This window comes from Necator americanus, chromosome I (assembly GCF_031761385.1).
Source record: "Necator americanus strain Aroian chromosome I, whole genome shotgun sequence".
In the NCBI taxonomy this organism is placed as follows: Eukaryota; Metazoa; Nematoda; class Chromadorea; order Rhabditida; family Ancylostomatidae; genus Necator; species Necator americanus.
This window is the reverse complement of record NC_087371.1, coordinates 27597420-27721851: the sequence shown is the minus strand read 5'-3', so window position 1 is coordinate 27721851 and position 124432 is coordinate 27597420. Positions and strand designations below refer to the sequence as shown.

The following is a 124432-nucleotide window of genomic DNA, read 5'->3' as shown; positions in this document are numbered from 1 at the left end:
TCCTACATGTGTCCGTAACAGTCACAAACCGTAATCGAACTCAAAATTAAGAAGAGGGGAATCTTTCAAATTCTTTTTCCAACGTTAAAACACCTAATAGATGGTCTTTTGAGTGCCGCTGCAGTACTTCCCTACTCCTTATAGTGGTTATGCAAAAGGAATTATGAGTTTTTATTACTTTCCACTAGAATGGTGTTAGTCCATGTGTCTAAACACGAAAGATCGAGTAAAAATTACTACTTTCAGATGTACCACGCTCCAGTCAGAGAAGGTACGAGTGGACAGGAAATTCGGTCGTGCACGATCCCACTTCAACTTAATAAAACAAACAAAATCTGGTGTATAGTCGGGTCAACAAACAACAACAATAACACGGAGTTGCGTAAGCGGCTGCGCTCGGAAGCGGTGTGGTGGAGACAGCGGTTGGAATCGAGGTGGGACCATGGTGATCTGCAGAGATGGGTGGCGGCAGCGAGGATCCTTACGCGATCCCAACCGCTACGCTCCACCGCTCCGCTTCGAGCGCGGCCGCTTGCGCAACTGTCCATACTTCATGTCGTTTTGATCCAACTATACCTGTTGTTACTTCGTTATTTTTGAATTCAACATGACTTGCACAGGGCCCAGTGTTGATGCAATAGTGGTGTCACGGGCATTACAGAATCCCTCTACAAACTAGGTATAGTAGGGTCAAAACGACATAAGGCACGGTGCAGTTGCGTAAGAGGTTGCGCTCGAAGCGGTGCGGTGGAGCGTAGCGGTTCGGGTCGACGGAGAACCCTTGCTAGCACCATTCTTGATGCGGTTCGCGATGGTCCCACCTCGATCCCAAACGCTGGCTCTACCGCACCGTTTCGAGCATAGCCCCGGTGGCAACTGCACCGTGCTTCAAGTAGTTTCTGCCCTACTATACTTCTGCGTCAACTGTTCAAAATATGCTGGTAAGTCGAGCCAATAATGTCATTGATGAATACAGTCAGCGTCATAGGTGCGACGGGGAGAAGCCGGACCCTCCCCAGGTGAAGGGGTTTAGCTCATGGGGTGCAGCTCAAGTGAAGTGGGTCCTTTCGCCAACCGCTCAAAAGTGAAGGGTGTAATTTCGCCAACCGTTCAAAAGTAAAGGAGGTCCCTTCTCCAACTGTTCAAAAGTGAAGGGGATCAGAGTACCGACTCCGACTATCGCCTCTTTGGTCGGCGTAAAACGTGTTGATAGATCATGATTATAGACAGTCTATAGCCATCAGGACGCAGGAAATACCTATCAAGTCCCGAACGTGGGTTTGTACCAGGTAGAGATGAACGAACGGATTTTTCATTGACAAAACTGTGTTGATTGAATTGGTCACTATGTTGATGAACAAAGATTTATACATAGTCGGGTCAAAACGACACGACATACGACATGAGAGTTGCATAAGCGGCTCTGCTCCAAGCGGTGCACTGGAGATAGCGATTGGAATCGAGATGCGATCATCGCGAACTGCAGCGATGAGTGCTGCTAGCAAGGATCCCACCTTAATCCTAACCGCTACGCTCTACCGCGCCGCTTCGAGCGCAGGCGCTTACGCAACTGCCCCATTCTTCATTTCGTTTGGCCGGTGCATACTTGTATCGGGATGAGGTGTTGCGAATGCATGTTCTGGCCTTTCTCCACGAAGCGCGACATGTTTCTCCGAGCTCTCTTTTTATCTTCAAAAGTTTTTCGTTCTTTCTCGCGTAATAGTGCATGGGTAGGAATATGTCTAGTCGGGCCAAAACGACATGAATCACAATTATAGTTGGGGTGCATTTGCGCACGCGCTCCAAACGGCGCGGCGGAGGCAGCACCTGGAACCGGGGTGGGACCGTTGCAAACTGCAGCGGTGGATGGTGCCAGCAAAGGTTTTACCGCGCTCCTAGCCGCCACGCTCCATAGAAGCGTCTCGAGAGAAGCCGCGTACGCAATTGCGTACATGCTTCATGTCGTTTTGACCCTACTATATATATATTACCATCAAGGTCCTTTTCCACTAGTTTTGGCATTAATTTCTTTTGGCGTTGGAAAATCTTTTTTGCCTATGTACCAGTTTTTGTCGAACCGATGACGTCTCCTCAAAGACTTGAACTTGTAGGAATTAGATTCTGCCCCACTTTTCGTGTAATACTACACTGTTAGCGTACCTAAAAGGCGGATTCTACGATTTTACGACTACGACTAGGATTGTAGAAAAGGCCAATAATTTCAGAAGTTATACGAATAAGTAGAGGAGTTCGACCTCTACAAAAAAGATTTCAGAGGCGCTCCAACAGTAAAACAAACGATTTAGAAAAATGGAAAGGACTTGTTTGTGAGTCTGCATTTTTTGATACATTCACTGCTACGTCAAAAATAACGAAGAAGTATGAAAAACAAATTCCAAAGAGTTCCTTAGAGCTTCTCGCGCTCTATAACCATCAGGACACCCATTCACCGATGGTTCAATGTGTCACACCGATACAGCACGTTTTGCGCCGAATGTATTTCACACAGCGGCAAAGTACATTGCTTTGTATTCTTTTACGACAGCACAATGAAATGGAATGTCTTTCACTAGGGACACAAATCGGCTAACGTGAATGCTTGTTTACCTAAGGCCTTATATAATCCTCTGCTTCCCGAAATTTCTGTTCTCAAGTATATATAGTAGGGTCAAAATGATATAAAGTACGGTGCAGTTGCGTTGCGTAGACGGGTGTGCTCGACGCGGCTGCTCTTGGAACCGAAGTGGGACCATCGCAAACTACGGTGAGGAATGGTATCGTCGAAGGTTCCACTTCGGCTCCAACCACTGTCTTCACTGTATAGAGGGATAGAAAGACATGAAGCAGTGACAGTTGCGTAAGCGGCTGCATTGTAGGTGATTGCGATCGTGCAAGGATCCTCGCTACCGTAACCCATCTCTGCCAGTTCGCCATGGTCCCACCTCGATTCCAACCGCTCTCTCCACCGCACCGCTTCGAGCGCAGATGCTTACGCACCTATCTGTGCTTCCTGCCACTTTAGCCATACTATACGTGGTTAAAGCAATCATGATTCCCTGTAAAAAATAAAACAGTTGAAAGAATTAAACACAATTTCTCTTGTGCTGTGAATGTAGTGCAGTCACGCAGAAGAAAAGCTATAACGGATCTGCATTTGATGCGCTTCGTACAATGTGTGAGTTGTTAGTTTACTCGTTTCTCGATGTGGATGTAGCAATGGAGACGTTCTGTAAAGAGACTTTATATTGCTAGATATTTATGAATAAAGTTGTAGGAGAAGCACGGTTACAGGAAGCAATCTCTCCTTCATTCGCTAAAACGCCGTAAAGCACTGTTGTGTAATACTTCTGCAACCCATTGATAAAAAGATAGAAAAACAAGGTGAATTTCTTTAATATTCTCTTTCCAGAGGCTGATGTGATTTCCTCGGCTCAATTTGTGCCTCTGGTTTTGCACGGGGCGCGTGTAGCGCAATCGGTTAGAAGTTCCGCTGCCTGCACGATCGATCAGAGGTTCGAATCCGCCCTGGTGATCATCAAGCCCTCCGGGGTCGACTAACTGGTACCGGACTTGTCTGGGTCGGTAAAAACACTGACTTGACTCATCGGCTAGCCTCCGCAAGTCATTGTATAGGCCAGTTCGTATCCTCAAACGGTTCTCAGTTGAAGGAAACCTGGTTTCGCATCCCAAGCGGATGTATTAACACCTGCACTTATCTTTGCACCCGACACTTTTACACTTCAGGTTTTGCTCGACGTACTATTAAGTCTTCTGTGGGGCCTTCATTACCGAAGGGATTCAAGCCGAGTAGTTGCGAAGATAATTGGGAGTGGTGGAGAGGATACGAATTTTTGTGCTATGATCAGAAGGCTATCAGGCACCGAAGATTCCTAGGAACGTTGGTCCATACTGTAACATGATCTACAGACCTTCACCATAACGAACATTGACCAAAGGGATAAACACCACGTTTCTGCCGCACTAGGACCGACTGGTATTTCTATTGATCTCACATCTCACAACAAGGACCAGCACAATATTTTGTGCATCGGCCGGGAATTACTGCTGGATCTAGTGGTCGACAACACTCGAGCTGCCACTGTGCTCCGCATGGGATCGTTTCGAACGTTCCTTCGCTACCATCACCGAGCTTCGTGTCGTTTTGACCCGTCTATACTTCATCACGAGCCTATAAATAGATCACCTGCTGACAAAAACAGCACTCTGTCAATAATATCTTCAATACGCATCATATTTAAATAGCATTCTTTTATTTTCTGTCTAAGTACAGGAAACCGTTGTTTGCATGAAAATTTTTGCTTCCAAGAAGACAGTGCGATTTAGTGCTCTTCGTTTCTTTTTATAACTGGCTATTTCAACGGTCTGCTTCACACACCTGCATGTACCGTACCTGTACCATCTTTAAAGGCACCACCCCACAAATGTGACGTGATGTAGAATTCCGATGGTCAAAGACTATACGGGATTGTAGATTGCAGAAACGGGTGGGATCTCACTCATTGCTTCCCAATCGCCGTGAAAAACGGCCTGGAAGATGCAGCTTTAAGCGTTTCCTGGCGCTATTTTCTACAACGAGAGTTCTATAGGAGCGCGCCAGCCTTGTGCACGCGTCGCATCTTCCGGCTCGTTTTCTTACGGCAATTAGGAAGAAATGGACGGAATCACCATTCTCCCCACAATCTACGATCCCGCATAGGTACAACCCACCTGAAACCCGCACCAACTTTAAGGTACATTTAGTTTTCCTGACATGAAACGAATACGCGCGTACACTTTCTCCAGTCTTATGTTGTTAAAGTGTTCGCCTGTAGTAGGTCTATGAATTTAATCCTGGAGATTACGGTATTTAAGATCATTAATGATTTGGCAGTGGGATGAGAATTAATCCTAGGCAGTCCCTAAGATTCAGGTGAAAAGAAACTATCCTATGATGCTGAAGATCCCAGAAAGGATACAAATGATTAATTAGTCGTTTGCATTACATGAAAATTGGAAAAAAATCTACACGAAATGAATGAAAAAGGTCCTCATCCATTCCTTAACTCAGTAAATGAATCTACACGAATCATTTACTGAGTTGAGGAATGGATGAGGACCTTTTTCTAATGTGAAAAAACACACAAGAATAATAAACGTAGAATCATGTGGGGCTGGTGGTGCGCAGGCAGTTAGAGGTCCGCTGTAGCCGCACGATTGAGGGTTCGAAACCGCTCCAGTGCCCATCAAACGTTTCATCCCTCCGAGGTCGATAAATTGACACCAGACTTGTCTGGCAGGATAAAAACACTGACATTACACATCGGCTAGCCACCGCAAGTCTCTGTTAGGCACCGTTTCTGTTATCCGTTCCAAAACCTCAACGATCAACGAGTCACAACGAATTGCAGTAAGGCGCGTTGGTGCATCCCACGTGCGCCAGTGACTTTATCCTTTTTTTTTTAAAAAAATAAACGTGCCTTCGATAGAACATCTATCACTCTACACGAAAGTACAACGCTTACTTGTCATTTTATTGGTTATCGATTTTATTTATTGTCCTTTTGAGTAATTAAAATGAAGTGTCGATTGGAAAAAAACAGAGCATTTCACCAACACATTTGCTTTTTGCATTCAGTTAGGGCTCGATTAGGCAGTTGACGCCCAAGACTGTAGCTGCAGAGAAGGAGTGAAATAATTTTAAAAAAGTCCATTCTTCCTTTTTCTCCGAATTTTAAACTTTTGAGCATTTCGACCTTTAAAAGTGATCATAGATTCGGTCGACTAATTGTAATGGGTCGAGGAAAACTCATTTTCCATTTTCTTTTAAACAAAGAAAACCACTGCAAAATTATCAATAGTGCACTCTCCATAGTTGATTTTCCATTGTTTTCAGAAATTTTCATTTATCGTTCAATGAAGTTCGTTTTCGACTTCCCTTCTTTTTTGTACTTATTTCATAATTTCCGAGCTTTTTTTCTTCCTCTTTAAGTTTTTTTTAATGTCTCATTCGATGCTGCAGTGTATAAGACAAATATCACAATCACCTTCACCAGCGTTTTCATCTCGATTAGACGCAAAAAACCGAAATTGTCGAAAATACTTTATTTTTTCCACTTGACATTCCGCTTTAATTGATTCCGAAAAAACAAGAATCAATAAAATTTGATAAACGGAACACCGTCCTCTTGTAGAGCAAAAAATTCTACATCGAACCAAATAAATGCTTAAATAGCACTTTTCATTTCTCTGTAGATTTTTCGCATTGGAAGATTAAAAAAAAAGTTCACGATTTTTTTCTTAACCCTGTAGTTAACATTCGTTTGAAATACTAGTCGAAAAATCTAAGGATTCGTTGGTTCTTTGGGTTTACTGGATTGATTCGAATGAATCCAGTTTTTGGCCATTTTCTGTTGAACCAAAAACAGCTAGAATGGAATTTTCTTGTACTCTGCTCCAAGAAAGATTTTCAGTAGAAAAACTGGATGAATATGGTTTGTATCTGATGAAGGTAACCTTTGTGTTTGAAATGGGAACGGTAAGAGGAAATGGCCGAGTTGCTCCGCAAGTATGTAGCATTCTACTGTGTCGGCATCTCAGTGCAAGCTCTAATGGATGTTTAGTATCGTACAGAGAAGAGGTAATCAGATGACGATAAGGGGTGTTGTGGTTGAGTGGCCAATCAGCCAGATTCAATCCGGAAATCACCGGAACTTGTGCGGTCAACGCACGCCAATTGTCATCCGCCGCCGGCACTCGAGAGTTTCCAGAACAGCTTCGAGGAGAAGCCCGGTGCCCTAGTGGCCCTGTTAGCCAATTAACGTCATCTAATTACCAATAACAAACAACAAATCACGAGCAATTGCCCGTCAGGTCAAACAGCGGCTATTAACTCTCGGAGCTGCGCAGAAAAATTACGCCCTATGCTAAACAGTCAATTAAGCATCCAAATATTTATTGTAATTGCACCCGACATCACAATTTCATAGCGTTGAGAGATCATATACTTGAGAGATCATAACTGTAACCGGAAACACTTCACACGACAAGTTAAAGGAGTATTCTTTTGGAAATTCGTTATGTATAATTTCTCTTAGTAGGACTAGTATAAACAGAGGCAGTAGCAAAGATCTAAAAGTTGTCGGCTAATAGCGAATCGATGGAAAAATCCCGTCTTCTCGAAGGTGTTGAATGTAGTTTAATCTCTTGTAAAGGAAATGTAAAAGCTGGAGTTGGACTTGGTGAGTCATCCGATGATTCTCCGTCAGGGACGGAGAGTCCCATGTGTCGTCGAACCTAAAAGTGCATTTTCGCTAGTGCTAAGCGACTAGAAGAAAGGCGCTCGGAGAGACAAGCTTAAATTCGACGTGGGGAATTTTCTACAAATAAAGGAATCCTTCTTTTAAAAACCCATTGAGAAATTGTTGATTCTAAAGTGTTTTTTAAAGTTTAAGTCTGTACCTGCTTTTCTGCATTAGAAATAGTTGTTGCACTTTGATTGATTTGAATTAATTGAAATCAATGACTAGCCCTATTAAAAACAAACGAATTAGTTCGAGAGATTACTTTTCGCTGACCTTTCTTTGAGCTCGTCGTCGTCGAAAATCCCCTCTTTCAAAGTCACGAAGACAAGCGGGATGTACTGCCCAATAATGACCCTATAAGGAACATTCTAGATAATTCCAAGCAAGTAACACCGCTGCAATCCGTTTCTCTACTGAACCTTTCCATTCGCCGCTCTTCCGGCTTTCACAAAACAGTCGTTTAAGCTGAGATTGTGTCTGATGCTGTTTCTCCAGCCGGAACCGCGTGTACGGAAGTAGGGGTAGTGGATCATTATCCATTCATACACCTGAAATAAAAAGGAAGTATCGCAAGCATGTAGACCTCATATCCGCTTGCAAAACATGTTCCACCCCGCGAAAAACCTGAAGCTAACCTCACTTAGGACCATTTTTTTCTCTGGTGACGAAAGAATGGCCATTGCTATGAGGCCAATGTAAGAGTGTTGAGGTTTCGGTTGATCCAACATCGGGAATAAGGAGCTTGTTTCGAAGAGATTGCGAGGAGCGGTCATCTCCGGATGAAGGAGTGTAGGAGTTAGGTCATGACGTTCAAGACCAAAAAGCGCTCGTTGGTAGTCACGGAGCGCCTCAGCACAAAGACGATCCATTCCTGAAATTCAGTGGACTGAAAAGATTCTTATGAGGTAGTGATCACAGCTGTCAACAAAGAGATTGTAATCAAAGATCATTGTCAAAAAAGGAGAGAAGAGCAGAACAATAAGTACTTTTTCACATCCTCAAATCCGGAGAATTTTCCAAGGATTGAATTAAAGAGTGAATTCAAAACGTCAATGTTCTGCGCTAATGGAGTTACTCGGAATCGGTGAAGAAGCTGAAAAGATGCTGAGATCTGCGCCAGGAGAGGCCGAGAATCATATCATGTTGAACCTGGTGGATATCAATAAAATCACTATCAAAATAAAACAGTTTTATTCAAGCAATTCTATTGATTCAATTCAATTCAATCAATTCTCATTATCCATCTCTATTGATTCTATCTGGTTCCATAAATCCTATCTGTTAATTCTAACGATTCTAAGAATATTATCCAGTCAAATTTAATAATTTTTTAAAATATAAAGACTGGAATGAGCTCGAGATTTGCAAGAAACAACCAAGCCGATGTCTAAAATTCAGTAATAGAGCTTATTTGTACTGCAAGGTAAGGATAATAGCGGTTGAACGCTGGATTTTTTTTTTCTCTCACCGGAAACAGATGTCATTGCGTAGCATTTCAAGTGTGCCGCTGACAATTTAAGCTCTGGCCAGTGATATTCAGATGGATATTGCAACCATGGGACCCTAGATAGGAGATAAACTCTGTCTTTTTTCAGGGAATCCTAATAGAATCACTGACCATTGAGGGTGAAAAGATTCCAAGAAGTTGTGCGAGGATAATATGCTCGTGTCAAACGAACAACAACCTCACCTATGAGCAGGTAATAGATACACGCACACATGTCTGTCAGAAAGAGGAAACGATTTGGTGGCAATGGGTGATACAACTGATTGGTTGGCTGAACTGCAGCAAATACCTTGACAAACAGGAAAAACCATGGGCCCGTTTATAACAGAGGAAATACGTCGTCCGTTCATGGTCGCATGCTTTTCTTTCGAGGATTTCACGGACGTAAACAATGCGGTTACGTAGCGCAGCAATTCCAAAAATGGAAGCGATTTTCATAGTTGGTTTTTCTATCAGATTTTCCCGTAAAGCGTCAGGTACGTCGATGGAGTCCTTCTTATCTAATTACCACTAGTCAAAGTCTGCATTGTATGAGCTAAAAAGAAAAGAATTCGGCTTGAGAGGAAACACCGACAAGAAATTTCTGTGGTACTTCCCCATCTTACAAATTAGATTACTTAATTATCTTCAAAAAATTATCTTCAAAAAAAGTCTTAATTTAGCAATTAAAAATAAGATTTACTCTTGAATTTTGAAATGGCACTGGCAGCGAAATTATTTCGATAATCTCCTGATTTAAGGAACATTAAAACGGTGAATAGCACGTATTTACCCTGATTTGGTCAAACTTTTCCGAGTAAGAGTATCACCGCTGAAAAGTACTGGACTCTTTTTAGCCATGAATTTGCTTGGAAGACTTCCAAAGTAGGATTCGATCGCAGTTCAGCACGGTGACTTCAAGATTATGTTTCTTCTCATGAGAATCTATGACAGAGAAGAGTTGTGTCGCTTTGAGGCGCTGAACCCATTTTCAGGAATCATCCTGCACGGAAAGATTTGCTACGTTCCCTACGTTTTCCGTAAAGCTAACTATTTATCTTCAAGTTGTCACATTATCGATAGAATAAGTCTAGAAGATGCGGTATCGATGGTATGAGTGTACATAGATTGGCACCGTAAGGGGAGCTCACTTTTGCGACTCACTCAGGAAAAACGACTTATTTTCGGATTATTGGAAGAATAAAGAATTCCAACATCATGATGTACTTGAATCATTCACAAAAAGTGAAAAAAAATTCAGTTTGTGACGTGGAAGGCATAAAAGTCTGCACAACTCAATCATTTTGAAAAGATCAACTCTTCAAGTCGTCATCCTAAGGATTTCCTATTATATTCATTTTTGTACGCGTGTTCTCGAAAATTTTCGAGAAAATGGGAGAACTTGCACTTCTCCACAAAGATTTTTGTGATTTATTTATTTTATGACTTATTTTTATTTGTGATATGATGGAAAGAATTCATTGTAGTCTGTAGAGTAACTAGTTTTCCTCTCCGTAAACATTTTCTCGTAATATAACTCGAATATATCTACTTAAGTAAGTCTACGATAAGAAAGTCACACTGGAGCAGAACTAGCTAGATTTCCTCAACAAGAAAAAAGATTCATTGAAATTCTGAAGATATCGCTGATTAGGATTCAACTTACAGTAACTTATAACTGTTAAAAGAGTCAGAACAGTCTTAGTAGAAATGACGTGTGCAGAAATTGTGGACTGAACCAATGGGCGAATTCTGCTCCACATGGAGGGAGACACAGTGCTCACCTCATGTTCGATGGCGTGCAAAGACATACTTGAGTTACACGGCTTTCAAAAGGCCCACAAACACATCAGCGATGAAGTTTTCATAAACCACCTTGGAACAGACACGAAACTCTTCAGAAAGCTCAAAGAAAACGCTATAAGAAGAACCAATAATGTCGTTAGTTGTTACTAAATGACAGTGTTTTAAAGGGGTTTGAATGACCGACGTTTCCAGAAGCGGTGGTGAAGCCAGCCGGAGAAGGCGGGGTGGCATTGTGTTCACATCGCAATCGTATTAGGCTGAAGAATACGGTAATGAAACGCGGCAATCGCATTGCGACGTCGCGTAGCGCTGATTGTTTGAGGCGGCAAATTGTCCACTTAGCCATCGCCGTTGTTGTTCCTCGCTGAAGTCTCACAAAGAGATTGAGGAAGACGTTGTCGAACACGAACACCACTGAAATGTTACTTTTAGTGTAGAATACGCTACTTAAAGGAAATCGCCAACTCCTACACACATTTTCTGGAAAACGTCACTGCTAAAAGTGATCAATAGGAATACAAAACTTGACCAGTAATGATCCCACTAAGTGTATATCTTTTCAGTTTTTCAAACTAATAACCCGTCATAATCTACGCATTATGACTACAGAGACGCCTATCTTCTATTTTTCATGTTATTTGTTTTCATATCCCTACGAATCCAACAGCGGATATCGCGCGCTCTAAAAACGGAGCGTCGAAATTCACAGAAAGCACTACGCGTCAAGAAAATTCGCTTATCTGCGACTTTTACGGAAGAGGAAGCGCTCGAAATGTTTTTGAATCGGTTTTGATATAGTCTAATTTGTTCATAATCTCCACAAATTTTTGCTTTTAACCACACACTCCCTTCAGCAAATAATTATCTTTGTTTACATTTAGTATAAAGGAAAATTATATAATCTAGTGAAATGTGGACGATTCCTGGTCAGTGCTCGAATCTCGTCAATGTCCCCTGAACTTCATAGCTAATCTATGTCCGGTATGACAGGCTACCACTACAGGTCTACCGTCTATAGTTGCCGACTTAGCGCCGTGCCATGAGTGTGAAAACACAAGAAGACATATATGAGGGTGCAGAAGATTGAGTTCCACCTACTCATTAAAGGATTGCGGTGACGCAAGAGAATTAAATTTTTCAAAATTTACCTGCCTGGAATTAAAGGCAGCGTATCACGAAATTCTCGATGTTTGGATGTGTTGTGGAAAATATAGGTATAGGAAATACCCAGGTATAGATTACGAAAATGAGCATAGCCACATCAATTCCCAAAAACCGTCTTAAAACGCAGCGTGGGTAAGCGCCTTAGTTCGTACGAGGAACAATAGAACGCTGACGCATGCTCCAGTTCTATCATCAGTCTATTCACTGGCTCTACTTGAACTGGTTGCTGAGGAGACCTGGTTGATTTTTGACCGCTCTCTCGCGGATGCAGCGCGTATAAAAGAGTGGGGCGTTTTCACGTACCTCGTAGGAACCAAGGCCATTTAGCACGCCGATATTGTAGACGATTAAGTGAATTTGAGTATGATCACGCTCATGCTCGTAATCTGCACCCCGAACTTTATAACAGCGATCCAACATATTTTATTACTTTCCTGGTGTTTTCTTTTAGCAATGATACTTCTTCTTTTACTGTTCTCTAAATCACCACTACTAAATTGTAGGTAAAAAATGGACTGCTTTGAAGTAAAACAAATGCATTCATCACAACGTTTAATAGCGAGTATTATAACGTCTTAGGTTCATTTGAAATTCTTAGGTCGCGACTCTAAGAAATTACGATTTGAAGTCAGCACCATTTGAAATCTAGCGTGGCAAAATAACGGTGGTGTGAAGATGTAGTCCCAAAATGACAAACAGAACCTGTCTCATTACCATCGAATAAATCAAGGAAAAAAACCACAGTCAAACTTTAAGCAATCACCAACTCGGGTTTTACACAACATCATCACGCGCCACCTCCCTCACTACAGGCCTTACAGCCAGCAAGTAGCGAGGCTAAAGTAGGGTCAAAACGACATGAAGCACGTACGCAATTGCGCACGCGGCTTCCATCGAGTCGCTTCGGTGGAGTGCTGCGGCTAGGAGCGTGATGAAACCCTTTCTGGTTGCACCCATCACTGCAGTTTGCGACGGCCCCACCTGGGTCCCAACCGCGCCGTTTCGAACGCGTACACAAATGCGGCGCGACTACACTCGTGATTCATGTTGTTTTGATCCGACTTTAGGTGGCGCGTCCCCAATAGGGATGCGCCAAAGAGCTTTGCGAGTAACTGGCTGTCATAGGAGACTGACCGCTAACCGAAAGCGACCTTTGTGTCTGCCCTGCGACGCATATGGATTCAGGAGATGGACTCCCTGGCCTGTCTCTGCTGTGCCAGGATTCACTTGAAAGCCAATGCGTTGGCTCGAACAAAAACATCCAATCACGTGACTCGAATGTGCAAGATAGACGTCTTCAAGTTCCCTCCAAAAAATAAGCCCCGTTTGCTCATCTGGGAGGACGCCACACCCTCCCAGATGACCCGCAGGAATAATACAGACCTTCAAGCTGCACATAGTTTCGGAATAAAACGCTCAACATGGTGCCTTCTGACTCCGGAGAAGTCCATGGCACAGCAGCGTCAAGAGGGAAGGGGTCACAGTCATCTTCTAGGCTGCCAAAACGAAAAAAGACTAGGATTGCTATCTGCGATCTGCACATACGATGCACGTACGCACGTTTCATTGAACTTCTGACAATGCAAGCCAGGAAGATTAAGTGCGACTTCATCGGACTGGCTGAGACGAGACGACGACGTGTATGAAACTGGATAAGAAACATGCGTCAGTAGAGGAGTTGATGGGGTTGGTGTCCTCGCTGGCACGATTTCAAACAACTTATGACCCGAATCGGATGTCAGCGGATAAGAATATATAGTTCAACGCCAGCGCTGGCTCTCTTCGTCGCTTACATTCCAACATCTAAACACAAAGAAGAAGAAGTTTAAATCTTCTATATGGACTTAGCGAAGTTCTATAGAGGAGGCCATACCTTCTACAAGGTCATAATTGACGAGTTCTACGCCAAAATTTGCCCCAGAAGAACGCTTAAGGGACTTCACATGTGGACCCACAGTCCGCGATGGAATGATTATTCCACGACCGCGACTAATATGATCGGCTTGTAGAACATCTTCACAATTGTACTAAGGAATTGAAGATTTTAAAAATACCAACAGGCGACTTTCTTCAGAAACGCATTTTTTCCGGTGGAAAATGCGACTGCTCAAATTGGCGTACAATGTTTTGCAGCTTAATGAAGTCTCAAATCCGCAATCTTTCTAGCTTTTACCTTTGTCTTAAAGATCTTCTTCACGTAATTCTCAGAATTCATGTCTGTCGAATCTGAGATTGTATGAGTTGACCAAGTTATATTAAAAACGTTTTTATTATTTATTGCAGGTTGGTTCTTAAAATTAATTTCTGTTCATGGATTAGAAAGCTTCCATTTTTACGTTTGGTATCAGGGATCAGGCAGGTATGGTGGGATTCTAAAACATCGTTTATGCACACTTTTCACTGGCAAGAGTAGTGGTTATTTAATCGTTTCTGTTACTTATTTCAGCGTGTCTAAAATTTCAGTGCTTTCGCCTCGAATATCTACACTACTTCAGCGTTACTATTTACTATTTTATTCATTTGGCGCAGTTGCACTGTGATAAATCACACTGATATCCTCAACGTAAGCAAAGAATCCCCATATTTCTACTACTCAGCAGGGACATAAGATAAAACCAAAATTACTAAAGAGCTCTGCAGCATTCAGCAGTTTTCCACTTCCTCGACACCTTATTCCTATATGTCTTTACCAAAACAACAACATGTATAAGATAAATAATACAACTAAATTTTTACAAAACTAGAATCCGTAAGAACTACAGGCCATGAATACCCTGAATATGTCATTTTCTTTTTTCAACAAAAAGGAATTTATGTGTACTTCCAAAAAGTTTGTGGAATAGTAATTGGGCAAGGGTAGAGGAGTTTGGTACAAAGTTTATCAAATATCTCAGAGGTTCTTTAATAATAAAGCATTTTGGTCTAAGTTACTAGAGGATTTCTTATCGAAAAACGATAATCACTAGTCACTATTTGAACTGGCTCCTTCCGGTTGCTGCGTGGATGCGTCCGAGTTCGAACGGATCACTGGCTTTGGTGGTCTCTGAAGGTATACTCGTTCATTTGGAAAAAAACATTTGAAAAAAACTAAATGAATCAGGCAAGTAGAGATGAACTCACATGGCGTGGATTGCGCAAGAAGTCACTGAGAATTCCAATACGATTGCGGAATCTGACTATATCAGATAATGTCGGCGAGCTTCGGCCATCGTGTGGAGTTATGCGTGAGTGGGCGGAACTGGATCGTGCAGACTGACGGGCGTATGAGCCGGAGGAGGACGTTAAGGAAGTATGAGTAAGAGAGACGAGGTTTGACGCAAGACAAGAGGCCGAAGAGCATGCTCTGGTGGCAACAAGGTCCGTGGTACAGACGATAGAAGACGCACGGGACACCTGCGGCTCCGAACGTACAAGACGACTGCAAATAACTTCTTCTTTGTGGATTACACGCTACTAACTCAGCGAAATTAGACTCACATAGGATTAAATGCCAGTCCTTGTCCAGCAATAGCGGATATGGTGGAAGTAACTCTATACTTTTCCTCATCGATAAGGTGCTGAAATTGGTGTAAGAAGATTCTTGCCAATGAAAACGGTTTTTTCATTTCCATCCAAAACTTACTGGGTTAGCCAGACTTCTTATGATAACTCTGGCTGCATCGCGAGTAGCACGATCTGTTTTACCGGGGAATGGAGTATAAGGCACACGGAGGAGTCCTTCAAAAAAAAGTACTCGTACCGTATCCCCAGAAGCTTTAATATGATAATATGAATTCGCTTGAAAATGGCGATTGGAAGGTTAGTGGCAAGGAAAATGCTCAAAAAAAGGCTATTTGGACTCGAGAATAATAAAAAATTTGTTTCTTTGGACAAGGTTTCAGATCCGGAAGACAGCTGTGGCTGAATATTCGTAATCTTGTATTTTGCTCCGAAAAGTACCTGGGTTCAGGGACAACGAACTAGCAAAACTTGTTTTTTTTTCAAGTGAATGCACCTTCGAATCCGCTCAGCTGGGCTGATGCGACATATGCGCAGTGAAGGGGAGAACCGGTACTCCGGAGAGCCCATCAGCGCACCGTAGCGTATAGTCGGATCAAAGCGACATGAAGCACGGACAGTTGCGTCATCGGCTCGCTCGCCTCGGTGCTGTGGAGACAGCGGTTGGAATCGAGGTGGGACCGTGGCGAACTGATGGGTTGCGGTAGCGGAGATCCCTGCACGACCCCAACGGCTACGCTTCACCGCACCGTTTCAAGCGCACCCGTTTCCACCCACGCAATTGCACGGAGCTTCGGGCCGCTTTGACTTGATCATAATGAGAACGGAATAAAAATGCTAGCTGCTAAGATCCTTGTGTCAAGTAACGTCTGTAATAAAGAATAATAATAAATAAGAACGCAAATGAAAAAATTGAATACTAACTTCTTCCAGATCCAGCAGTTTCACTTCCAGATCTGAAAACATTTATTGAGGAAAGAACATAGAAGTATGTCTAAATCACTAACGTATCAGATGTTCTCAGAAATCTTGGACGCAAATCATTGTCCTCAACAATCTCTTCGGGTTCGATACCATAGCGGACTCGTACACGATCGTTTAAACGCTCGGTCCTTTTTATAATCTCGTCACAGTGCGCCATCCATAGTGGGTCCAGGTAGTCGACTGGAAAAGGTTATGAGTGGATTGTACCATACTCTTCACCTGTCCTTAATGTGTGCATTGAAGGATTAATTCGGTGTTGTTCAACTGCATGAAAATGTTAGTTATCTTAATTGACAGCTAACGTGTCGGTATTATCGTCTTCGCCAAAGCCTGGAGAATCAGAATTATATGGGACTCAAACATGTTCATCCAGTGGGAAGCGTCCAAATAGTCAAAAAAAGAACACATCGACTAATGATCATAGTCGGCTCAAAACGACATGAAGCACGGCGCAGTTGCGTAAGCGGCTTCTCTCGAGGCGCTTTGGTGGTTAGGAGCGTAGCGGTTAGGAGCGTGGTGAGACCCTTGCTGGCACCACCCATCGCTGCGGTGTGCGACGGTCCCAACTCAGTCCCAACTGCTGCCTCCGCGCGCCGTTTTGAGCACGTCCGCAAATGCACCGCAACTCACTCGTGATTCATGTCGTTCTGACTCGACTATAGCGTGTGGAACACTGAAAAAGTTCCAGATAACTGCTCAAAATCCAAAAATAGTGAAGAAGTGTTGCGATCGCAGAAAAAGTAGCTTCTTATCTTTGCGAGCTTTGTGCTACAGGGATGGTCACTAAGCTCCTTCACAGAAACCCTTGTGATTCACACTTGTGGTACAAGGTAGTCTGCTACTTTGCCAGTTGAACACATGCCGATGTGTTCTCCTTTGAATACGTGAACCCTTCGATTACGCATTTGAGAGATAAATAATCGTGGCTTTGATTTTACTGGCTCTGACGAAGCCAATGACATCAAAGGCGTCACCTCATGAATCTGGGGTGGTACGGATTACAGGTGGGTTTTACCTGTTTTACTTGTCCTAGGTTGTGGGGAAGAGGGTGATTCCGCTCATCTCTCCCTGCATCACTGTAAACAGACGGCTTCGGAATGCGGTTTGTTAAGACGTCTTCTATTGCAACGCGCCCCCATTTGCGCACCGCCCCCGCCTGCGATTCGTCGAATGAAGTGAATTGCATGTCAGGGCGTCCGAATGGATCTTTGACAAATCGCAGGCAGGGGCGGGGCGCAACAGTGGCGCGTTGCAATAGGGGACGTCGTAAGGAACCGCTTTGCGAAGCCATCTGTTCACAGTGATGCTGGGAGAGATGAGCGGAATCACCCTCTTCCCCACAACCTAGGACAAGTAAAACAGGTAAAACCCACCTGAAATCCGTGCCACCCCAGGTTCGTGGGGTGATGCCTTTAAGACCAGTTTCGAAGCATGGAGAGTGTACCATGCACGTGCCCTGAACTCTTATCGCTGCGCTATACCCGCTCCATTGTCACCAGGAGTGTTACAGATATTAGAAGCTTTTAATGCGGTCCAAACTTTGTTCCAAAACATGTATGAGCGTCTTAAGAACGCCGTTAGGGGAAAATCTAGTTGGAGTGAGGAGACACTCAGTGGTGCCATTATTTTCAGAAGTTCTACCTTTCTTTTTTTCTAATAGTAACTTTACAAAGTTTAAATGTCATAGATCCTCTAAGGCTAATGCTTAGGTACTAAGAGCCCGGCTTACTTAGGTATTCGCTTTCAGAAATAAGGGCACACTTGAATGCAGTTAGAGGTCCGTTGTAGTCGCACGTTTGAAGGTTCGAATCCTCCCCAATGCCCACCAAGCGTTTCATCCCTCCGAGGTCGATAAATTGGTACCAGACTTGTCTGGGAGGATAAAAACACTGACTTGATCATCGGTTGGCCCCCGCAAGTCATTGTAGAGGCCAACACGCATTCCAAAACCTCAACGATTACGAATTCCAGTAAAACACGTTGGTGCATCCCGAGTGGATTGAGACGCCAGTGACTTTATCTTTGACTTTGACTGAATGCCCCTCGCCCCTTGAGCTATATTTTACCCCGCCGCTGTGCCTCACAGTTCCTTTTCTTCTATTTCCATTCCTTATATGTGAATAATGTAGGAGTGACGGGAAAAACCTAGTTATGGGAGGGGCACACCAAAAGTTCTTTAATCGCAACCAGATTGCGTTTCTTGAGGTCTGAGCTATCAAACATAATTGGTTGATTTAGTAAATAGGTTAACTAGCATAATTACTTTAATTCATCATAATTTTTTCATGAAATTATGGATTAAATATTAAATAAAATTAAATATTAGATACAAATATCATATTTTTTCTCATTTTTTTTTCATTCTTTCATATTCATAAAGGGCCGTTAAGTTAGGTAAGTGTAGACCGCATGAATGCTGTTCAGTTAAAATCCCTCAAGGAATAGGATACCTTGCGGCGATCTGGTTCCAGAACTCGTAGAAGAGATGATCGCTATTGAACTGCCACTTCAGAAGGACTCCGTGAAATGATCATCTCTCTGTCGCCTCTCGGTCCATAACACTAGCGAATTTTACGCTTCAAGTGAGACCGGGACGAGGATGACGAGATAGTGACAAAGGAGAACCTTCTTCTTAGAAAATCACAAAGAGTCATCGAGTTACCAGCAGCTATTTTTGCCATTGTACAAGCGAAAGGCGGATTTTGATTCGGCGTTCAAAAATATTTTGTGATCAAACTCCAACCTCCAAGCGAAAGGAAGCCATAACCAAATTTGAACCATTTCGTTACCTGTTATATTTTCAGAGAGACCCTGTTGGAGCCATTACGATGAATTTCAGCAGAAGAAAGATAATAGGTCAGCTAAGACGATTATACTAATTAATGTAAGCACCAAATCAACCAACTCTGTTCAGTGGCTCAGAGCTAAAGAAACCTGTTTAGGTGGGCAACCATCTTCCCTTACGTCGCGTGATATTTGAAGGGATATAGTCGGGTCAATACGACATGAAGCACGGACATTTGCGCAAGCGGCCGCGCTCGAAGCGGAGCGGTGGAGCGTAGCGGTTGGGATCGCGTAAGGACCCTCACTGCCGCCACTCACCTCTGCAGTTCGCCATGGTCCCACCTCGATTCCAACCGCTGTCTCGACGGCACCGCTTCCGAGCGCGGTCACTTACGTAACGGTCCGTGCTTCATGTCGTTTTGACCCAACTATACCTACGACCTACCTACGATCAATACATATCAACAATGAAATCCATAACCGTCAGTAGTCATTATTAATGAGAGCGGAATATAACGGTAGTTTAAGTAATCCAAGCTTGCAGTAGCGGGTTTGAGGATTCTAGCTGGAACGCTCAAAAAACTTATCCTGTATTCAACTTTGATTGAAGTGAAGAAAATTGAGAACAAGCGATGAAAAAGCTAAGGTGCTAACAAAAAACCCGAAAGCCAACAAAAGCCGAATTGTTAAAGTTTGCTAATCACAAAGTTCTTCACAGAATACATAAGGAATTAGTCACTTCCCAATGATCTCCCCTACCATTTTTCGTTTAATGTTCCTTTCTACAGTCCCGTTAAATCTACGATCCATTACTTAGCATGCGTGTCCGAAACGAGCAGTTCCCAATCACTAATGGGTGACTTTGAGCGTATCATACCATATTCCGGAAGAATTATGCCTATCCTCTATCCCGCCAGTGAAGTTGAAGAATGATCTCAACGCGCAGGAATTTATGGTAGGTCGGTCGGAAAAGTACTGAGCGGGGCGCACTTTTCAAATCTTTCCATTCTCTGAAACTTGTCATTACAAACGAATTTTGTTCGCTAACGTACAGTTCGGGTCAAAAACGCGACTTCGAAGAGATGTCATAGAAGATGTAGGCTCCAATGCTTTAGGATATTCTTCTTGGCACATCACTTCTAGTTCATGCGGTCTAAAAAAACGAGTTGGAAGGAGCGACGGTAGCGTTCACTCCTTTTTATTAATTTCTTAATACCAACATGCTTTTATCAATGGACGGACGTCGTAATCTTTGTCTGGAAAAAAGTTCACTCTATACAAATCATGCGCTGACATCGTATGCAAATGCAACGCTCTCACCCTGGAACTTTGAAACGATAGGTGAACGAGATTGTATCTTCATCGTTTTGAATAGTTTTTGAAAGAAACACCGCCTGAAAGCAAAAAAAAAAAAGATTGAACGGTGAGCACTGTAAGAAGATGCTGGGAAGATGCGATGATTACCATGAAATAAGCAAACTTATGAATGAGAATTACTGGCTGAATGAAAATAACTGAATAATAACAAGTGGAATGTAATGTTTGCCTGGCATGACAACGTAAACAACTTTGATAAACACAGCTGATTTATTTGATTGAGTGGAGTTCAAGGTGAACTGTCATGGAGGAGCATCTTTTCATAACAAAACCCAGCCCTCATATGAATCTTCGATAAGAAGCAAATATCATTAATACAATCTCTTTACAACTATCAAAAATTGAAGCTCGAGTGCCGAAGGATTTCGTACAGAAGCCATGCACGTCCCGTGACTATCAGATCGCGAGCATTACCATTCTTCCTGTGTAGTGTAGCTGCGATACCGTGGAGACGTTTCCAAAATATGGAGTTGTCTTCTACCCTGCATATGTGCAGGTAAATGGGAGAATGATTAGATCCCTCGAAATCTTTTCCAGATTAATTATGCTAGGTACTGCACTGGGTGTTTGCACATGTTTCTTCCCACTTCTAGATCAAAGTTTCCTTATTTTATTAGTACAAATCGAGGATAAACTTACTTGAATTAATCGGTGGGTTGATGTCATCGTCTGACGCGATAACCTGCATCTTCGCCGAGGTGTACCGTCCTTGAATAAAGCTCTCCAATCTTCTCGACCTTCTGCGAGAGTTTGCACGGAATCAATCCACTCGTCGCTGTTACATAACAGTCGAGGAGCAATGTAGTTATCGTCATAATCAGCATAGCAAAACATGAGAATTTTGCGCCATGATGGATAAAGGATAAAGTGTCTGACGTTAATCAATCTGCTTGTCACTGGGCCTCCACGTTCACTTCAATTCAGAGTCGTTTGAGGTTTTCGAACGTGTAACTGGCCTATACAATGACTTGCGGGGGCTAGCGGGTGTGCCAAGTCAGTGTTTTTATCCTCCCAGACAAGTCTGGTACCAGTTCATCGACCCCGAAGGGATGAAAGACCTAGTGAGTACTAAGGCGGATTCGAACCTTCGATCGATTGTGCAGGAAGCGGAACCTCTAACCCTTACACTACACCCGCCCATAATTGTGTACATTATATAGCACACACTCCTAATGCGTACACTCAAATCCCTGTTTACGTTTAGTGAAAGCAGAGCCACAACGAGCAGGTAGCAATCAGACTTGTATCCCCCCCCCCAAAAAAAAAAACAAAAAAGAAAACAAAAAAAATGCTGTCGTCTCGCACAGCGCCAAAGCACATAAGCTGAAAGGTCAACTGCCTGAAGGAAGCAAGGAATCTTTAGCACCAACCATTCTTTTGTGACACTGAGCTCCCGAACACTGTCGAGTGATCTCCAACAAACCTCCCCCCTATCCAGGTTGCTACGATATATCTCTGTGCCGTTTGCTGCGCTGCAGGAAACACGCATCAGACATCGGCTCGCCATCAGCATCGAAAATTACACTGTCTAGTGCGGTGATGCTGATGAAAGGAATGTAGATGGCTGCGCGATAGCTGTGAGGAACAACTATAACAGCTGAGTGGAGAATTTGGCTCATCGTCGCCTAGATACGCATTTGTACAGTTGCAGGAACGCAAAGGACGTAAACGCTGGACCATAACAATTGAATAGAGAAATTTGGCTCAACATCGCCTAGATGCGCATTTGTACGACTGCAGGCTCGCACAGAACGTAAACTGTGGATCGTAAGCACCATCTGCGGAAACCGCTGAGGACAGCAACGAGGACACCTTCTATGAAAAACTCAATGCGTTGATGTCTAGTATACCCAGCGAACAGGTGGTCATTGTCGGAGTCGACAAACGCGAAGATGGGACTTGAACAACCATATTTGTGCTAGAAAAATGGTATTACCTAGGGTAGCGCACATAGTATGACGGTGACCGTCTTATCGACTTACGTGAAAGGATGGGTCTCATTATTGCTTCCAATTTTAAGAGGAATCATCGATAGTGGCTAGGATCACCTCCTTTAACGCCTGGAGAGCAGCGCACATAGAAGATGAGGACCCTCAAACTTCAGCTCAACTGTGTGTTTGAGTAGGAACATTCCTTAGTCCGACATCCGAAAATTCAGAGCTGCTCGGGACGTTGTATAATACACCGTCCAGTTCTTCCCCGGTTCATAACACGGTTCCACGAAAGGCATCAAGAAATTCCTCTCCAACCAAAAATAGATGTCGAAAATGGCAGGTCTGCAAGACGAGAGTTGCAGAACGACTTTCCCCCAACGTGTATCTATTCATGTTGTAGTGCGGATCAGGAATAAGCTAAGCGATGTGGATTCCTTTACAGAGAGGATCCAGGACGCTGCAAGGGAAAACGCACTTGGTTCTAATTCGGTAGACGTTTGTGCTTGCATCTGCGAAGACAAGTACACAAGCGACAAGCAGAGTGCACGTACAATTCTGTATGTGATTCGACCGCAGCATCTGTGATTTCAACCAGCAAAAGCATCCAAGAAGGAAGTTGAAGAGAGTCAACTGCAACAAAACCGCGATAATGGACGTCAAGAGCGAAGGAGTTCGAAAAGGCGTGCGAGGGCAAGAAACCGCAAGAAGTCTACGCCTTATTAAAACAGTATAGCGACAAAATGAAAAGATATTCTCCAGTCCTCAACACTCCCAATCGGGTGTCTGTCGGTGAAGCAACCGTGCCAATTTGGAAGGAAACGTTACTGAACCGGCAAGCGCCATCAACTGCTGAACTCGAGCACGTTTATGGACCGACATACGCGGCTAACGGGGAACAACCGACCGAGTCGGAGGTTTTGGTCCGTATCGAAAAGATGAAAAATGGAAAATGTGGTGGAGACGACAGAATTAACGCAAAAATGCTGGAATATCTTCCTACATCTGGGATTCGTGAGAAGACATCCGTTCAATATAGATCGACGAAAAGATATTTCTTACTGAACTCGTAGAAACACTTTACCATAATTCTCTTTACAAGAAGTTATCCGTAGCGGATCCTGAGAACTACTGATAAATCTCTTTGCTGCATGTTATGTACATGGTATTGAAACGGATTATTCTGGGCCGACCTATTGAATGTTGTGAAGAAAGAAAGCATAACGAGCAAGGCTTTTGGCTTTTGTACTTTGCTTTCTACGATTGACCAGGTGTTCATCGTTAGAAGACTGATCGAAATCTGGCAGCAGTATTCCAAGCCAATGCAATTATCTTTTATGGGCTTTGAGGCCGCTTTCTATTCTTCTCATCGAGGCCGTCTTCTCATCAGGTAAGCGCCGATGAAACGCCAGGAAAGTTCCTTTGACCACCATGTGGATGTACAGCACTATTTGTTTGATAACTGAAGAAGGAAGTGGCAGCATCCGTCTGTTCAACTTTGCCATTGATAACATCATGCGAAGAATAGTCGATCAGTGCCCTGCTGACATCATCATAGCACCTACCTACCTATCCGAAAATCACGTCAATTCGCAAGCCTACTTATTTGCAGTTCGCCCCATCATGATGTAAGGATCGGGGACTTGGGCAGCATCGTCTATAGTAATGGAGATGCTTGATTGCACGGAAAGAAGGCTACTAGGACGGATGCTTGGCTACTTCTGGCCTAGGGTATGCCCCAGTCAAGATCTTCACAAGGAATTCGATGTGATGTACCGGCGGATGATACGTGGAAGGTACCAACATTTTGCACCACCATCGAAAATGGCTACAGAAAATCGTCTTAGTTTCTTTGGTTATATAATGAGGAGACCGGGAGATCGCCTCGTTCAACGAGTCCAGAGGAGTCGTCTTCAGTCTGGAAAAGGCCACTTGGACGAAAACGGGAGTTTTGGACTGAGGCGGTGAAAGAGGACCTGACAACACTCGCCGCGAATAGGCAGTTCAAGAGGAACACAAGGTTTTACAGGATAAAGACGAATAGGAATAGCGACGAATGGATTGATTCTGTACAAGCTCTCGCACAAGATCAAGATGATTGGGCAAAGGTATCATTAAAGGCATCACTCCACGAATTTGGGGTGGTGCGGGTTTCAGGTGGGTTTTGCCTATACGGAGTCGAAGATTATGGAAAGAAGGGTGATTCCGTCTATTCCTTCCTAATTGCCGTAAAAAATGGCCCTTTGAGCCTTCCGGCGCGCTATTTTCCACAAGGAGTTCGGTTGGAGCGCGCCAGCCTTGTGCGCGCTCCGCATCTTCCGAGCCGTTTTTACGGCAATTAGAAAAAAATGGACGGAATCACCCTCCTATCCATAATATACGACCCCGTATAGGAACTCTCCACCTGAAATCCGCACCAACCCAGATTCGTGGGGTGATGCCTCTAAGGACAACACACCTCGGCGAAGATAATGTCAATCGCGTCAGCTTGGCCTGCCAATTAAGTCAGGAAAGTCATCATCATCTTCATCTACACCAAGCCACTTAATGGTGGAAGTCTCAATTCCCTTTTTCCAGAATAAGGAAGATGTGCGACGATAAAAGTCGTTGAGTACATTTTTGAGGTCAGCGAGATCTTTGGAAGTTTGTTAGGGCAAATGCTGCTTCAGGTCCTAAAAAGGTGACAATCGGATGAGTCACACTCCTCCCTTTCAGGCCCTCCAAAATTTTCCACGTTGTTCTGCAGCAGTGCGACTTCGAGACGTTTTGGGTGTTTTTCGCGCACTGCATCGCAAAGCTTCTGGAATTGTTCCATGCTGTGATAGGTGTTGCTTGTCTGATTAATCAGTAGCAGCTCCCAGAACAGAACAGCTTGCAAATCGTAGAATGGGGAAAATCAAAAGTGGAAGAAAAGATATGTAACAACTTAGATGACTGCGTTGGTGAGTCACAGCGTTCTGTGTTTGCACACACATTTTGCACACACATCCCATTTTAATTTTTTTCTACAGAATTATAGTAGGTTACACTCCATATTTATGGTGTAGCAGAAAAAAACTGCTGTCGAAGCTTTCAAGTTTCTGATTCTACGCAATGAATATTTGTTTGGTCTTGTAAGAGAAGGAACACCGTACCCTTTCCTCACTTCTTCATCAAGAGAAAGAAGTTTCCAGAGAGAGAATCATCATCTCGTACAGTTTCTTCTTCTAGTTTTTTCTAGTACAAAACAAATAGCTGTTTCTCCTGAATAGAAAGGAAAAATTGACAAAAAAGTCAATTTTTGACATCTTTTGGTGTCCTTTTTCAAGACTATTTCTTCTATTCTGAAAACAGTACAAATAAAATACTTCTGGCATTGATTCAGGAGATTCTCTTTTTTATATTTCCTCAAACCGTCCTTTTTGACCGCGCGACTGATTCTTGTGTCCAATTTATTGCGTTTGAAATGACAACAATCTGTTCACATACTCAACTTCGCAATCAAATTTCTATGTCTCTACGAAAATTTGTGGAAGTTGTCTTACCTTAGTTAAAGATTACAAATCACGAAATTAACGATGATGGAGTTCTGTGATACAACGAATAGTTCGTGTTGGGGATTGCGAGTATTAATGCAGCAACACTCAATTTCCTTTAATTGTGCTGAAAAAAGGCCTGAGAAACAGTTTTAGTTCCTACGAGATACGTTAGAACGCACTACCCTTGCACACCCACAGCGTTTACGGACGAGCTTTCGAACATCAGTAAGGTCTCCTCATCAGCTTATTCAAGTTAAACTAATGAGTAAGGTGCTGATAGAACCGGAGCATGTACAAGAACGTACGTCGTGGCAACTAAGGTGGTTCCCACGACGTTTTTCAAGACGATTAGGGGAATTTGGTATAGCCACGTTCACGCACGTGATCTACACCCAGAACTCTCCACAGAGACCCCAACATCATCATCGTTCGAGATGTGCTGCCTTTAAAGGCATCACCCCACGAATCTGAGGTGGTGCAGATTTCAGGTGGAGTATTCGTATACAGGATGGGAGACTACGGAGAGGGGGGTGATTCCGTCCATTTCTTGCTAGTTGCCCTACAAAACGGCCCGGAAGATGCGGCGCCGCACAAGACTGACGCGCTCCAATCGAACCTCTTGTACAAAATGGTGCGCCAAAACGAATGAAGCCGTATCTTCCGGGCCGTTTTGTACGGCAATTAGGAAGAAATGGACGGAATCACCTCCCTCTCCGTAGTCTCCCATCCTGTATACGAATACTCCACCTGAAATCTGCACCTCCTCAGATTCGTGGGGTGATGCCTTTAACTGATTGTCCCTTAGTGTTTTTCCAGATAACATTCGGTTTATGGCGATTTTTCTTCGCGGCAAAGATATTACTGCCGCATCTATGTACGTTAGTTTGAAGCTGTGACGCTTCAGTTCCGATAGAACACCTGGTAATTACTTTGAATACTATTCAATTATGCCACGAGCTGATGCTAATCCTACAGTAAATGAATCCCAGCGAAGAATGCATAGTTGTGACTAGGTTTTCTTGTTATGCCAATGAGGTCTTGGTGAAACTCTATTATTGGGCTGACGTTTCGACAACTTCTTCCTTATCAAAGACCTGTAAATGGTTCGAGGTCTTCGATACTGTGCGTATCTTATCAAACTCCTCCTCTATCGTTTGTCCGCTACTGTCGTTCCGGATCTTCACTAATACCACATCATCTTGCAACTGTGCTCGCCAAAGAACTCGGTTTATCGCAGCACTTAAGGGATCGGAGACGAAGAGGGTGCGCAGAGGAATTCTATCTTCACGTGGGATCCTCACTGTTTCATTTCCAGTACAAGATAGGGTGTTGGGGTCCGATCTCGTGTGAACGTTTAAACTACCTATGTTTGGAATTGGAAAGAAAGCAGTTGGAATCAACGTGGGACTATCGCAAACAGCAGCGATGGATTGTGCAAACAAGAGTCCTCTTGCGGTAGTAACCATTATACTACACTGAGCCGTTTCGAGCGCAGCCGCTTACGCAATTGCACCGTCGTTCGTCAATTACTTCATGTCGTTTTTGCCCTACTATACCTTACCTGACGTGATGAATTGTTAGTCATGCCGTGAAGCAGCTGCCGAGCGTGCCGCAGGATCCCTCTTTTCCATCTCAGCAACAAAAGTGCATTTGAAAGCGACTGTTGATGGGTATTTCAGTAAGCTTGTCACAAAATAAGGTAACGTTCCTACCTTTCTTGAAGAACTATGTTGGTGCGTGGCTTGATGTGTTACGTCCTTCTTGGGTCCGAATGCCGATGGGACCTATCAATCTTTATATACATCTACACGACCTTTGCTATAGTCGGCTTAAAAAGATTTGAAGCCCGTACAACAATGTAAGCAATCGACACGGTGCGGTGGAGCTAGCCATTGGTTTCGAGGTTGGACCATCGCAAATTGCAGCGATGAACGGTGCTACCAAGCGACCCTTATGCTGTTTTGAAGTAACTAAACCAAGGATAGAGCATGTCACTCTACAAACCGCGCTCGTAGCGAATATACTTTTGAAGGTAGCTACTATCGTAAGGCATCCGCTTGAATAACATACTGCAGTCTTCGCCCACATAACATCTAGAATATAATGAAAGTGAAGTGTTTTCAATTTTTTATCTCAAAAGCAAGAACTCAGCGAAAACGGTAACACTTTGGTGACAGCATAAGACGAATTTAACGTGGTGAGGGAACCCCCACGAAAACGTAGAGACGAGTTTGCAGAATGGAGGATCCGGAATGATCTCTCTCTAATCTCCATTAAAATGGCGTGGAAAACTCGGTTTTCTACGATGATTTCAGTTGCAAAGCGCCTGATTCAAATGCAAGCGATCTAAGAACACTGATGTTTCCTGTTTCCTGCCAGTTCAAGTGAAATCAATGAATATATAGGTCGCTGACGGGACCCGGACGTCTACATAGAGGAGCATTGTAACCTACCTTGTTGGAACTAAAGCAGTTCTCACGCCGTTCTTTTTTTTACGACGAGAGGGGGAGGGAGAAAGGGAGAAATGAGCGGAATTAGTCAGGATCCCGCAATCTACAACCACATATCTATCTTTTCCTGTGGGTTCCCTCACCACGTCAGATTCATGGTATGCTGCCTTTAATCAGTATAAGATCTTAATCGTAGTGGAGGGAAGTTTGAATCGAAAGTGCAGGACTATTCCTCTTCTAGCATACCATGAAAATCAGCATCAGAAAAAAGCCATTAGTGTGGATCACACAATTTGTTTGTGGGTCCGTCCCTCCGGGGTCGATAAATTGGTACCAGACTCGTCTCGGAGAACGAGAATACTGACTTGACACATCGGCTAGCCACCGCAAGTCATTGTGTAGGCCAGTTACACGTTCGTAAACCTCAAACGATTCTGAATTAAAGTGATCGTGGGGGCGCATCCCAAGCGGATTTATTGACGCCAGAAACTTTATCCTTTATCCTTTATCACTTTCAGAGAAGAAGGTATGCCCTAAAAACAGCTTGCTACCATACCTTCTTACCCTATTTTGCTGTCTTTTTTTCACCTCCTAGTCTTTTTGGAATTTTGATTGGACAAGATTTAAAATTTTCCGATTTTTTCTTTTGATTTGTCCCATCTAAATTTTTGAGAGGACCAGAACATCCGGAAAGGGGATTTCCTTAGTCCTTCCATCCGAATTTATGGGTGATTTTTTTGAAACGCTGTCTCATTTCTCTGGAATGGGAAAACTCGCCAAAATCCCAATCTTGCCCGCTCCAAAAAGTATGTGATCTTGAATAAAATTCAATAACATAGAATAATTCAGAGTAACTTAGTGCGAAGCAAATCATCATCCAGTATTTTGTAGCTGGAGATTTTCTCTATGAGATGCTTCCTCAATCAATTTCCAGTGCCTCGCTTTTTCTCAGAATTTTTGATGGGACAAAGATGGGGAAAAAACATTTTTCCCATCTTTGACCCATCGAAATTCCAACAAGACGGAGAAAAAAGCGATATGACTGTTTTCTAGCTGTTTTCTAGGGCAAATCTTCTCCTCTTGAAAACTAGCCAAATTTTTTCTCTTGGTCTTCTTGTAACGAAGTTATTCGCGTTCTCCCAGAACTAACAATGTGCGCAGATTCTGAGCTTTTTTTTGTCATTTTAAACTCTAATAAAGCCCATGTTCGACTGTCTTTTGACCACTGCTGTATTATCGTTACATAGATGATTGCTGCGTCGTCTGCTCAACACAAGCAGACACGTGCTTCAATCTTCTCAATCAGCAGTGTCCGCACATTAAGTTCATAAGGGAGAAACCGATAGACAACTGATTGGCTTTCTTGAATGTGCACATTTATTTGCAGAATGGGATATGTAAGACTAAGTGGTACCGGAAACCCAGTAGCAAAAACATCTTAATCCACTACCTTTCAGCGCATCCCACCAAAATGAAAAAATCTGTTATAGGTAGCATGTACAGAACGGCGGCAAGAGTCTCATCGAGTAGCCAGGAAAAAACATGGTCTGAAAATCTGGCCCATAAAGTAGGCAATATCCAATGGGTACCCGGCTGGAGATGATACTACACGACAAGCACGACATCCCTCTCGAAGATCCAACGTAGTGGATAGCCCAGAAAAGATCCCTTTTTGTTTACCTTACATATCTCATGATATGAGCAGAGAGGTAAGGGGTTGTCTACGGAAAGCGGGTCTAAAGAATGACGTGAGGGTTGTGAAAATACCTCCAGCAAATTTCAAGGGTCAGCTGGTACGTAATCGTGCGTGTGATCGACTCTGCACAACTCCCAGCTGCGTGGTTTACCCGTATGGCAGAGAGAGTGATTGCATGATATCAGGAGTAGTGTATCGTATCACGTGCAAGTTGTGCGGTGACGAGTATATAGGGGAGACGGGACGTCCACTGTGTATAAGGGTCAAGGAGCATCTAGATGGACTCGAAAAATCTAAAACCTTCACCTCATTTGGAGCACACCGTAGAATATGTCATCCAAACTCCGAAGTGGAGGTAGTAGTTCGTATATTATTCTACGAGTCCGAGATCACAGAACGCAGAACACTAGAGGCCTTTTGGATAACCGCCAAAAGTCCAGAAATGAACAAGAGGGATGAGTGCATTGCTATCACAAACGAGTTATCCCTATATCAAGACCTATGCGGGTTTTGATCTATGGGCGGGCCGTGAGGTCCCTGTATAAAAACCCTTGTGACTCCTAGTTGTGGTACGTGGTGGTCTGCTGCGTTAACAAGTCTAGCTAATGAGGTAAGTACTAGCCAATGTGTTGCTGTTTGAGTTTGTCTACCATTTGGATGCTTTCGGTAGGGTGATGAGGCGCTTGAGGGATAAATCACTAATGGCTTTGAACCTTCCAGGCGCTGACGAAGGCGATAACGCCGAAACGTTAGCCGTTGTTTAATAAAGGCGATCAATACCAATCTTGGCTACAGCTCAAGGAAATCAACTAAAAATCTATCAAAGCCACTTTTAAATTGCTGGAAACTACATAGTATTAAATTATTCAACTTTTAGAAGTGGTTCCAAGTTTCTAACTTTCTTTTTGTAAAAACTTGACTCAGCTGAGTGTCGAACCTGCGTTGTTCCGTTGTCATATTATAGGAATAAGAAAATGTTGATTTTTTTCATGTTTTTTTTTTCGACGCTCCTCAGTAATTCTACCTACGCACCTGACTCTTCCTTTCTTGTTGTATTTTGTCCTTTATTCAGCATTTAAAGGTATTTATCAGATTTTAAGAATAAAAATAGAGTAGAATAAAAATGAAAATATTTCAATACCAACATTTCAACAACAGTTTTGCTTCTACTACTTAGCGTTCCTTCCCTTCTGACAGCTCCTGCTTTTTTTACTTGCCTTTTGTTTTTCGGCTAATTTTCGATCTTCTCTTTTTCGAAACACATGAAATCCTCAATATAATGAATTGGCAAAAACCGAGAACTATCGCAGGAACGTTGGAGGAGGAGAAGAAGAAGAAGAAGGAAAAGGGGGATTGCTTGCGAGAGGGTCGTCCCACATCACCACACTTCACCCTGCCTCCATGTGAAACTTACGAACTTAACTGTGGCAATTTTGAAAATGGTGAATAAATAGCAATTGAAGAAAGTGATAAAAAGCTGGAAAAGTACGGAAAAATAGGGAAATAGGTTCTAGAGAGGGACCTTCTCTATCTCTGATCTCTTGGAAGAAAAAGTTCGTTTGAATAGACGACAAAGCTTAAGAGTCTACCGTCTGTAATTTCGAGAACTCTCACTATGTATTCTTCCTTTCATGTTCACCTGTAACTGTGTGCTTCTCAGCATCTCTATGGTCAAGAAAGCAGCTAGAATGGTTATCTGCGTATCCATGACGATTGGAGTGTGGCATGTTTGCGTCTCCTACATATCCAATGCATACGTGATGTCTCAGAGGCACTGGCAAAAAAATCTACGAAAAATCTAGCCTCTCTACCTTTCTTCTTCCCCTTAGACAGTGACGTACGTGATAAGCTTTGAGCCTAAGCTGCGATGCTCACACAATACTCGGATACAACAACTTTATCTCGCCGAGGACAAACCCACAAACGCTCTAAAAATGGGTAACTGCGACAGATTTGAGTATCATCTGCAAAACAAACAGAGAATTTGGAATGACATCTCTAGGAGTTGCCAACGTAAAAGAAAAGGAAGCATGCTCTTCCAGATACGTAAACAGACGAAAATAAAATCAGACAAAACAGAACAAAATCCCAAGAAGAGGAACAAAATTAGATTAAGCGACACAACAACGTCAACGTTATGGTTCTGAGAACTGTTAACTACAAAAACTCTCATAGAAGGAACCTTAACAAGATTACTTTACAAAGGATAAAATTAAGAAAATAACTTCAAGAGGATCCAAGACGACAGACAAGTCTGAAGTTTTAGACTGCCCTTCCACACTGCAAAATGTCTCAGTGCATGTACTCGACTGAAATTGTACGACCTTCCACGCTAGTTCCTGTAAGCGCCCCACGCATACGTTCAGCGTCCTTAAATGCACTTGTAAATAAAATATTACTTAACTGAACTATGAAAAGACTCATAGAACAAAATACCTGAATAAGAGCAAAGCGAATACGTGCCACCCCAGGCGCAATCATTTCAACAGATTCCGTCTCCCCGAACTGCTGAACTCGATCGCGAACGATCTGCCAAGTGTAATCCAATGGTAGCTAAAATCTCCGGGAATAGCAGAACAATTATAAACCCGTGCAAACACTGCACAACAAAGAAGAGTAGTTCAAGTTACTGGAAGGTTAGGAAACTGTTATTTTTGGAGAATAGTCCGATCCATAAAAGGGCATAAGCTATCACTCAGAACGATTTGGAGGCAACAATTGCTGTAAAACTGTTGTAAAGCTTTAATCATGTCAACGAAGCGAAGAAAAAAAAAGTTCCACTTAATTTTTGGAAACATGGACTTTAAGTTGCGCCAAGTAATGATTTCGCGTATTAAAAAATACATACTTCACATTTCAGCAGTCAAAATTTCAGGTTATTCGGGTACTCTAAGCGAAATAATTATTAAAAGACAATTACCAAGAAGTTTAGGCACTAATTAAGTTTGAGGTTATCATGATTTCAACCTACATTCTTGATGGCTACAACTCTGCTGACGTTGAAATTGAGCCCAAATTGATCATCTGAAAAAAAAAAAGATATTCTTTTCATTTTGTTTTTATGTGGTTATAAAATGACAACCTACCTCTTCGCGAGTCGGACCCGACAAATGAATCATCTGTAACAAAAAAGGGGTTATGAATGATAAGAATGTTTGCAAATGCCTAAAACGTACCCCTTCTTGAATCAAATCCACCAAGTCCTGAAGAAAATGAGCTCACTGCACTACCTTAACGAAGCACTGCTTTATAAAACAAGAGATTCAGTTAGGAGCTTACGAAATAAAAGAAATCACCTAGTGAAGCGAAATTCTGACCATTCGAGATATGTGATGATCCGGAGTATGGATTAGACTGGAATGCAGAGGTAGATGATACGACGCCACTTCCCATACCAAATGAAAACTATGATGGAATACATATAAGAAGAGATGAGGACGAATACACATGAACGATGTAGAGATGCTCCGAAATACCTGGCTAGGCTGTGATGCAACAGGAGCTACAGGTGTAGGTGGTGCCACAGAATCACCGCGCATACTCGCTACCACAGAAGCAATATCAGTAAGCGGAGCTCCATTGGCCCCAAGTCCAGCTCCAATTCTCTCAAGACCACGCGGTAGAGCGCCTTCACGATTTGGTTCACTCTGAATTTGTGAACAATTTATGTGATATATATATATATATATATATATAATATTTGACATTAGAAAAATAATAACGTGAAGAACAGCACCAAACTTTGAAGCAATGTGTAGAAAAGAGAAGAAGAAAAGCAGCTGTTTCATTTCTTGTAAGTTGCTGCTTAGGATTGCAAATTTCTACTAACAGTTCTTTGACAAAAAAAAAAGAAAGAACTAGCTCCAACTTTTCCTTTTACATTCTCAATTATTGTGGTCATTTAAAGTCTAGTTTTCGCTACTTGAAAGCAATATCCGCATAAGTGATGCCCCCTTCGTTTCGCATAAATTTATTAATTATTACAGTACAAATAACAATCGAAACCGTCTGAAAGGTAAGGGATCAGGATAGATTAGGTTGTGAGAGAGCTCAGCAATACCAATCTTAAATAAAGTGGAACAGATAGTCGAAGATTGGCGGTGCTAACTTCAATATCACACAATTTGCAAAAATTGGGATAATTTTATCCACCATGACTTTGAGTAAAACGGTAAATTTGAGAATGTCATTACCATAAATTCTTCTCTTACCTTCTCGTATCTGTCCATTTTTACGACAAGAACGCGGTCATAAAGTTTTTGTCCATGGAACATTGAAATCGCTTGAACAGCCTCTATAGGATGTGAAAACTGAAGTACGCATACTCCCTAAAATAATAACTGTAGCAAAAAATCACCAAATGATGTGAGAAAAAAATTACTAGCCTTGCTTTTCCCTTCCTTGTCCATGTGAAGATCCATCCAGACGATGTTACCGGCAAGACCAAAAATTTCATAGATACGGGCAGTCCCAACGTTAAACGACAACTGGAGTAAGGAAGCAGTGAGGGGCTGCATCAATTCAATACTTCGCAAAACCTGCCTATATTGTTCCACCAGCGCGAGTAAAATAAACCTGCCCGTACATCCAACTGATGAATATCAATCGGGGCAGCAACCTGACAGAAATCGCCGAAGGGCGACTTTGCAGTCTACATATGCCTACTATAAGAAGAGAAGAATTGGAACAGAGCAACATTTCTGACATTCTACACTCGACTTCTAGAAGTTTCTATGAAAGCTTGCACTGTCCTTTTTCCGCACCGAAAACGATTCTCGGTCACACGCGCGCTGGTGGAACTTTGTGGCGGTCAAACAGTGAGAAACCTACATTTGCAATAAAAACACGGTCACAAAGCGGTGGTTCAATGCTGTGTTGACGTAGGAATTCGGGACTGAGTCCAAATAAATCATAGCTCCCAGTGCGAGTTGGACGCTCATCGCTTCGTCCACGTCCAATGCCAGCACACTTAGCCAAGTAGTCAATACCTGTTTCCTCCTGCACTTTGCGGAGAAAAGCAATAGGATCCTAGAAAGTAGTGTACTTAGAAGGAAAACATTAATGAAGCTCAATGCCTCCGTCTCCTTTCCATCACTCAATGACCAACTACAAATCCCGGGTGCATGAACTTCATCTCCAATTCTACAAAAGTATTAAATTCGTTTCAAATGTGTGCATCAGGGAGTGGAAAGACAATAGAGCGATGTAGCTCTATACGTCCATTTGCCCACAGCACTCAACATTTACTACGTAGAGGATTACTACTAGTCTGTACAAGTTCCTGGTTATTGACTTATTGACGGACTTCCACAGGGATCCTACGAGCGTTACTCATAAATAGTGTAGCACTCTGATAGCCGCACGCTTAATGAGAAGTCGCGAAGCATTTGAATAAAACTGCGATAAGTGAAACAAACTTCTACCCTCAGAAAAGCTCAACGTAGTCGTGCAATACAGATATGACGCTACTCACGAACACTACAATCGCGAAAGGAATAGATCCTAAATCCAATTAAAGGTCTTTTCAACATTTTCCACGAACAATCTCCTTTACGACCAGTTTTGTTTCTTTGGAAAGGGTAGCACTTTTAAAAGATAATTGAATACGTACAGGACCGAACAGAGTCGAACCACATGAACAAGTTCAAACTACCTCAGCGCATGTGAGGAAAAGGCGACAAAGAGGAATCAAACCGCTCGCTATGAGCAACCCAAGTGGGACAGGAAAGAATCTTTCACCATTTGTTAAAAATCGAGAACAACATACGCGAATGGCCTTTGTGATCATTTTTCTCTTGCGAATTTCAAATCCATCGAGATTTTTGAGGCAGTTTGCAGCGCCTTCTTTTGTCTTGAACTCCGCAATTGCGTTTCCTTTCGGCTGTCCGTTACGGTCCTCCAGCAGCTCGACAAAAACGACCTAAAGTTATTTTCAGACCGTGGTTAATCCGAAGGAAAACTATGTGTAGCTTTTCCAGAAGAACCCAGAGAAAGCTACTGCACGAAGATAACTATGACGACCATGATCAATTCAGAGAACGCGTATATCATTAATATGTAAACGATTCTGTTAAGTCAGCAGTCAGTCAATCAACAGCTACTGCTCCAGTTACCCGTTTGATGCTGAAGGTAGATAACAGGTACAAACAGCACTCGCTAACCTGACCAAGAAGAGAGATGTCATAATTACGGACTGAGACAGAATAAGCGTACTTCTAGAGTCGTATTTCAAATATCCCACGACAAGCTGTGGGAATCATGTCATCCGCACGAAAGAGGAGAAAATAAGGCGAACCTCTCCACCATGCTCACGAAGTACGTCCTTCAATTCTGCCCAGCGAACCTCATACGCAAGGTTGGTGATAAACACCATTCGGTCGTTAGCACCACTGCGTCTGTCGCCGTCACGTCCTCCTGAAGCTGTTTAAAAGCTACCACATATTTAATGAACGACTCTGCAAAGCACTATCAATTTATTGTCATCTTCGGCACTCTTAGTACTAAGAGATACAACTCGACAACTTACATACCAACTCTGCAATGATAGCAGAAATCCCGTGCGCAACTAATGAATGGAGGAAAACAAAATATGAAAGATCTCATTGAATCGTGTAGTTAATAAAATCAGTTGTTTTATATCGCAATACTTTCGGAGTAGTGTGATTCCTAATGATACTATAAACGAGTAGGAGACGACGCAAAAAGCAGTGATTCTTCAGTAATATCGATCATTCAGGTAAACTTCACAAAAAAAAAACCCAAACCGTTCCTTTAGCTCTTTAGGGATACCATCCAAAGGTAATATCGGACAAGAAAAAACAATCACATATATCACTAGTGCGAACACTAAAAAGAATCAAGGGAGGAGCAAATGATTCCGCGCACCCCATCCCTTACCACAATACATGAAGGTGAGAAAATACGCTGAAATTCTTGTCGAGATCACGGCTATTTGTAGAAATCTGTAATTCCCTCCACAGTGGTAGTGTCGAAAACAGCAATATCTTCCCCAGATACTTAGTATAGTGCTCAATATAATCCAATCGCCAATCAGAAGAAATTACTGGCTGTGGCCGCCCATGAGAAGAAGGAAGTAGATTGAAGCTGACCGAAATTTTGCTTCTGAAACTGAAAACAATCCATAGCTAAAAGAACACGCCTGAAACAAAAGGTTCATCCTGGAAATTCACCAAAACCCAACATCCTTCCGGCATCCTAAAAAAAATTCCCAGACGACTTAACGGCAGCTCATCTTGACTTAAGATTAAGAAGTTTGACTAAAGTTTATGTGATATGAGAACATTTTTTGTGCTAGATTTATTTCTGAGTGTTGGCTACAAGTGGAAATACCTGCGATTCTCTTCTGATCGCCTTTTTGTGGGCTGCGGGATCTGCTTCGAATGTCTCGCCGTCTCCTTACACTTCCATTCTCCGCTCGACCACCGCGTGACATCTTTCAGCGAGGAGGTTGTTCTGTTAGAAAAAAAATGAAGATCGCGTAATTCACGATTTGAAGCACACTTAACGAAGAAAAAAGAAAACAAAGAACGAATAAGTAACGACACTGAGAGCCTTTACTGACAATCGAAATACCGACTGATTAGTGAAGCAAGGGTTTCGAACAGGCAAGATGCGGAAAGAAAGAAGATTCAGCGACAGCCTTATCTCTTGTTATATCGTTTCGTTTCGTGAGGGTGAAATTAAAATGATCGCTTGATCGTTCATTTTGTTCGTTAGCGTTCCTTTATTTCTAGTCTATATCAATGATGTCGAAGTTGGATGCGAGTTCCAGCACCACTGCTGAGGATGACGTTGCTGGCTGGGAAAGACCTGTTCCAAGGCGGGAAGTCGCACCCCGCCCCATATCGTAATTCTAGTGAAAATTGTGTTGTTTTCTTGAAAAGTGGGTGGCACAAAAAGTGAAACGTGACGCAAAAAAAACCCTGAAACCTAACGCGCAGGCTTGTCGCCTTTGCGGACGCAAATGGTGACCGGTATCCGTTGCCACGTGCGTCCGCAATACGGCGGGTGAGATTCGAGTGCGGCAAAAGGCTGCCCGCAGAATTAAGAGCCGCATGGGCGCGCGGCTCTGAACTCAGCCAAATGTGTGGAACTACCCCTTTTCGGGTCTTGTGCTGCGGAAAACACGTAGTTGCCCCGCTCAGAAAACTCTGCCAAGGCGCGGTGCAACTAGATTTTGAAAATAATGCAAAACCGATTTCATTTTATTCAATTCCCTATCCTTTACCATATGCGTCCCGTCGCATATGGTAAAGGATAGGGAATCGACAACGTGGAGCAAGAACTGCGAGCTCTGCGTCACTACTTGCACCCCTTTTCTCCTTTGTACGCACTTTCCGCGTAGTATTGTGGGCTCACGGGACACCAAACATTGAATGTTGGCACTATTCGTTGCCGTGTGACAAATCAAGCGCGTGAAATTGGGGATTGCGTGTGATTTCTTGACCCGCGGCCGGAGAAATCTATGAAAGCGGGTGAAATGCGGTTGGCGCGGGGGGCTCACTGGCGCCCTTATTTCCCGACGCTCTAGCTTACTTTTTTTCTCTTAGTGACAATAGTTTAGATGCCATAGATCCTCTAAGACTAATGCCTAGGCCTTAGGACCCGATTGATTTGATTACTTCGAGAAATAAGAGCGCCACTGAGTGGCCCAACTACTACCTAAAAACAGCTTAAAGGCCGCGTATCCTGAAACTGACAATATGGGGGTTCCTAAAGGTAAATATAAAAGTTGGGGTGTAAATGGCGAGGATGAGCGTGAGTATTAGTGACCTCACTCACTCAATACCCCTTAAACGTTCTGAAAAACGATGTAGGGAACATTTATACTCAATACCCCTAAAGGTCCTGCAAAACGATTTATGAAACGTTTATTCTTAAGAGGTACGTTCGAAGGCACCACCTTTTAGCATGCTCTGGTTCCCTCAGAATTTATGCATTAGTTTTAATTGAAAAGGCTGTTGAGAACACTTTACTGATTTTCAACTGCTTCTTCGTAGACGCTGCGCGTTCCTGCGAGGTTTAACGTGCCTCGCAGAAATAAACGCAGTGACGTCGATTTTCAGGACGATTAAGATGAATTGAGCGCGGCTACGCCCATACTCGTGTTCTACGCCACTTTCGTGATACGCTGCCTCTACGTCATATTTCTGCAACACTTCTTAACTTTACAATTCAGCTTCGATAAGATGGAGTGTTGGCAGCTTAATAGTCGAGATTCACTCGACTATTTTCATAAAACATGGTAAGTTACACACATATGGACTAGGCTATATGGGATCATATCTGCATTGCAATGAACTCGAGCTTCTCAGGAGCAGCAGGAAATACTTCGTCATAACTGACAACTTTTTCCCAGATGCGAAAGAAGCAATTATCAGCTGTCAGCCATTGATATGGAGAAGTCGATAACCAGCAGCAGATGAAATACACTTCCTCGCTGTTTTAGCCCTCCAATTCTTGTAGTAGGGACTCCAACGGCTAAACAGCTAGAGACAAGCTCTTGTAGCAATGTGTGTCTATCCGATGATAGAGTCAGGTGGGTAAAACGTAGTTGGGGCGGGGAGCACTCTGATGCACCCAAATCGAACTGCTTTTCTACTGTATTTAGTGTCGTTCGCGGAGGGTACTTCGACTGTACCAGAACTGAAATAAGGACTCCGCCTACACTCACAGCTCTAAAAAGGGCACGGAGCACAACAGGCGTAAAGACGCCCATGGAACACGTTAACCGCTCTCGTCGTTAAACCATTTCATTATCATAATGGATGTCTCTAACTAACTTCCTGACTCTTCGTAACTTCACTCAGATTACTGATTACCACTTGGCCGGAGCTTGTATCGAAGTCGAACGAGGAATTCGGCGAATGGCTCGCTCACCGTGGCTGCGGAAGGAGCGACTTTGCCCTGATTGTGGAAGTCCCGTTAACGTCCCAAACAGGCGATTGCGAGCAGCCTTCATAAAGGCTAACCAAACGGTCTTTTTTGGGGCCACCAACTTGCGAATACAAATCGGAAATGTGGGAATAAAAGTTGTTCGATGCATTCTTAGTAATCCTGGACTGCTATGGAATTCATTTTCTGTTTTTTTTTCTTTGGACATTATAGCACATTATAGGACTTAGTTGTTTATTTCTACTAGACTTGTTCGAAGTAAAACCTAGTTGGAGGTGACCACTCAGCGTCGCCTTTATTTCTGGAAGTAAATAACTAAATCAGACGCCCTAAGACCTAAGCATTAGTCTTTAAGGGATCTATGACATGCAAGCTAAAGCCACTAAGAGAAAAAAAGTAAGACAGATCGTGCAGAAGTGTGAGTGGCAATAAGTGGCTTCACAACTACATTTTCCCCCTTGTTTGGAAGATTTGGTTAAGTTAAAACAATAGTATTTGCAGCTCTGTCTTCCTTTTTACTTAGTAGCTTGAACCTGCATGTCGTGGATCCTGTAAAACTGATGCTTAGGGCTTTACTTAGCTATTTAATTTAGCTCTGTAACCTTTTTCGCGCTCTGACCGCAGGCAGATTACAGTACTACACAGTCGAAGCGGCCGCCACGAATGACACTAAATACAGTAGGAAAGCAGTTCGACTTGTGTGCGTGAGAGCACCCCCAGCTACATTTAACTCGAGTTAGGTTGGCTCAGTCACCTAGTGCAATAGAAAAGGAAATTGACTCTTCTTTTGCGGTTGGTATATTTTGTTTCAATTCTCCTGAACTAGAAATAAGCGAAACGTCAACCTGTCTGAAAAGCTACGGAGCTCCGCGAGCAGTTCTATCGCTAACCCACGGGATAATTACACTCCCTCTTGGAAGTATTCGACGGTAAACTTGCCGTAATAAGGACTGCAAACTGCTCACCACCACAATGAAGGATCGAATGAGACGCATTCATACAATATCTATTCTTCAGATAAAGAAACAAGACACAGCGCGTTACAACTGGATACAAGCAGATAAGAATGGAAGGAAAGAACCTGAAGACACCGGAAGACCTCCCAAATGAACAGCAACTTAACTTCAAGCGACAGCTCGTGTCCAGGCGACAACTCCGGAGCTCACAAAAAAAGTGAAAGAAATGCGCAACGAAGAGAGACGCCCAACCCTCGCGTGCCCTTCGCGAGCAGAACGCGCCGCGTCCTTGGCAACCGAGCCGATCAATAAATTATAGGGCCGCGATACGAATTGGTAATGGAGCGCCTTAACTAGTCTGAGGTTAATCCGCATCAAGTATTTTTATGTGCAAAAGGATTATTTTTGGCGATGAAGATGCTCAATTGGAGGCAGCTCTTCTTTTTTTTTATCAGACTTCTTCTATAAAACTAGAAGGTTAGTTCCCCAGCATTTATGTAGTGGAAGTACCTACGACCATCGAGGATGTTGCAGTACAAATCCATGCTGGAGAAGTATTCGATCCCACTCGTGGTTTTATTTTATTGAAAAGCTTGCATATTTTACTAATGGAGGTCACAATTCTATGGCTTCCATTATCCGCATATTTTATTGAAAGTATGCATGTCGAGCCAATTCACTTCTACTCCCTGTTATAACAGACTATTGACTATTTTTGCTAGCCCTTAACGTGTTTTGTGTTTTGGTCAAATTTTTCGCACGTTTTTAACGTTTAGTGAATTTAGAATGAGCGTTGCATTATTGTGGCGTAATTATTTTCCCGGTGTTCTATTCGCATTAGTTTCTTTTTTGGGTGATCTATTACATCGCGTGTCCATTTTTCAGAAGTTTTTCTTCGGATATGAAAAGCAAAAATATTTATGTTTCATGTCACGCTGTCTTCTGGAGGAACAAGCACCACATGGTTTCGAGATGAGCCAACTTATGTTCAGTGATGATGACGATGTTAGCAGACACGCCGCAGATCTCGAGCAAATTCACAAATCAATCGCTCTTAATGTGAGATTTTTTGTTTTCTCAGTACTATGTCGATAGCAGTAGTATATTAAATTCGAACTGCTCAACTCTTTTGTTCAAAATTGTTATCAAAAGCATAAGACGCTAGCGGATTAATAATATGTTGATTTTAGTGACTGAGTTCACATTTTGTTTTCGTCGTATTTTTAAATCCCCACTCGTTTCTCTCCACGAGAGTGAGCCGATTCCGGTGTTTCACAATTATCACCATGAAAATGCGATGCTCCTCCCATTAATTCAAGAGCTTGATGCATCAGTTCGCGTGATGTGTGCGAAAACCCCTTGCGTTCGACGACTTCACTTGTGCGTCTTCACAAAATGAGAACACGTATCCGTGGATGCGATAGTCGGAGCCGGTGCTCTGACCGCCTTCACTTTTTTCCGGTTGGCGAAAGGATCCCTATTACTTTTGGACGGTTGACGAACGGGTTCCTTTCACTTTTGAACGGTTTTCGAAGGGACCTCCTTTACTTTCGCACTGTTGGTGAAGGGATCCTCATCAATTGAGCTGCACCCTTTGAGCTAGACCCTGAAAAGAGTCCCTCTCTTCCTTTTCGCACCTATGCATGTATCGCGCTAGAGCTATAGTATCTCTTGCTACCAGCTTGATACTAACTTGTAAAAAGGTAGCGCTGGCGTCTACATCAAATTTCGCTCATGCCGTGATGGCCCGAAGTCGTTCCTCTGACTTTTTTTTCACGCAGAAATTGTCCGTACTGATAGCTTTGAGTTCTTCTGATGTCTAATATACTCAGGGAAAACGATAAGAGGTTTAATTTCCTTGCAGTTGCGTCGTCAAATTGATATATTTCATTCCGACTCAGTTCTCAGTAGAGAGTGTACACAGTACCTTTCCGCAAAGCGCGTCATGCTCCTAGGAAATTGTTTAGTTTTGTTCTTCATACTTTTTCTTTGTTCTCGTATAAAACAGCACCAATAGGATCAAGTAATTTTAGCAATATTCTTTTCCATTTTTTGTGGCTGTTGTCAGTTAGGTAGGTAGTAAGGTTGTAATTTTAGGCATTAAATTTCTTCTCCACTTATTCGTGTAACTGCGCACCATTAGCTTTTTTTGTATCCTAAGATCCGGTTATAGTCGGGTCAAAATGACATGAAGTCGTGTGCAGTTGCGTAAGCGGCAGGAGCGTAGCGATTAGGATCTGGTGAATAACCTTGCTGGTATGTACCTCTCATAACTGAAGTTCACGATGGTCCCACCTCGATCCCAAGCCCAGTTGTTTTTGTAGATTTTGGTGCGATATTCCTCCGCAACTCTCGCGTAATCCCCGTGATAACATTTTCACACATATACTCAAGTTTCCGTTCTCATACCGTCTGAAGTAAGAGGCAGAAGGAAATTGGTCTTGTCACGGCTTGTCTTTTGAGTACTTGGCGTTGCGTCGACCTAGTTTTTAGCAGTACAGCCATTTATTGGGTCAGGTTCTATAGGAAACTTTTGCCGGAACGAAGTGTCGTCAACAATTTTGGCTCTTTGCTTCACTTGACACTACCAGTTAATTAGTTTTTCTGCTCCTTTGTGGCATTGTTTGAATAGAAAAAACTTTTTCTAGAAGTTAGGTATGCATTTCTCGCTTTTTCAGTGGATTCCAGCTGAGTTAAATTGGAATCTGTTTGTGGCAGTTAATCGTTTAGTGTGTAGACATTCATCTTTTGTTGTCACTTCTTTTGTGGGAAGTGTTGTTCGCGGCTGCGGTTTCTGATAAATTGGTTCACTACTGAAATGATAGTTAGAGGAATTTTGGAGATGGAAGCGTTGGTGATGATATGCGTAGCCATAAATTCTCTTCCGTGTTAATTTTTATTCTTATATTTTTTTCTCCTTTTATTTGCTGTTACAATATGTCGGTATTGCGAAAAAATAATGAGCTCTTTTGCAGGAGCCGTCCTTCTTACCTTTCAACTCAGCCTATTGCAAAGAGAATCAGATTAGGTTACTTCATTTTCTTCATTCGCTAGAATTTTATGGAGATGGTTCAGTAGTTGATGTAAAACCATATTTGCTCTTGCAGCTGCACCCGGTTAGAAAAGACGCCGATTTACCGACGTCTCCATCCTGAGCGTAGGTGCCCGCTCGGAGAAGTGTTCGTCAAACCATTCGTTCCGGTTACAAACTCAAACGATGAGTATGAATTTGGGAGCGATCACGATGCTTGCAATGAACAAGTTTGTCGTGTAACCGCATACACGTGATTTGTGAATAAAAAAGAAGTTGTGCACTGGTTTCAGGCTGTCAGGTCTTCCTTCTCATATTCGCGCCCTCCTTCAACTGAATCGTCTGCTAGCTCCGGTTCGGCTACTGATCAGCGCCCTAACACTCCGCTTTCTACAAGTAATACTCCACGCCTAGATCGCAGGAAAAGATTACGGCTTCAGAAATTACGTGATGCTGTAATGTTCGTTGTATTTCCTCTTCGCAGACCAATTTGAAGCAAAAATGGTGAAGTGATCTGTCTCAAAGATCACTAGTCCCCCTCCTTCACGACAACTTATTGTTATTCGTAAGAATTTTTAGTGCAGCTCGCAGTACCGCAAGCGACGATGATCAAGAGTTCGTGCCTGGACCATGCGAGTTTGGGTCTTTGTTAGACGATCAGGAAACTCCAACTAGGAAACTGCGACCGCGAAGAGGTTTCTTCTTGTCCTATCCTATGGTTCTTGAAAATATCGTTGTGGTGTTCAAATAGCTCAGGTTTTTGCTTGTGTTCCGCCAAATCGAATCGGTTTTATTTCTTCTAAATGGTTAACTAACGTAACATATCAAGAGCCACCCTTTTACATGCGTTCTCTCCAAATTTTTACGCAATTTTGGGAATAAAAAACTACAAAGTAACCTTCTCCTAATACTGAGTTGTCTTGCTTAATCACAGAACTCTCCTTTGCCATGAAACATGTTCTTGTTCTCCGTTCAAGTAACGGATAATGAATGGTAACAAGTTGGGGTTTTGCCGGATGCTGGGTACCGAACCAACTTTCCGAGATACTATAGATATGTTGATGATCACTTGTTTTGGTGTTTCTATTCTGCGTTCCGTTGAACATGGTTAGCATTACATATCGTGCCGAGCAGCAGAGGATTAGAGTGTGGAGCGAAATGGATAAGTCTGGATAATTCTCGAAATCGTTTTGTTTCACAAAAAAAAATTGCCGAGAAATTTAGAAGAGAACGCAAATCATGGTATAGACTACATGGCAATCTCTTCACCAGCGATGTACCCACCTCGAACCCACCCGCTAGCTCAAACGCGCTGCTTCGAACGCAGCCGCTTACGCAACTGCACCGAGCTTCATGTTCTTTTGACCCGACTACAGCAGCTTTGTCTGCAGTTCATCAAAGATCAAGGCATAGTGTGATCATGCTAAGATTCATTTATGTAACGTTCACATGAGCAATTACCTAGTGTCTGGCTGCCGTCCTATGGAGCTATCGACCCTGAATATTTGATATCATTCCACGACAATATAGTATATAGGTAATTGTTAAGTCCCAGGTTCGACCTTTTTTGCATCTTGGCATTGTAGAGTTATATTGTGCACTACTTTGTTTGAACAGAACCAAGATTGTTATTCACCTTTATTCTGGCTAACGTTTCGGCGTCATCACCTTCTTCAGGGCCTGGAAAATCAAAGACACATGTTATCTATCCCCTCAAACGCCTCGCCACACTACAAGATATGACTTATCAAAGAGATTGTTCGCTGTTACTTTGGGGAGGCGGGAGGTTGATGCGAGAGGACAGACCCCAGTAGCAATTTTTTCAGAATTGAATCTGGTCAATAGAGACCTCTTCTACATCACATACTTTAGGCGCTATTGAGGATAGCGTTTAGACAGCCACCACTGCATGGCAGGAGAAATCACACTTGTTCGTGCTCTACCTCTTTCTCTGTTAAAGGTATCACCCCACCAACCAGCGCCACCCTTGCGCCCCTCCACGCCTGCTATTCGTCCGAATTGGTTTTCGATGAATCTCAGGCGGGGCGGGGCGCCATCGCAACAGAAGCTGTCATAAGAAACAGCATTCCGAGGTCGTCCGTTTCCGCTGATATAGGGAGAAATGGACGGAATCACCCTCATCCCCACAATCTACGGCCCCGTAGAGGCATAACCACATGAAACCATTACGGTAGATTCGTGGGGTGATGCCTTTAAGGTTCAGTGGTGGGCATATTTACAAAGCATTAATAAGCTGGCACAAAATTGCTCAGAACTGTATGATTTATAATATGTTGAAGTAACTTCCATTGTACCTTTTTACTCTTTCTTTAACATCAAAAGCAGATTCAAATTAGCATCCCAATGTTTTCGGCGTGAAACTTGCATTAATATGCAAATGCAGAAAAAACGGAACTATGAATTTTCGTGGTTGCTCGATATTGACGTGATGATTTCATATCATTCAGATTAGTATTAAGTAATAAATTCAAATTAATAGCAAGGTTAAAATGTTTTGATTTATGGTACAGCTTAGGCACGGTATAGTGACTAGCATTTGAGGCCACGCTCATTGCGAAAACAGTCTACCTGAAATTGTAAGCTCTGGAAAGAAGCTCACACTAGTTGCTGTTGTGTTGTTGATTCTCCGTTTTTCATGATATAGGTCACCTGCACGCAACAAAACTATGAAAGCTGCTTTACGGGGCTCTTATGCATTCTTATGGCCTCAGTTTTACGAAGCTGTGGGACCCAATTTATGATGTAACTTAGCGGATGCAGTCACGTTCGAAAAGACAGTTTCGGCTCGCTTGCAGGTGACTTGTAGTAGGCTGTAGTGGTAACGAATGCCGCGTATTGTTTGCAGGGTAAGGACCTTCAGGGTCAGAGTTGGCAAAGGTTGAAAATACATAGGACTGTAGTTTCTGTGGATGCATTCTTCAAAACGTGCTATAATTAAGGTGCTAATTTGTCCGTCCTTCCTACGCAAATTTCCACGAACCGGTCGAAGATCATCTGCATCACAAACTTGCATAATTTAATCGTTTTGTTACTTACCTGCTCACTGCATACATTTGCACCGTACATCTCGGAGGTACAGTATCGAGATAGAGTGTGCAACTAAACCTATGAGAAGACATTTATATAAGGTAGAACATTATGTCCAACATCATCGTAGCGAGCGTTGATGACTGGGACGTAGGACGAAGAAAAAGTAGAGCATTTTCTAAGGCAATTGCGGCCTCTCTTCCTTTATGATGGTTGGAGTTGAACGAAACTTGGCTTCTGTAGGTCACTCCAAATTATGGACTCAATTGAAACTTGCCTTTGTATAGGACTCGATCTTGCTGACTTAGCAGCCTGAGTGTGATATGAACCGGTATGCAAAGCGATTCCAAAATGATGCGAAGAAATGACGGTTAGATTAATAAAAACAGTTTCATAAGAGTCCTTAGAATTGAATGTTATAGTATGCAATTAATGGAGAAGCGAACTTCGTAGAAGTTGTCATTCCAGCTGCTGCTCGCTTACTTTTCTAGTCTACCTCTTATCTCCATTTACTCATCTTTTCTAGAACTGTGGAATTCTGATGATGACCTCCCGCTTGCGGATGTGCAACTTCAAGTAGTGCTCGACATATCAGAGAAGGAGGCACAAGCATTTGCTGCTCTTAAACGTTCTTCGGAATGTGTTTCCCCCGCAGAGGTTTGTTTGAATACTTCTGCCCGTATGTGGTCTGGTTTGTATTATTCTTTGTTGCAAAACCTTTGCTATTTTACAATAAATTTCGTGACTTTCTTGATGTTGGAGTATTTGTATCAAGTGTTTTATATGAAAAAATTAGTTAGATTGTTGTCGGTTAATTCAGCTGCAAATAATTTTCTTAGTTGCTCCGCAGAATCTCGGATCTGGCCAGCTCTCATGCAGTTATAGTCGGGTCAAAACGAGATGAAGCTGGGTATTCTTGCATAAACGGCTGCGATCGGAGCGGCGTGGTGGTGCGAGCGGATGGGATCGAAGTGAGACCACCGAGAACTGCAGCGATGAGAGATGCTAGCAAGGTTCTCACCTCGATCCTAACCGTTACGCTCCACCGCACCGCTTCGAACGCATCCGCTTGAGCATCTGCAGTGACCTTCAGATCGTTTTGAATGGACTATACAGCCAAGTCCCACTGTTTCTGGTTTCCATCTCCTTTATTGCCCCGCAGTTTTGGTGGTTATTGAGCGCACTGTTGTGAATAGTCAATAACCACCAAAACTCCAGAACCGCCAAACCGCTCCCGCGCGACTCTTAACTCTGCCGGCAGCCTTATTTGGGTCACATTTTTTGGCCACCAGGGACAAGGTGACCCACACTTGCTCAGTCTGTGGAACACAGCTTTTTCACGCATGCGAGGTGGTTTTTTTGACTTTGCAGAGATAATTTGTTAGTATAAACCCGAAATCAAGCTAGGTGAGTTCAAAATCCTCGTTGTTGAGTTGTTGTTGGACAAAAAAGGCCAGTATAATTGCAGTAGCCGTTATCAGTTAGAAAAGTGCAAAATCTACGTTCGAAATGTTACAATGGTATGCATAAGCATCATGGTCGCCTTCACGCTATGGGTCAAACTGGAAAAGCTCAAATAGTTAATTGTCATATAGGTGTAAGGTGTTGCAGATCTTATTGTATTACTTTCTTCAATTACTTTCTCTTCAGACGTGATTAATTTTGTTACCATAAATCTTTTTCAAACATTCAGATTCTGTTCTGTTAATTGTTCGTTTTAATTGCGTAAATTGGAGGAGGAAAGAGTTATTCCGATGAATGGTGTTCTTTGAAACATTTTTTTGTCGATCACTTGTTTACTCAATTAGTCTACCTCGTATTTCTTCTTCACCGTTTGCTTCGACTTATTGCGTTTTGCTGCGCCAGTGTGGAATATCAGAAACTGCCACTACGTAGTGTTGTCCTCTGTTATATCCTTATATCTTATGTTACATCGGTATTCTCATAAGCTGCCAAATACAATAATTTTAATTTGAAAAAAATCAGTGTTATGCTAATTTTATTAATTTGTTTTTGCATACCGAGTAAAATCTCTTATATTCTTGTATCAGTAATAATAATTGTAACAACAATAACAATAACAATAATAATAATAATAGTAATAATAATAATAATAATAATAATAATAATAATAATAATAGGGAAATTAATCGTATATCTAACAATAGTAAAATTTTAATAATAAGTGCTCTTTATTGTCACATTAGTTCGTCCTACAAATTCGTTACCGATCTTTACTATGTGTTATTGTAACACTGAAAACAACAGTGGTAATCATTATCTTCACAAATGCATGGTTTCATTGTTTTCTCGTGTTTCTCTACATTGTTTATTTTGTATTTGTAGGCAAACACTACTGACCACGATGTGGATGATTTCGCCTATCTTCCTACTTCCCAACCAATCCAATCCAATCTTAAAAGAGGAGCGAAACGAAAACGTACACAACTGAGTACACCTAAAGCAGGTACTCTATCGATTTTTTCTTGTGTTCACTCATAGTGCTCACAGTACTCCAAATCTTTTCTTAACGTTTTTGGTTAGTTGCATCATTGTTGCCAGGTGACATGTCGACATAGCTCTTCAACTCCCTTTAATTTACAAAAGCTATAAAAATAATCTGTGCTTATTGGAATTCTACTGCTTGTTTTGAGAGCTTAGCTAATTTTCCTTTTAAGGTGATTCGGACACCTTCAGCCCACGAAGTGTGAAAGTCACTCGCACTGCTACCTCTAGGTATTCGAATAGAATATTTTCTTTAAAATTTTTTGACAGTTCAGGTCGAAATATCTGTTTTCGATGTTATTTTTTTCAGTGTGTTTAGGAGAAAGCGCAGACATACCACAGGTGAATGCCACACACTAACAGAGGGACAAAGCGATTCAGACATGGATCAACCATTATCTCATTTCGCTACGTTCAGGTAAAGTTAATGCTCCTTTGTGAGTAAATTATGCTTATTGTGGTGCTTATCCATATATTCCTCTTTCACTGATGCTACCATTGTCCTTCGGTACCGCGGCAGGAATTTTTGGGTACTTTGCCTCTACATTTTATTCTTGCGTGAAGGAATTCTTGCTGGTCTAAGGTGCCTAGCTGGTTTTTGGCCTTGTATTTGTAGTTTTTGATTATAGAAGGTGGGGTGGAGTTGAAAAGAAGGAAGAACTTATATGGTGTCTATAAATCCAAGAGAATTTTTTTGAAGTTGCCTCGTTGGTTTTCTCTGGAGAACCAAATGATCCTTGCGAGAAGTGTTATGTATGTTTTCTTGTTATGCCAACGGGGTTAGGTGAAACTTTACCATACCATGCATATCCCATCAAACTCTTCCTCTCTCCTCGCAAAGCCTCGATATTCTTCCAAGTACACCAGGCAAGACCTTCAAAAGGAGAACAACTGAACAGTTTCACCGACTAGCGGGGTTGGTAAACCACCGCGTTCTTAAAGATTGTCACCAAGGCGAATGAGATCTACGCACTGTGCAGTATCCTTAAGTGCTGGTGTCTGGATAACGTTATGGAACTGCATGTGGGGCAATCTTATAGCTCACAGAGTGTTACGAACGGCGAGAAGTCATTGATAATTGATAAACAGTTATTTTTGTTATTCATGGACGGATTCCTGACGGAAATCCAGAATCCTTCTAATGCCTTCCTAGCAGATATTTTTCTCTCGTGGGCTAATATCGTACATTTTACTTCAAACTCATTTCCATCATGCTTATCATTCTTGTGGCGTCCTAACGGTGTCATCGAACTTTCTCGCCTTTTACCTGCCAAATGTTCATTGATACGTTCAGCATCCTTCCAGTTTCTGCAATATAGATGGAATTGCACATTAGGCATTCTATTTGTAAATAACTCCGATGTTCGTGCAATCACCGGATGGTATCAAAGACCTCGAACTATTCTCAGGCTTTTGAAAAAGACGAGTTTGTCGAAACGTCAGGCCAATAAAAAAGTTTCACCTAAATCTCGTTGGCATAACAATCTAACAAATACACTCTTAAATGCCGAGGTTTCAAGAAGAGAGGACTTGGAGAAGTGTTATGGATTGTGAAAATGTGATATGTGAGAATACAAATGTGAAGTTAAGAAACGTTGAAACAGTTCTCCGATTCCTGAATGTAAGCCATGGAAGAAATAATGTGATGAATAATGAAAAAAAGTAAAGAATGAGATAATGTCAGTATATAAGTTTTCGGTAGTATTAGGCTTATTTAAAATAAGCACTCAGAAATGACTTCGGATAGGAAGAAATGCTTTCGGGTAGTCTTATATGTGATATAAGGGATTTCCAGTGCGGAAACGTATAATAATCTATCATTGGAAGATCTGTACACTTATTCTAAAGACGCGGAGTCACACTTAAACGATATTTCAATCCTAATGAACTGAACAGTTCATGATGTTTGCTTTTCCGGATTGACGTGACCACTTTCTTACATATGTAAGGCCGCCAAATTTGTTCAACAGGGTGAATACAACTGTCCCAGAGAATGAGGAAGAAGTATGGATCAAGCAAACAAAAGACGTAGGCTGCGGCAGTGTTCCGCGTTCACCCGGTTGAACACATTCCGCCGGGGACTAAGAACTATTTTCATTGACCATATACTGGTTACATCTCTCAAGATTTGATCGTTGATCGTGGTGATACGTTTATGTATACATTTACAGCCCGATCAAAGATTCACGATTTCCGTTCTGTGTTTCATAGTTTCCCTGACCCTCTATACGAGTGGAGCTTCAACACGACAAGTCTGAGCTCTCCGCGGCAAATGTCGTGAATGGGGTGCTTCCACTGTTTTTGCTGCGTGGCAAGCCTCCCGCGTCGTTTTGTGAATTTGTGGTGAGATGGAGTGTATTATTATTAAAATATCCTTTATCTCACCCTTCTCACATATCATTTCTATCTTTAGAAGATCTAGTTTCTGAAATTCATGAAAATCTGAAAAGACGCTCACAACGTGGTCTTTTTTCTGTAAATCGAATGCTTCCAATCATTCTTGTTCGTTAAGTAATTCCATTCCTATCTGTTTTTGGAGCTTCTTAGCGAAGGAATATTACAGTGGTCACCGACGGTGAATAAATTTATTTCCATTATTTTTTCTTCTTTTTGCACTCTATACTTGATAAATGATATTAGTTATCCTTATCTCTTGCGGATGGCTGGACTGACTTCCCAACTGTGATAGGAGTGGAATTTCTTTTTCTTCGCCACAGCAGTCAATATTAATACTTTTTGACGGTTAACTGCTGTGCAAACAATGTTGCAGAGCAATTTATTCGTACCACTTGTGTTGTTGCGAATATATTGTCGTACCTTTTTCTTTGTTTAAGTCTGCGCTTCTTAGTTTTCTTGCCTTTTCAAAATGAGGTGGATGGGATCTGGATTTGCGTGGAAAAGTGGAACATGAAGGATACGTGATTTTGTTAGCCTAAATTGAGTATAAGAAGTAGGTCAGCTAAAGGTTTGCTCACAATCATTTCAAATGTTATGCTTAAGATTACTTTGAGAAAAAGTGTAGACCATGACGCAAGCATTTGTCTAATGCCACATTCTTACACTATCTTTCTTCTTACACCTATAGTAGAGTCAAAACGACATGTCGACGACAAGTCGAAACTACAGTTGCGTAGGCGGTTGCGCTCGAAGCGGCGCGCTTGAGATAGCGGTTGGAATCGAGATGGGACCAAACTGGAACGCGAACTGCGGCAATGATGGGTGGTAGTAGGCGTCCTCACTCGTTGCTAACCTATACGCTGCACTGCACCGATTCGAGCGCAACCGCTTCATGTCGTTTTAACTCGACTGTACATCCATCCAAATAAGTGTGGTTAAGCCTCGTTTTCATATCGTTTTCCACGTTTTTCGTGACAAACTCTTTTTTTGACAAATTCTCTTTTCAAATTCTGTTGGTGATGAAATAAAACAGATAGCATTGAGCACATTCTAACGTCCATTGTTTCTAGTTTCCACAATGTCGTTTGATAAAATATCAGGAAGAATGTTCAGCACAAGGCATTCTTCTGCATTGTTATTCAGAGCACTTTGTTGGTTCACCTTTCACTTTGTATCCTTCCTTACAGCGATGTTCACAAAATGTCTCGTAGTACTGCAAAAAAGAAGAAATCGCGGTTAAGCTGTGGAAACTCAACGGACGAAGAATACAAAGGGTCTGACAGCGAAATGCCTCTATCCGAAATCCGTCGTCGACAGCGGTCCATTCGTAGTATTAAGCGGATTGACTACTCTGGAATGGATTTAGATAAGTAGAGAAATGTTTGTATATATGCCTTATGGTCACTTACTTCCAAGCAGAATGTGATCTGCCTCTTTATATGTATTATATGTATATTTAATATACAAGCCCTCAAGTTTGAGGGTCAGTACATTCACGTTATCGCTCTTTAGACTTTTACACTCTTGTTCTATTGCTTAGTACGGTTTTTTTTTCTGCAGCTGTTGTTTGCGGTTAAATCATTCTTCATTTGAGTGCTCATTTGCTAACAAATCATATCACCATTGATCTTCAGAATTGTTAATGATATCACCGGAGATCTTTGTGGCTACCTCAGAGGTGTTGATAAATATTTTAACGAAGTGTTGCTGGACCTATTGATTTGTGCGGGATGTAGCTCCGATTATCTTCACGCAGTTACACTTTTGCCGCCGGCTGTGATCTGCACTCACCACACTCATCTGTGTTGAGTGTGCACTCGTTGTTTGTTTATTGTCTCCTACCTCTTCACTTCGTACTCTTTCTCACACAGGTGACCAACCAACCAGCCACTTGTTGTGGACCTCTTGGAAGATTGTCGACGACAAATCCGGGATGAAACCGCCACGGTCCACCGCTTCCACGGAATCAGGTTAGCGGCGGAATGTTTTTGTGACTCTTCCTTCTTTCTTCTCTTCTTGTTGTGGCGGTATCAGCTTTTCTCAGCGTCCCTTTTCCGCTAGAAATTGCTCATGAAGACCATTTCTGATTCCACGGACTACTAAAGTAAGCGCTTGCTGTATTATGGTAAATTACTGCTTTTTCATCTCCTATTGACCTTTTCCTCTGATTTTTCACATTTTCAGCTGCCACCATGAACTGATTTGACTAGCATGAGCTCTTCTTTTTTTCCAAGTTTTGAGTTCTTGATCTAACTGCTTTAATCCATCTTGTGTCTTTTATCTTAAGAAGTGGTGAAGTTTTATTTATTATATCTGCTCTCATCCGATTTGGAAGTAGTGTTTATCTAGAAATTCCAACTAGAATTATTGGCTTTTCATTAACTGTTTTGGTAGGCTTTCATGAGTCATTGTTTCCCTTTCGTTCCACTCTTTTTATTCGTTGTATTCATATCGGCCGTTTTCCCATTCACTGCAATTCCTAAGCTAAGGTGAGTCACAATCAGAAAAATAATTATGCTTTAGTTCTCACGAATTGCTCCCATTTTTTTCCATTCTTTCATGTGTCCGACTGTTGAATGAACAGTCAGTAGCCCAAAGAACTAAAAAAAAAAAGACGGTTTACATAGCTTTGCTTAGCTACGAGGATAGTTGAGAGCATTTTTGAATCAGCCTCTGTTAAAATGATCATTCCTCTCAATCGAGAATTCTCATGCATAAAGTCATTTATCCAAACTGTTGTAATTTCATGACTTGGTTCTTCCTACGTTCTCTTGTTATTGTTCCATTTATCACTACAACCGTCACTCATAGTTTTTTCAGAGTCGTAGATTGATCTTGTTTGTTTTTCCTTTCTGCGTAGTTGTTTCTGAGTCAGCGCTGCTTTGTTAATTATCGAATTAACGTTGACAACTGTCAGATCTTCACCGAGTCTCGAGGGAAAAAAATCGCTATCCAGATTATCACCGAGTTAAATACTAATGGGTTGATGATACTATTTACGAAGGTCTTTTCATTGCTATTCTAAATTTCGCTTTGACATGCATGGAAAATATTGGATTTTCGTTTGTTTCTTCCATCCGTTATCTATTCTTCTAGTTTATGTGGCCACCCCCATAAAGTACGTATACTCAATATCTAATTTTATTTGATTTGATATCTCACGTTGTGCTTTGTTTTTCTTTCATTGAGAAAAGTTTTTAAAGGGCTGTGGAGCGTTATGGTGATCACTTCTTTAATTGGTATGTTTGGATTTTGTTTCTAAATTAATCGAGGTAAAAAGAGAATCAAAAAGAAAAACAAAAATTAAATTAACGAAAGAGTTGGAGGATTCCTTTTCGTAGCTACTCTGACACTGAATAATTATAAAAGGGAAAAAAGCAGAGATTAGTATGTCACAGTATTCATTGTCAATATTCTCGAAATTTGAAGTTACAACTGGATCATAGGATGGAGTTTGTGCAGCTGTTTGACTGTCACTGTTTGACTGTCAATATTGTCACGTTGTTCATAATATTTCGAGTGCCCAGATATTTTAGGGATTACGTAGGAACCGCATTTTATTTTTTCTTACCAAGATACTTGTAGTGAGTTTCTCTTTTTGTTACACTAACAGTGTCACTTTTCAACAAGAAATCACTTTTTTTGAATTACAAACGAGTTCGATACGACTATCACATAAAACGCCCTTAGAATTTCCTGATCTTTGCTGTGATCCACGAGTGATCAATTTATCTGGATATACCTTAGTCGTATCTTCACTTTCTTAATCTTACTCCTTGATTTCTTTCTTCCTTTTGTGGACACTAAAGGCATCCCTCTCGTATCGATTAATTTATTCGCAGGCATCGAAAATCACCGTGGGATTTCGAAGGATTCTTCTTCGCTATGTAACATGAATTGTTTAATACTTCATCAAGAATTTATGGTTAATAATGGATGTCTCGCATCCACTATCATCTTCTATCTTCTCTTTTATCATTGCTTTCCATCTTCAGATTTCAGAATCTGTCATTACTTGGTCTATCTATTGACATCACTTCGTTTGATTTATAGATCAAAGTTAGACATGCATGAGATACATATCCACTTCTAGAGAAGCTAATATTTGCCTGCTAAGGTTCACTATGACGCTTTACATCATTCTTGTGTCCTGCTATTTCTAGTTATCGTATTTCAACTTGTAATTAGAGAAAACGTGATGCACTATGTGGCGTTTATGCTTTAGCAAAAAATTTCCATTACGACAGGCAGCAGCAATGGTTATTCGTTGCCTCTCCTGTTCTCTTCAGTAGCTTGTCTTTGACGTGTAGTGAACCTCAAAGTTCTAAGATGTTAAAACCCGGTTTACTACTAAAAGAAGAGGAATATGAGGATATTCCTAGCGATGAGTATCAGAGAAATGAATGTTGGCACTGTGAATTTAAAGGCATCACTCCACGTGGGGTGGTGCGGGTTTCAAAAAGAGTATTCGTATACGGGATGGGAGACTATGGAGAGGAGGGTGATTCCGTCCATTTCTTCCTAATTGCCGTAAAAAACGGCCCAGTAGATACGGCTTCGGGCGTTCCGGCGCGCTATTTTCTACAAGAAGTTCGACTGGGGCGCGCCAGCGTTGTGCACGCGCCGCATCTTCCAGGCCGTTTTTACGGCGATTGGGAAGAAATGGATGGACCTCAGATTTGTGGGGTTATGCCTTTAAGGCTCATAAAGCCTAGAAATGTTAGAGCAATTAAGATCTACGAAAGAAGACGTGGAATTTCATGAAAATTGTTTGTGAAGATGCCTCCTCTGAGAATAAGTGAATTTGATTAGTAGCACTAAGGAAAAGGTCCAGGATATGTTTCTGTTCTACACTATTCCGCTACGATAACTTTTGTTACGGGAATCAGCAGACAAAAACTCCCTAACCAAATCGTTCCAAGGTCAGCCCAAAATTGTTAATTCTACTAATACAGTGGATTGCTTCAATAGCACAATGGCAATGATTCTCAAAGGAATAACAAACTGATGCAAACACCTTCTATAACTACCGTACCCCCGTCTCTGAACCAATATGACACTAACAAAAAAACATAATGAAAGCGGAATCTTTAAAACCTCAATAACTGACAATAGTTCCTGCAATTGCGGCAATTCCTTCCCTTTACCTACTTACTGCATTTGATCGGAATGATAATTCATCGAAATGACTGATCTATCACATGTTTTCTACTGTTATAATTATTAACTACTCAATTCTGTATATTGAGGTTTTAAAGATTCCGCTTTCATTATCTTTAATGAATCTTCTCATCGGGAAGGGTCCCTATCAGCTGACACTATCAATCAATCATCGCAGTTTTGACGTAACTAAACAGTGTTCATTCAACATAAGTTACAAAATCTACTTCATTTTAATTCTTAATTCATTTGAAGCGATCCTTCATAACCTGTCACTCTGGAAATCAACTCTTCAGTACCTCTGAGGAACATTTGTTTGACAAAAGCTCTGCCTGAGGAATGTATTTGCGCAATTCTTACTTTGATTGCATGTTTTTTTTCAGAAAAAGCTAGCTTGAGCGAATGACTAAAGTGACTCGTTTAACCTAAGCAACCAGCGAATGCCCCACGCATCAGCTGTCAGTGACGTAGGAAGTTTAAAGCCTCGATTTTTCAAAGGCTTTATAGTTATGGAAAAAAATTTGCTTCACAGACTTCTTTTTTTTTTGAAGAGCTGGTCCAAGCTGCATTCTAGTAATCGTTGAAACAAAAAGTTTTTTTAATGGTGCTCCAACGGGAGTATAAGAAGTTTCTAATAATTTGTTCACTTCCGAGTATTTTACAACCTTATAAAAAAAACTACTTCAGTTTCGCTTCGATGATAGATAAAAAAATGCTAACGTATATGCATATTTGTAGTTTTGAATCTGTATCTCTTGTGATTTATATAATTATTCATCATTTTTATTGTTGTTTCGGTGTTCTCTGTGTAGAAGTTATGCAAATACAGGTTTCTTTTCTGCTGATATGAAATGTGATTTCGCCCAAAGATGGACGTACGGAGCGAATCACTTGTGACTTTACTTGTTTAATATATAGAAACTATAAAATAGTAACACAATAATCAAGATTTTCCTGTGTTACTTAGTTTTCTCTCTTCAAATCCCTGTATATAAATTAATAATTTGCTAATTTGCCTACTCGTGGTTAGATATCGTAAATCTATCTTTTCTGTAAAACTGACTCATTCAAATTTCTCTTAAGGCTTTTTTTTGCATAACTGTGTTACGAAAGGATAAAAGGATAAATTGTGTGGCGTTAATCAATCCGCTTGGGATGCGCAACCGCGTTCACTTCAATTCAAAATCGTTTGAGGTTGACGAACGCGTGTGCAGGCTCAGGTTTTCATCCGTCCAGTAAAGTCTGGCACCAGTTTATTTTTGTCGATCCTGGAGCGGATGAAAACCTTGGTTGACACTAGAGCGGTTTTGAACCATTCGCCTATCGGCCATTCGCAGCGTAAAACTCTTACCGGTTGGGCTATACACGCCGTGAAACTTCGACACTCAAATTTGAACTTTATTTACTTTAACGTCCATCAACACTTTCTTCAACCTCAAAAGAAGAGAATTTTTGTGAAAATTCGTATGCCTTGGTTGTTAGAAGTGATGATAATAAAATTAGCTACTTTGTGATTTGGAACATTTCTTGAAATGGCCTTTAGACTCGTTTCTTAGTGGAAATTTGCACATGAAAATTATTAAGGGTGGTGATCATGAACATAGCAGACGTTTTTGTGTGGAATTACATAAGTAGAATTGGACTTGAATTTCTGAATTGGAGCAGAATTGGAACAGAATTGGAACAAAAATGATGCTCTATTGAGATCAGCGTTTAGAACTCTGTATACAGGTAACTACGGGTAACTCTGTATACAGGTTTTCAGGGAAATAGTCTGAAAGTGTCTTTGAAGAGAATGAGTGGAATTAATAAAAATGCTTAATAAATTTTTTTTCAAAAACTAATAAAATTAATAAAAATAAAAAAAAAATTCTTTTCATACTCCCTGAAGAAGGTATGAATTTCCAGAATAATCTATATCTTTTGAGGGATTCTAAATCCTGCTAAAGAGTTTTACTTTGCGTTCCAGTTATCTGAAAAATCAATAACTATAAAAAGGTCGTGTTTCGTAGTTAAATTTAAGTCGTGAACTGCTGATCATCTTGTTGTGGTGCAAATCACCTCCTGAAGACGATAATGAATATCAACTGTATCTTTCGGTGCCATAGCAAAATCCCTGTATGTGGTCCCATCAGTTGCTATATGTGGCAACGGTGCGGCGGAGACTTATAGCTATGATTTTTTTTACAGGAAATACAGCTGGTACATATTAAAAAAAAGCTTTATTTCGTGTGTAAAACCGTTCTTTTCGTTCTTGAATAAAAGCGTTCTTTCTTTTGTTGTGTTCTTGTTTGTTCAACAACAACACAACAACAGAGTGGAGATTGTTCGATATTAGGGTGTTTTCATTTACAAATTCACTTTCTTCTATGTCCTGCGTTGTTCTCTCGCAAGTGTTCCGGATTTTTGTTTCATTAGAAAAAGTGAATATTTTTATTGCAATTCAATCTTTTAAAACTATTAATTTGGTTTATTTTAAATTTATTTTTGGTTTGAATTCTAACTTTGTTATCTATACTTCTTCTTCTCACTTCCTCCAAATTTCCACTATAATTCTTACTATTTATTTTATTTTTTCATTGTAATTTTATTTTATAATTTCTTCTCAGGGAAAATAGTTTCATCTCTAAATAGACTAAAATTATTCAACTATTCACCTTGAAAAATGTGCATAAGTCTAGAGAAAAACTTTATTTCAGGAGAAATTGAAACCGACATTTTGCAAGACATTTCCTGGAGTAGGGTGGAAATTAATTTCTATTATGGAGATGTATCTAAAATGGTGCTTTTCCTTGTTTCGAAGTAACATGCGTAACGTTTAGAACGCTGCTTTTTTTATTTTACTGTTTCTCAACAATTTTCTCCTATTACTTCTGGATCAGTATTCATTCTTGGACGTAACTTACGTCACTGAGTTTATTTTTAGTTATTTTTTGGCTTTTACTTTGTGTGCAAGTTTTTAATTTTTGTTGTTTTTAGTTTTCATTCATATTTTATTTTATTTTATTTTCTTCTTACTTTTATTTCGTTTTTTATAAAGTATATTTCTGAAATCTTCGAAGTTTGTCAGCTTTGCGCTCATACATGGTGAATTCTCTTAGAGTCCATTACGAATATCCTTATAATACGCCATGCAAGTCTTTTTCGTCTCGATTATTCTGTTTGAGTTTCCCCGCTTAAAGGCATCACCCCACGAAGCTGAGGTGGTACGGATTTAGGATTCAGGTGGAGTATTCTTATAAGGGATAGTAGATTATGGGGAGAGGGGTGATTCCGATTTCTTCCTAATTACCGTAAAAAAACGGCCTGGAAGGTGCAGCGCGCACACAGGACTGGCTCGCTCCAATCGAACTCATTGTAGAAAATAGTGCGCCGGAACGCTCGAAGCCGTATCTTCTGGGCCGTTTTTTTTTACGGTAATTAGGAAGAAATGAACGGAATCACCCCCTCTCTCCAAAGTCTCCCATTCCGTACACGAATACGCCACCTGAAATCCTTACCGCCTCAGATTCGTGGGGTGATGCCTTTAACCTGTTTGAAGTTTTGCTATCATTCAACTTGTTGGCATACCATCGGTAGGTGCACAGAAGGCAAAATAGACAATGCAGTTGATTCGTGCTTCGATTGATTTTATTACCAGTATGTACACTGTCGCAATAGCATTAGCATTACGAAATAGTGTGCTAATAGGAGAGAGAGCGACGAAGTTATACTTCCCGGAACAAATTACTCTTATTTTTCCTATAGTTTCATTTTTCACAACTCTTTCCACCCACATTTCCTTCACTTTTTTAAACACTTTATTCTATTCTATTCTTTATTACTTTTATTTTTGCATCTGAAATGGATGTTTTTTGAGCAGTGTATTGCACTGAAATAAGGCGCCGAAAGTGTTGGTCCTGTGTTATTCGTTGGAGAAAATCTCTCTTTTCACCCTGCAAGTGTTGCTTTATGATTTCTGTCTTTGATGTGATCTTTGAGTTGATCTACTTAGAATCAAGGTAATTTTCTCAAGTTTCAGGGATGGAAATCGTCCAGAAGTCGTTGGAGGGATTAAGCCTCGAGGATAAAGTTACAAAATTATTGAAGAGAGTAGTAGAAAGCGAGGATCAGAACGCTAAATTGAGGGAAAAAGCTGCTCAGGTTTGTTATTCTTTCGATATTTCGGGGATTAAATACGTTTGGAGAACCAGAATCAATGTTCTGAGACCATGGGGTGTTCTTAACAGACTAATCGTGTCGAAAAGGAACGTCTTGAGATCTTCCGTGAAATTTTATGTATTCCAGAAGACTAATGGAAGTAGACATCAGCGTCAATAAATGGATATACACAAAATTTCTCGAATGCGTAACTTAAAATTGTAGGAACGAGTTCTTTTTGCATATCTAGACACTTCAACGACGAAGTTTCGCTGGGTTCGATGAGCCTCCGAACAGGAAGTACACCTGTTCCTGTACTTCTTACTTTATTTGTTTATGAGTTCAAAGGATGTGCTGTTTACATACGAAACTGTAACTGCTGCAAGAAAACCTAAAACGAAAACAAATAAATAAATGAAAAGGCAAGCAACTCCATGAAATCAATAAACGGAGACGAAATCAATAAACGGAGAACAAATGCGTGGATGTCTAGTCAATGATTTCGGCTACTATAAATCAGTGATTTCAATGAACAACTAAGCGATTTGTTGACACGAAAATAGTTTGTAATAAATTTGTGCAATATGCAAACAATATCTCGTAGCTAGTCATTCTCGAGAAAATGGAGGGATTTTATTATTTTATTTTAGGGATATAGCATCGCCATCAGTACAATCGTCTAAGAATAAACTTTGCAGATGGCGGGTGACGATCATTACGAAAGCATAAAAATGTGGTAGTATAAAGCTACACGAAATTTCTGGTCTTCTCCATTCCTTTTATATAAATAAGTCGGGTGTAGCGCAGTCGGTGGACGATCGACCGATGGTTCGAAACCGCCCTGGTTCCAATCAAACTTTTCATCCCTCGGAGTCCATAAATGTGTACCAGGCAATGTCTGGGGAAGGTAAACACACTGAATTGTTACACCGGGTAGCCTCCGCTAGCTAGCAATTGTATAGACTAGACCCGCGTTCGTAAACCTCAAATGATTCGGAATTAAAGTGAACGCGGAGCCGCATCCCAAGCGGATTGACTAACGCCAGACCTGACTTTTATCGTTTTACACAGATAGGTGGTTGCGTAGGTCTGTCTGATATACCGTTCTCAGAACGCTCGCTACTAGCGGAGAACTATTTAAGTTTTACAAGTTGGAAATGGAGTGGATTTATGAGAAAAATCCATTATTCCGTTATGGAATTCTCTAAACACTTCCAGTCGAAGGAAATCCACCTCCTAAGGAAAATTCTCACCCTGAATTTAGTTGCTAGCAACGATGACGATTTTGTATGAAATTTGCATTGGTAATACATTTAGGGTTATATCTTAGTGTTGATATAGTTTTCAAGTTCTTTTCCAGATCTTTTTACCGAACATTTCGACTTCCAGAATTTGTACACATGCTTTTTGATGAAATTGCCTAAGCTCAAGTACTCTACATTAAAGAAATTTGATTTTTCTTCAACTCAAAATCGTGAATATAGAACATTCTGTATGAATAAACAAATATGATAATCTTAATCTTTTTTATTTTAGTTTTTTTTTCGTGAATTTTACTGTTATTTTCAGGTTGACAAGGTAACAAAAGCTAACGCTTCTCTCGAAAAGAAATTGGAAAAAACAAATTTGATTCTACTAAAAACTGAAGATGCTAAAGGAAAGCTTGAAGAGCTATGCCGCGAACTGCAAAGAATGAACAAACAAGTGGGAACTTCCTTATTCTCTATCTGTTTAGAGTTTGCAATTAGGTTTTTAAAAAAATTTAAAGAAGTTATTAAAATCTCGACTCTTTTTTAGATCCGTGAAGATAGCCTCAATAAGGTACGACTGCTTGAGCACGAACGGCAGCAAGCTGTGGAGCAGCTGCGAACTGCTCTTAAGGTCTGTTAGAAATTTATTTTATTGTTTTTTTTATTTCTCCTAAAGTATATGGATGAAAAACATAAACGAACTTTTTTTAAGAGTATCGAAGCAAGTATGAACGAAGGCAAGGAACGATCGGATGCTTTGGCTGCCGATAACGGAAGATTAGCGGAGAAATTAAAAGAACTCGGACAAGAATACGAGTCGCGAATCACTGCCATTCAAGAACAGGTATAGTTCGGTAAAAAAATAGAGGAAGATAGTGAGAAGCCCTTAACTATATTGCTATGGTTTCAGTATAAAGAAAAGGACTCTTACTGGCAAGAGTATAACAAAGCCAAGGATATAGAAATAAAACTGTTGAAGACAAAATTAGAAGCGGCAGAAATCAACGCACAGGTTTGTACGCTTGTTTTCGTTCTATTTTTTTGTTTATTTTTTGTTTTTTTTTTGTATGGATGATATTTGTTCCTTAATTGAATGCGCTATAGAAATCCGCTTTGGAAAAGGAAGAGTTGACGAGGACTTTCGTTGAAGGAACGGCTAGAATGGGTGGTGCATTGGAGAATGAAAAAGCGCTTAGAGCTGAGGTCAGTTGTTGTTGTTGTTTATTATTTGTTTATTTGAGGAATTCGTTGGATGTTTGTCCGAGCACTTCCAAAAGTGTAAGCTTTCTCGTCTGAAAGTAGGCCTTCGTAGATAAAATCCAGCAAAAAAAAAAGAACAGAAATCCTGTTACGTAAAGTAAGTGCTAAATAGAGGTTAGTAGAGGTAACGGTACTTAAATTTGTGCTAAACTTGAAGCTGTAATAGTTAAAATAGTCCTTTCTAATATTATAATAAATAACAATGAGTAATATAAATACCAATAAATATAATAATAAATAATAGAATGCACTCAACTTTGCCGTTACCACTTGACTCATGAAATTCGTTTCTTTGACAAATTCTCTGGGAAATTACGAAACTCATATGACAAATGTACATCATTCTCAAGGAATTAGTTACTTCTGGTTACAATTTGATCTACAGTCACTCACTTAGAGTTTTGTAGCTTAATTATTTGCAGGTGAAGCGATACGCTGGAAGATACGAAGAAATCACAAAAAGTTTAGCGGAAAGCAATGCTGCGTTTGACAAGTTTAAGAAGGAGATCGATAGGGTTTGTTAAGATTAGCTTTTAATTGAGACGTTCTATTTTTAATCAACATTTTTGAATGTGTCTAATGGTGTAGTCCCGATACATTTTTGAAAAAAAAAATAATGGAAATGAGTTTGAGTGAGGGATGGAGGCAGCGGTGGCGGCTACGATGTCCTCATTCGCTCATCGTTTATCTCTGTCTCTGACGAAAAGTTGCACTTACTCAATGAAAAGCGTCGTGTTTGATTGACGGCGAATTTTTCGCACGACTCGAGGGCGAATACCATTCGCGCACAATCCAGCAGTTTTTAAAATCTTTCCACAGTTTTTTTTTTCATCGGTCAGGAAATGTTATGAAGATCACTAATGAAGTGGTTCGTTTGACAGGAAAAAGAAAGGTTTTTTAGGTGTTATACCTACTTGAAACAGTTTGAAAACTGAAAAAAATATTAATTAATTGAAACCTTACAGATCGTTAGTTGGAACTACTTCCTAGTTTTTATTTGTTTTTATTTTTGTTACGCTTTCTGGCCTGACTTGTTGACACTTACGTCTTCTTCAGAGGATTGAAAATGCCGATCTATTCGTAATTTGGACCAACAAATTTCTTATCTCTCTGGATACTCTGCTGACATTAATTAAAGCTTATTAAAGATAATGGTCCATGTTGGTCAGGCACAACTAACCTTTGAAGGCAGCATGCCACGAATCTGAGGGTACGGCTTTTAGGTGGAGTATCCGTAAACGGGGCCGTAGATTATGGAGATGATGGTAGTTCCGCTCATCTCTCCTTGCATCACTGCAAACAGCCGCCTCCAGAATGTTGTTTTGTACGACGCCATCTATTGCAGGTTCAAGAACAAGAGAACATTAGATTTATTGCCTTCTTAATATATTTCAATTCAACCAAGAACGTATTAGCAGAGCGAGTGTAGCGAAGTCGGTTGAAGGTTCCGCTGTCTACACCATCGATCAGAGGTTCGAATCCGCCCTAGTGCTCACCAAGCCTTTCATCCCTCCGGGGTCGATAAATTGGTATCAGACTTGTCTGGGAGGATAAAAACACTTACTTGACACATCGGCTAGTCCACGCAAGTCATTGTATAGGCTAGATACACGTTCGTAAACCTCAAACGATTCTGAATTGAAGTGAACTTGGTGGCGCATCCCAAGCGGATTGAATAACGGCAGAAATTTTTTTCCTTAATAGTTTTTTTACATTTCTGTTGTTATCTGTAAGTGATTCTCTATGAGATGTGGAGAAGTTTTGGTGTTATCTATATTTATTATAAATTCATCTTCGTTCAACAACTTACCTTTGATGCTGAGGAAGCACTGATGCATAGTGTTATGTTAACAAATACTATTGAGCGCTTTCTTTGACATAATATTTTCTAAAAATGTCTCAATGAAATCTAGTGTTTTGCCAAGAAATGCGCAACACTTCACACTGGGAGTGGGTTCTTCTGAACAACTCAGTTATCTCGAAGATGATCAGCATGTTCATTATTTTATATTATTGTATTTTTATTCTCTATGTTGGATCTCGGATATGCTTCAAAGAGCTAACAACTTAGATGTTGTGGTTTATAACGTGGAATTTTTAAAACATAGATATTGTTAAAGGTAGCATACCGCGAATCTGAGGTAGTGCGGATTTCAGGTGGAGTATTCGTATACGAGATCGTAGATTATGGAGAGAAGGGTGGTTCCGTCCATTTCTTCCTAATTACCGTAGAAAACGGCCCGGAAGATACGGCTTCGAGCGTTCCGGCGCACTATTTTCTACAAGGAGTTTGATTGGAGCGCGCCAGCCTTCTGCACGCGCCACATCCCGGACCGTTTTTTACGGCAATTAGGAAGAAATGGACGGAATCACCCCCCCCTCTCCATCATCTACTATCCCGTATACGAATACTCCACCTGAAGTCCGTACCACCTCAGATTCGTAGGACGATGCCTTTAACCCACGGGCGACAACGTTTTTTTTTTGCGTATTGAGCGCCAATCGACTTTTACAAGCTACATTTGAACAAAAGAATAATAATTAAGGATAAAGTGTACGACAATTGGGGATACGACCACTACGATTACGACTACGCGTCCGACTTCAACTCAGACTTCGTTTGAGGTTTTGAAACGCGTGTTGGCCTATACAATGACTTCCGGAGGCCAGTCGGTGATCAAGTCATCTGGTACCAATCTATCGACCACGAAGGAATGAAAGACGTGGTTAGCTTTAGGGCGGATTCGAACCGACGATCGATCGCGTATCCACAGCGGAACTTCTTACCGACTGCGTTACACAGCCCAAGGAAATAATAAGAAATAGTACTAAACCCACTAAGTGCTACAAACTTTTTAAATAATTAGGAAGTCATGAAAGATAACCGCTGAGAAGTGCTCACCTCAGATCCGCATTGTGCATCAGGACGGAAAAAAGCGCGGTTCAGCGTTGAGTCATGATGTCGTCAGAGGGTTAATGGGATACAGTTGAATCTTGATGTCCAGGCGTAACCTGGAAAAAAGTGCGCAGACACTGTTCGCTGGTCCTTTTTTATAGATAAAAGGATAAAGAAGGATGAAGCGCTTGAGATTCTAAGCAATCCCTTTGGGATGCGTCATTCGGTTTCATGTCGTAATCGTAAGGGATAAGAAATGCTTATTATGCGACACCTACAATGAGCTGCCAAAGGATCCACCTTTATCCACACAGACCATGGGTCTGTTATGGATTCGGTGGTTCTGCACCTTTGACGACCAATGTCTCTCCGGGTGGATGAGGGACATTGGTCGTCTTAGGTACAGAACCATCGATTGTACAAACATAGTGACGACATTTTAGTACTTTTAATGGGTACTTCGTTATTTTACCTACATCACCTCCTAAGATTGACATCTCTTTTGGTGCTTGGGTAGTTTTGTCCGTACCTACCTACAACAATACGTTACTTAGCGATTCCGTGACGTAACGGTTTCAGATCACTCATGGGATGCCCTTCATAAATCGTTTCAGAGCTTTTTCTGGTTCTGAATAGGAATTGTTCTGAATAGGAATTGTTCCTATTCGGAATTGGATTTGGACGGAAAACGAATTGGATTTTACCGGAGTTGCTTGCTTCTTTTCTAATTTGCCTGTTTCTTTTAATTTATCCTAGTCTGATAAATTCACTTTTAAAAAATACCATGAAAAGATTCAATATTTGGGGACAAAGTTAAGGCTCTTGCTTTGTTTTTAAAACGGTGCATAGCAGTTTTGGAAGAAACCTTAGAGTCGTGCCAAGATTTGGTAGTATATGTTGTACGGTAGGGTCTTGATAGTACATAGTTAAATTAAACCTCTCTTACGTTTACTTTCACCGCGCCTAAGGAACAAAAAAGCGAATGTTTTGCTTTACACCGATGTGTTTAGCAAAGTCGGTTCCCTAATCTTTTCCTTTTGATTTTTTATGTATTAGGTTAATCCTTAATTGATGGTCTTTTTAAAATTCAAACTCGTGCACAGAAAAAAGTTTAAAGCTATTCAACACGCTGTTTGAAAGAGCGTTTCTATCTATAAGCTGGTGTTTTGGTTTTTCTTATGCTGATTTAATTTTAATCAATTTTTAGGTCAATATAACATGTTATTTCTCCAGTTATATGGAAAGGTTTCTATGTGCAGATTTAGGCATAGCTGTAGTCTGTGAATCCCTTGAATAGGCCTAAAACCCAACCAACTATCTCTTTACAAAGAAAAAAAAAACTAAGGGAGGAATGAAGATGGGGCGTTTTTGTTAGAAACCACATTAAAACAGAGAAAAAAGATGTTGTAGATGTACATCTTGCTGTAAATGTCCGTAATTACTCAGCGGTTACAGTAGTGTGTGTTGGTTGCGAAAAGAAAAAGTTTGGGACGAAAAACAGCATTTATTGAATTTTATTTATTTGCTTATATCGACAAAGCTATGAAATATTTTTTTTCACAGATGAGTAGTAGCATGAACTTGTACTTCTTTTTTTTTTTTTTTTTTTTAAAAAGAAGCATCTTGTCTGACGACTCTGCTTTGATTTGCGTTTTTTAGAAGGTTACTTCTTTTTTTTTCGAAATTCTTGTATCTATATCTGTATGTAATCTTGTAGAATGTTTTATTGGAAGAATTCGCTTTTACGAAGCGTACCGCAAGCACTTTTCCCCTAAAAACGAGAGTTCCCGCGTATATATTTTCTAATGATAAAATTTAGAAAAGAAATGCTTTGTTCACTTTAGATTATTTACTCAGTTGAATGGAGTGGTTTTCAGGGGTTGTAGGCCATTTTTTCCAGTTGTTAAGATGTTGGAAATCTTGCTAAACCAGAAAATGCATGGGCACAATTCAGCAAGAATTTCTATTTTGTTTGTTGGGAAACAAATGTAAATTTCAGGATGAGAAAGTTTCCCCCGTTTTTCACCTCTTTTTTTATACTGAAGGGTGTAGGGAGGAACTTTTCGCTGGTCTTTTTCTATTCCCTAATTCAGCAGGAGCCGATCCCCGACATTTCACCGACGTCGAATCGTTCGCCGGCGATCCATTACCGCTCACTTTTTGAATGGTCCCTGCTCGGTCGTGAATCGATAGTTGTTTAACAAGCGTGCCTGATGAAGTATCCAGCTTGTCCACATTGTTTCGCTGCGGGGGCGGAAATGCGGGAGGAGCGTCGTCGAAAACTCGCAGGCCGGCCGGCAGCAGTCGACGCAGTAATTCCGAGCGCTGATGTAAAGCGTGAAACGAAGCAGCATCTTTTCAGATCTAAGGGATTCGTTTGTAGTCAGCAAGAAACATGATCTGTCACATGTGGTGTATTGAGAACAAATTGAGGAAACAGGTTCAAAAGTTCAGATGTTGCTGAAAAAAAAGCTGGAACTTTAATTTATTTGAACATTATTATTATTATGTTACTATTTAACATACCTTTCTTTTCGCTAGTATCTCATAAAAAGGTGATCACTGTTTGCATACAATTGTATACATTTGTCTCCCGAAATCGCAGTTTTTGCCTTAATTCATCCATATGGATGCCACGATTTTTGAATTAGTCTTTTTCAACTTTTTTTTGTCGCTTGAATGGAACGTGGTGCATCAGTTTAGTAGAAAAAACAGGCGCTGCGTAGTAGTTGATAGATTTACGCTCACGTGGTATTCGAGTCAATGTTTCCCATTTGTTTATCTATTTATTTATTTATTTTTCTTTCATCAAATTCGTGTATGTCTAAACGGATACACGCATGTGAAGAGTAGCACGCTCAATTGAAGGAGGGAAATCCGGCTGAAGAGGCGTAGCGGTCAATTTGTATCTGAGAACTTGATGATATTGTAAAACCAGCATTGTTCATTTTGCTTCGGACCGGGATTTGATTGAGGTAGTTCCTCTAGCGTGAAGTTTTCTTCCAGAACATTTCTAGTAAATTTTTGTGCAATGGGTTATTTTAGCTATTTTTAAAACAAATTAAATGAAGATTCTTACTAAATTGTGCACATAGAAGTCTGTATTTTTTTTTTGTTGAACAGACTTTTTTCTTTGCAATAAAGATTTTTTTAGTTTTAATTTTTTTGGTACGAAACATCTTGAATGTACTTAAATTTGCTAGAACCATAAAGATTTCATTCTGACTACAGAGAAAAAGCTATGTACACCGCGAACACACACATGTTAAGGAAATATACCGTTGAGGGAGAAAATGAATTGCTCCGCTATGGATAGGTTTATGACGGTTCCTTGATGACTTGACTGTTTAAGTTGCTATCGTAAAGTTTCACAAATTCCAGGTGAACGCAAATTTCAAAAAAGTCGAAACGGATTCGTTTAAATGGAAGCAGAAATACGAAGAAGCGTCGAAGTGAGCGGTTTTGATGGGGAGTTGTTCAGTTCCGTATTTCATTCCTGAGAATCTTTCATATTTCAGGAATGTATTGGTGTTGACGATGGCAAAGAAGGAGTTGGAGGAGAACGCTGTACTACAACAGAAGAAACTCGGCCAACTCGAACAACTTTGCCGAGCTCTCAGCTCTCGACAAACGAATCCTACTGCCACACCCACCACTGATTCGGCCGCCACCGCCACCGCCGCTCTCACCTCCCCAACAGACCAAGCCTCTTCCTCGTCGTCATGATCCCTGGATCTCTTTCATCATTTTCTTTTTTCTGCATAAAATATTGCCAAAGCTATCATCATGTGGAACGTGTGGAATTCGTTGCCGAGACAAACATCTATGTCTATTATTCGGGAAGGTTAACGCCCTCGAACGGGTTCTATGTTCCTTTCTGTAAGGGTTGCAGGTTCATCAAATGTATTGTATTTCGGTTTGCGCTGCTGGAAACTGGAAAGAACTTATTGTTATGTTATGAAATGTAATTATGGTAGAAATAGTAAAGAATAAGAGCAGACCTGAGTCTTCTACAGTATCGTAGTGATGCCATGATTATCCGCCGGACGAAGAATGTCTTCTTCGTGACGGCGGTTGGAAACTCGAAAGGGAGTCCCAAACACCTCATAGAAGAGTTTTTGCATTATTTTAATGGTTTTCGAGACTCAATCTATTGACCACTTCTAAGTTTTTTTTTTTTAATATGGGATTTTTTACTTACATATCGTAACGTACCGACGAGGTGACAATTTAAATGACTTGGTGGTATAAAGAGAGTTCTTTTTCCTCTCTTGGCAGTTTCGATATTTTGATATTCTTTTCGTACGGATATCATTATTCATCCGGGTGTAAGAAGTTGTTTCGACCGGGTTTTTCTTCTTTTTCTCTTTTTAGTTCTTTTGGTGCATTTTTGAATCGCTTTCATTTAGTTGTGCTCACGAATCTTCGAAAAAAATGAAATAAAATAAAGATGAAATGAAATTAATCAAAGTTAAAATTTGAAAAGAAAAACTTTTAAAAAGTTGTTTTGTTGAGTAAATTTAGATTTTTACTTCCCGGATTTGTAGACGATGTTACGCGTTTTCGCTTATGCTGTGCCTGAAATCCTTGCGTGCCTATATATAAAGGACCTAAGAGGAGATTTATTACGGATGCTATCTTTAAATTCTTATTGATTCAACGCATCTCTTCTGTTAGTCGAACTGCCTCGTCTGGCTGGAGTTTTCATTGTAATATTCGAGCTTATCACCGAATTTCATGCTCCTATTTATGCAGGTCCTGTATTTCTCTTGAGTTTTTTCTGGAGTGCATCTAGAGGTGAGCAGCCGGTTCTTCGAAGACTTTTCTTATTACGATTAATTTGATGGGAAAATCTAGCAGCGCTAGAAAATAAGAGGTGAAGTCTTACACTTTCAAAGTTTGTTGACAGAGATGATGGGATGAAATGAAAATAATATTAATAATAATAATCAATAAATAATATAATAATATATGATATAATATCAATAATAATATTAGTTTATGAAATAACTTTAGGTTTTAGAACGTTTTGAAAAAAGTAATTTCAGACGATTTAAAAAATAACTCCAGAAAGTACTAGACTGTCTAAAAGTTATGTTGATATAGCCTGGTCAAAACGACATAAAGGTCAAAACTTGTGTAAGCGATTGCGCCCGAAGCGGTACGGTGGAGCGTAGCGGTTAGAACAAAGGTGGGACCCTTGCTAGCATCGCTGCAATTCGCGATAGTGCGACACTAGTAACCAAAAAGGTTATAAGATAAAAATAAATAGAATAAGAATAGAGATGAAAGTTAAAAGAGAAGTAAAGATGCCAGGCACATCAATCCATTAGGCAATTGCACCAAGTTTCATGTCGTTTCGACTCGACCATATCAACATAGGCCAAGATTGGAATTGATCTACATTAACGGCTAATTTACCGACGTAAAAAATTCACCTTCGTCAGAGCTTCGAAAAATTAAAGCCATCAGCGACTTATTCTCTCGTGGGCCTCATTACCCTGCAGAAGACATTAAAACGATGAGTAAATTCAGAACTTTTCTTGTATTCGCTTGAACACTTATTTTTATGTATATGAAAACAATACCTCATAGATGCATCTAACACTTAGAAAAGACAGTTCAATCATTAAGGTAGTCAGATTTTCCAGATTTTATAGTTGACTCTATGTAGATCTCTGGAAGTCGACATCAATCGTTCACGAATCTTTCGCTTGCTTTACACGCACTGATTTCACTCAAAAAATCTGTGTATTGAAAAGGGAAATCTTTCTTTTTTTTTCTATTATTTCTACTATTTCATTTTTTCTTTCTACTATTTCACTGTTGTTTTAAAATAGTAAACTTTGTTTTCGTTTCCATTTCTGGTTTCTTCGATATTTTTGTCCTATTCTGATTAGAGTGAGGAAGCTTTTTGAACAAAAAGAACACTCCAGTATAGGTTTTCCAGTGGCGTAAACGTGACCATTTCAAGGACAACAGAAAACTCCACAGTTAACCCGAAACCATGAATTTTTAACAAACACAATGATATTGTATGGTCACCTATGACGTCGGTACTAACTTTATGACTAGAATATTGTTTTTTTTGTCCTTCACTTCGTTTCAGGACTTGACTGCTTCTCTTATTGACGAGGTTGATTGTTTTCTACATAATATTTTTGAGATTTTGGTAACTTATTTGCTAATGCTAAGCTAATACCTCTTAACCACTGGTCCTTATCCTCCCGCTGGTCCTTTTCCTCTTTTTTCAGTGAAAATTACGACGACAAAATTTTTCCATCTTTCACTAAATTTTTGCCATTTTTTCTTTCAAAATTACTGCGTGAAAGGCAGTGTTTGGGTAAATTGGTTGTTTGTCCTTTTGGATCTTTTCAATGGTGAATCGGGTTCATGGGTTGGTTTGCAACTATCACAGCAAAATGCCTCTTAGAAATCTTAAAATCGGATGGATCAAAACGTCGAGTTGATCAATTTCTCCGACGAAGCAACTCTCTGCACACCTTTACGAATAAGTTGAGTGAAACCCTGTAGAGTGGATTGCTAGTGAAATTAGTCAGTGAAACAACTATTTGCATCCGGGCTACTTAGTTATGAGATCCGCTATGCTCGCCTTCACTTCTTTGCTTGTGCTGGTGTTAAAAGTTGCTTCGTTGGACAGAAGTGGTCCATTTTTTCTGCCGAATTCATTTCGCTTTTGAATTTCTAAGCGGTTTTCTGTGAATTGTGGTAGTTGCGAATTACGTTGTGATCCCTATTCGCTGATGACTAGATTAGTATTTACTAACATATATATATATATTTATTTATTTATACTTATTTGCTGATAGATTTCAACTTGGGGAATCTCCGCGGGATCTGCTTTTGATGATTCTTGAAGGTGCAGCTTAGCTCTAGCTGCTAGGAGCTCAGAGAACCTTGGGTGTGATGAGACTAGATTCGAGATTGTTTTGTTTAATTGCAAAATTTTTAAATCTTTGACTTTGCCATGTTAAGAAGCCGATCATGAAAGTCATGTGATTGAACATAACCTCCGGATCACTGAGAACATATTAACGTTATCCGGAACTCGAGTAACAAAGCTCTGCTGTGTTGATGAATTGAGGTCCTGCTTAAGTGCCTGTTTGTCTCCATTAAGCATCTTAACAGTGGAATACCGTACTCAAAGCTGATTTAAATAGAAGATACCATGTTGTTTTAAACCATTAACGTCAATCATGTACGTGCACAAGGTAATGCTAAGGTAATGTATGCTAAGGTAAGGTAATGCTGCTAGGTAATAAAGAAATGTAAAGATTATGTGGTGTTTATGTGGAAAATTTTCAGATACTCCGAATTTCCGGCGTGGTTTTGGAGAGGTATTTTTTTGAGGCGAATTCGATTGATTGCAGCATAAAAATTATTTGGTGATATTTAAAAAAAAATGAAATTCCACTGAAAATTCTTGTCAAGGCACAATCCAACTTAAACATATTCCAATCCATTTCTTATCGCCTGTTTCAAAATTTTGCGTGATCGCGAAGGGTCACCTCCGCTCCACTCTTTCCTCACTCATTTTTCTCTATTTCTTTCTTTTTTTAAAGCGACTTTTTTTCGCACGTTTTGTATCTGAACTGTATAAAACAATACTATTAGATTGATGCAAAAGAAGTGCAATTTTTGGTTCCATAATTTATTTTGTAGCAGTAGAATTAGACTTTTGTACGATATGTTGTTGCATTGTTGAAAAGCGTATTTTGAATGAAGCTTTTAAATATACACCAATAAAAGTTAATTCAAATAGCCTCTTCTAAAATATTATACAAATTGGCAGAATAGCAACGACAAAAAGGTGGTAAGATTTGATCGAGAAAAATATGATTGAAATGAAAGAAAGTAATATTTTCTTGATTTCGAATTTCAGTACGGTCATCTGTCGATTTGATCGACAAAAAAAGCAATTGTGGTGCTAAAATTATGCGGCGAATGGCTTTCTCTACTGTGCAGCAATCTCCAAGTCCTCTTTTCTTGAAACCTCTCGACATTTGGGAGTGTATTTATGTTTTCTTATTATGCCAACAAGCATTTTAAAAGCGGCAATAAAAAAAGTTTCACCTTAACCTTGTTGGTGTAACCAAAAAACACATAAATACGCTTTCTGTACTGTTTTTGTTGCCTTTAAAAACAAATCCAATAACAACAAAACGGTATGATGGGATTATAAGATCACAGCTTTTTGCCCAGCACCCTTTATAGACGTTAGGACGAAAACGGTAATTCATTTGAAAATGTGAGTGATCTCAGTTTGGGGTTAAGATAAATCTTGAAAAATCACTACCGTATCTACGCATCGCATAGAACAGCCTCCTACCTCTTTTCCTTTTTTGGCTTGTTTTTTCTGCAAAATTTTCCTGTGCAACATTTAACATAACAACTCTTCCAATGCACAATTACAGTTTTGATCTCCTGATTGATGGTTAAAGGCATCACTCCACGAATCTGAGGTGGTACGGATTTCAGGTGGAGTATTCGTATACGGGATAGTAGATTATGGAGAGGGGGGTGATTCTGTCCATTTCTTCCTAATTGCCGTAAAAACGGCCCGGAAGATATATGCCTGAGGCGTTCTGGCGCACTATTTTCTACAAGGAGTTCGACTGGAGCGCGCCGGCCTTCTGCGGCGCCGCATCTTCCGGGCCGCAATTAGGAAGAAATAGTCGGAATCACCCTCCTCTCCATAGTCTACTATCCGTTATAAGAATACTCGACCTGAAATCTGCACCACTTCAGATTCATGGGATGATGCCTTTAAGTTGTTGTAGAACGACATGAGCACATTTCTTGATCTCAGATAGGTTAATCCATTTTTTTTTTCGGAATTATACTACGTCTATATTTACTGTTATTTTTAATTTTTATTTTTTAATTTTTGTTTTAGTTTTTAATTTTTTATCTATATTTTGGAGATATTTTTTTTCCAACTGATTACAAGTAGGGTAAGATATTATGAAATAGTAACATGAATAGTAATATTTTAACAATAATATAATAGTACCAATAATCAAAATATCATAAAATAATAAGATAAATCATAATAATAAGATTAATAATAATAGATTAGATAATAATAATAATAATAGATAATATAATAATAATAGATCAATAATAACAATAATAATAATACAATAAGATAATATATAAGGAATAATAAATAGATAAAATATAAATGAACATAAATATATCAAAAATTATCAAATTATTATTGAAATTAATTATCAATAGACAAAATTTTTCACTCCAGGTAATTGATATTTATTGACGTACACAGAAACAAATGCGAATTCTTCACGATTTCTCATCAATATTTCAGAGTTTGAAGCGAATAACACAAAGAACCTGCGTTCCGGTTCCCTCCCCGTCCACCCTCTCATTGAGGTCATCATTTCGCTTGGGAATCATTCATCCGCTGCAGCAACAGAGCAGCAACGTTCTGCGCTCTCCGTTCTGCACCAAGTTTGATCCAAGTCATTCGATCAAAATTGTAAAGTATCAGCACGACAAGGATGCGATTTTGAAGCGGCTGCAGCATCCTGCGGGAACGACGCTTTTCGCTGCACGACATTTGTTTGGAACAGCATTTTCGGTGGTTTTTTTTCGCGTTTTAAATGATAGCCATTGGATGTACTGCTGTGGAATTTGAACGTTGTGTATGTTGGATGTGGCGGCGGGTGGGAGTCGATCACATTCCGCGAGTGAGGGTGAAAATCCCGAAATTCTCGTGGAAAGTGCACGAGCCCCGGACGCAGCACAACATCGCTTTCGTGTCTGGAGATCTTCATTCTATTCATGTATGTCCTATATCTTTATGTCCTATTTAAGTTGTTTATTACAAATTTATCGCCAAATATTTAATTTTAATCTATTTATTCGTAATTTATAGTTGTTTTTTTATTTCGAATACTTTAGAGTTCTTTTTTTATTGTTTCTAAATTTATTTACTATTATTATATCTTATTTTTCTATTGACTATTTACTTTATTTTATTTTATTATTTTGTTTACTATTTCATTACGGACATAGCAGAGAATTAAATGGGTACCACTAGGAGGAGTAAGTCTTCATTCTAAGGCAGGCGAAATTCAGTGTAGGCTCTTATTATTTATGTTGTAAACATATTGATTGACAAACAAATGAATAAACAACCAAATAATTAGTCCAACAATGAAAATTTCAGCAAATTTTTTTATTTTGATTACTCTCTGTTTTGTTTACACGCACATTACTCACTAGTATTATTGACATATTTCCTCTTTTATAGAAACAGAAATTATTTACTTAATTTTTTTTAAAAATGAAATTTAATAATTGTTTTTAATCCAGTTTAAAATTTTGGTTATTTTATAATTATTAAATCATGAAAATCCAAAAAAAATACCAATAGGCTGTGATTACATCGTTAATCATATAAAATGTTGGCTTGGAAAGGAATTCGTGTAAAATTCACTTTGATTTAAATATATCTGCAGGTTTTTTTCTTCTGTAAAATTTTAGGGGAATTTTCCTTGCCAGTCCAGAATATGTATCTCATCTGTTAAGTCCCTTCAGTAGTTTCCCTTCAAAAATTTCGGGATTCATCGAAAAATATGAATTTTTATCCTGTAAGATTAGATATACTCAAAGAATAACTATAGTAAATAATTTACTGCTCTTTCTAAAATTTGCTGCTGTTATTTCGCCCTTCTGCACGTCCATAATTTTAAAATTTAAATTTTTATTTCTTTTCCATAATTATCTCAAGCATCGAAATTAGTGGATAATTCCTATGAATTATAATTTTGACGTCTTTTCCGTTCATCGCAGCCTATTTGGAAATCGTCCAAAAATAGTCTTGAAATATTCGAAGAATTTCTTTTAAAAACGACAGATTTGGTCCAATGAACTGAGGAGTACCATGTGATCCCTCAGTAATTGCGATGCATATCCAACTTCTCCACGCTTCCTACTTCGCAACTTTCATCATTCTATGGGTGAACATAATTTGTTAATTTTTAATTTTTCAAGCTAAATTTATCTTCTTACTTATTATTTTTAATTTGCAAAGTTCTTGACAATGATAAAAATGTCAGAACTTTGCAAATTAAAAAAAAGAAGGCAAAGATACTCACTATGAAATATCATTAATATATAATTAAGTAATTTTAAGCATCTAAACTATTTGATCGATAATATTGTTTGGATATTTTTAAATAATAGTAAGTATATTAACTGTAAATAACTTTGTTTTGACATTGAAAGTGCTTTCTAGAAAAATTCTTCCTTATATTTTTATTTATTGATTTGCCTGACTTTGTCTTGTTAATATTCAAATCAGCAGCTTTGGCGCTGATCTAGCGCCTTTCTCTACAAAAAAAAACCCAAGATTCGTTATAAAAATTTGAAAATAAGTGAAAATTAGTGCTAACGGTAATAATTATTGAATAAATAATCATCTATATAACACGCATATGGTTTCGTCTGTGTTATGAACGTAATTTATAATCCCTTGGATCATTATTAACGCTTGCGTCACTAGTGATGACATCATTCAGTTGTGCTTCCAATTAAAATCACTAGTCGAGCTGACTCGACTTCGCGAGGCGTTTTGAGGGTTTTCTTCCCGAAGATGTTGACGCGCACTTTAAACCTTCCATAAAAACGATGACGGGACTTATTTTCGCAATAACTTTATTTTTCTAGTTATAATTTATTTTTGGCTGTTAAATTAGTAATTAAAGAGAAAAAACTGATTGATCTTCCCCGCTTCTTTCGTCTGTGATCATCTGTACCTTACTGCGTGTTTTCTTGGATGCGTGATTTGAGTGAATGTATGTGTATATGTAATTTAAAAATGTAATGTAAATATGTATTGAAAAAGTAACAGGTGTAAGGTGCTGAACTGCAAAGCACTGAGGTGATTTCGCAGGGTGTAACGACCTTTGGGCCTCCGCTGGTTGGGCAGCGAGTTTCGCTGATGGTATTAAACCTCCGAAGTTTGGGGTAGAGGTTCGTGGTTGATTGCGACGACGAACCAACAAATTGACGCGGATTTTTTTTCTCCTGCTGCTGACCTCTGCACCATTGTGCTACACCTTAATTCGGCAGCACTTCTCGTGCGCTAAAGTCGTGCCCCCGTCCGGTTCCGGTGGTCCGTACGGGCCAGCTCTCCTGGCCCCCATTCGTTCGCTCGCGCTCCTCACTCCTCTCTCTAGGCTTTCTCGCAGGTGTTGTAGCATATAGCCGCACACAGAGCGAGGAGGCCGCCCAGCAAGCCCCATCGATTTTGTTTATTGTGAGAGCTAGCGAGAGTCCCGCAGACTAGGCTCTCTCACCCTCAATCTCTTACTCTTCCCTCACTATCAGTCCATCATCTCTTCACTCAATTTTTCCACCGTCCCTTCTTTATCATTGTTTCCGCAGTGTTCGACGAATGCTTTTCGTCGGACTCCAGCTCCATAACAGATGCATTTTTCGTATTTTAATTATCTTCACAATAACTTTCAGCGCCGAATCATCTTCACCGATCCCATCAATCCTACCGTCCTAAGAGAATGTGTCTGGCTGAACCACCACATCACTAGTTGAAGAGCACCAGTAGATCTCTCAATTGTTGAGCAAAGAGCTTTTTCGCTTACGTGCTCTTAGAGTCCGAAGGGTGGAATGCACTCTCTCTCCGGTGAACTCTCATTGCTTTCTTTGTTTAGGATCTCCCCTTGTGCTGTCTCATCAATCTCACAAGTAAATTTTTATGTTCGTGTGTGGGATTTGATCTGTGTGTAACCGTGGCGAAAATTCAGCCAGAATTTCAGACACTTGTTTAAAGATATGGTATCGAATATTCTGGACGTGTGTGTGTGTGCGGACTCTGTAAGATCAAACCGTTGCCACTAAGGGGAATGATGAGGAACGGATTTTTCGAGAATGTTAACGTAAGGGAACAGTGGCGACGAGCGCAGCAGCAACATTGAGGTGAAATAGGGCAGCTGCCTGCGTTGCTATATCTCTGATGATGAGATTCGTGCGCTGTTTTACACTCGTTCATCCTCGTGAGAACGTCCGGATCCCACTTTGCCTTCTGCGTTTTTTTTTGCGCTCTTTCGTGAGCTCAAGTGCGCTTAGCTTTCCAGTTCTCATGTCGTGGACGGGTCGAGGAAGAAAGTAACAGCAAAGTTCCGGCTAATTACACGGGTTTAACGATGGACAAAATGAAATGAATAGTGACGTTTTTCTTACGCGATCATCTCTTGTCTTCACCTTGATCTTTCCTTGTTGTGATCATTCATTCACTTTTAATTCTCTCTTTTTTTCTTCCACTTCTTCCTGCTTTTTACCTTCTGATATGTAACGTCTGATGGTGAAACGTCTGTTCTGATGTCTCATTTTTGTTTCTCATAAGCGTTACAGTTTAATGTTGGAAATTCTTCACATTTATCGTAACAAGTTAACAAACACTAGCGATAAAAACATAATATATTGTAAATTAAGTTGTCAATACCGTGGCATACTGGAATCCGTGAATTCCGAACACCTGACTTTGCTTGAATTTTCCCTGGAGAAGAGATTTTCTGTGTTCTCTTTTCGCTGACTTCGACGGTGCATGCTTGCTTGAGGAAGAATATTCGAGATGAAATCCAGAAATTTCTCGAAAATTTCCCATAATGCTCCACGTGCTGAACGTGTTGGTCTTGTTTTTGTGTGTGTGTGTTTTTTTTTCCAATTTCAAATCAGCTCAATTCGGTTAGTCGATCCTCTACCGGTGACAGTCACAATGAATTCTATTGAAACTCAGGGCTTTTGCTCGAAGTTTCGCAGACTTTTTTTGTTATTTCGCTATCGAACATTCATCTGAATAAACAATTCTCGAAAAGAAAAAAAAACATCCAACGAATTGAGCAATATTCGAAGAGAAATCCACCTTAACCCTATCTTTCCCTGATAGTAGTGATTATTTTTTGCAAATTTCTGTCACTTCTCGTGTCTCTTTTTATTTTTTTCTGGATTTTTTCGGCTTTGCGGAAATGCGAATAATATAGTTATAGAAACGCTAACACAATGTATTTGGTCTCGTGATTTTTTTTTTCAAATTTGCTATTCGCTGGTTCTCTCAATTCACTAACCGTCTAATTTTTCTGGTCAAATTTGAGAAAAAAATGCGTTATGAGATAATTTTTTCGCATCACGATTCCGTAGGGTGATTCGGTAACGTTTCAGGACAACTTGCTTCTTTGATAGCACCAGATCTTCCCATGGTCGACGAATTTCGTGGAATCACTAGCGAACTGATTCGACCTAACTACATGCTCCGAATTTTTTTCTAAACTGGGACCTATTATTCAAAAGCTGTATTTGATTGCAGTTAATTACGTATGTGGTTATTCTAATCTTCGTTGATTTTTGGTTTGACAGAGATCATAGTCTGGATTGAATTAATAGAGAGTGGTGGAAATTACGTAAGACCACACACCTCTTTACTTGTTTTTCTACTCCTGACCTCAACATTTCAAGTTTTAATGGGGATTTCGAACGCCTACAATTTGTCACATTTAGACAAGACGTCACAGTGGGGGAAAACAAATTGAGAAAAGATAGAGAAAAGTCTCTTTGCATGTATTCGATGCTGAGATTAGCGGCGTTCGTGTGGCCACCACCCATGCGCGAGGCGGCGGCTATGGCGCCTGTCGTTTTGCTATTGCAGTTATTCACATTTTTCTCGTCGGTTTCTCGCCTCATGTGCGATGGCCAACGCCGCCTCACATTGTGAGAGTTTGAATCATTTCAAGCGCGGTAAATTTTGTTCAAAACATATGAGGTGGAGGCCCCCGAGGGGCACGCTTCATCTCACGCTCATAATCGAGCATATTGAGTGCATCATCGCCGTCATCGTCGCTGTCGTCGCCGTCGTGCTCGAACGCCGCAAGCCGAACTACCCTTCCGTTCCGCTGCGTACGATTTTCCGCAGCGTGTGCAACTCGTTGAAGTGCTCTAACGCTGCTCTGTCACTTTGTTTCTGGAAAGCTCATCGATCTTCCAGTTTGTCGTGTGTGGACGCCGTTGAGGCTGCTGCCCACGTCACGGCACACGTCTATTGACAGTGTGACTGGTGATGATCAGCGCCGGCGAGCAGCTCAGCTCGTCTCGAAGTCGGCGTCCGCTCGCCTCGTCCTAACTTCTGAGGCGCCGCTTCGCTTCCCTGAGCATGACTTGTGTGTGTGTGTGCGTGTGTGTATGTGTGTATGTGTGTGTGTGTGTGTGTGCAAAATTGTGTTATTCTAGCGCGGCTCCCCCATTCAGCCACCTCCGCCCGTCCTTCTCTCGGCCCTCCTCACCAGTCGAGCTCTTTGTGTCCTCACTCGATGTCCTTCTCCTCTCTTCAACTATATCGCCTCCCACTCAGAAGCCCGCTGTCGGATATTGAAAGTAAATCTGCTCACTTTTTCCACAGTTACTTGCGCTTTTTCCTGGATGACTATTGAAGGTGTTGGAGGAGGTCGTCGTTACAGTTTCATTCCCATTTTGGAAGTTCAACAAAAATAATACTGGCTCCAATTCCTGCAGTTCCTGTAGGGACACCAAAAAATAATCACTGAACATATCAAAAGGTCCCATTTTAGTATGAATTTTTGCTCGTTTTTGATCTGATTTGACGTATGCAAAACGCTTTTTTTTTAATAATTTCAATGCCATTGTGTGGTTGCGAATTTTTTTTTTCTGAATAGTCGTAATTCTTCACAATTTTTAAGCATAGACAGGAATCCTGCACAATTTATTACGTTCAGTTCTTCAGTCTTTCCTTATTTTTTCCATTCTTTTTTTCTAAAGCACTCCTATGGGAGAAATGAAAAGATCCATAATAGTGGATTGGTAATAAGTTTGGTTCCTTTGGCCAGATGGAATACTTCCTCAAAATTGTCCTTTTTTTCAAAAGGTTAGGAAAAAGTAATAGGTTTCTTGTTAGATTCCTTGTTCAAAAATGATTTTCGAGCTCTTTCTGTCTTTTATTGGGATCTTCTACCACGCTTTATTATCGGCCATTATTCGACGAAATTGCTTCTCGCACTATAAACTACGATCTATGGAATGAGGTTCTAGACGACACCAATTTTAACCAATTGGACTTTTTTTTCTAAGAAACCCTACGAATAACACTATGTGAAATGCTACTTTTTCTAATTGTATACGATATTTTTTTATCAATAAATCAATGTTAAGGTGAAATCTTTTTTTTTAAGTGGTAAAGACGCGGAATTGTTATTTATTGGGTAAATTAAACGAAAAACTACGACTATGCTTGCTTCCTCGTCGTCGTGTCGTGACAGCGACAGGCGGCTATCTATTTCTTTTTGCATGTGACTAAAACATTCCACTCGTTTTTTCCTATGCTTTGTTTATCTGGCTTCTGTCTCATACACGAATACTTCGCCCTTAAAAACATGAAAACAAATATCAGAGATTTTACTGAAGAATATAAGTTCTTGATTTATATTTTCTTTTTGTGTCAGGAAGATTTTGGTGAAACTTTATTTTTTGGCTTAACATTTCGACAAACTCATCTTTATTAAAGACATGGGAATGGTTCGAGATTTTTCTGTGTTATGGATATCCCATCAAACTACTCCTCTCTCCTTCCCAAACTTCGATATCGTTCTAAAAACACCACGCAAGAACTCTAAGCAGGAAAATAAACTGACTTGTCTCACCGACAAGCGGCGTTTGTGGTCCACCACGTTCCTATAAATTGTCATCCAAGGCGAATGGGATCCACGCATTGTGCAGTATCCTTAAGCATTGATCTTTGATTATTCTAAGTCCTGATTCCTTTGACAGCAGTTAGCAGTTTAATCCTGATTTATTTCTATGTTTCTCCTTCGAAGCGAGCGTTCAACTCAAAAATCTTGCTCTACAATGGAAATTGAGTAAAGAACCAGTAACTCAATGCAATATTTCAGAATTGATCTCAGAAAGTACATCCATTTTAAGATTAGGTGGAATTTTTTGGATTTTACATAGTCAAGTAAACAACTATTCAAAGTTCATGAAAAGTCAGGTTGATCGTTTATCTTCCAAAATTTTCCCCTGATAATTCTCATTCTCTTGATCCTAAAACTTTTGATCACTATTGGATATTGATCGAATTGTTTTGGGGATCGAGAGATTGTCAGGCAAAAACTTAAAACATATACTTCAAACGATTAACGACTATTCGTCATTTCCGTCTCGTCTCTTTGTGACGCCCACCGGGTACTACCTACTCTTAGTCAGTTTTTCTAAAATCAAAATTTCTTCATTTAAAATCATGTTATGACGTTTCAGACAAAGACTCTTTTGTTAAGGATGAGCCATAGTTTTTTGTTGAATTCCTGTGCACTGACGCAGTTTCTGCATGTCAGAATTCATTTCCAGTTCATTTCCACCTGTTCTGAAGAACGACAACACGAAAAACCAGGCGTTTTTGTCGTGCTTCCGGCGGGAATTCGCGTCACTAGTAGATGTTCCATGTACTGTAATAAACATCCTCAACGTCGAGGTGGATCGGGATCGAAGCGACGACAGCGTCGACATTGGCGCCAACGAACAGCTGACACGAGTTGCCACCTTCCGACAACGACATTCCTTGAGTTCGTCACATGAGCTACAGCAACAATACTGGACTACTTCTTTCATTCTTTCGTTTGAACAATTTGTGTGGCTTTTTCACAACACGATCTCCATTTTATTCTCTTTCTCTTCGATTTTTTTTTCTGCAGAAAACTTTTTAGTTATTTGTGATTTTCAAAATGATTTTATGAGAAAGAATCTTCGTAGCTTACAATTTTATTTCCTACAGTTGCGTAGAATCGTATCATACCTGTCCATACTCATATTCTTCAATGTAAGTGTTATACTAAATGTTATGATGTTTACCGTAAATTCACTGAGTATCAGCTTCTCGGAAGCAGTCACAGCTGCACTGAGTATTCTTCTTCGAAGAGACATTTGGTAATTTATTTGCTTAGCCCCTAGAAATTTGGAACGTGTTTCAACACTATAAATTCTTTTAAAAAGGGTGAGCATTACAAATTTGACGGTGTTGGTTTCTCTCTGCAAAAAAAAAAAGATTTAGAGGGAGATCGATCACAAGTACGAGCTCGATTCCCCTTAGTTGTACTGGAAACTGGAACCTTGAGAGACAACCTTGTCGACCGAATATCCCAACGAAGCGCCTAACAACGCGTCACGCATGAGTGCGCAGGTATACGCTGTGCGTCTGCGAATGAGCGGACAATCAATGAACTACTGACGCTGTTTGTTTTGCTCGCTGGCGGCGCCTACGTCTGCACTCGCATGCGTGACACGTCGTTAGGTGCTTCGTAGGAGAATTCGATCGTCGAGCTGTGTCACATGCCGTTATTCCAGACAAATTAGAACGAAACTTGATCACATTCATATTCGCCATCGACATTCCTAACTTTTATCTTTCTGTGAAGAGATGCCAAAATCGTCACTTTCGTGGTATAATGTTCATGAATTTTTCGTTTTTTGTGGTTGAGCAGTTTTTTTTTTTCAAATTATGCCCTTCTTCCTTTCTCAGAACACGTGGAGTGCTTGTGTACCTAAGGATTTAGGAAACGCTAGTCTGCAGGACAGTACGTTTTGGTCTCGGGTAGAATGTATTTGGGCCGTATATTTGGATTTAGACATCCGCAGGAACCAACACTGGGATTTAAGCAAAAATCTGCACTTAATTGCGCGCTACTCAACCGTTTCAAAGTGAACCAGCGACTCCATCATTGTTCCATGAATTCTTCGTCGTTTATCTCGCCATTCCACCGTTATATCCGTGCTAGGCGAGCGCCGCCGCTCTCTTCACCATTCCGCTTACTCAGCTAGCTTGTACTAGACTGAACACACTCATACCTTACCTCGTTCTCACATCGGGAATTTTGCGAAACAGGAAACAATTATAAGGAAAGAAGTCTAGTGCAGTTTAGATTAAATCAATCTTCTTGATATGCGCGGAAGAGTTCCACTTCGGCTCAGAGTGGTATAAGTTAGTGATCACGTGGTCGGCCTATTCAACAACGTGAGTTGGTCAGGGGCTGTATCAATCCAGTGCAGTTATCCTCCCAGAAAAGTCTAGCACCAATCTATTGTCTTATGTATGACATGACTTGACTTATTCTGCATTATACTACTAAACAAACGAGAAGATATTTCGTGCCTATATTTGGGTAAACCAGGTTTTTTGCCTCACTGCACTAGATTACGTTTTTAGCACTGAAGGTGGAAGTATAGTATTCTTCTCTTTTTCATCCTTTTCCTTCTCTTTCTATTAACTACATATGTTATATACTTAACTAGAAGTTATGATCTAAGTTGTCAAAAAAAAAATTAGACGGATTTTCGCGATGATGTGTTTTGACACTTGGCATTTTTGCTTGAAAATCTTTTTTTTAAATAAATTCAAGGTAACGAATCAGCATTCAAAAAATGAGAAAACTATTGAAGCCAGTGCAGAGAGCAAGGATACGCATACTACTGTACAAAACAAACATCACAGCAGTTTCTCGTTAATTTCTGCTAGTGTCCGTTGCGTTTATGTGAAGAGCTGACAATGCTGAATACTACGTAGTAACGAACGATCACTACATATTCAGCAAGCAATTTGAGCAATATTCAGCAAGTTGATAAAACTATTTCCAGACAGTACTCCAGTGCGGCTGAATGCCTATTGCGTAGCTTCTCTCCAACATTTTTGCAATACGATCTTCAAAGGCAGCGAAACTGACCATGTTGTAGTTGAGCAAACGTAGAGTTCGAGGTGTAAATTACGACTACGAGGGCCCACTAAAATCATCCTAATCGTTCTAAAAAACGACGTTCGTTACTAGGAGGCACGTTAGAATGTGCTCTCTTGTATATGCTCTGGTTCCCTCAGCAACCTATTCATTGGTTATCTTTGGATAGGTTGTTGACGAGACCTCATTGATTTTGGACTGCTCGCTCGCGGATGCGACGCGTGCACGAGGGTGGTGTATTTTCACGTACCTAGGAAGGAAGCACCACGTAGGAACGAATGCAGTTTCCCAAACTGTTTCCCAGGACGATTAGAAGAAGTGGGCGGAGCCACGCTCATACTCGTAATCTACACCCCCAGAGCCCTATATTCGTGCACACAGACCCCACAATCGTCGGTTTCGTGATACGCTACCCTTGAAAAACCGCGATTCTCTTCGGCATACCTTTGTATTTGTGTGATTTCTTTCAAACATCTGAAAAACCCCAATGGCGATCTTAACACCTCACTTTTCACTTTTTTTTAACATCCAGCTATTTTCCCTGAAGTCATTATGAAGACACTTAGCTCGATTCGACAATCATGAGCATTGTTTGGAGGTGTTTATATTCGAAAGACATTCCAGAAAAATATGACACATCCTCCTTCCATTTTCGTTTTTTTTTTCTCGGTATAACGCGGTCCAACAGCAATCAGCTTTAGAAAGCTTAGGTTTTGTCCAAAATATGTGAATCTTCTACCCAATTCAATAACTTCTTCTTGAGCCATTTCAGAAGCCAAGCCAAAATCAACGGAGAAGTCTTTCTCAAACTTCCACTCTCTCTCCATCACAGCAAAAAATGAAAAACATAGCCTACGAATGCGAGAATCAAATGAAAAAAGATTGCTAGATTATCCTCTTTTTCTCAACGAAACACGTCTTTACACCCATAGGACTGATGAAATAAAATGGTGCTAGGTGGATTTTATTGTCAGATAAGGTGTAAGAAGTTGTTCAATGATAAATTTTACCATTTATTCGCCTTACTTCGTTTACTTCACCTTCGTTTTGTAACTCTTTCGGATATCTTATGGGTGTAAAAAGTTGCCTTGTTAGATATACTGATGCTTCTGGTGCTCCTGAGGAGTATAACTCCTGTTTCCTTAGAAAGCATATCCTATTTTCCCCGTGGTACTTGCAAGTTGTCTCGATCATCTATTAGTATAGTTAACCCAACGTCAAAAATTTGCCTGAACGCTACCGTTTAATTTTAAATTCAAAAGAAAAATCTTCAATCGAAACTCTCGGGAGAAAAAAAAACATATTCAGTGCTGCCGAACTTACTCATCTTAAATTTGGCACCCTTTCTACTTCATCCATTTAAATATTCTCATTTGTTAGGAGAGTTTATGTGATGGTTCATTTTAAAATGGAGTTTCTGTGGACTACCAACACTTGAAGTTGTCGCAGAGCAACTTGACGGATCATCCTGGAAAATGGGATGATCCGTGATTCCAATGTTCATCTATCGCTTTCTAGAATTCGTACATACATCCGGAACATCTGTGCAACCGATACTTCCTGTTCGAATCCTGTATGTTCTGAGTCATTGCGCTCTTGACCGGGAAAAAAATCAATACTTCGTCATTGTCTACCGATCACTGGCTATTTACTAACTTCAACGTCTAATCTCCCCTCTACGCTAAGAAATGGATTTAATTTACAGGAATTGTAATCAAAATTCTTGTGTTACTAGGATACTTTACCGGTGACAATTTGTGAGCGATTTCCTCGTGACGAAACTTTGCCGTAGGTAAACGGACCGTATAATACAATCTGCCCGAAAACAGAAAATCGCGGCAAAGCACTGCGAAATCGCGAATAAACATCCTCCCACTCGGCGTTTCTCTTTTTTCCTGGCCCCATCCCTCCCAACCGACACACTCCCACCCATCATCTTGTGCGTTGTAATCTGCTGCTCCTGTGCTGTATTGATCTATTGGCCTGGGGATTTGCCTCTACCTCCATCGCACTCTCCTTATGTTCTTCGTTCTTTCACAGATTAATGTACCGTTTCATTTCAGGTAAACCACCGACACTTCCACCTCTACGACGCAGATATCGATCCGTGTTGATCGTCTTTTCGGGGAGAGACTTTCATACGCACATCGATTTCTCGATCCGTTAATTATCGTCGCCGCCCCAATTAGTCACATATCGATCGTATCGATCGGTGTCTAACTTCCAATGGGAGATGAACGGCGGTCGGTTTGATTTCGATGATGGGGGCACGTACGTTGGAGGATGGGAGGAGGGAAAGGTACATACATATTCGCATCTTGATCACGATCTCCATTGCGATTCCAACAAATTCATTTTTAGGCTCACGGCCACGGTGTGTGTTCGGGTCCTCAGGGGAAAGGCGAGTATGCAGGTGCCTGGCACTACGGGTTCGAGGTGAGATTTACACGGAACTGTACCACCCGCCTTCCTAAAGTAAATGGGCATGAAACACAGAAACAATGACTGAGCCGTTAGGACTGATAAATTAAGTCCACCACCCTCCAATCCCAGAATTAAAAAAAACCACTTTTCCGCTTTAAGAAAAAAAAAAGAAAAAAAAAACGAAGAACAGTGAGAAGAGTCATGAAGCTGCGGTGAACAGCTGCGTATTACACCTTCTGTAGACGAGATATTGCATACAACGCCGCTTAATTTACGCAAAAAACAGATTGTGGTTTCGTTACGGATTCGAATCAAATGGTAATTTTCGCCTTGGTACTCCTGATTCAATATGACTAGATCAGTGGTGCAACTGCGCATTCGCTCATGCTCTAATTGTTTGCGGTTGAATGTTCGCTCAGCATCACAGAACTGATTTGAGCTAGCGGAGGTCCCATTGCGAGCACAGCCGCTTCCGCATTTGCACTATTAACACAACTTTGATCTGAGAGCAAGTATAGTTGGGCCAAAACGACAAGAACCAAGGATAGTTGCGTAAACTGGCTGCGCTCGAGGCGGTGCAGTGGAGTTGGAATCGAGATGGGACCGTGGCGAACTTCAGAGATGGGTGGCAGTAGCATGGGTCCTTACACGATCCCAACCGCTATGCTCCATCCCGCCACTTCGAGCGCAGCCGCTTACGCAACTGTTCCTTCTTCATGTCGTTTTTACCCCACTATAATAGGAAGTTTTAGAACTGATAAAACGATAATGAGGATGTTTGAAGGCGATGTACGTGGAGTTTGCAACTCTGGACTTCGTGCACCTTAGAAAAGTAAAGAATAGATACTTTTTTGTTGGAGCATACGTCATTATACTTGATGATAACATATAAGAGATTGTTTCTTGTAATTTTTTTCTGCCAACGTCTTTGTGAGTTCCGACTTCAGGTGTCTGGTGCCTATTACTGGCCCTCTGGGAACACGTATCACGGTCAATGGCAGAACGGGAAAAGACATGGCTTGGGTGTGGAGCAAAGAGGACGATGGACCTACAAGTAGGTGTTTATCTTCAGTGACAATTGGACTCTATTTTTTATCCTTAAATTAAAGCAGTTAAATTAAAATCATAAGAAGTGGTTCTAGAACAGAGAACAAAATTGAATGAATTTTTTTACGAAATGAATACTGAACACATAGGTTGTTCCGTACTCATTTCGTGAGAAAGTGCGCAGTAAAACAGCTCATAAGATTTCTGAGAAAGACGCATCGTTTGCCAGTCCTCTCAGTCTGATCTGTTTTGAAGACCAGTACAGTTCATTGCGAAAATGGAACTAATAGAAATGAAAAATGGATGCAAATGATTCTCCTTTCAATGGTCCTAAAACTGTGCAGCTCAAAAATTGTCAGGCTTTAACGTGCTCGTTGAAATTGAACTTCTTTTCTGCTTATTCTATCTTGGTTAAAATGAGATTTGAATACTCCTGTTTTTCAGTACATGGATATATGAAAATAAAAGAGCTTTGAACATTTTATTCCGTTGCACCATTTCTTCTCTAGGCATCGTTATTTCAGAGGAGAATGGACTCAAGGTCAGAAAGGAAGGTATGGGGTGCGGAATTCTAGCACCTCTCAAGCTCGCTACCAGGGCACATGGTCTGGCGGGTATCATGACGGTTACGGCACGGAAATCTACGTGGATGGCGGTGAGCACGTGGTTTCTCATCCCCTTTACATTGACTCGCACACCGAGGTGTAATTAGCACCTATAAATCAGCAGTTGGTCGTATTGTGGATTGCTGTTATTTAATTAAGGAGAAATGAGGTGTTTGCAATTGATTTATTCACTTTCAATCAGACCCGTTGCTAACACAAATGTAGTTGCATTTCAATGCACAGATTTATATCTCTTTCAGGCAACTACCAGGGTCAATGGTTACGCGGATTACGTCATGGTTACGGGACCCGGCGAAGTGCGACTTACGGCCAGGCGGCGAAACTTCGGCCGAAGTCGCATACGCACGCCTCACTTACGAGCTTACGAAGCGGACGGGGTGATGACGAAAATGAAGATGAAGATCAAAGTAAGTGTATCAATGCCTGCAGTCGTTGTATTTCGTCCAGTATTTCTTTTGGTTTTAAAATTTAAACCCTGCGGAGGTCCAGAGGTGACAAATTTATTTCTAACATTTTAGTCAAGACTGATATGATCTAATTCGAAATTTTTTGCATATCATTGTCTAAGATTCACTTTTTGAGCCACATCACTACGATTTTCATAAGCTTTAGAAACCCTTCACATATGCACATGAATTGTTTGCCTTTGTTACACTTCATAGATGTGGTCGACTTGAAATACCTATATAGCATTTATGAAGGAGTTTTAAAAGATACCCAGATTTTACTATATTTTTTTAACAGAAGACGGTCAAAATGGACGAAGTGGATTCGTTCTCAAAGCGAACAGCAGCGCTCCAACGAGGCGAAGAAGGTCAGTTTTTCTGGCGTACTAATACTACTACAAATTAGCTTTTATTCGTCTCTCCTACATTTTTCATGCTATCAATTCGCTTTTACAGTTATCTGGATATTTTCTTCAATTTCACCAAAAATTGTCTGGAAAAAAGCACATAACTTTTTCGTTAGAACGTTTTTTGCACCGGATTAACAATGCAATGCAGTTGTTTGATTGCACAATTACCAAGCTCTGTATATTCTTACTTTATCGGTTTCTGTTCTTATACGTTGAGTAGTTTTTGCGCTTTCCTTTGACACACCTCTAAATGTAGTAATGCTTTTTACCTGGTCTTCAGAGAATCACTATGGACAAAAATTCTAAGCTTATCCATTTTATACGTTCAAAACGTATTTGTTTGAGCTTTTGCCTCCTATTCAAAAATTGTGTCGTGGAGGATGGTCTTTTTTCTATAGAAAAATGTTCAGAGAAGTTGTAGCTTAAATGGACTAATTGCACCACTTGAGTAATTACTTAATTGCAACTCATAGAGGTATGTGGGTAAAATTGATAATAATTGTTTTACACTAAATAAGCATGTTTGTTCAGTATTGATGTTTTCTCAGTTAGTCTAAAAACAATTTGGAAAGCAAGGGTTTCTTTCGTTTTCGAAACACATTGAAGTGCTATAGTATAAATATAATCAGTATTCTTTTAGTATTAGTATTTCCTACCTGTACTGTTATTTATTGTTAATTAGAAAGAAATCATAGCAGAGATGATTTGAAATATTGGACACTAACACTGAACATTTCACATCCGCTAAAGCAGTACACATCAAAATCCTTTTTCAAAGTGTTTCCTTTTATGTCTAGTTTTATTCTTCATTTTGCATACTAAAAAGGTGAAGTAGACGAAAACATAGATTTCAGCGGGAAAGTAGACATATTAGAAAAAGGTCATTCTAAGATTACGAGACAAGAAGTGAAGCTAATCTATGATGGTCTCTCTATGGTGCTTGCCAACAAGGACAGTTAGAGGAAGTTAGAGGGGCTGCACCTTTGTGTTCAGTACTTCCATAAAAGTTTTTTTTCGCCATTTACAACCCTAATGGAGTAGCGTCATTAACGAAGAACGTTGAATCTTTCAGCCTCGAAAGTCACGTATCTTATTGTTTTCCTCGTTGCAGGTCGTTGTCTGAGCGTTCATTGGCCGTCAAACGAACACTGTTGTCTGGACTACGGATAAAGAAGCAGCACTCAACTGGAGACATTCATCAACGAGTCACAAGTATGACCGGTAGGATATTACAAAAGAGGTTGAACCGCCTAACAACACACGCGTGTTGCACTCGCCTAAACACACTAAACGCGGTGACACCTCTGACACCTGAAGGACCCGTTTGGGTTTTGCTTACGCTTTGATGGCTTCTTTTGTTTGCCTGTACCCTTGATACTGTTCACTTTTTTTAAAGGAAGCCTTCGTTCGAGTGGGAGTACGATGAGCTGCACGTCCGAAGACTCGCTGCACCACCATCACAAATCTTTCGCTAGCACTGAGGTAGTTTCTTAAGTCTTACGCGCTTTTACACCCTTTCACCTTGTGTGCGAGTTCGCACTGCGTCCATGTGTGCGCAGACCAACGAGTGCACAGTCGACTTCTCGCCTTGTATTTGCTACGTCCTTCAAGCTAGTGAGGGTGCTTCTTGGAGAGCATTACCGCCAAAGTGTGTTTCCGATCGGAGGAGCCGAGATCCGATAGTTATGCGCACAATTTGCCTCCTTCCCTTCTTTATTCGCTGCTGCTGTGAGCGGCTCGAATTTCCAGCGGAAATGATACGCAGACGCGGGATCACGCTACACATATTCTTGAACCCAATTAGTGCAGCGTCCTATGCACTGCTATGGTAACATATGGCGAAAATCTCAAACGGGTGTCAAGAAGCAGTGTTTTTGGAAATAGCAAAAGAGTAACAAAGAATAGGAGAAGGTTTTAACGCACCACCCTTCACTGCAGATGATTTTGAAAAAAAAAAGATTTTGTAATTCTTGAAATAAAACTAAATGCTCGGGGTTATGAAATTCCCAATGTTTAAGTTTGGAGTCTCGGGCGCTAAATTATCCTTATCTTGTTAAAACACTGAGGAAATCATCAATTGAGCTGTATAATTGTTGCAAAACTAAATGGAATCCATTTATTTAAGGATATTTGGTTGCTTAATTTGGTCACCAGCGCTTTCTGCTGTCTTCGACTGATGTGTGAAGTTCTTTTGGGTGTTACGCTTGATGCACACTCTGTGTTAACTACATCTGCTCTTCCTTGATTCTCTCAGTTCATCATGCTCGAGCGTGAGACTTCTCACCTGATGCAGCCATCGATGTCCGGAAGAATTGGAGGGCAAGTGGCAGAGGAATTATCGCGAATCGAGCTGCAGCGGCGTTTGTATTACACAGCAAAGACGTAGCGGGCTGCTCAAGAGCCCTCGTTGAATGTTTGCGTTGGATTTGGCCGAGAGCCGGGGATATTAAGAGCGTTTTCGCTGCCCTATCCGGATATATTATTGCGCACATATATAGGCGACGTGTTCCACACATTGGCAAACGCTCGAAGGATACAACTTGTAGTCAGCTGAGTTGTTATTGTTTACTGCACGTCCTCACCACCCTCGCAAATACGAACAACAAAAACATATGAAAATGCTTCAGACGTTGATGCGCTGCCTCGAACAACCTGCTGAATAGATAACCGAGGTGCAGCAAAACGTACACCGGGGTCTTGGAAACTTAGCTAGTGCAGACATAGTTGCGATTTTGACGAAAAGGAAAAAAAAATTGCTCGTATTTGTATTAGGCTGGGACTTGTAAAGACAATTTTCGCTCATCCGATAGAACCCACTTAAGAAAGTCTCAGAAATCCATCATTTAAATGGAGAAAATAAAGGAAGTACGAATCTTCTAATTGAAGACGCCGAAAAATACAAAGGCTTGAATCATAATCAATCGAAATCATTATCAACGTAATGTATTGAACGTGAAATGTAATTTAATGTTCTAAAAAGCAAACTTAGCTGTTCATGGAAATCGTGTGGAAATTCCAGCTTCACTTCATGTAGTTGTTACCTCTGCTATCACATACATTTAGCGTTTACTGGCCACTTTGCACACTTTTCATTGTATCTAAACATGCGAACGTGCGAGGGATGTTTCGTTGTCCATCTGATCAAAAACTGACTCAATCCACAAGCGGATACGTCGGAATTTGCGGCCTCTTTCGATAGGTTAGCCGAAACAGATGATGTGAAGGTTTTGTTCGTCACAGACGTTGAAGTTCGAAATTTTGCTCCACCGTGACCTCACGTTGTAGCCATGAATATTTTGAATATTTATGCCGGCTTATTTAGAAACAACTGTTGGGACTTTTTTTTCGTCATTTCCATTCTTTCGAGAGAGGTGAATGTTTAACAAGAGTGTCATAGAAACATAGGCGCTTGCGAGATGATTTACCTCCCATAAGTTGAAGCATGGAATTATGGTGCTTTGGACAAAAAGAATTCCAACACTCTGGAAAAAACATGGAATCCGGAGCACGTAATTCTAGTTATAAATATCTCGAAGTATGATAGATATGATGGACGAGGATTTCAACTACTGATAGCTCAAAAAGATTGACATTTGGCTTCTAACAGTTGCTATGTGATCAGAGAAAAATGTGTTTAACCGACGGAGTGCGACGCATCTGCCGCAACGCTCTCTTTTTCTAAGTTTGACATACGGTCATTCTTTTCTCTATCCGACCGCAGTGAAGATCCTTCCGCTGTCAGCTCTACGAAGAAATTTTTCCGAAAATCCTGATATCTTGGTTGAATACGAAAAGGTTTTAGACACATTTAGTGCGCATTAGTGTGACAGTGCGCATGCTCATCGCAATATTATACGATAACTCCGCATGTTGCAGTTTTTCCATTATTTTGATGGTAAATACGCACATTTCTCGAATCCTTACCCATTGTGGCCATCTGCTTGAACGAATTTGGAACGAAGTCGGATTAGCAGTGGGGAATAAAATGCACCGTCCAGGCGAGACACTCTGTTGTGACTTTCGAGAACCCAGAAAGCGGCCTCTAATACTGTGGTTTTTATCCCCCTTATGGCATCTATAAGCAATGATTCTGGAAAGGATAGCAGTATTCGGTTGTTGCCAAGAGAATAATTAGAAATGTTTACTTCAGCCTATCTCTAAAGTTCGGAATCTCTTTGGAACCACCAAGGCCTTTGAACTGAAGCAGTATTGATGGTTTTGTGTTTTCATTACGATTTGACAGCACATCATTTCAGGAAGAGGCCGTCGATGAAGCAGTGACTGAGTTCTACAGCGGTGAATGGAAAAATGATGCTCGCAGCGGGTTCGGCGTTTGCGAACGATCAGACGGGTTACGGTATCAGGGTGAATGGGCCAACAACGCCAAAAATGGCTACGGTGTAACGACGCTAAGAGACGGAACGTAAGTCCCTCTCCCTTTTCATTGGATTTGCAGGATTCGTTGACTTCCCTTCACTTACATTTTTCCTTCATTTTCGTTCATTTCAGTCGCGAAGAAGGCAAATACAAAAACAACGTGTTAGTTGTGTCAAGCCGGCGGAAAGGTATGCTGTTCGTGCGCAGCAACAAACTGAAGGAGAGGGTAGAAGCAGCTGTGGAGACGGCTAATCGAGCTGCAAGCATTGCTCAACAAAAGGTGAAGCTTTGAAGTTTATGAAAAATCTTTCCACACTTCTTTATGAAGTTCTGAGTGTGTATGGACTTCGACTTCTTATTCAGTAAAATTTTTATATAAATTTTTTTTCGAATTCTTGCGCTCAAATTGCGTGTGAGTCTCCGAAGTAGGGAAGTAGAAAAAAGAATAAATCGATCAAATCTCTGGTTTAGATACAGTGGCACGAAATTCTATTTTCTGTTCATTTTATCTTTATGTTTATATTAAATCTTCCTCTTCCACTTGTTGTTTTTTTTATTGCTGAAGCTGACCGAAGTGCATATGTTGGAACACGAAACATTGTCTTTCACGTGTTCGTCTGCATTCTTCATCTTTTATAGACCTATTTTTCTAATAAGCCCGTGAGAAATTATGGTTTTACCTTTATCCTTTTCGGTACGTGTTCCTATAAATGCGGTAATTTGGTAGTCGCAAATATACGGATCTCCTTAATTTGCGTTAGCAGTTGGCTTGTTTTTTTTTCTTTTCTTTCAATGGATTTTGTTATATTTTGAAGGCAAAACCCATTTGCAGCTTCAGATATACAAATTAATGTTTACTTTTAACCACTTATTACTACTGCTACTTACTGGAACTTATTTGTTCAAGTTTAAAAAATTATTAACGGGATGATTTTGTTGTTTGAAGAGCTGTTCTTTCGAATAGTACAGAATGCCAATCTGCTAAGCAGCGCACGTGGCTAGAGGCGCTTCAAGGTGAATCGCACCACCATTTTCCTGATGTAATGTATGAGGCTAAGTCCGGAGTTGAGAGTGAAACTTGAACGCTCATAACGTTAATGTACGATTTGTGCTTCGTGCTTAACTTGCAGTTTCATTCTTGCGCAAAAAAAGCAAACAAACAAATGAGGCTAGAATCAGTCTAGTGTTAACTAGGATTTGTTGTTTACAGCTCACTCATTTCCATTTGACATCATGGAATAAGGATACACGCTTGGAAATAGATGCGAATTTTCTAGGGTTCGGTTCAAATTCAACTCTTTAGTTCGTCTTTTGCATAGATTCCTAGGTGTTCCTTTCTGTTCTTCCTTGGAGATGACTGCTTCCGGATCTTTTTGGAACTTATCCTCCTAGAAAATTCATTCTTAAGGCAGATATTGCCGTCTCGCGAACATCGACGGCAAAAGAGCGAGCTGAACAAGCGATGTTCGTAGCGAAGCAGGCTCGTGATGACGCTGAAATGGCCAGGATGGAAGCGGAACGTTTCGATCCCAACTTTAAGCCCCAAGGTAAACGATCTCATACCTGCCCTTTATGACTACTGCCGCTATCTGTTCTGGTTCTCAGGTCAGGAGCGTCGTCGTCATTACGGTGAGAATCCGGGTGGCGACTCGTTTGCTACTGACATCTCCGATCCGCATTCCTCTTATTCACGCCATCTGTCGCAAACGCATAGTAAACATGCTTCCTTTGAACAGGTGAGATGTATTTATGTATTGTTTACATCAGTATGTTACCTTTCAAATTACCAGCTAATTAATTCAATTCACACTTCTTCAATTAATTCGTTGAAGAACTTGTCTGTCGATATTGGCGATGCCTCTTATCTGACCCCAATGATGCCACCGACGCAGGCCCAGATGGTAATTGGTGCTACTCCACCCTTACAGACTTCTCCACACATCGGTAACCATATCGGCTTGCAGCAGGCGCAAATGGTCAATCATGTGAAGTTGGTGGTTTTGAACAATTGCTCAGCCATGAATTTTTGTGATGTACAAAGAAAGTTACATCTTTCAGCTTCAATTTGCAATCTGGCATGCAAACTATGCACTCTGGTCCGCATCTGCATATTCATCAGGAGAATGTAATGCCCGAAAATTACGCGGCACCCATGCAGTTTGAGGTGATTGGCAAATGTGCAATTGATGAAATAATCGGTGAAATTTGCGGTTTTTTAGGACGTATCAAACGTCGGTCTACTCCAAGATGTCGCTGAAGTGGCTGAGCCACCAGAGTCGCAGCCAACAACGACTCAGGCTTCTATGCTCAATGCATCGCTCATGAACAACCCACAGAGCTCGTCCAGATTCTCACTCAGGTGAGTTTTATCTTCTTTGGTTCAGAACTTCCTCCTTTCTCACTGTGTTTATAATGTTAATTAAACTACCCAATGATGTGTATGACTTGGCCTCCGTATTGTGCAGATTTTTTAATGTTCTTTTCGTCGGAATCCATTACTGCATGTATTGAATTTTCAGCGACGATCACTTTGACCAGTACGTGATGGCAGGTACTAGCGGCGAACAACGACTTCGTCGTAATCGACCGTCATTAATGAGACAGAGCGACGTTAACGATGCCACTGCGGTAAATTTCTTCAAACTTTTCTTTCCCAAGTACTATATTTTCACTACAATGCTGTGATTTTGATTAAATTCAGCCGTATAATGACATTACATGACGAATATGTAATTCTACTCATTTTTAAAGAGATGAATTTGGTCGTAACCGTGCGTTCTACCGATTTTTTTTCTTTGGAAACGATAAAACTATTTCAAATTTATGTTCGAAAGTTGTGTGGCCTCGGAGTTTGCTGGACAACGGCTTAATCCCGCTGTCCCACACAATCCAAATATTGATTCCTTTCATGTCTGAAATAAAAGAAAGAAATTATTTCGGTTTCAATGTAAATAAAATTTTTGTTTGGTTTTCAGATGTTGAATCGTCGTTCAACACTCGCTTCATCTCGTGACCGCCGAGCAGAACCCTTACAAGATTCAGGAGAGAATCTGGGGAGTTTGCCGAACCTCGCTGAACTTGAGAGTAGTGGGGTAAGAGCCCTCCTACGACACCTTTTTTTTTCATAGAAATTGTACATTTTTAAAATGAGCTGTTCAGTTGCGTCTTCGTCGCGAGGACGCAGCGCGCCTGGCGTCTCAACGTCGTCAGGAGATACTTCGTGATCAGGAGGACCAAGCTCTTCTTAGAGCAAATCCACTTCGATATCTGTTTCACCCTGCCTTCAAGGTTCGAATTTTTCCTTAGGTTTAGGTTGTAATATGTTTTTCAAATGTTCCAAAAACTTTGTTATCTGAGGAAAACGTTTCCAAATATTGTTTCAGTATTTTACTTTTTAATTTAGAATTATTTCCAGGCGTGGCTGGTTCGTTGGAAGGTGCCGATCTTCCTCGCAGCTGCTAACCTCACATTACTCTTTCTCTTCTACAACCTGCTCACTTACGATAGGAGACGTCGTTAGTTTACTCACTCAGCTGCCATGGAATTTACAGGTCCTTTGGATCCCTTACCCCCGTAGAGATTGCTTGTCCACTGTTCTGCGTCACGCTGACGTCGTTTGACTCCGCTCTTCATGTCTTCTTTCGCAGCGACGTCAAAGACGATCGCGGCCCCGCCTCTTTCAGGGAGATTTCCAGTCACAAAGCTCCTTATGCATGTCATTCCCTCTCACTTTTGCTCCGCTACGTATATTTCGTTGTCTATCTAGTTGAGGAGGTGTACACATTCCCACATGCTCTGCCCCGGGAGTTCGTGAGAATTCATACATGGCACCTTACGAGTTCAACGGAGGGACCGCCGCCTTCTTCCGGGCTCATCTCAACGGGTGCTTGTCCCTTCCTTCCTGTCCCAAATCCCGATTCTGCTATTTATTGCTCGCAGCTATCTCTCAGCGCGCTTGTAGGTCACAGTTTGGTGGGGGCGGTGGTCGGCGCTCTCAGTGAACCAACCGTTCCACCAGTGACGCTGCCGCCATTGTCACCACGAAATGGTAGTGTCTATCTCGAAGAAACTCAATTCTCTCGCGATGCCCACACTCAACTCAGTCACGAGGTTGTCTGAGTGATACGAACAAAACCTCGAATCTGTCGGGACATTCGATCCATTCGCTCACTGTCGTTACTCTACCGCGTATTGTATTTTGCAAGGTGGTCTTCTGCTGTTTCTGTTCATTGCGAGAAAACCTGTCAGCAGAATATCCCCTCATATCGGTCCTATTTATTTTGTAATGTTCTTAGTATGTATTGGAAAGCAATTGTAATTTAAGTTCAGAGTTAGTCCCAGTTGCGATGGATTTATTTAGAAGTTTATTGATGAGGATGTTGTGAGTCCTTGTATCTGCCGTTATCGAACGAGGTCGCAAGGTGTCGTCCATCCCCGATGCGACACTCTCAGACGACACCTCGCGAGACTCCAGCGAAGATTTTTATTGTTTGCTAAGATTTTTTTCTGGCGTTTTTCTACAAATAATATTATGCATCGAGGCCTTATAAGAGAGTATCAATCGTTTGTTGCATTGACTTTCTCGGATAAATGTTCTTATGAAATTATATGGCTCGTCACATTCACTCATTTGAAAACACCCAGAGATGTGGCTCAAGCACGAGTAAAAGTAAGGGAGCTAACTAGAATTTCAGTAGTGCAAATTGGAACCAAGAAGTGAAAATAAATATTAAACGGTCTAAAGATTTAACAGTATGATGATAGGAAAATCATTTGCACATTTCGGAAAGACACTGCGATATTATGGATGCATATTCTAAAACAGTCTCATATTCTTTTTCCTGGGTTTCAGCTATACGTATTGTAATGTATAACGATAAAACACAACACACGGAGTGACGATACAAAATGAAAAGCAAAAACATGAAAAGAGACTAATGAATGTTCAAGGGAAAAACATTCCCCTTCTATATTGCCAGTGTAGTAGCAAGGATTTCAGTGAAATACCAGGATTGACGTATGTCACAAATAATTGTACGAATTACGGACTCTGAAGTAATGACGCAAGACAAAAGGGAAAGTCGTGACACAGTCTTATTGTTCGAATGTGGCGCGCCGCGACGCTGGTGCCGAAACAGAATACGGGCTTCTGTTGTGTATCAGCGGCTTGTCTGTTCTCCTAATCCAGTGGTCACAATACCGCGGCTTCTTTTTTCAGCTTCAACTACGTTGGAAAGTTATTGTGCGATCTGCTTGTCTTTAAAGGCATCACCCCACGAATCTGAGGTGGTACGGACTTCCAGTGGAGTATTCGTATACGGGATCGTAGATTGTGGAGAGAAGGGTGGAATCCGTCCATTTCTTCCTAATCGCCGTAAAAAACGGCCCGGACGATACGGCATCGAGCTATTTTCTACGACGAGTTCGACTGGAGCGCGCCAGCCTTAGCGCCAGCACGCGCCGTATTTTCCGGACCGTTTTTTTACGGCAATTATGAAGAAATGGACGGATTCACCATTCTCTCCATAATCTAGGATCCCGTATAAGAATACTCCACCTGAAATCCGTACCACCTCAGATTCGTGGGGTGATATCTTTAAACGACGGAGCAATTGTCGTTTCATGTTTTACAAGATTGTAGCTAAAAATAGATAATGCTGGTACCAGGATCAAACGTAGTGACCCTCTCGAATACGATCCTTCCTCTTCTCTTTCAACGTTGCTGCCAACTCACTGTCAATGTGATGGAAATCGCGCATGTTTCAAAAAATAAATATCGAAATTTAGCCGAGAAACAAATGGTAGATTCTGCAGCTGACAGAAGTGAAGAGACACCAGGTGGCAGAAGACGCAAATTTGCTGAAATGTTTTTGAAATAGTCTTATTAAAACATTTTCATTTTTAGTTTATTCTATTTTTATTCTAAATTCTATCAAATATCTTTAAATACTGATTGAAGCACATAATAGCGCAAAAAAAGGAAAAGAGTCAGGTGCATGTGTGAAATTACAGAAGAACGAAGAAAAGCAAAAAATCTTAACGTTGCTGTTTTAACATCAATTTTTTGTTCCGATAATGTGGTAATGGGGCGGTTCAGGTTCAACACAGTACTGAGTTGAATTCTCCAAAAACAATTAGAAATTTGAAGGTTTTGTTCCTAAAAGATGAAGAATCCAGGTATAAATATTGTTCAGCAATTTAAAAATGGGTTTTAATATAATTTAATGACCAAAAAATGCTCAGATTCTGCGCACATTGCTGAAATTGAAAGATCGCGAGTGACTTTGTGATAAGAGGACCAATAGAAATATTTTAGGTAGCTTTCTAAAGAACAAGATTTGCCCTACAAAATACTGTCATACCGCTACTTCTCGCCACCACCTAGTTTTTTTTGGCATTTTTATTGGAAAAATTGGGGAAAGTGGCACGTTTTCCATCTTTTTTCCCATCAAAAATTTAGAAAAATAGTGAAGCCCTGGCAATCGCTTGATATAGCAACTAAGAGAGAAATACCTTGAGGACAATGTACTGGTGGAAGATTTCTTTTGCTTCAAGTTACTCCGAGTTATTAGACATTTAAGATACTACCTTTAAGATACTTTTCGACGCGCGAGCAAGAAATAGGGATATTGGCGAGTCTTCCCATTTCAGAAGAATGGGGCAGCGTCTGAAAAAATCACTCCAATATTCGGATAGGGAGACTAAGAAAAGCTTCAAATGCAAAATTTCCGCTTTCCGGACCGTGCGGTACTCTCAAACCTCAGATTGGAAAAATTCATAAAAAGTCAAAAAATTCCAGTTTTTTCCCATCTAAATTCCAAAGAAAAACTAAAGAAGATCACAAAAGACAGCGATATGAGTACCTTGTAGGGCAAAATCTCTAAACGCATTTTTCTAAAATGCCACCTAAAATATTTCCTCTGGTCCTCTTATCACGAAGTTATTCGCGATCTCCGAGACCTAACAATGTGCATAGAATCTGAGCTTTGTTGGTAATTAAATTCCATTCAATTCACGTCAAAACTCCAGAAAGCTATATATTATTGAACCTTTCATCTTTTAGTTTCTAGTTTCTATCTCCTTTGCAAAAATTTGCTTTAGCAGGGTGTTGAACCCGTGTGGTCCCATTGTCAACACGTTGTATATTTTCAAAACGAAATGTTGGGGCTTCCATGTTACCGTCCAACGCCTGGATTTTAATAGAATATTTTGTAGTCCGTGTAATTACTTAGTGTAATTTAATGCAATATTTTGTAAAGTATGTAATTATTCAATATTATGTAAAATTTCTTCCTGGTTATCATGTTATCCTTCATTCATTGCTGCTCACCGCAAACCTTCCTTCTTATTTTACGGCCCACCGATGGGGGAAATTCTATCACACGGTTGACCACGGCTGATACTTTAATTCTTCGATAGAATCGAAATTAGCCCCGTTTGCGACAGATGCATACTTTTGCCATTGGTTGTGGTTAGGTTTATCCAGTTTAATAGTTGAACAATGATTAGACTACTTGTTATTTTCACTAACATCTCGATCAACATAGAACACTACAACCACTGTACGAACACTAACAAGGCAGGTTTAAGAACTGGTTGTGAGACATCTAGTGTTTCAATCTCATCGAAAAACCACGTCTTGGGCACGGGCAGTATTCAGCGTCTCCTCCTGGACTTCCATTCATTCCAGGCTGAAATCGATACAATTATTGGAATCCATGTGTTAGGAGAATGAGGACTAGTTTACCGCTCCAGGTGCTCCACTGCCTCCTGGCATTCCCGGCTGTCCTGGACTACCAGCTGGACCAGCAGGACCCGGTGTGCCACCACCAAGATGAGCTCCTGGGGCACCTGGTTGACCTGGGGCACCCATTGGTCCCATCGGCCCAGCTGGTCCTGGACTACCATGCGATCTTGTTCCGGGGCTTCCTGGTGCACCATCCTGTCCAGGGCTGCCTGGAGAACCGTTTTGCCCGGGAGAACCAGGTGGGCCCATTGGTCCAGGAGCTCCGCCCCCTCCGCCCACGCCTACAATTGAAGCAACTCTTATATCTTCTGATGGTTTTTGGAATATAATACTGCCCAAATAAATACCTGGTGCTCCTGGGTTACCGTTTGGTCCGGCAAGACCTGATGGGCCGTCTGGACCTGGTGGTCCTGGAGGTCCCGCTGGGCATCTGATGCAACCATTATTGCCTTCAAGAGCGTGAAGAGTAGCGCCATGTCCTCCAGGTCTCCCGGGTTCTCCAGGATATCCATCTTCACCTGGAGCGCCATGTGCGCCAGGAGGGCCGGGTGGGCCGGCAGGGGGATTGCACCGAGCACAGCCAGCACCACCTGAACGTCAATGTCATTAATATCATTTAGTAAACGAATATTGGTATGGAATGATCCTCCTACCTCCACCACCACCACCAACAGCACCCTCCCAATATCCACCGCCTCGTTTTGCTCTTTCCAATGCTTCTGACTTTGTGATATCCGGAACACGCATTTGTATCATTGTTGTCCACGCATCATTTGCGAATTCCTGGAAGTTCGTAAGCAATTTTATCAGTCTCAGATGAGATTGAATTGGAGAGTTTCAACGCTTCAGCTAATCAACAAATCTCAATCAATTCATCAAATCAATTCATCTCTGATCGGTAACGCTTCGTAGATGATCATTCAGTTCGAACATGTATTTTAGCGAATATTTTGCGTATTCCTTAGTTTCACTATAGAAAGAAGCATAAAGTCGTTGTATTGCTTATTGAAAATCTGACTCCACCATTAATGTAATCTCGGTTGACCTATGAGTGCATAGAGAAAAGAAAGAAGTCCAATAAAAGAACCAGATAGTTGAAAAAATCCACGAAAAAATACTCCAAAAAAACCTTGGTTCTAGAAAATTTAAACGGAAAAGGTAAGTAATAGCGCAACACGTGAAGAAATCTTGTTCTCCACACAAAACATTCAACAAACCTTGAACGCAACCATGTCGCTCTCGACGGTAATCTGCAGGTTCGTGATTTCCTGATAGATGTCACATATGGCCGCAAGCAGCCCAATTACGCCGAAAGTAGAAACCGTTAACGAGCCAAGAATGAAATAGTACTGCCCACTGTTCCTCATAGTGAAGGATCTAAAAAAAATGAAGAAAATTTGGAGGCAATTCAATCCCAAAGCCATACGACAAAATGCTCAAAGGTCAATGAACACAGTCAAATCCTGATGATGAATGCAAATTACAAATGAACATTCTAATAGGTTTTTTCTTAGTTTAAAAAGAATGAGAAAAGAAGCTTCGAATCCGTATAGGACCTATGTCCAGTTAATCACCGTAACCACTTTTATAGCGGCGAGAGTCGACACGGTCACACCACGAAGTTGTCGTTGTCTGTGTCTGGCGCACTTCATTCTATCATTCTCCTGTCACAAGAACAATCATCCATTCATAGTAGGTGACACTTGAGTGTGGGGTTTGAGAGTAGTGTTGAAGAGTAGTATTCTTTTCCATGAAGTCAACATATTTATGTATTTATTTGGAAGCAAGTGTGCAATAAAACAGAAACAACAAGGAACAGAACCCACATATACAGGACCAGAATGTTTTCGCAACATATCGCGACTCTTGTGCTTGTATTTCCTTTTATTTGCATTCTTTCTCATAGACTGATATGAATTCTGTTGTGTTGCTTCGTTGCCGCTCAGATATTTAAAGGGGTTAATCCCCTTTAAATATCTGAGCGGCAACGAAGCAACACAACACGAACACGCCAGAACGAAGAATCTAAATAAATCTGAGATGATTTCAGGTGGAGTATTCGTATAGATTATGGAGAGGAGGGTGATTCCGTCCATTTCTTCCTAATTGTCTTAGAAAAACGGCTTCGGGCGTTCTGGCGCACTATTTTCTACAAGGAGTTCGACTGGAGAGCGCCAGTGTTGCGCACGCGCCGCATCTTCCGGGCCGTTTTTTAAGACAATTAGGAAGAAATGGATGGAATCACTCCCTCTCCTTAATCTACGATCTCGTAAACGAATACTCCACCTGAAATCCGTACCACATCAGATTCGTAGGGTGATTTAAGCAGCTCCATGCCCACTTTATTCTGCGTTTTTTTTTCGCTCCATTCAATGAAGAATAAAGTTTCCCACTGAATCGTACCGACAAAATATGTTTCGAAACCTCTCTCGAAATGCATTTAAATACCATGAGCGCGAAGGAAGAACAGTTGTATATAAGCAGTCTACCTGAGTCTTTATTCCGGCCGGATTCAGCGTTCTTATAGCTCCTCGCCTTATTCCTGTTGTTACTCGTATTTATTCGCTTACATATACGCCACCTTATTAGTGCCTTAATGTGTAGTGCTTACAGTAGTTTTCAAGTCATTCTGTTTTGTACTAATAGATTAATTCCAGTTTCAAAACTTACTTATAAAGGTATTGTAAATTTGAGCATGCATCGACCTCTCAATGCGCAAGCTCAACACGCCAAGGTTATTCGGAATTTATCGTCGTTGTTGGATGTGTTTGATGAGATCCTCAAAAGTGGGGAAAGGTAAAGAGGGTCCCGGCGGATTCTCTGCGAACGCCCCCGATACATTACGTGATCAGTGCATATGTCCAGGTGATACACGAAGATATCTCGACGAGGTCACGCTCCAGTCGGTCATAGTAGGGCAGACAACCGTCTTAGATGCTCTTTTAGCCATAGAGATGCAAATAACTGTACAGTTGTAAAAAATATCCAAAAAAGAAGAGAACGGGAGCGAGTTTTGTTCATCTTAATCTAAAAAAGAAGAGAACGGGAGCAAGTTTCTTCAAATTTGAAGCTATTAAACATACCCTTCTCTTATATTTCACGTAGTTACTTCTCTTGCTTCTCCTATGATTACAAATTTGAGATCATCTCACGTCACAAGTTTCCAGTGGATGTGTGTGATTCTCCAAAACTATTAAGTAGCCCGTGAATTATATCCAAGCCGGTGACCCAAGGTATGAATAGCGATAGGTAAGTGGAGTCAGCTATTTAGGTAGCAACGAAGGTAAATCTCTTTCTCGCACCAACGCTCATCAGGCATGATCGGGGCATGCTCGAAAATCTGCTGGGACCCTCTTTACAAGCACCCCTCAAAAATACTACGACGCAATTGTCGCTTGTAAATACGCGCGGTGGTTGTCCGGATTTCTCTAAACTCGAAAAGGTCGTGCAGCGAAAAATTGTTACATTGGTCATTCATTTTGCATATAATTTGCCAATAGGCAAAATATATTCAAACTGAGACAAGAGCCTATCATGCACAAAGACCTGGGTATACGTAACCAGAGCCTGGAAGCGTGGTGTGCTTTTCCTGTTTATGTAGAGAAATATAGAAACAATAAAGCATCCTAAAATTGGCGACTTGATGTTTTTTCAACAAAAATCCGTAACAAAGCAGTGGATCTGTTGGATTAGAAACGGCGCAAAAAGCAAACCTTCAATCAAAGGGTCGTCGCATACTCTCTGCAATTTATAGCAAGACTGACTACCTGAACAAACCCACAGCTGCGGCAGCGAACTGAACGGACCGTGCATAAGCCACGCTTCACAGGAACTATGCCATATAATATTATTATTATTTTTTTTATTATTTTTTTTTCTCTTTTCTTCCGGTCCCCCCCCCCCCCTCTCTTCTTTTTTTTTTTTTCTTTCTTTTTTTTTTTTTTTTTTTTTTTTTTTTTTTTTTTTTTGTTTTTTTTTTTGTCTTTTTCTTTTTTTTTTTTCTTTTCCCCCCTCCTTTCCTCCTTCCGTTCCCCCCTCCCCCTCTCCTTTCCCCTTTCCTTTGTGGTTTTTTTTCTTTTTTTTTTTTTCCTTTTTTTTTTTTTTTTTTTTTTTTTTTTTTTTTTTTTTTTTTTTTTTTTCCCCCCTTTTTTTTTTTTTTTTTTTTTTTTTTTTTCTTGGTGGGGGAGGGGGGGAATTTTCTTTTTTTTTGGTACTAAAAACAAGGCCGGGTTTTTTTTTGGGCGGTTTTTTTTTAATAAAATTTTTTTTATGGCCTTTTTTGTTTTTAATTTCCTTTTAGCCGTGCCCGCGGTTCTCCCCCCCTCCCCCCTCCGTAACAGAGCGATGGAAGGACCGATACCATATATAACAGCTAGGAAAATGGAAAATGTGCTACGAGTTCTCATCCGTAGCTAACAGGTCAACAGTTTCACCGGCCACCATTTCAGCAGAAAGTTATCAAGCAACTAAAGCTGAAAAAATGAACACGAGATCCTTTGCTGTCACGGACGTCTTGAAAATTCCAGCCTTCGCGCCATTGCTCGACATCCTCACAACCTCGCAATAAGAACTAACCTAGCTTAACTTATTGTGGAGCTTGCGGACTCGCCAATCCACTGCGCAATAGCGCACACAGTGCCCGGCTTGAGAGAGTAGGTTTGGATCCCCTAATTATGACAAATCGCACGCACAGTGGCAAGACGATGTGTTCCTTGCCAAAAACTAAACAACCTTTCATTCCTATATCCAGATGGATGATCTGCCGGAACGACAGGTCAGAAGAACGCGACCGTTTGGACACATCGATATTATTTATTTTGGTCCGCTTTCAGCAAAAAGAGGTGATAAAACGGTGAAGGTCTACGGAACCAAGCAAGCGCATGATAGCATAGCGTTGATGATCCAGGAACTGGAGCAACAACGCCTGATGCACCGAGATCATGAGCGTCAGGAAGAGGAAAGATCAGGAACGCACAAACTGGCGCATCATGTGTTTGAGAACACAGTGTCCAGCCGACCGCAGTTGCGGGAAGTACAACACGCGGTACTTTTACTGCGACGAGTTTGGCCACCATTCGGTGCTGTGCGACTTGCCGGAGGCTAGTGAACGTACATGGACCCGCCTCTGTGTTCTGAGAGTGAGGACGCCGTGAACAAGATTACCCGTCTCAATCAAAGGATACGCCAACACTTAGGCGCCGTCTAAGTGGTCCGAGAAGTATCGCGGAAGCGCGACTCTGAGCTGTTGACGTTCTCACGGCAAGAGAGCGGAAGGTTCGAAATTTCTTTTCCAAATCCCTTTCGAAATATCTTTCGAAATACCAATCTTCAGGAAGAACGATATGTAAGCAGTCTACCAGAGTGCTTTTTCTGGATTCAGCATTCTTATAGTCTCTCGCCCTGTTCCCGTTGTTACTCGTACTCATTCGCTTAGGTATACGACACTTTATTACTGCCTTAATGTGTCGTGCTTGTAGTCGTTTTTAATTATTCTGTTTTGTATTAATGGATTAAATCCAGTATCACAAGGCTATAAATAATCGGCGCAACTCGACTACAACAAAAGACAAGGCAAACTACTGGCTACTTTCAACTGATTCTATTCTCGACTGATTATTCTGTATGCCATATCACCGCTCAACGTCTAGGTTCAATGAACCCTGGTTCACATTTGACGATTATTCGACACTGTGATAACCGGTCGACATTACCCGATGTTGTAAATTGAAGGGTGGTTGTGTTGGATAGCATTCAAAAAAGATTATACTGGATTCTTATTAGTTGCCGAAATGGACTGCGCCCCTTGGGACTACCTAGAAGTGGATTCATATCGTGGTTACTGGATTTTGAAGTTTTAATAAGAAACGAAAATCTACGCAGAAATCTCCAAATTCTCTCTTCCTGAAACCTCAACGCTGTGAACAGGACGTTTTGTTCTCCTGTTTTGCCAACGAGGTTTTGGCGAAATCTTATTTATGGTTTGACATTTCGACAACCTCGTCCTTATCAAAGGACTCAGCTTACTCCGAAATATCTCAACTGACTACAAAACTCAGCGTTGATGAAGGTACTATCAAGAAAGTCCACCAACGCTTGGTTTTACTTCCAACCAACGATTCTATTTACTTTATTCCGGTTGAAAACAGTTGTTGAATGATTGAAAACAAAAAAAAAACAACAACAAAACAACAAGTGGTTGTTTCTGTAGTCTTAGCTTGATGATGCATTGGCGTTTCATGCCCTCGCGTTCCGAAAGAACTAAAAATTAGATAATTTGATGATTGATTTCTGAAAAGAGTAAAAGTTGTTCTCTTGTGAGTAGACTAAAAACAGACATGAAAAGTGTATGGGTTTGGCTTAAAGACATCACTCCACGAATCTGAGGTGGTACGGATTTCAGGTGGAGTATTCTTATAAGGAACAGTAAATTATGAAGAGGAGGGTGATTCCGTCCATTTCTTCCTAATTGTCGTAAAAAAACGGCCCGGAAGATATGGCTTCAGGCGTTCTGGCGCACTATTCTCTACAGAGAGTTCGACTGGAGCGCGCCAGCCTTGTGCGCATCTTCCGGGCCGTTTTTACGCCAACTAGCAAGAAATGGACGGAATCACCCACCTCTCCATAATCTTCGATCCTGTGTACGAATACTCCATCTGAAATCCGTACCACCTCAGATTCGTGGGCTGATGCCTTTAGGGCTGATATTTCAATAGAACGCGCCTGAACGCGATTGTCAGCATCTCCGTCGAGACATGTCGTCCTTGTGCATAGCTCCACCCAACATTCTCAACCTACAGCAAGAATTCTAGAAAACAACAAGGTTCATACATGATTCGTTGCCGTTTTCCATCCTTCACGCCTCATTTGAACTGCCTGTCGATACCAAATGTAGTCAGGAAAGTATTGTCCGGGATGTTCAGCGTCACAGAGTGGAGGATTTTTGTCAAAAGTTCTTTTTAGACGGTCCCTGCGGTATCGATAAATTGGTACGAGAGTGACCTGAGAGGATTTTTAGACATTCGACACATCCAGGTTTAACCCTAAACCAAGCGAAATTAACTTCTTTCAGCAATTGGGTAACTTAAACCGACATAAGATTGTGCAAATTATGTAGATGTAGCGCAACTGCTGAGGTTCCGTTGCGACTGCAGCATCGACGTTCGTTCGTTGATCGTTGGTCGACGGTTTCCAAGCGCTAATCAAACTTTTCATCCCTGCGGTATCGATAAATTATTACGAGAGTGGCCTGAGAGGATGAAAACACTGACTCGATACAACAGCTAGTCCCCGCAAGTCGTTGTGCCGAGTACGCATGCGTTCGTAAACCTTAAACGGACCTGACTCCAAGTGAAAAGGTCGACGCATCCGAAATGAATTGATTAATGCCAGACAATTTGTCCTTTATCATTTATTTGTCCACAGCTCAAATGTCCGACTGGGCTCAACACAGGGAGGGTCACCAAGGCAAGGTGGCACTCATACCCGTATAGGCGGATCTCTATATATAAGGAACTTTATGGAAATAGAGTTTGAGGTTATATAGTAAATAAATAGCTATAAATCACTAACACGAGCGTGGTTCCGCTAAATTCCCTTTACTCTTCCTAAAAAACAGCGTGGCTAGCGGTGGTATGGTGTAAGTTCGAACGCGCCACCTTTGCTCACGCGCCGCATCCACGTCCGTCGAAGACCAATGAGTTTTCCTCAGCAGACTATCCTAGTGAAACCAATGATTAGGCTGATGATGGGACCGAAGCATATACAATAGGCTCGTAAGAACAAACACCGTTCTCACGCCATTTTTATAGAGCGGTCAGGGTGAATTGAGTGAGTCCACTCTCTTGTTCGTAACCTGCACCCCGAGCCTTATGTTTTCCATCAGGTTTCCACCTTATTGTACGACATAACGTACGGTGCAGTAAGAAGTTGGAAACGAGGTGGGACCATGGCGAACTGTAGAGAGGGGTGGCGATAGCGAGGATCTTTACACGACCCCAACCGCTACGCTCCATGACGCCGCTTCGAGCGCGGCCGCTTACGCAGCTGTCCGCGTTTCATGTCGTTTTGACCTAACTATTCGGTATGTCAATTTTGTGATACGCTGCCTTTAAATATGGAATGTGAGTATATCAAAGAAGAAAAACAAAACAAGGAGCTATAAAAGCACATGTCGGAAACATATCCCACCATCTTACTCATGCCCTCTCCAAGGAACAGCAAAATACTCGAGTGCTGTCTTCACGGCAGGATTTGCCGCGCTGGACTTCAGCAGGCCGCTGAAAAAGCGGAAGACGGTTAATGGCAGAGGTTTGTTCAATGGATAAAAGTTTGATACTCCTCTTTTGCAGAAGAATATGTGAACTTGATGGAGCCAAAAGAACAAAAAAAGAAGACAAGAAAGGAGGAAGCAATTGACAGACTCGCAAAACAACTAGTGTACGATCTAATGTCAAATCCCAAGCATAAAGATACACAGCAGTGTACAACGGTTCTTCTCCAGGCATGTTGAAGAACACGCTGAACGCCGACGAAAGAGAAGAGAAGAGAGGTCGAAACGAAGACAAAAAAGAGAAAAGGAGAAGGTTTGAACACTTTTTTTCTGTTTTTATGAAAGAGATGACTATGAAACAAACAGAAAACAAATGTCCCACAGTAGAACAGGCGATCGGAACCATAGTACTTGATACGTAGCCCGGAGATCACGGGTTTTTTTGTTGCCCTAACTAGAAGAAGTCCCATTTTAGTTGCGATGTGGTTCAAACAAGTGTATTCAGTTCAGCTATTGCGAAAACACAGCGAACTGTTAATGAGAGTAAGAGGAAACGTTTAAAGGCATCATCCCACGAATCTGAGGTGGTACGGATTTCAGGTGGAGTATTCGTATACGGGATAGTAGATTATGGAGAGGGGGGTGATTCCGTCCACTTCTTGCTAATTGGCGTAAAAAAAACGGCGCGGAATATGCGGCGTGTGCGCACGGCTGGCGCGCTCCAATCGAACTCGTTGTAGAAAATAGAACGCCGGAACGCCCGAAGCCGTATCTTCCGGGCCGTTTTTTTACGGCAATTAGGAAGAAATGGACGGAAGCGCCCACCTTTCCTTAATCTAAGATCCCGTATACGAATACTCCACCTGAAATTCGTACCTCCTCAGATTCGTGGGGTGATCACCCAATCTGAACAGAACTCGAAATGAGAGCTGATCTCAATTTCTTGTTGACAACATGTTTTTCATTGATCTGAATCCATACGACTGAAAATTTGAAGCTACCGATGTTCTCCCTAGAATTTCCCTGGAACTTCCTTTGCTCCTAGTAGCAGCAGATGTCCATAAATATTTCGATATTCATTACTGGTCATAATACGCACACTGTTAGATTCTGAACGGATCTTTCAATCCACTGATTTCAAAAAAAAAGATAATAAAAATTCCAGCAACGTAAGAAGAAAACCGCCGAAGAGTGGAGTATTGGCAGTTCAAAATCTTACAAACAAGTAGAAGAGAACGTGTTAGTTGACTTATTTTAAGCATTGATTTAAAAATAAACTAGAATTGATTTGAATCCAATAAAAATGACACAATGACGTATAATTTACGCACTGCAGGTATTGTAGGGTCAAAACGACAAGAAACACGTACGCAATTTCGTACGCGGCCTATCTCGAGCTGCTTCGGTGGAATGTAGCGGCTAGGAGCGTGGTGAATCCCTTGCTGACACCACCCGTCGCTGCAGTTTGCGACGGTCCCACCTCGGTTCCAACTGCTGCCTCCATCGCACCGTTTCGAGTACGTACGCAAATGCACCGCAAATAAGTTGTGATTCATGTCGTTTTGACCTGGTGCTAGCAAGGGTCCCACCTTGATCCTAACCGCTGCATTCCTCCGCGCTGATTCGAGTGCACCCGACTGCACAACGAGCTTCGGGTCGTTTTGGTGCCGACCACTGTTTTGTAGCATAATCATCCTCTGTACGGCTACAGTATGCACGGCATAGTGCACCGTAATCGCGCGAAATAACTCCCAAAATCCGTGTTCACCTCGTGGTGAACAGATCTGATCAGAACTAGATATCCTTCTACTCTGATGTTATTAGCAGTTACGTTAAATGCCGGTGGAAATGAAATAAATAAAAATAAGTAGATTTTAACGTAATAGGCAATATTGTGTTCTGTAGTGACCAATTTTTATCAATTCTTATTAATACTAAATGAGTACTATGTAGAGAAAGTCAGAATGAAATTAATGGGAAAGTTGAAGTGGCAAACACATCACTGCTCGATTCCAGCGAAGTCGCATCTGATTCATCCAAAGCTTATCAAGAAGTAAGCATCACGTTGATCGAAATTTCTTTCGTACAATATAACAGTGCACAATTTTAGGCTCCTCTGCAAAGAAATGCAGGAGACGGTACCCTCGATAAACGAAGGTTAGTCATTTGCAATCTATTCCTCCTCTCTCCATTGTTCCGTCCCAAGTTCTGAAAATCACCAGTGATCACTTTTTTTTACTCGTTGTAAATTCCCAACTAATAGCTACAGCCACATATGTAAATGAAAATTTTAGGAAAGGAAATAAGAAAAAAAAAGTCGAAAATGAGAAAGAAGGGCCGAATGATGTAGAGTTGAGGTGATTTATAACTATATCATACATTTATACATTTATGTTTGTACATTTTTACCCATATCAAAGTATTACTTCTATATTTGTATATTTTATTTTGTTTTTTTTTTTCATCTCATCGTAGAAATGTATGGCTAAAAATAAATCTTGCACGGTTAGGAAGAGCGATGCTCGCATACAGCTACTAATTGATTATTGCTTCGCGAAAAACTTCCAAAGCAAGAAAATAACCCTTTTAATAACCACGTATCTCCCAAATCAGACTTGTGGCTATTTTTCTAAACTGTGAAAACAGAGTTTCCTTCTATTCTCGCATGGTATTGTATTGATTCTTAGTCTCAATTCGATTCCTGACGATATTGATTGAGTATTCTAGGGTTTCCATGGTAGTTGGTTGATAAAAGCAGAGGAATCCTCAATCTGTTCGACTCATCTTCTTTATATACAGCGGTTGTGCCTCCAAATACACAGTGCGGTGGAAAATCTTAGGTCCATCCTTGATTTTCCTAACAGCAGCCGGAAACGGATTACCAAAGCCGTGGCATCACCGTATTTCTCACCAGCGAAAACTTCTATTTAAGTACCCTTGACAGGATACCTGACCAGCGCACGATGGCAGGAACTTTTACTGAGAAATAAAGAAATAAGAAATGGTGCAAAATCTTAGGTCCGCTTCATAAAAATAGTGATTTATTACGAAAATAGGGTCTAAAAACAAGTTTCATTACTTTGTCACATCGCCTCTGTTGTGAATAACATCAGAAATTCCATTCGGCATACTATTGATAGGGATATCAATAAAGGCTCGCTCTACATTAGCTGATGCATAACGTGTGGCGGCCTTCAGCTCAGAAATCGAGGAATTAGGGGTTCTATTCCCGTACACCTCGTGTACAAGGAAGCCCCACAAGTTCTCCGTCGGGTTAAGATCTGGGGACAACTAGGCCAATCCAAAAATTTGATTCCTTTCACATTAATATTATCTGTAGTTGATATAAAGTGTGTAACGTTGTGAGAAGTATGTTTCGAGCCTGTTATTCGCCGCTGCTTTCCCCTAATTTCTTCCTAGTTCCAATTACGCGAGAAATCTACTGTAAGCGTAGCAAAAAAAAATCTCATCAATTAAAGACTCTAGAGTAAACCCAATTTCAACACAAATATTCCCAACACTTTCATCATACTATAATTCCAATAACTAAAACGACTTCTCAGTTGATTACTTTTCAGAATTTCGCTTTGTAGTTCTTTGCTCCGTGCTAGCGTTCTGGGCACTGCTAGGCGATATCAGAAAAAAGTCTGTCTCCTCTCAGAAAGAACTGAATGTTTGCCTTTAACGTCTATGACTTAATCATAGCGATTGATTTTATCAAAAACTTTAATTTGCGAAATAATATCCATGATTTTTCTTGGTGATTTGTCTTAGCACTGATCTGTCCTTATTTTACTGAAATTCAACCTTATATCTGCCCACTTTATCAAGATTAGCCTCTATGCATTCATATTTTCAGGAATTTCCAAAAAGGAGATACAGAAACCAATCGTGGATCATATGAAGGGATTGCCAAGTGATCTCTCACGAATAGTTTGAGTTTTCCTTGTTCATCGATTTCTTAACGATTGCTTACAGAAGTATTTATGTGGGAATTTGCAATTTCTCAAAAGCGGAAGGATTAGTGGAGAAACGCGGTGACTTCAAGCTGTATCACGAGGTACCTGTCGAGAAAAAAAATGAAAAACCGATTTAGTTAATTCTTCGACAAGTAGCGATATAACTATGGAATAAGAAGCTAGAAAATGCCTTAAATCTTATCATCTGCTGTTGAAATATAGCGGCGATTCCCCTCATTGCAGTGTTTACCAAACAGTACATACGGTAGGGTCACAACGACTAATGAAATTATTGATTTAAAGGATGCCGAACTGCGGTAGGTACGACTGCGCGGAGTATTCGAATGGAGTAGATTGGCGAACCGTAGGGGATTCCGTGCATTTCTTCCTAATTGAGGGGACCCTTGCTGACACGGCTCGAGCATTCCTGCGCATTTTTTTAACGACGGTCCCACATGCGATTCGAATCTTCCGGCTGTCTCTCGCCAATTAGAAGAAATCGATGTATCGCCGCCTCGAGCGCTATATGGGTCACATCGCCTAGTAAAATTATTTGATGCCTTTAACGATTCCACACGAATGTGGCTGAGCGCTCAATAGTTCAATGCTGTTGGAAACTACCAAAAATTCCATCCTTTTTCCCGGGAACAGACGAATTGATGTCAACTTCCTCAAGGGAAAGGATTCTAACTTAGTGGCAGTATACTACTATGTTGAGATCTGCACGGGAAAAATAGGAATACGAGGGTAGAGTATGGACGCGATTCCGCTCAGTTCCTCCTAATTATCAAGAAAAACAGTGTGGGAAATGTTTGCGAGGAAAATTCTTCATACTCATACTTTCCTTTTCATTTTCCCCAGTCATCGCCTTCAAGCTTGAAATGATAGTCGGAAAAAGAAACGACATAGGCAGCAGGGAATGTTTTGATGAAGAAGAATCAATATGGGAATGATGGCTAAATGTAATGTTATTCACCGTTATATGGTGAATAATGATGGCGATTACTATCGAAAAGGAAGCTGCATTTTTTGGGCAGAAAAAGGGCATCGTTTTGCAATTAGCCACCAGCAGCGGAACAAAGACGATGGATCTCCCTTGTCTACATGTTGACCAATGGAGTTTCTTATTTCTTAATTATGTCCATAACACTAATTGTATAGTGTAATCATATTTTCCATCGACGAACTGTAGTCGACGGGTCAACACGACACGAAGCACGGTGCATTCGCGTACGCGCTCGAAACGGCGCGGTGGAGGCAGCACCGGGAACAGAGGTGGGACCATTGCAAAGTGCACCACCCAGTACGTTCCTAACCGCTACGCTCCACAGCACCGCTCCGAGCGTACCCACGTACGCAATTGCACCATTCTTCATGTTGTTTTGAGCTGATTACACGTGTTCGCGTTCTCCTTCAAATTTGAGGCAAAGATCCGGTATCGATGTCATTTCACACTCTGATAAAGAACTTGTAGTATATACTTGGAGTGTGACTTGAATTACACATAAATAGATTTTTTCGTAGAGCGTGATAGTACATCCGTTATCGATGTGGTTAGCAAAATAAAATTTACGAAAAGCATAGCTATGAATGAAAAATAAGGTATAGTCGGAGCAAAACGACCTAAACTCAGTGGTGCACTTGCGTGGGCGGCTGAATTCGAAGCTGCGGGGAGAAGCGTAGCGGTAGGCATTGGCGTGAGATCCACGCCAATGCCTACCGCCATTCATCGTTGTATAGTCGGGTCAAAACGACATGAAACACGGACATGTGCGCAAGCAGCTGCGCTCAAAGCGGAGCGGTGGAGCGTAGCGGTTGGGATCGTGTAAGGATCCACGCTACCGCCACACACCTCTGTTGTTCGCCATGGTCCCACCACTCCGCGGTTGTCGATTCCAACCGCTGTCTCCATCGCACCGCTTCCGAGCGCGACCGCTTGCGCAACGGTCCGTGTTTCATGTCGTTTTGACCAGACTATATTGTGGTTGCGGTGCAATTGCGTACGCGCTCGAAACTCGGTAGAGGCAGCAGGTGGAACCAAGGTGGGACCGTCGCAAACTGCAACGAGAGGTGGTGCCGGTAGGGGCTTCACCACGCTCACAGCCGCTACGCTCCACCGAATCGCCTCGAAAGGAGCCGCGTACGCAATTGCGTACGTGCTTACGTGTCGTTTTGATCCTACTCTAAATTTCGATGCTTCTACCTGGACACCAGCCGCAAATTTTTCTCCAATTGTACCGAAATTTATGTCGTTTTGACCCGACTGTATGGAGAAGTGCGAATCCAGCTGTACGCCTGTGCCATAGTTCCACCAAGTATAGTATTTTCCAACAGTGTCACGACAATAGGCAATAGAAAGTCTTCATATTTGTGAATAACACTGTATGCGGTCTCTACAGGCAAAGTTTGGAATGATGTAGAGTAAATGAAGGAATGATACCACCTACGACAATGAAGAAATGACGTACGCTTGCAAAAAGGATACTATATCGGCTATTAGCTTCGCAATTGCCCGCTAGCCATTGTTTAGGCGGGATTCTTTTTCCTGACACAAATTGTCGGATCGCTTGTTTCACTGGAAGTGCAGCGATGGGTGGTATCAGATGAAGATCCCACCTCGATCCCAACTCTTAGGCTACACCGCGCCTGCTCTACCCCTCTACAGCTTACGGAACTGCACCGAACACCAGGAAACCGAATCCAATGTATATGTCTCCGAGTGAATAATTAGGATGGAAATTAAACCATCGGTGATATCTTTTTCCAATTGCACTGTCCATTATTATTTTGTTATTTTGCTGCGGCAAATTCGGTGCAATGCGACTTCACTGCGGGACCAGCCGTTTGTTGTAGAGACTTTTCCAATGCTAAAAAAATGGGGAACACAAGTGGGAACGTCGTTCCGTTGCGTGTTCGAGGACAAATTTTTGCTGGATAAATATTTATGCAGTGTACCGGGTTTATCCAAGCGGAAAATCTTTGGAAATGGATATAAGCTGAGGTCTTTTTTGACCCGACTGTACATGGTGCGAAGAAATGTCATAAAAATTCATGTTAATTTATGAGAAACGTCATTATACGCCTAACCGGATGCAGCGGTCAGTAAGTGCATATTACAGTTGCTACACCATCCTCTGATCGATGAACTTGATCCAGAATTGCATCTATTGCTCGTGTACAAAACTGCAAACGGTTCTTATAGGTACGTAGAGTGGTCGTCGAGAGAGAAAAAAAAGCACTTTTACTCTTGCTCGAAATTAAATTAAATCGAAGTTCAAATAAACAATAAATTTAATATTAAATATTAAATTAAACTGCCTCTCTCATGTGTGACAACTTTGGCAAGAAATATTGGAATTCTCCGCGTATGTTGGTTTTTTTTTTCAGGCACTATCCTGTACGTACACGGGTAGTTAATGACTCTACTTACTTTTTTGTCGACACTGGAGAGAAAAAACCATTACATCATATTAGCCTAGATCATCTCGTCCGATACTATCAGGTTAGTAGTGAATTTTAATCCTAATATCGAATAAACAAACGATTTCTATCGCCAGATTCACGCACAACGTCATCCAGATCGTCAGGAATACGCAGATCCATTCCCGTGGTGGGAAGTGAAGACATGATGAAAGTATATTTTGTCGATTTTTTCCCTAAGCTTTAACAGCTTTCAAGTCTCATAATTTTTGTGATATGTAGATGAAACGTTGGTTTGACGAACAATGAACATCCGTTCGAGTAGAATTGTTCACTTCATTGTTTTATGGTTTTTTTTTAAATTACATTTACACCGGGTGCATCCAACCTTTCGAGTCCAGCAAATCTTCAATGCAAAAGATTAGCGAGGCCAGAGAAAAGGATTACTGGGTAATGATGCACGGTGATCCCTTAAAGGCATACGATACGGCATCGAGCGTTCCGGCGCGCATTTTCCTCAACGAGTTCAATTGGAGCGCACCAGCCCTATGCACGCGCCGCATCTTCCGGGCCGTTTTTTGCGGCAATTAGGAAGAATTGGACAGAATCACCCACTCTCCATAATCTACTATCCCGTATACGAATACTCCACTTGAAATCAGTACCACCTCAGATTCGGGGAGGGGGGTAATGCCTTTAAATTTTGTTTGTGTCAATAAGTGAAGACTTTCTCTTCTCCATTCAAATGTTCAGAGAATAGAATTCACAACAATGACGCCAAATATCGCACAAACATTAATCATCAGTGAGGAATTTCACAAGTGTATTTATAACTTTATGACGAGTTTCAGAAATGAAATCGAGTAGAGTCTGAAACTTATTGAGGTGTGGAGCTCGAAGAAATCTACACAAAATGCGTTCGTGCAATAAAATCTCAAAAATATCACATATCCCTGAAATGTTACTGCGCACTGAAAACTGAAAGTATGGGAGTTCGTGGAAAATGGAGACCAAATTGAATTCTCACATTGAGAAGAACTCTTACAGAAGAGAAAAGGAAGTTACTTATTTGTGCAACTTTTATGACCAAACAAATTGTACCCCATGTTCATATTCAGATCAAACAAAACTTTCTGGAGTATCTGCATTTCTTAGGTAATAAATTTTATTCAACCCTCATTTCGCCGCATCCTCATCAACCCATCTGCTAAGTCCTCAAACAGTCGTTTTCACCAATAACTTACTGTACTGGCCTTTATTGATGAAAATCACAATGAAACGTCATATAAAACACCTCCACGCTAAGATTAACACTTATAGCAACTTAGCCGAAAAACTTAGTCGACCTGAAAAAAAAATTGAGGAATATCAACAGGTACGAGTTGGACACTGTCCAATAGCGGAAGAGCGCTGCCTGCGAATTTAACGACGCAGTTGTCGGATCAGGAGCAACCGGTGAAGGCCACACATCCTATTCGGCTAGCACGATAGTAAACGATACCTTGAGGCAGCCAGTTCAAGGATTTCAACGATCTCATTCCAACGAAGCGCGAGGCAATAGCTGGTTAAAGTAGTGCTCCCAAACGTAACGTAATGAAAGAATAAAAGGTCGGAATGTAACGAAGTCAAAAAATCTGCGGAATGTTTGAAGCACTGGTTGCGTGCGTAAACAAGATCGTCAGACTCGAGCCTCCTGGGCTTAGCTCCCCTTCGGTAGTTGAATTGTTTTTCGCATGACGGTGTTGACAACTGTGACCGATGTATCGGTATGATACAAAGATGGCGACTGGGCACAATTACACAAGGAAACGAGAGGCCAGAATCTTTACAAACTAAAATCTTAGAGGCAAAACAAGCGAGAGAACTGGTGGAAAACGATCTTGGTAACGATCCATATGATGTTATTCGTGTCATACTAAGCAAAAAAACTACCAAAAACAAGCAGAAAAGAACTGCTCTGAGGAGTTTTTCGTGATGTGTACAGAAAACGAGCGCCCGCCTCCACCGAAGACTCAACACGCAACTCCGTCACAACGCACTCTACGCCTACTGTAATTTTTTTTTGCGTTTTACTTTAAGTTTGGCACAGTAACCCGAACAAATGGTTGGGTTTTGCGTCTTTCACACTAAAACTGGGAAGATTTCTCATTGTAAGCCAGCTCTGAGAACGATGTTCTTATCATCGCTTTTTTCTCAAATCTTAAATGTTACAACCAAGTTATTTCCTAAGCTTTTGAGCACAGTGATCTGATTTGAGTATAACGGCATCACCGTCTATCTTATCATTTCTGCTGTTAACTTCCCACGTTCTTGAGCACAAACGTATACCATGACGTTTCAGAAAGGTCACAACATTATAGTTGCACCTTTTCTAACATAATTCTACACGTAATGTCGTAGTAACATGGGAAAAAAGCTGAGATTTAGGCATTTAAGGCTTTGTGTAGGTTTGTAACTGAAACAGAGAGCGGCGAAGGAGAAAAAAAAAACAATTCATATAACCTAAACTACTGCACAACACCGTACATAAATACTAGAATGCAATATTGTCCTTGTCACACGTATTTTCCGGCTAATTTTACTTTGCTTTCGCAAATCTTTCGCTAATATTCTTCCAGTTGGCAATCTTCCAAATCGCTTTCACATAGTCAGGTCGAACGTTTTTGTATTGAAGATAGTAGGCATGCTCCCAGACGTCTATTCCAAACAATGGAATTAGCCCGGTTGTAGGCTCGAGAGGATCTTGATTAGCACATGTTGCCACCTAAAATATGACACGAATTTCCCCTCAATAGAGAATCCAGTTAGGTCATTAGTACCTTCAGTTTCTTCTGCTTCGGACAATAACCCAACCATCCCCAACCAGATCCTTGGACGGCTATTGTAGCGGTCGACAAAGATTCCTGCATCTTCTCCAATGATCCAAAATCTCTCTGGAAGCGCTCATTTTTTTTTTATTCCTATGGTTGTTAACATCTAATCTGTCGCTAAGTAGAGGGATATTAAAAAATGAAAGACAAAAACAAAAATAACAATGAGATATTATCCCTATAACTTCTGTAAACATCGTAGAGATGACTGCTAATGTAAGAAATAGGTGCATCCCGTGCAAGCAGCTTCAGCGAGCTCATTTTCTTGCACAATCTTCATTTTCACAGGAAATAAAAGATAGTAGGTTCATGCGATCCTCTACTAATCTCACCCTCATAAATTAAGCGAGTTTTGTGAGGAATAAATTACTGGGATATAGATAGAGATATTGAATAAGGTGAATCTCCCACATTTTAACGCACTATAAACAATGAAAAGATTCCGTATAGAAAAAGGTGTTTATATTTCTGAAAGTAAATGCCATTTTACTTCCCGAATTTTAAAAAATTGGTATGATTGGCTCATGCTTTGTTGAGAAAGTTGATGCAACAATAATTGTGACAGGTGACCGGTACGTTGAACGTTGGAGACCTTTCTGCGCCCCAAACAAGTAGATTTGGATTCCGAACACGTGTGGTTTCATCGAAACAGTGCCAAGCAAGGCGTTCATCAAGACTGTTATGAGAAATGTTCCCTAAGTGTTTAATCTCTCTAAGTGAAGACGTAGACTGGCCAGCACGGTCATCACAATTAAGCCCATCCGAAAAGCCCTCCTTTGGGATTTCTAAAGGAAAATGCTTTCAAACATCTTCCTCAATCCCCTGAGGTATTGAAGGATACGATACGACAAGTAATCGACGCAATTTCGCCTAAACTAACTCGAAAAGTGATGAAGAACTTCTGGGAACATCTTCAGCAATGTGATGACAGCGTCACAATAAATAAAATGGTATTTCATGTACTTTTCAGAAATATAATAATTTCCTCCTATTGTAAATTCATTTCGCTTTCTCTAGCGTTTTAAAATGTTGGAGATCATTATGCTCACTCTGTATGCACATGACTTAATAGAATATTAGCTCTTAAGCTTACGACTAAGAACCATGTTTGGTTTTTTTTTTGTGCTAGAGCTAATTCATTTCAAGCAGCAGACCATTATTTACATTTCGCACAACTAATCTGCGCTCATAGTTGTGTCCTCTTTTATCAAGTCAATATTTCGATAACAACACCAGGACTAGTACGTTGATAAAAGAGTTGAACTTGTACTTTCGGGCACAGATTAGTTGGATGAAAAGCTGGTATCAAGAGCATATTATAATCCTTTAGAAACCAACTATACACCTTACTTGTTTTCATACATACTAGAAAGAGTATCGTAGTTACGTCTAACAAAAGTTCACAGGGATGTTCCTCGATGAAATCAACTTAATTTCTCGAATAGTCTTTTCAGATTCAGCAAACTTCAATCTTCATCAACATGGTGTACAATTTTGATGTTTTCGTCTTCGTTCCATGCCCGTCGTGTTAGGTATCCGGCACTATCCAGCCAACGTGAACGCTACTGAGCGGTAGAATAGGGTTAAATCGACATGAAGCTGGATGCGGTTGCGTAAGCGGCTGTAGTCGGAACGGTGTTGGGAGCGTCGCGCTTAGAAACGAATGCGAGTCTTACTAGCACCACACGTCGCTGCAGTTCACGATGGTCCCACCCTCGACCGCTCGGACGTAAACATTTGGAAACTGTTCCCAAAAATTCACCTTTATGGCAGCCATTAGTTCAGCACTCGGTTCTCCTCCATCCTTGGCTAAATTTGTCCAGAAAATTGAGTGGTTGATGTGACCACCGCCGTTAAATTTCAGTGCTGGTTGCAAAGCAATCGCTTCTTTGATATTGCCTAGAAATCTCACCGCTTATCACGTGAGCATTCCTTGAAAACAGCTGCGAACACAAAGAAAGGTTACGTACCTTTTGAAAGAGCCTCATGAATCTTCTCCTCGCAGGCGTTTAGATTGTTAACATATGTCGCATGATGTTTCTGGTGATGTAGTTGCATAATCTCGGTACAGATGACAGGCTCCAATGCATTGTAGTCATATGGAAGATCCGGAAGACTGTGCTTGGCTCTTACTCTAGAGAAATACAGAATTTTCAAAAGAAACTTGTTTATATTCGCATGGAATACTTACGATGTAAGTCTAGCGCTTCGGCAAAGGGTTCGAATTGGCAAGGATAACATTTCTGGTTGTAATCAAATTACCTGAAAAATTATATGCTTACGAAATCATCTAAAAAACTGAAGGATCTAGAAAGCGATCGAGAGCAAACAAAGAAAATTTGATGGTATTTGTATTCGTTAAGTAGATGCTTTGCACAGGCACAAGACATCCTCAACATCAAAATCGATATGCGCCCGTCTGTAACATACAATGAACACCTTCAGCACACAAGAATTTTTCACGTGAAATGCAGAAAGAAAAGAGGAAGACGTG

General features: G+C 40.9%; 12 protein-coding genes across 19 annotated transcripts; 7 read left to right on the top strand and 5 right to left on the bottom strand.

Moving 5' to 3' along the window:
- Window positions 1-7128: 7128 nt before the first annotated feature.
- On the bottom strand, window positions 7129-8170 carry RB195_007048 (uncharacterized protein; the record flags this gene model as incomplete). The annotated part of the gene is made up of 4 exons (XM_013439849.2): window positions 7129-7293; window positions 7575-7655; window positions 7721-7849; window positions 7937-8170. The coding sequence occupies 4 exons, from the start codon at window positions 8168-8170 to the stop codon at window positions 7129-7131; spliced, it is 609 nt and encodes a 202-aa protein (XP_013295303.2).
- Window positions 8171-14719: 6549 nt separating this feature from the next.
- Window positions 14720-21234, bottom strand: RB195_007047 (uncharacterized protein; the record flags this gene model as incomplete). Of its 2 annotated transcripts, XM_064180464.1 has the most annotated exons (11): window positions 14720-14800; window positions 14878-15175; window positions 15235-15314; window positions 15380-15474; window positions 16180-16211; window positions 16263-16419; window positions 20076-20176; window positions 20244-20279; window positions 20344-20417; window positions 20488-20523; window positions 21040-21234. In XM_064180464.1, the coding sequence occupies 11 exons, from the start codon at window positions 21232-21234 to the stop codon at window positions 14720-14722; spliced, it is 1185 nt and encodes a 394-aa protein (XP_064037334.1). The 2 variants fall into 2 exon arrangements, with proteins under 2 accessions (XP_064037334.1, XP_013295302.2); XM_013439848.2 differs by lacking the exon at window positions 20488-20523.
- Window positions 21235-23074: 1840 nt separating this feature from the next.
- RB195_007046 (uncharacterized protein) lies at window positions 23075-23404 on the top strand (the record flags this gene model as incomplete). The annotated part of the gene is made up of 1 exon (XM_064180463.1): window positions 23075-23404. The coding sequence occupies one exon, from the start codon at window positions 23075-23077 to the stop codon at window positions 23402-23404; it is 330 nt and encodes a 109-aa protein (XP_064037333.1).
- A 249-nt stretch (window positions 23405-23653) lies between these two features.
- Window positions 23654-30748, top strand: RB195_007044 (uncharacterized protein; the record flags this gene model as incomplete). Its single annotated transcript, XM_064180461.1, has 7 exons — window positions 23654-23721; window positions 23777-23959; window positions 24062-24295; window positions 24361-24439; window positions 27431-27519; window positions 30560-30605; window positions 30716-30748. The coding sequence occupies 7 exons, from the start codon at window positions 23654-23656 to the stop codon at window positions 30746-30748; spliced, it is 732 nt and encodes a 243-aa protein (XP_064037331.1).
- RB195_007045 (uncharacterized protein) lies at window positions 29997-30509 on the top strand (the record flags this gene model as incomplete). The annotated part of the gene is made up of 1 exon (XM_064180462.1): window positions 29997-30509. One exon carries the CDS (start codon window positions 29997-29999, stop codon window positions 30507-30509), a length of 513 nt encoding a protein of 170 aa, XP_064037332.1.
- Window positions 30749-32287: 1539 nt separating the features above from the next.
- RB195_007043 (uncharacterized protein) lies at window positions 32288-37448 on the bottom strand (the record flags this gene model as incomplete). Of its 2 annotated transcripts, none has more annotated exons than XM_064180460.1 (13): window positions 32288-32365; window positions 32432-32548; window positions 32967-33019; window positions 33082-33114; window positions 33172-33225; window positions 33292-33400; window positions 33472-33642; window positions 34207-34323; window positions 34381-34482; window positions 34826-35023; window positions 35763-35915; window positions 36291-36409; window positions 37346-37448. In XM_064180460.1, the coding sequence occupies 13 exons, from the start codon at window positions 37446-37448 to the stop codon at window positions 32288-32290; spliced, it is 1407 nt and encodes a 468-aa protein (XP_064037329.1). The 2 variants fall into 2 exon arrangements, with proteins under 2 accessions (XP_064037329.1, XP_064037330.1); XM_064180459.1 differs by having other exon boundaries at window positions 33292-33349.
- Window positions 37449-41793: 4345 nt separating this feature from the next.
- RB195_007042 (uncharacterized protein) lies at window positions 41794-70279 on the top strand (the record flags this gene model as incomplete). 4 transcript variants are annotated; one of them, XM_064180458.1, is made up of 21 exons in its annotated part: window positions 41794-41925; window positions 43842-43894; window positions 43974-44127; window positions 44191-44357; window positions 44477-44592; window positions 47472-47602; window positions 49292-49412; window positions 49624-49681; window positions 49770-49868; window positions 53035-53166; window positions 53482-53570; window positions 53719-53817; window positions 61029-61150; window positions 62717-62851; window positions 62945-63028; window positions 63110-63241; window positions 63308-63409; window positions 63502-63600; window positions 64080-64172; window positions 69935-70005; window positions 70072-70279. In XM_064180458.1, the coding sequence occupies 21 exons, from the start codon at window positions 41794-41796 to the stop codon at window positions 70277-70279; spliced, it is 2397 nt and encodes a 798-aa protein (XP_064037326.1). The 4 variants fall into 4 exon arrangements, with proteins under 4 accessions (XP_064037326.1, XP_064037327.1, XP_064037328.1 ...); XM_064180457.1 differs by having other exon boundaries at window positions 49761-49868; XM_013439844.2 differs by lacking the exons at window positions 41794-41925; window positions 43842-43894; window positions 43974-44127; ... (5 more) ...; window positions 49770-49868; window positions 53035-53166 and having other exon boundaries at window positions 53490-53550.
- An 18297-nt stretch (window positions 70280-88576) lies between these two features.
- Window positions 88577-99193, top strand: RB195_007041 (uncharacterized protein; the record flags this gene model as incomplete). Of its 3 annotated transcripts, none has more annotated exons than XM_064180455.1 (20): window positions 88577-88642; window positions 88705-88779; window positions 89715-89821; window positions 90339-90469; window positions 90680-90847; window positions 91185-91254; window positions 92408-92508; window positions 92693-92778; window positions 95553-95719; window positions 95806-95953; window positions 97082-97220; window positions 97279-97409; window positions 97506-97574; window positions 97638-97663; window positions 97732-97837; window positions 97893-98032; window positions 98193-98301; window positions 98649-98765; window positions 98833-98961; window positions 99089-99193. In XM_064180455.1, the coding sequence occupies 20 exons, from the start codon at window positions 88577-88579 to the stop codon at window positions 99191-99193; spliced, it is 2190 nt and encodes a 729-aa protein (XP_064037323.1). The 3 variants fall into 3 exon arrangements, with proteins under 3 accessions (XP_064037323.1, XP_064037324.1, XP_064037325.1); XM_064180454.1 differs by having other exon boundaries at window positions 92408-92517; XM_064180453.1 differs by adding an exon at window positions 89552-89599 and having other exon boundaries at window positions 97506-97663.
- A 4087-nt stretch (window positions 99194-103280) lies between these two features.
- RB195_007040 (uncharacterized protein) lies at window positions 103281-104787 on the bottom strand (the record flags this gene model as incomplete). The annotated part of the gene is made up of 5 exons (XM_064180451.1): window positions 103281-103364; window positions 103421-103701; window positions 103768-104010; window positions 104074-104203; window positions 104638-104787. 5 exons carry the CDS (start codon window positions 104785-104787, stop codon window positions 103281-103283), a joined length of 888 nt encoding a protein of 295 aa, XP_064037322.1.
- A 3383-nt stretch (window positions 104788-108170) lies between these two features.
- RB195_007039 (uncharacterized protein) lies at window positions 108171-108524 on the top strand (the record flags this gene model as incomplete). Its single annotated transcript, XM_064180450.1, has 1 exon — window positions 108171-108524. The coding sequence occupies one exon, from the start codon at window positions 108171-108173 to the stop codon at window positions 108522-108524; it is 354 nt and encodes a 117-aa protein (XP_064037321.1).
- Window positions 108525-111617: 3093 nt separating this feature from the next.
- On the top strand, window positions 111618-119277 carry RB195_007038 (uncharacterized protein; the record flags this gene model as incomplete). The annotated part of the gene is made up of 12 exons (XM_064180449.1): window positions 111618-111714; window positions 111769-111856; window positions 111921-112002; window positions 112855-112928; window positions 113643-113742; window positions 113800-113846; window positions 113984-114046; window positions 115549-115605; window positions 115668-115749; window positions 118768-118850; window positions 119036-119150; window positions 119206-119277. The coding sequence occupies 12 exons, from the start codon at window positions 111618-111620 to the stop codon at window positions 119275-119277; spliced, it is 960 nt and encodes a 319-aa protein (XP_064037320.1).
- A 2369-nt stretch (window positions 119278-121646) lies between these two features.
- RB195_007037 (uncharacterized protein) lies at window positions 121647-124179 on the bottom strand (the record flags this gene model as incomplete). The annotated part of the gene is made up of 5 exons (XM_013439839.2): window positions 121647-121832; window positions 121888-122001; window positions 123701-123837; window positions 123909-124072; window positions 124130-124179. 5 exons carry the CDS (start codon window positions 124177-124179, stop codon window positions 121647-121649), a joined length of 651 nt encoding a protein of 216 aa, XP_013295293.2.
- Window positions 124180-124432: the final 253 nt, after the last annotated feature.